Raw genomic sequence first — 142,639 nt, forward strand, 5'->3', positions numbered from 1 at the left:
TGTAAAGGACAGACAGAACGTCTTCCCGCTGATTTCATGGCTGCGCATTTCTAGCTGGATTCCTCCTTAACATCCAGTGGTGACCTGGTGTGGGTAACACGCTCAGTTCCTCATCGAGCTGGAGTGTCTGGTATTGTTCTGCAGCTCCACTGGTCAGGCTGAGTAAGAAGGGATCGTAACAGGTTCCAAAGGTTCAGCTGGAAGGGGAGTGGTACAATGTAGAGAGAGTGGTGGGCTCCCACTGCTCCAAGGGATAAGGGTCAATCCAATGGCCTCTCAAAGAATGTCATTAATAGCTGTGTGCTTGTGAACTCCCCTTGACACAGCACTACCTACTAATCAGACATCGCACCCCCCCCCCCCCAAAACCATCCAGCTCACTAGCAAAGGCAATGTAATATCGGTTAACCTCAATTCTGGTAGGTCAGTCCTTTTACCTTGCTAGTTCCAAAGGCAACAGATTCCCATCTTATTCTAAGAATGTTTAGAACAAAATAATTTACACACAATTTGGTTTGGCAATCTTTATATCCACAATACATAATAACCATGCACAAAAATCAAGTGATGCATATATATATTTACAAAGTGAATTGCACTTAACTGAACACATTAACCATGAGTAAAAATAAGTGACAGGAACCTCTTCTCAGTTGCATAAAGGTCCAGTGTTATAGCCTACAAAGCCCGATAGACTACACTCTACCAAAAAAATGGTGATAGTGAAAATAACTGTAATGAAGCAGCCTTGGAAATCTCAACATTTTTTCTGGAAATACCCCACTGCTCATCAGTCTGAACTACAAAATTCTACATTACAGTCCTGTTAAGGGTCTGTTCTAGAAACCATGAGTCTCCAAGCTCAGCCCTAACAGGCTGTAGACCAGTGAAGGACAATTTCAGCCTTCACTCCAAATTGCCTGACTTTTGCCACTTTAAAAAGAGCAGGGTCCTTAATTAGTGTAAATTCCTTTACTATTAGGAAGGGGGGAAAGGCCTCAGTAGGTGCCTATGAAATACCTTATTAGGTTTGTATTTTTCTACGGAGATCAAAATGTCTAAGGAAGGTATTCTTCCTTTACGCTCAGAATGGAGACTCTCCTATCACAGAGCACAGATGGACTCAGTTTCACACCACTGATAGATCAAGGCCATGATAGCATTCTATGCCCACAGGGCTAGCACACAGAAATCAAAATGTTACTGGCCAAACACAGAAGCAGATTTTCAAAGCAAGTTGGCTTCTTTCAATGAGTGACCTGTTCAAATAGCAAAGGCACAGACCGGTCCTCAAAATCAAGATGGCAGCCTAACAATTCCAGTTGAAAGAGCAGTTGTCTTGCAGTGTGAAGATATCTCCTGATTCATATGAATTTCCCACTTTGATATTTATATAAAAAAAATGGACAAATATACTAGGTCTTTTCCCACAGGCTGGGGGTTCTGTAGAGGCACCACATATAGTCAGCTCCCTCTGATATAACTCTAAGGAGCTGTGGTGGGAGGAAAGAGAGGAAATCATATTCCTTTCCCCTCTGCAAACACTTCTACAGCAGACACACACAGAGTCCTTTTAACAAAGGGATTCAACAATTAGAGCAGACAGTCATTGTGGAGTTTTGCAATAACAATTTTAGTGATTTAAACTTTCCACTGGACCACACTTGCTTGCTTTGCACATCAGAGGTGAACTCCATAAAAACCGGCTGAGAGCTCCTATGTGTCATTGAACTCAGACATGTAGGCAGTTACTGAGACTTCCCCATGTGACAGAAATGAATGTGAGATTTAACAAGAGAACCCTGATCAGAACAGGATGTAATGAGGTTCCGCTGTGCATGTGTTCAGTGACAAACATTGGGTGTTTGTTAATGTTGGTCTTCTGCCTCCTCTCCAAAACAGCTTCAATAGTGATTAACTAGTTATTTAATTAGTAAAAGATGCTGCTATCATGGCCCCATCCAAGACCGAAATAAATTTAAACTCAGCAGGGAGCTTCAAAATGGAGACAACAACCAGACCATCCACACTTGATAGTGGAAGATGTTTTTGAAGTTAGTTTTAACTAAGTTTTGAAAGCTAACACTGTTTGCAGTGTCTGGGTGAAGCAGGGACTTGGGGAACATGCTTTGTGAAGATTTAACTAATTCCCACAGAACCTGTTTGCTTCCTTGAGCAGGCAGCTTTCTGTAAAAAGGAGTTTTAATTTATGAGACAAATTTTGCTCTCACTGACATGCAAATACCCCCATTGGAGATAAGTGACTAAGGACAGAAGTGTACCCCTTCTTATTTTTCCTTGCACTACAAATTTGGGATATGGAGCTAATGAGGTTGTGCCAGGGACTCCTATGGAGTTATGCTGCAGCTAAGCGGAGTTCAATTTTTTCATGTCAAGAAAGTGTAGTAATAGTCTGCACTACTGTACAGTTTATTTGAAGGTTTGTTCTAGCTGCTCCAGGTCTGAGTATCAGAAAGCTTCCTTTGAATTCCTTTGTCTAGCTCTCTTCTGCATGGACTCCAAGAGCAGGCACCTGCAGTGCTTTCTAATCACAGTAAATTTCAGAAGTGTATGGGATTGGCATGGGGGGAGAATCAAGGTACTTTAGATTACAAGGTAACCCCATTAAGGTTTCCTATCTGTGCATGGGAAGACATTTAAGAGCTAATAAGACTTAAGACTACAGTAAGTGCCCGTTCTCTAGTGCGAATGGCTTCTGGCATACCTTGGGCAAAATCATCTCATCCTCATAGGAGGGGGAAGAGTTTTGTGCTCTGCTGACTTTGCAAACAGTTGCAGAACAGCCTGTGGGAAACAGTCCAGACCTAGGCTAATGAAGCAACCGACCACTGCAGACAAAAACAACTTTGTGTCAAGTATGGGCTGGAGTGCAGCCAGAAAACTAAGGGTCTGTCTACACTGCCCATGTTACAGCGCAGGCGCAGCAGCTCGTTGTGCCAGGACCTCTTCGGACAGGTGGGGAAATAGCACAGGATCTCTTCAGTAAGCAAGACGCTTGGTTGTACTTGAGCCCTGGACAAGGATTTTTTATTAGAGCTTTGAGCCAAATCCCAGAGCTCTGCACAAATCCCAGGAGTAAAAACGTTTCTATGCCAGAGCCTAGGAATTTAACCAATTATGACACCTACTGCTTCTCTCAACTCTTCTCAAACTAGCCAGAAAAACCCTCACCTGCTAACAAGAGGAGAGGCAGGTGAAGTTCACCTTTAGAAACAAATGCTTTGCAGGGTAATCACCATATTAGTAAATTACCCTGGACTAAGGCCTCTTAACAGCACAACTCTTCCTCGTGCCATCAAAGTACTCAGGGACTGCTCCTCACTCCTTTCTATCAAGTGTTCTGTTGAAAGAGCTTTTTAAAAAAAAACAAAAAAAAAACAAAGCACTCCAGCTCCAAGAGTGGCTGCCTGCTCTTGAAAGGAATATTTTCAAACCTTTGTGAGACTGTTTTCAATATATTATGCATGATGTGCTTCCCCTGCCAGCCTCCAAATACCAACTGCAAGTCACACAATGGCTCAGACACACCAGAAGGAGAAGGTTCCAGTTCAGGCTTGCTAGGAGTCCTGTTCTCAGGATGTTATTAGTGCTAGTGTCATGTGCCGAGAGTGCTTCCAGCACTGGGACAGCACCCCACCACTTCCCAGGAGGCATAAATACCTTCCCCATGAGATGGGGATCGTTCACCTAGAGCATAGTCCCACAGCCTGAAATGAACCCTGGCCAATGACTGTGGTGAATGTACTAGAAAACAGGTTAAGTTTAAATAATGTATGTAAAACTATGAAGTACTGAGACCATGTGACTGCTTAGCTTAAAACTCTGGCCTTCTATTTGTAAAATTCAATGCATTTGGCTGGACATCTTATAAAGAAAAGCCATCAGAGTTCACTGCCCTTAATTTTATTACATAACCAAATACAAAACAGTTGAGACTGGAATGTTAACTCCCCACCCCACCCCAAGCACACAATGTACAATTTCAGATTAACTTTGTAACATAAAAACCAACTACTCACTGACATGCAAGGCAGGATGTGTCAAGTGAGGCCTGGATTCAGAATTTGGAAACAAGTTGCTTTAGCTAGCCTCTTGAGAACAGCGGGTGCTCCCAACGCTTCGTTTTGATCATTTCACCTGGTACTCTTTCAACACAACACTGTTTACTGCAAAGATGCAACAGTACCAGAGCTGGTGACCGATGAACCCTTCCCCACAGAGGATTTTCACAAGCTAGCAACTGACAAGTTTGTGATAAAATTATTCCCATTCAACCAGTTTTATATAGTTGTTAGCCCTCCTGATGACAGATAATCAGTCATATTTGGAAGTTACAAGCTGCAATTCAGAAAACAGGCTAGGAGTGAAGTAGCAGGGCACTGTGTATTACGCGGAATTTTATACAGTTTAGTCGAGGTCAAGAAAAAAACTAAGCACAAGGTCAATAGTGAACGATAATGGAAAGAAAATCCAAGATGCTATGGTTCTGCATAAGTTTTACAAAATGTAGAAAGTATTGGGTTTCTCTACAACAACCAAAAAAACCTTACGAGTGCAGGTATGTACATGACAGGAAAATATTGCTTTACTTTCACTCAAACGGATTTAGGGATAGACCTAGTGAGAAAGCAGCATGCAAAAAAATTCTGGGATTAGAGAGGATTTCTCCTCCAGACACTGATCTACAGTATAAAATTAACCTAGTTCTACAGCTTGCAAAAGGACCTTAAAATTAATATGCTGGCACTTACTGTACATTAATGTTCATTAACAAAGCCAAGAATAAATATTAAGCCACTTCATACTGCCTGCCCAGAGCTGAACAGGCATCCATCGTGGCAAATAATGCAATGCAGACATACTTCATTGATCCCAAATAAAAGAAATTAAGAGTAGAGAAGATTTCCCAGGCAAGAAACAGTAAACTGCACAGCCAGATTAACTCTGCATTCAGGGGAATTACATAAGTGAGGTTATTTTCAACACCACTCATGTGTGCAGCCACTAAAAACCCTCACTGATACTTCATCTGGACAGAAAACAGAACATTTGGTAGACTAGTTATCTTTTAATTTCTCCCCCATGTTTACAGAAACATAAGAGACTGTGAAAAAGTCCGACTATGAGATAAATGAAAACCTAAATGGAGTTATTTCTTCAGCCGTTCTAACCAAGTCCCCATGCCTCCTCTCCCACACAAAAATAAAAATATACATTTGAGGAGAGTGCTTCATGGGATAACATCCAGCAGCAGATATTCCACAACAAATATGTCTACCAGATCAGTGCCTACATTTCAAGCCCAAAAGTCATCACATTCAAAAGGGAATTTCAGAGGCAAGGGAATGTTAGCCCTACAATTCAAGCTCTAAGATGAAAGAAGGGAGTTGGGGAGGGGTGTGGAGAAGAACACAGGGAGTCACTGAATCACAGGAAATATTTGAAAGAAGCCCACACAAGTTTCTAACTGAAGCACAGACGATGCGAGGGGCACAGACAGCATCTACAGGTCACAGGTTCTGACAGCACTGGAGTTTGTTGGATTTCTGTCCATCGGTGGTTGGCGGGACGCTGATGTCAACTACATTGTTGCCGGGAGACTCATCGTGTGCAGATCGATCTGCAATCTGCTTCTGTGAGACGATGCGGTAGATTTCTGTAAATGAGAACAGACTTATTAGCGAGAGCCTAGACAGACACATTTGCTCCAACAAGGTATTTGCACATTCCACAGAAAGGACATTGTAGTACTGAAGAGTTTCAAGGGTAATCTAGTCTAACCAGCCCTAGTGCTTACCCACAGCAGACCCTTTTGGCCCCAAAAGGAGGCTGTTTACCTTGCCAAAACAAGGTTTATACAGTGTTATCTAGCTAATCCCAAATCTCTTCTAGTTTAGTCATAAATTCTGCTTTTGCTTAATCCAATGCAGGGCAGAATATCAATACCCACTGACACCTCTGAAAGCCATTATTTTTGAACAGCTTCCTCATCAGTTGTATAGCTGTATTCTTCCGCCCATGCCCTGTTAAGGACATCATGAAAACTAGATCTTTGTTTAATGAATTAATCTGCTCTTGCTGCCAACTCCTCCTCCAAAGTGCTGCTTGACACCAATTTGCAGAAGATATGGCTGATGGGCCTTTAGTGGCGTATAAGCAGAAAGAGGAGATTAACTCCTTAAACAAAGAACCCATTTTCAAGGGCATGTCCTATATAAAAGAGCAAGTCACACCATCCAGAAGCATTATTGTTAAACAGGATGTTTGTTAAACTTCTACTTATGCATCAGCAGCTCTTTCCAGGGGTCACTGCACACTTCAACTTTGGTCAACTGCTACAAGAATATCAGAACGCTGTTACCGCTGAACTGTACCAGCCCTTGTCTCTCCCATGGTGATCTGGAACACACGGGTCAGTGAAAGCCAGAGTCCCATAATGCAGTACTAGATCATAAAGTAAAGTAATTTCTTTCCGATTCAAACTAATCAATTATGCCTTGAAGCAGGAGGATTAATGGCCTCGTAACACTTCAGAAGGAAGATGGTCAGGTTAAAAGCTTTTTCAGAAATAAGCTTCTTTGTTTGTGTTATTATAGATTCATAGAATTGTAGGACTGGAAGGGACACAGAGATCATCTAGTCCAGTCCCCTGCACTGATGAGGTTATCTTCTAGACCGGGGATCTCAAACTCAAACCACCACGAGGGCCACATGAGGACTAGTACATTGGCCCGAGGGCTGCATCACTGACACCTTTTCATATAAAGATACAAAAGCCCCCCACTCTCCCCCCAGCCCTGCCCCCACCCCTTCCCTGAGGCCCTGCCCCACCTCTTCCCACCCCCATTCCAACACCTTCCACAAAGTCCCCGCCCCAACTCCGCCCCCTCCCTGTCCCTATTCCAACTCCTTCCCCAAATCCCTGCCCCAGCCCCACCTCTTCTCCGCCTCCTCCCCTGAGCGTGCCACATTCCCACTCCTTCCCCCTCCCTCCTGGAAAGTCCTAAGCGCTGCCAAACAGCTGTTTGGCAATGGGAAGTAGGCAGAGGAGTGGGGATGGGGCACGCTCGGGGGGGGGGAGGAGGGGGCACAGGAAATAACTCTGCGGGCCGTGTGTTTGACACCCCTGTTCTAGACCCTCCCCGACAGGTGTTTGTCTAAGCTGCTCTTAAAAATCTCCAATGATGGAGATTCCACAACCTCCCTAGGTAGTTTATTCCAGTGCTTAACCACCCTGGCAGTTAAGAAGTTTCTTACTGTCCAACTTAAACCGCCCTTGCTGCAATTTAAGCCCATTGCTTCTTGTTCTATCCTCAGAGGTTAAAGAGAACAATTTTTCTCCCTCTCCTCATTGTAACAATCTTTTATGTACTTGAAAACTTATTGTGTCCCCTTAGTCTTCTCTTCTCCGAACTAACCAAACCCAGTTTTTTCAATCTTCCGTCACAGGTCATCAATCATTTTTGTTGCTCTTCTCCGGACTTTCTCCAATTTGTCCACACCTTTCCTGAAATGTAGCGCCCAGAACTGGACACAATACTCCAGTTGAGGCCTAATCAGTGGAGTAGAGCGGAAGAATTACTTCTTGTGTCTTCTTACAACACTCCTGCTAATACATCCCAGAACGATGTTTGCAAAAAAACAAAAAAAACAAAAAGCAACAGCGTTACACTGTTGACTCATATTTAGCTTGTGGGCCACTATGACCCCTACATCCCTTTCCGCAGTACTCCTTCCTAGGCAGTCATTCCCCATTTTGTATGTGTGCAACTGATTGCTCCTTCCTAAGTGGAGTACTTTGCATTTGTCCTTATTGAATTTCATCCTATTGACTTCAGACCATTTCTCCAGTTTGTCCAGATCATTTTGAATTTTAATCCTACCCTCCAAAGCACTTGCAACCCCTCCCAGTTTGGTATTGTCTGCAAACTTTATAAAAGTGTTCTCTCTGTGCCAGAGGGTCTCAAACTGTGATCCATGGACTACCAAACCCTGCTGGGTTTCTGAAAGGCTCTAGAACATGCAGCCCACCAGGGTCTCTATGCTGGATATACTGGGAACCTTGAACCCATCCCAATGGTCCATCAGCTTCTACACATAGCTCCTGAGTGTAATTCAATAAGGCTACAGAAATTCAGGTTTTAAAAACCCACCAAATTACATCCCAGGCCCCTTCCCCTGCAATACCGCGAGCTCCTTGGGCCCCTCCCGCCCTTCCCCAGCGTTTACCTAGAGCGGCTCTGGCCTGATGCGCACCAGGGGCAGGGCAGGCTCCTTGCCTGCCCGGCCCCCATGCCGCTCCGGGAAGCCGACGGAACCTGAGGAAGGAGGGGCGCAGGGGTGTGTGTGGCTGTTGCTTTAGGCACCGCCCCCAGCAGCTCCCATTGGTTGCGATTCCCCGTTCATGGCCAATGGGAGCTGCTGGGGGCGGTGCCTAAAGCAACAGCCACACACACCCCTGCACCCCTCCTTCCCCAGGTTCCGTCGGCTTCCTGGAGTGGAGCGGAGCGGAGCAGAGCGGGGCCAGGGAAGGCAGGCAGCCTACCCTGCCCCCTGTGCACGTTGGGCCGGAGCCCACCCCCCAAGCCCCTCCTGTAGCCGAACCCCCGCCACACTCCTCCTGCACCCCGACCCCACTGCACCCCAACCCACTACCCTGAGCCTGCTGCACCCCTCCTGCACCCTGACCACCTGCTGCACCCTGCACCCCAACCCCCTGCCTCACCCTGCACTAGGGTGACCAGACGTCCCGATTTTATCTGGACTGTCCCGATATTTCCTTGTTTGTCCCGCGTGCCGACCGACATGCGGTCGGGACACTGGACAAACAAGGAAATGCGCCGGAGCCTGGAAGTGCTCGCGCCCCCCCCCCCCGCCCCGACTCCGCCCCCTCCTCCCCCGATTGGCTCCCTCCCCGAATCCCCGCCTCTTCCCCGGGCTCACCATTCCTCCTCCCTCTGCAAGCGCTGGAGGGAGGCCCGGGAGACGCAGGGGAAGCGCGGGGCCGGGGTGAGTGAGAGTCCGGCCTGGCCCCGAGCAGGCAGGACTCAGTCGGGCGGTAGGGAGAGGAGGGGGGGCGGCCCGCGGGGCCAGGCGGCGGCTGTTCTCACCCCCGGGCAGCGGGACTCGGGAGCAGCTGCTGCTGCAGCTCCCACTGCCGCGGGGGGAGGAAGCGGCCATGGCGCTTGGCGGCTGCGGCTCTGGCGCCCCCGAACCCCCCGGGCCTGCTGCAGGGACCCAGTAGCGTGCACGCTGCGCCCAGCCCAGCCCCTGGCCAGTTGCGTCTGGGCTGCCCAGCTGGTGCTATCGCGCGGCGGCCCCGGGGTGGAGGCATCAGCAGCCCAGCCCCGTTCGTTCCCCTGCGGGATGGGGGGGCTGGGTCCTGCTGCCCCCACTCTGGGGCCGCCGCGCGATAGCACCAGCTGGGCAGCAGCCCAGACGCGCCTGGCCAGGGGCTGGGCTGGGCGCAGCGTGCACGCTGCTGGATCCCCGCAGCAGGCCCCGGCTCGGGGGGTTCGGGGGCGCCAGAGCCGCAGCCGCCGAGCTTGGCCATCGGCCGCTTCCTCCCCCCGCGGCAGTGGGAGCTGCAGCAGCGGCTGCTCCCGAGTCCCGCTGCCTGGGGGTGAGAACAGCCACCGCCTGGCCCTGCGGGCCGCCCCCCTTCTCTCCCTACCACCCAACTGAGTCCTGCCTGCTCGGGGCCAGGCCGGACTCTTACTCACCCCGGCCCTGCGCTTCCTCTGAGTCTCGCTTCCCCTGAGTCTCCCGGGCCTCCCTCCAGCGCTTGCGGAGGAAGGGTTTTTGCAGCACAAATTCTCGGGGGGGGGGGGGGGGGGGGGAGGGAAGTGAAATTCTGCACAGAACATTAATTTTGCATAAATTCTGCATTGTGCAGTGGTGCAGAATTCCCCCAGGAATAAACTTGTGCTTTGGAGCAATTGCAGCAAGGTAAATAAGTGGTAGATAGAGCCCTACCAGATTAAAAAAAAATTTATTATTAAAAGGAGGGACAGCTTTAGATGCAAAGGACAGCTTCATGTTGTTTTACTAGTGTTCCTGCTTCTGGCTTCCCTTTCATATGTCTCATGTCCCATTGATCTTCACCAGCTTCTCAATTACAATAGCAAACCCAAATCCCAGTTTGGTATGGAACTAGAGCACTTGAGAGATTAGCAGCACTTGCAGGCACGAAATATTTTATGAATGTGCCAGGAATGTTGACATTTTATAGAATGCAGGGGGTCCTAAAAGTCACCAGCACAGCTGAGGAAAACAAAATTGGGCCTGTCCCGCCTTTCCAAAAAGCTTTTAATGAAAGAACGTTGTTGTTAGAAATTCAAGTCTCATCAACTACGCTGAATTACAGAACTGGTAGAATTATCCTAAAATGGGAGTGAAACATGATTGGGAAGGTGCTTTTGTTAAAATCTCACCTTAAACAGCGTTAATCACTTCCTGTTTAGGGCCAGGTCTACATTAGAAACTTTTGCCTGTATAGCAACAGTGGCTTTTTATATCAGCAAAGGCCCTAGAGTAGATGCATGTATACTGGCATAGAAGTGCTTCTGGCAGTATAGCTTATTTCAGGTGGTGAACTACACCCACAAGAACACCCTTTTGCTGTCTCTCCACTGAGAGGGTTTGCTGGTATAGCTATATTTAGAAAATCTTTTCTAGTGTAGACTGGTCTAAGATTCAACACTTCCACCGTTTCACTAGTGCAGTGTTTCCCAACCCACCAGTGGGTTGTGGGAAGGGTCTAGGTGGGTTGCATGTGCCCCAGAGGCACTCCCCCCACTGCACTCAGCGGGCAGCAGCGTGAGGAGTAGGATCTGGATGGCAGCAGCCACAGCACAGAGGAAGTGCCTCCAGGGCATGCATAGACTGCTGACTGTCTGGTAGATAGCTCTGGCTGTTTCCTCTGCGCTGCCTGCTGCCCTCGCCATTTGGAGCCCACTCTCACTCCACCTGGGCAGCGGGATTCAGGCAGCAACAGCAGTTTGGAGCATACAGCCAGAACCAGCAAGTGGACAGTCAGCAGTGATCATGACCCAGCCACAGAGACAGAGGTGCTGACTGGAGCTGCAGAAGGGACAGAGCTGGGAGAACAAGAGCAAAGGATTGGGGGGGAGCCAAGCAGAGGGTCTGGGAGCAGGGCAGCAGGAGTGTTCTCGCCTTGATGCAGAGGAAGACTGGCACTGTGTGCCCCCCTTCTTGCTGGGAGGGGATCTATGTTGGCGTCTGTTTCAGTTGGGTCCCCCAGACATAAAAGGATCTTGAGAGGCTAATTCTCACCCAGGAAAAGAACAGCCTGCAGGATTGTTTTGTGCGTTCCTTTGTTTTGCTGTATGTAGCCTGTCCTCCACTCCCCCGTAAAGAAAGCAGCGATTACCTTAAACTACAGGGAGCACAAGCCCTAATAGAGTTCTCTATTCACAAGAGAGGGCGGGGCTGAGAGAGCAAGAGCAAGGGAGCTGGGACGAGCTGAGCGGGGACAAGGCTAAGCTGGAGGCCGCCCCACTCCCCCTTTTAAACGGGGCTCCGCAGCCCTGTATGACAGCATGTACAGTATTAGTATGGATAGCACATAGTTGTCCTTTTCTTTCATGTTTGAATTAAAAAACATTAAAAAGTCAATTAAATTCAGATTAAATTTAAAGACAGTGGCATGTGTATGCACTGGCATACTCAGTGTATATATAATGGTGGGCCTCCAGAAGAGAAAATGCAGTTGGTGGGTCCCCTTAAAGAAAGAAAACATCACATATCTGAGTTCAAGCAAAACCAAATCCAGCCCTTAGTGCCCCGATTTAAAATAAAACCACCACCACCAAGAACCTTTCTGTTCACTGGTATCCATCGGCAGCAAGTGCAAGGGCACAAATCCCTGCCAGATCCTCTTAGCATCATAAACCAGCAAAAGGGCTTCAGAAGTTACCTGCTGTCCCTAATGGTCTGTCTCCACTGTACTTATCATCATGCAAGACTCCAGTCTTGGATCCAGCTGATAGGTGCCTTTCCTATAGAGGTTCTCGTGAGCTTTTCTCCACATAAAACCCTTTAGCGTGTCATACTGCAGACATGCAAGTCAAAAAGCAAAGCCATACCTGTGAGGATGTTCTTGAAGGCTTCTTCGACATTTGTGGAATCCAGGGCAGAAGTTTCGATAAAAGATAAGTTATTTTTTTCTGTAAAAAGGAACAGATCATTCAGTTAAAGACTTTAGCAGCACTTTTGAATTCTAGACCTTAGATTTCTTGGGTTAGACGGCCTTGGCCCCCCGTCTTGTTTTCTGTGTGACAGGAGAAGCTCCACTACTTGCTCAAATGGATCTGGCACCCCATTTTATTTAGTTATAGTCGTATTAACATTAGCAATCCCCAGAGTCTGAGCACATCTCCCTCCTTTCAGTCCCTCTTCTGCCAAGCAACAGGGTCCCTGCCCTGCACATTATTATTCCTCTACAGTTGCCAACAGCAGTTTGAAACTACCAGTGTGATGCAGCTCCCAGCAACACAGAAGTACCTCTGAGCAATAGCACAGGCACAGTCATGTAGATGGGTAACTGCAAGATTCATCCTCACTCCACTCCCAGAGAGACTGACTTGGAAAAAGCAGGACTTCTGTTATCCCACATCCAATAATTCCCTGGAGACAGCACACTAGAAAGGGTAGGAAACAACAAAACAGGAGTGCCCAGAGGCGGATCCAAGTGCCCCCCCCTCCCCTAAGGCTCTGGGAGGGAGTTTGGGTGCGGGCTCTGGGCTAGGATAAGAGGTTGGAGTGCAGGAGGGGGTTTGGAGTATTGGGTGCAGGGGGGGGGTTGGTTGCAGGAGGTGTGCTGGCTCTAGGCTGAGACGGGGAGGGCGTTTGGGGTGCGGGGCTGGGGATAAGGAGTTTGGGGTGCAGCAGGCAGGCTGCCCTGGGATTGGTGGGGGCCCAGAGAGGACACACACACACCAGCCCTCTCCCCACTGGCAGCAGCGAGCTCTGGGGAAGGGGGGGGCCCCTCCCTGGCATGACACTCACCCAAGCCCCCCCAGGCTGCTGCTCAAGAAGCCCAGCCAGGATAAGCCCATCCCCCGATACCCCCAGAGTTGCCTGCAAGAGGCATGTGCCATGCGCCTCCTCCCTCCACAGGCGCAGCAGCCGCCTCAGCCTGCCCCCGGCACCGCTCCCTTGTAGCCGGCAGCAGCAGGCGAGGGAGCGCAGCATGGAGCCGCAGGGCAATGCCCAGGCAGGCAGGGATGCTTGGGGAAAAGCGCACAGGGGCGGCAGGTGGGGCTGGGGGAGAGACCCAGCCCCTAACATTGGTGGAGCTGGGCCCCTCCGGGCCCTGAATTTGCTGGAGCCTGGGGACCACGGGCCCATACAACTCGCTACCCTTGGGAGTGCCTTCCCTCCACAGAGATCATGTACCACATTAACGTTTAAATGCTGCACATATGACGTTACAGTACTGCCTGGCAAAATGTGAGACCTTAAATTGGAAGTTTGCATTGCAGACCCTGCCCCCATCATTAACTGTGATGGAACAGCCGAAGTAGGAGCTGCAGCCTCTCATTCCATATTGCACTGAGTTTCAGTAGCACACGCAGGGGAAAGATCCATTTAGTCTCTTGAGATCTGCGACTTGTTCAGTTACATTGTGTTGGCCAACACCAAGGCAGGGAGGGTTTTAAACCATTTCCACTGCCAGAGGTAAAGCTCTGTTCAACCCAAACCTTTCACTCTTTAGTGAATGGAATACTCAGAGAAAGTTTAGTTTTTTGGTGTTTTATGTTCTTCTTTATTCATCCCTCAAGATCCTTTGGGATTGGTTTTTACATCAGCAACATTTTTCATCCAGATCTTTGTTCCTCTTCCCAGCCTGACAAGGAAATAGGAAGAGTCTGTGCTTCAGATATCAGGCAGCCCTGGAACAGGATCATCACTGGTTTGCAAGACATCTTCCTAGCTCTGGGTCTCAAAAGAGTTCAACCAAACACTGCTGTTCCACCTTTAAGTGCACTTTTTCCATTGCCAGGTTGTTGTTGTTTTTTTTTTTTTTTAATAAATACAATCACCCCTCAAGTTAGAACTTCCAAATGGAAGGCTGCCCCTTGTCCGAGATGGAGTACTTGAGTCTGCCACACACCATATGCTGAAGGTAAAACACCAGCTTAACAGATAAAACATGCAGTTCACAAACCTGCAAAAGCCCGGGCCTCATCGGTGGGCACAGCTCTCAGATGGCGCAGGTCACTCTTGTTTCCCACCAGCATGATGACAATATTGTTGTCTGCATGATCCCGGAGCTCCTTTAACCAACGCTCAACATTCTCGTAGGTAAGATGTTTGGCAATGTCATAGACAAGGAGGGCCCCAACAGCACCACGGTAATAGCTGAAACCATAAAGATTACACTGCATTAGAAGGAATTCAGCTCAGGCATCTACACAAATGTTTTACAGTTAGTTTTCCCATTTTAATGTTTATTTTCAAAAAAGGGCACTAAGGGTTGTTTTTTTATCTTTAAAAAGAGAAAAGCAAGTTTAAACTTTAAAAATGGGATTTTCAGAAAACTGAAATGTATTTAACAAAACACTGACAAATCTGGAGGCTATTTTAAGCAGGACATATTAGCAGCATAAAGAGAAACTCACTATCGTTTCAAAGAATAAGAAAAACAGGAGACTTCTGTTCAAAAGTTTTGCTGAGTTTATGTAATAGTTACATTTCATAGTGCAAAGATCTATGAAAAGAAGTTACTAGAAAAAAAAAAAAAAGACCAATATGGACATTTGACTAACCCCTCCCCATTTTTTTTTTTTTTTTTTAATTTAAGAGATTCTCTGGGGTATTTGGACCCTTTTCCCCTTGGCCCATTATCCCAGAACATGAGCTGCCCTTTCAACAAGTTTGTCACAGCAGCCAATTTCAACTCAATTCCTTTAACATTTAACTTTTACATGGCAAGTGACTTGAGTGGCTAAAAGGGAACAAACAAACAAACCACACCCACACCCCCAGACCCACCACCTGGCAGTTGGGGTGGGGTAGTTTAAAATAGTCACTCTCTCCTTTAATCAGGGGCTCCTTGCTCCTGCAACTTCCTCTCTTCACATCTGTCCCCAAAGAATGCCATAACCGCAAAAGTCAACATTTCAGCCCCACACCCATCCAATTTAACACAATGGACATGGATGCTTTTTGTCCACAATTCAGTGACAAAGTCCATTGATGACATCAGAAAGGTCCAATCAGCTCATCAGAATGTGGCTTCAGATAACCCATCTCCCAACCACATTAGTTGTCTTCCTCTAAAAGAGGAAAGTCCTGTGTTTTGGGATGCCAGCATTCTGCCTGTATGCGACAGACAAATTGAGATTGGGATCTGAACAGTCTACTTTTTAAACACAATATTTTCTTTCCCCAATTAGATTCAAGTTTAAGTCTTTAGGTTGAGTTTACTTGTTTCTCTCATGCTCCAATTAAAAAAAAGAGTAATATATGCCTACACTCCACCAAGGCGCAGCATTCTCTGCAGTAGTCAGGATCTAGTTTCTATAGCGAGCCCTACAGATTGCATTAGTTTGGGGCATGTGAGGAACCAACACTATAAGAAAAAAGTCCAAGCAGATTGCACAATTTTTACTTATTCTCTTTTTAAACTACAAAAAAATGCTGCCTGTCTTTTGGGGGAGGGAATGGTAGGTAAGCTCAATGGGGAAGGGACCATCTTCTGTGGTGTGTGTGCGCACGCTCAGTGCTTAGCACAATAGGGCCTAATGCCTGATTAGGTCTCTAGGAACTATTGCAATACAAATCTGTAAATTAATATGAATGGATAAACCATGCACTTATCTCAGCAGTGTGCAACCTTCAGCAATGCCAGCAGATAATATCAAGACAGCCTTCACTTTTGAGAAGACCTCTTATTTGAAAGGATCTCAGAACTAGGTAGCACCTCTGAAAACCAAATCCCAGATGTCTCAAATTGGAAACCAAGTCAATGGGCACTTCTAAATTTTTTGGGCCTGCATGCCTGGACTAAAGGATCAAATAATGCCCATTTATTAAGAGATACTACTCTTAATGTGACTGAAACACCTAATGAAGGTAGTAAATTTTAGGCAGCGAGCGAATCAGACAGAACTTTCTGGGTTACCTAATGGCATTAGCAGGGCCGGCTTTAGGCAGTTTCAGGCGATTCCCCTGAATCGGACCCTGTGCCCTTGCCGCCGCCAGTACGCCCTACAGGGGTGGCCGGCTTTCCCAGGGGGCAATTTAAAGGGCCTGGGGCTCCCAGTAGGGGCTGGCCCCAGGCCCTTTAAATTGCCACCAGACCCCCACTTCTGGAGCCCTGGGGTAGGGCTGAGGGGCTCTGGGGGCTATTTAAAAAGTCCAGGGCTCCCCTTGCTTCTACCGCCCCGGCCCTTTAAATAGCTGCTGGAGCCCCGCCGCTTCCCCAGGGCTTCCTTGGCTATTTAAAGGGCCGGGGCGGTAGAAGCAGGGGAGCCCCGGGCCTTTTAAATATCCCAGGGCTCTGGGATAACGGGGGGCTCCGATGGCTATTTAAAGAGCCGGGACTCCAGCTGCCTCTGCTGCCCTGGTCCTTTAAATAGCCACGGGAGCCCTGCTGCTTCCCCAGGGCTCTGGCAGCTATTTAAAGGGCCAGGACAGTAGAAGCAGGGGAGCCCCTGCCCTGCCCGCAGCCAGCCCCTGCTGTACCCCCTGCCCTGCCCGCAGCCAGCCCTGCACCCCTTGTCCGCAGCCAGTCCCTGCCTGCACCAGCCCCTGCTGCACCCCCTGCCCACAGCCAGCCCCTGCTGCACCCCCTGCCCACAGCCAGCCCCTGCTGCACCCCCTGTCCTGCCTGCAGCGGCAGCCAGCTCCTCCTGCCTGCACCAGCCCCGCACTCCTTGCCCTGCCCGCAGCCAGATCCTACCTCCAGTCAGCCCCTGCCCTGCCTCCAGACAGCAATGTACATAATATATAGTTTTGTTATTATTTCTATAGTTATGGAAAGTAAATAATACATGGAAGAAATGAAAGGTTTTTTAAGTCATCCCTGCCAGGGCCCCCGCAGAAAATGTTCGAATTGGGCCCCGCACTTCCTAAAGCCGGCCCTGGGCATTAGGGATGTAAATAACATGTAAAAACGGTAACTGTGTAACCGATTAAAATTTTATCAGTTACAAAATTAAATGTTTACCTGCTGCAGCACCCCCACATTTTACAGGGGGCTCCCTGCTGCCACACTCTGGCCCAGGGCTCCCCAGGCACGCGTGGCTGGCAGCCGAGAGGGACCCCGGACAGAGTTTAATTATTGACAGAAACCAATAAGCATCAACCTTATCGGTTAACTGGTTAAACTCTTACTGTATTTAAAGTAGACTATGCCATTTAGGGATGTATCATTCCAACTGAGCAATACTTTCCACCATATTCATCTAGACTCCTCCCCATCCCACCCCCAAGTCTTAATATAGTCATTCTTTTTATAGTGTGTTTGTACTCTGAAAAGTGACTAAAAGTAGCATTGTAGTGGTTCTCTACTGCAGTGGTTCTCAGCCAGGGATATGTGGGGTATGCAGAGGTCTTCCAGGGGGTACATCAACTCATCTAGATATTTGCATGGTTTTACAACAGGCTACATAAAAAGCATTAGCGAAGTCAGTACAAACTAACATTTCATACACAAACAAAATGAGAAAGTAAGCAATTTTTCAATGGGTATGCTGGGACTTTTGTATTTTTAGGTCTGATTTTGTAAGCAAGTAGTTTTTAAAGTGAGGTGAAACTTGGGGTACTCAAGACGAATCAGACTCCTGAAAGGGGTACAGTAGTCTGGAAAGGTTGAGAACCACTGCTCTATTGAGCCTCACCGATTGCAGATTTAGTCTGCAGATTAACCATGGGAGAAGAAAGTAAAACTGGTTTTTTTCTTTCTCATGCATCTCCACCCACAGTAGAAGTGGAGCAGAAGAGAGCTGGTGCTGGGTAATACTCACGCTGACGTTATGGCACGATATCGTTCCTGCCCTGCAGTGTCCCAGATCTGGGCTTTTATCGTCTTCCCATCCACTTGGATGCTCCTGGTGGCAAATTCCACCCCGATGGTGCTCTTACTCTCAAGGTTGAACTCATTGCGAGTGAAGCGTGACAGAAGATTACTCTTCCCTACTCCAGAGTCCCCAATCAACACAACTGGAAGATATCAAAATTAATCCTTTATCTTGATATTTGTGGAAGGAATTAATGATAATATTTTATGACTTGGGGAAACTTCAACTCATTGCATGTGAAACGTGACCGAAGATTACTCATCCTTACTCCAGAGTCCCAGTCAACACAATTTTATCAACCACTCAACTGCCTGCCCAGAGGCGGAGTACAAAACCCCTAAAACAAACAATTATTTGCAATCCCTTCAGTACAGGTTTCATTCCGAGACGTTACTGATCCTTAGGCATAAGTGAGAGCTTCACATAAAGTTAGGCAGAAAGAAAGATAGTCAGACACTTACCACTATGAGCAAGAGCTGAAAGAAAGAAACTTATGTTTCATAGTGTAAAATTGTAATTCATCCAGCAACCAGTTTCTGGTAGGTTACATCATTGTTGGTAAATGACCATTAGAAAGTCTCCACCTGAACATGGCAAGGTTCCAACTAAACTTTGTAGAGAAATGGTATAAACCAGCAGTTCTTAACCTGCGGTCCAATCAGCACACAGCTGCGGTCCATGTGACATCCTCAGGGCCATACAGGTCGTATTGGCTATGGCCCACATAAAACACTTACCACAGTGGTAAATAGGTTCAAACCAGTGGTATAAACAGCACTGAAGAGATCTTTACTACAAGCAGATCTATCAATTTTACAAAAATACTTGCAATTAGATGAAAATTAAATGAATGCCAGCTCCCAATGCCATTTTCTAAATCTGGGACCAGCTACACTTAACATTACATGCATTCAGCTATAAACCCAGTCCTGGCTTGCACCTGTGCTCACATTCTAAGGAGATAAACAGGTTGCTCCTTTATTCTTTGGTCAGTTGCGGACCTCCCGATACAATCCCCTCTCCCCCAAATCAACAACTTATTTTCTCAGCCAAATTTGTCACACAAGTTTCTTTAACAGAACATTACAGGGACTTAGACATTTCAGGCAATTGCCTACAATCTCTTTGTGAGATCTTACCATATTAAGTTTATGCATCATTATGGGACAGGGATTATATACAATTCCATGGGGGAGGGTAACCACATCCCTTTAGGAACTACAAACAGCTAGGGTAATTAGGCAAATTCCCTCACGTAACTCCTCCAGAGTGAGGTACCACCCCCTGGGGAGGCTCCCTTTTATTAGTTCAAAATGGACTTTCCAGAGGCCAACAGACAAAGGAAGGACTAGAGAGCCTGAGTTTAAACTGAGTCAGTCTTTGTTCTGATCTAGCAAAATGGACAGGATCAGCTTTGTCCAAGGGGAGGGCCCCAATCCTTAGGGAATGGTTGAAAGGACTGACACCAACTGGAGCTCTTGAGGAGATGATCTCTGTTAAGCTTATGGGTATCCATGCAAGCTTGTTTTGTTTTTTGAATGTTCTAATGCTTTTACCTTAAGAATAAATGTACTTGCTTAGAAAGAGCTGTGTGGTAACTTAACTGCGGCAATTACACTGTTTATAGCCTGAGGAGGTAGCAAAGTGCAGAAACAGGCCTGTTCGGCAGTCTGCCTTCCTGGAGCAACTCTCAGGGCAGGCAAGGAACTATGAAGCCCAGAAAAACCCTGGTTAGGAGGGATAAAGACAAAGGTCTCCATCCAAGAGAGGTGATGGCTGAGGAGCCTAAAGTTGATGCTCTTGTGGGACCATGAGGGGAAATTATAGGTACAAGGACTATTTTTTTTTTTAAATCCCTACATTAGGGAGTGCACGAGTTAGCAAGCAATAAATAAATGGAAATGGTCAAATTAACAAAAGCCACCCTCACTAATCACAGCAAAGAATATGAGCATCATGCACCCCTTTTCCAAAAGGGGTTACTGAAGTTGAAGGGTCAAAGAGGCACAGACAGACTGCACGTGGGACATCCCGTTATTGCAAGGGTGAATTATAGTGGGTGGGTCGTAGGTCACCTCACAGACTTCCTCTTCACTAAATGTGGTACTTCTGCCTGCTAGCCAGGAGCATACACCATATCCATACACATTTAAGCAATTATATTGCTTAACATACATTTAAAATTCTTAATTTTTAATATGGTTAAAAATGGGATTTTTTATTATTAGATGATTAATTTCTCTACTCATTATCTGTGTTAAGCTGCATTTGGATGGTAATTTAAATTCAATTAAAAATGCACAAGACAACATATGTACTTTAATAAATTAAAAGATGTATTATCTGTAGTCAGTGAATTGAACTGATTGTTTCTGGTCCCCGTACCCTTGAAGATTTTAGAACTAAAATTTAATTTAATCGTCACAGACCTCTTTAATTCAGGTTTCAGAGTAGCAGCCATGTTAGCCTATATCCACAAAAAGACCAGGAGTCCTTGAAGTACTCCTGTTCTCTTTAATTCAGAGATTGGAGGCGGAAAATAAGCTTTCCTGCTTTTACAGCTTTGAATGAACTGAAATAAAGAAAATATTCTTCTGCATATTCCAGGTGCTTAACTGTGACTTCCACCAGTTCAGTGATTTGACTTTCTTTAAAACTTCAGCAGTAAACATGTACTGCTTGAATTATTTTTTATTTAACATAAATATACTATGGGAGGTTTAAGACTTAGCACAGGTTGTTATTTCAAGTTTAAAATTAAACAGATTTTTAAAAAGAAAAAAATTAAAAAATCCAATTTAAACAAATTAGTTTTTATTTAAATCATAGATTTTTAAGCAACCCTAGATAACAGACCCCCGGCAAGGAGTGGTGGTTCAGATATTTCTAAGGCCTGATCTACACAACAGAGTTAGTTGACATAAGGCAGCTTATGTTGATCTAGCTCTAATTGTCTATACTACAATGCTGCTCCTGCCAATGCAAGTCGCCCACTACATCGACTTATCATAGAATCATATTTCATCCGCATCATTGCAATCCTTGTCTACAGCAGCAGCAAAGGATCCTTGAGACTCTGTGACATGAGGGCATCAGCCCTCTGTGACAAACATTCCAAACTTTTTGAAGAACCGGAAGACCCCAATAACAGATAGTTTTGTTTTGGATGTTAAATTCAGTCACAGTGGCCGATATATGCTAGTAAGGGATTACCTCACTGTCAAAGGTTGGATCTGAACATGGAAATGAAGTCTATAGAAACATATCAGGTCCATGATTACCTTAGGAGCAAGCTGTGTTCCCTTTACGAAAGTGACTGCATCTCTGACTTAACTCCACACCCATGAGAGGCAGAGCACTTAGGTTGATGTAGTTAGGATGTAGTTACATTGCCCATTGGCTGCCACCTCCTGACAGCCCAGAGTTCTGCTGCCACCTCCTGATGAGGGACTAGGGAGGCAGTGGGAGGGGGGGGAAGGGGGAAGAGAAGGAGAGCCCAAGTGATGGCCAGACTTGGGCTCTCCTTCCCCCAATCCCTCACACTGGTAGGCGGCCAGGCTTGGGCTCTTCCCCCACCGGACTGTCAGCCCCAGTGTCAGGGCTCCAGGCTGTCATTGCTCCACATTGTCAGTTTCCTCAGTAGAAGCACTCCTGAGGAGGACGCACACCGCCAACAGAAGGAGCTAGTGTGGAGCTGTATGTTGATTTAACTTAGGATGATTTAAATTTTGCAGTGTAGACAAAGCCTAAGATGGGAAGGACAGGAGGACGAATGCTTTTTCACTCACCTGGACAAAAAACTACTGGTCTTTGCTTCTTACACCAAAAAAGGATCAAGCTAGCAAGAAATGCCCTCTCCATCCTCTAGAGAAGGCCTGGCCCACCAGTACTCTGGTAAAGAAGTTGGAAGAGAAAAGGGTTTGTTGATCCTAAGAGCCTCATACAAATATTGTTGACAACCCTGCTACGCACCACAGAAGCCAAAAATTGAAAAAGGTATTCCAAGATGATAAATGTGTATTTAAGGTTGTAATACTATAGATATTTGTCATTTGAGAAATAGAATGTGATCATATAATTATGATAGTCTTTACACATGCACAAAGGGGCAGAGTTAAGGCTGTGTACAATCTTAGCTTTGACATTTCCTAATTCAAGTGCTCAACTGTGATACTAACATTCTAGTAGTGTATGTGTGGAATTAGTTACATTTGTGACTAATTCTTCACGGTAAGTTATTAGGGGCAATACAGGAGTAACTGGGTGAAATTATATGATCTATGTTATATGTGAGGTCAGACTATGAAATGATCTAATGGCCTCCTCTTGCCTTAAAATTTTAACTAATTAGTGACTGAAAAAACCCTATTTTGAAGCTACCCCTTCCCTGGCTCCTATCCCACAAAAAACACTGCCAAAACTCAGCACTAATCCACCTGACGTTTGCCAAATACTCCTCTGCCAACTGAGATGTTGGAAATTTGAAGGGGAAAGGAGGGAAACAAGACTATACATCACATTTTTAGAATGCCACTTAAAAGTGGTTTTTGCCTAAAAATTCCAAGTTTTATTTAGTTGACATGAACAAGAACTGATGTACTATTTTTTCAAAAGCCTGGATGAGGGGAAAAAAGACTATATTAATTAAAGAAAGTTGCACTAATCAGTTTCAAACAATTTAAGTGACGGAGTATATGAAATATCCCCAATAGTTGGGATCCAGAGTAAGAACCAAGGGGTGAGGGAAGTCTTGATAAAGTTACAAAAGCTTTTAAAATACATTCAGTTCTGATTATTTTTATTTACTAAACCAGACTAGTCAGACACTGAGGGCTTGGCTACACTTGTGAGTTAGAGCACAATAAAGGAGCCCCAGGCGCACTAGCTCACTCCCCTGCCACACTGGCAAGGCACGTGGAGCGCTCTGACTTCATGGGTAGAGCGCTCCTGGTTCTCCATCTCGGCGAGTGGAATAACATTTGATGCGCCCCCGCTGGAGTGCCATGGTGCCAGCATGGATGATCTGTCCTGTTAATGCGCTCGGATCGGCCTCCAGAAGTGTCCCACAATGCCTGTTCTAGCCACTCTGGTTATTACTTTGAATTCTACTGCCCTGCCCTCAGGTGACCAACCATCAGACCCGCCCTTTAAATTCTCTGGGAATTTTGAAAATCCCCTTCCTGTTTGCTCAGCCCGGCGCGGTGTGGAGTGCTCTCAGCAAATCTTTCCAGGTGACCATGCCTCCACACGCCAGGCGATCCCCAGTATGGAGCAATGGCAAGGTGCTGGACCTCAGTGTTTGTGGGGAGGAAGCTGTCCAGTCCCAGTTCTGCTCCAGCCATAGGAATTACGACACCTTCGGGCAGATATCAAGGGATATGATGGAAAGGGGCCATGACCGGGACGCACTGCAGTGCAGGATTAAAGTGAGCTGCGGAATGCCTACCGCAAAGCCCGAGAGGCAAACAACCACTCCGGTGCTGCCCCCGTGTCCTGCCATTTCTACAAAGAGCTGAATGCGATACTTGGGGTAACCCCACCTCCACTCTGGGTACCACCTTGGACACTTCAGAGCCCAGTTCAACAAGGGAGGAGGAGGAGCAGCAGCAAAGCAGGAGCGAGTGTGCTGAGGCAGAGGAAGGCACCCCAGAATCCCTAGATGTATGCAGCCAGGAGCTGTTCTCAAGCCAGGAGGAAGGTAGCCAGTTGCACGGCTGGTGCTTGGGGGAAGGACAAACACCAGAGGAGGTTCCCGGTAAGCGGCTTTTATTTTGGGAAGGAAGTTATTCAGTGGGGGCTCTTGGGGCAAGGAGGATTAGGGCTGCATGCATGTCTAGATAGGGCGTTGATGTGCTCTCACATCGTGGTAATTGGCCTCAGTCATCTCTTCAAAGGTCTCATCCAGAACTTGGGCAACGCGCTTGTGCAGGTTTCTCAGGAGAGCCACTGTGGTCCTTGTCCCAGTAAGGCTAACTTGTCCGCACCACTCTGCCATGAGGGGTGGGGGAACCATTGCTGCACACAGGCAAGCTGCATATGGGCCAGGGCAGAAGCCGCATTGCAGTAGAAGACCCTCCCTTCCTTCCCAGGTCACCCTCAGCAGCGAGGTATCTTCCAGGATGAACTCCTGAGGAAAATGTGGGGACAGTGTTCAGTATAGGGGCCCCCTGCTGCTGTTGGCTCTCCCCATGGCACAGAAACCCAGAGGACAGTATGGCCATGAAACAATCAGTCACGCTTGACCCTGTGCTTACTCACTATTTTGGGGCTCCCGTGGGTTTATGTGCACTCGCTTTGGGATGGGCAAATTATGCTATTGTGTAAACTGTGCTTGCCCTTAAGTATAGGGGAATCATTGCTCTGTCTGGTGTGAACAATGCTGCCTCTTAAGTGTTGCATTTTGCCTTTACAGATGCAACCTTGAGATCTCAGCCGTCAGTGTTATCACCTGCCGAAAGGCTCCAAAGAATCAGAAAGAGGCCCCATAGAAGCAAGGAAGACATGTTGCATGAAGTAATGCAACATTCAAGTAATGGAAATCAAAAAGTGTAGGAGTGGCGGGAGAGTGAAAGGAGAATCCACCAGCAGAATGAGGAGGCAGCAGAAAAGCACGGATCGGCTGATAAGCATAATGGAGCACCAAGCAGACTCTATCCAGGCACTCGTAGCCATGCACTACCACGCCCCCCCCTCCCTGCAGCCCTTGTCCCAAAACTCTTCCCCATGTGCCCCCATGTCACTCCAACCCACTTTCCCCAACATCCGGGTTCTTGTCACCACCAGCTGCCTCCAAGCCCAGCCCTGCAAACTACGACCCTTACCCACTGCACTCAACCCCCATCACCACGCAGTATAGCCATCCTGAAGTGCAGCACTCATTGCACAGCACTCCAGACAGGACACACACAAATCTGTGATTGTACCGATCCCTACCCCACCCCCTTGCCCTGTTTCCCAAGCAGTTGTGTTTCTTTTCAATAAATGGGATTTTTTGGCTTTGAAAACCTTCTTTATTATTGCATAAAGTAAAAGCTACCTTAGAGGACAGTCTCCTAACTCAAGAAGTGTTGCAACCAATCAGAAGAATGTGAACGATAACTGGGAATCATTTAAGAGCACCTTACTAGATGCCCAAAAAGCCACAATTGAGGAAGAAGGCTTTGCTGGTTAAAGGGGAAGCGAAGGCAGCTATTTTAAAAAAAAAGGGGAGGTTGATAGTAATGAATATAAATCAGTAGTTATTCATTTGCATCCCTTAGGAATTGTAGAAAAGGAGCACAAGGGGAAATCTTTGGCCAGCAGAGTTAAGGACAATAAGGAGAAGTTTTTTAAAATATTCTAGGAACAAAAAGATAACAGTGTGAGGATCTGGTCCATTACTATTTGTAGACTCATCAGAAATAATGCAGAAAAGGCAGACATTTTCAATATTTCAGTTCTATATTTGGGGAAATACAGATTATACAGACTCATCACATGGTTATTAACAATTTTCATTCCACTGGAGAGTGTTAAACAGCAGCTACTAAAGGTCAACTTATCAGCAGGTCAAAATAATCAGCTCTTTTAAAACTCTTGGATGCAAGTTGAGGAGCTTGCTGGACCATTAATGCCGATATTCTGGGGAAGTTCCAGAAGATGGAAGAAAATTAATGTTGTGTGAATTTTTTTAAAAAAGGTAAACAGGATGACCAGGGTAATTATAGGCTGGTCAGCTGACCAATCCCAGGCAATATAATGGAGCAGCTGACATGGGAATTGATTAATAAGTATTAAAGGAGATAACTGATTAATGCAAATCAACAGGGATTTATGGAAAATAATCCTGTCAAACTAACTTGCTATATTAAATGAGATTACAAGTTTGGTTGATCTAAGTATATTATGTGAACACAATTACTTTTACTTCTGTAAGGCATTTGACTTGGTACCACAAGACATTTTGATTGAAAAACTAGAATCACTTAAAATGAATATGGCACACATTAAATGGATTAAAAACTGGCTAACTGATAGATCTCAAAGTGTACTTGAGAGTGGAGAATCATCATCAAGCGGGTATGTGTCCAGTGGGGACCCACAGGGATCAGTTCTTGGCCCTGTGCTATTTAACAATTGTAGTAATGACCTGGAAGAAAACAAAACCACCACTCAAATCTGCAGATGACAAAATTGGGGGAGTAGTACATAAAGAGGACTAGTCGCTGATTCAGCATGTACTAAGTTGCTTGGTAAGCTAGGCACAAGAAAACAAAATGCATTTTAACTAGGACTGTCAATTAAATCGCAGTTAACTCGTGATGAACTCAAAATTAATTGCAATTAATTGCCGTTTTAATCACACTGTTAAACAATAGAATACTAATTGAAATATATTAAATATTTTGGATGTTTTTCAAAGTGTATATTATTTATTACAAATATTTGCACAGTAAAAATGATAAAACAAAAGAAATAGTATTTTTCAATTCACCTCATACAAGTACCATAGTGCAAACTCTGTCATGAAAGCGCAACTTACAAATGTAGATTTTTGTTACATAATGGCACTCAAAAACAAAACAATGTAAAATTTCAGCACCTACAAGTCCACTCAGTCCTAGATCTTCTTCAGCCAATCGCTAAGACAAACAAGGTTGTTTACATTTACATGAGATAATACTGCCTGCTTCTTATTTACAATGTCACCTGAAAGTGAGAACAGGTGTTCACATGGCACTTTTGGAGCTGTCACTGCAAGGTATTTACATGCCAGATATGCTAAACATTCATACACTCCTTCGTGCTTTGACTACCATTCCAGAGGACATGCTTCCATGCTGATGATGCTCATTTTTTTTAATGTGTTAATTAAATTTGTGACTGAACTCCTTAGGGGAGAATTGTATGTCTCCTGCTCTGTGCTTTACCCATATTCTGCCATATATTTCATGTTCTAGCAGACTCAGATGATGACCCAGCATATGTTTGCTTTAAGAACACTTTCACTGCAAATTTCACAAAACGCAAAGAAAGTACCAATGTGAGATTTCTAAAGATACTACAGCACTCAAGGTTTAAGAATCTGAAGTGCCTTCCAAAATCTGAGAGGGGCGAGGTGTGGCGCATGCTTTCAAAAGTCTTAAAAGAGCAACACTCTGATGTGGAAACTACAGAACCTGAACCACCAAAAAAGAAAATCAACCTTCTGCTGGTGGCATCTGACTGAGATAATGAAAATGAGCATGCGTCAGTCCATACTGCTTTGCATCGTTATCGAGCAGAACTGTCATCAGCATGGACTCATGTCCCTTTGGTATGGGGGTCAAAGCATGAAGGGACATATGAATCTTTAGTGCATCTGGCATGTAAATATCTTGCAACACTGCAATGCGAATGCCTGTTCTCACTTTCAGGTGACATTATATTCAAGAAGCAGGCAGCATTACCTCTTGCAAATGTAAACAAATTTGTTTGTCTGAGCCAGGGGTTGGCAATCTTTCAAAGAAGTGCCTTTTTTTGTTTTTGTCTTTGACCAAAATATTTCGAGAGCTGTATCACACGCAAAGCTCCTAGTAGAGTTAGAATTTATCAACTAATAATAATTGAACATATTAAAGTTATTACTACTCACCAATACTTTTAATGCAACTAGAATCAAGGTGCTTCAGCAAGGACTGTACCAGACTGCCCACAGCCTGGGTATGTGGCCGCAGTGTTAAACCATGCTGGGTCCATGCCATTGCATCTTCACGGATATCTTTAGCCAGGGTAGCTAAATTAAAGCTAGCAGAGCTGCAATCATGCTCCTGATTGCAATGTAGGCACACCCCCTGCGTTTGTACAGCACCTAGCACAACGGAGACCTGATCTCAGTTGGGGCCTACTGATGTTCCTGACATACAAACAAGTTTGGACCCATCTCTCCTGCAAATACTTGCATTCAAATTTCGGTTTGTTAAAACACATTTGCTACAGGGCCTGCAAGTAACCTGATAGTCCCTCAAGTGAGGCTCTGAATAAGGCCAGTATCCTGGCAGGGGGTCACAGTAATGCACTCCCTGGAGGCTGAGTGGTCTCTGCCCTTCTGTATCATAGAGTGCCAGGAGCATTGCATACCTGAGACGACACAATAACTATGCCCATGCTGCAGTGCTTATGTGAACCTCACCCTGGCTTTGTAATAGACTCCAAATCCCCTGCATGCCAACCTCCCACCTCTTCTGCTGGGTGCCAGTCTTCCTTAATTACAAAGCAGGGGATTGGGGTGCAGAGGGTGTGTGGGAACCAGCCAATGGGAGCTGAAGGGGTGGTGCCTGCAGGCACAGGCAGCGCACAGAGACCCGCTGTCCCCCCTCCCACCAAGGGGCACGCAGAGACGTGCCAGTAGCCAGCTGCTTCCTGGAGCAGCGTGGGGACAGGGCAGACAGGCAGACTACTAAGCCCTGTTGCACTGCCAGCTGGGAGCCACCTGTGGTAAGCACCTCCCAGCCAGAGCCTTCACCTTGCACCCCCTCAAAAAACGGTGGCCCACGAGGGGGCAGCCAAAGAGCCACATGTGGCTACGGAGCCGCAGGTTGCTGACCCTGGTCTGAGCCATTGGCTGTACAAGAAGGAGGAGTGAGTGGACTTGTAATTTCTGAAGTTTGATATTGTTTTATTTTTGAGTGCATTTTTTTGGTACATAACTCTACATTTGTACGTTCAATTTTAATGATAAAAAGATTGCACTACAGTACTTGTATTAGGTGAATTGACATACTATTTCTTTTGTTTCTTTTTTTACAGTGCAAATATTTGTAATAAAATATAAATATAAACAAAGTGAGCACTGTACACTTTGTATTCTGTTTTGTAACTGAAATCAATATATTTGAAAATGTAGAGAACATCCAAAAATACTTAATAAATGGTATTCTCTTATTATTTAACAGCACAATTGTGATTTTTTTTTTTAATCGCTTGACAGCCGTAGTTCTAACATGGTTAAATATCAGTGTTTATATATATTTATTTCAGGAACAAAGAATGTAGACCATACTTACAGGATGGGGGACTATCTGGGAAGCAGTGATTCTGAGAAAGATTTGGGGTGGGCTTCCAGTGTGATGCTGCGACCAAAACAGCTAATGCAATCCTGGGATGTATAAAAGGGGAATCCAGAGTAGGAGCAGAGAGGTTATTTTACCTCTGTAGCTGGCACTGGTGTGACCACTACTGGAATACTGTGTTCAGTTCTGGTGCACACAATTCAAGGAGGATATTGATAAACTGAAGCAGGTTCAGAGAAGAGCCACAAGAATGAGTAAAGGATTTGAAAACATGCCTTATAGTGATAAGCTAAATAGATTGAGCTTTTTGAGGTTAACCAATCATTGGCCACGAGACGGTCCATTTTGGTTAATTTCAGAGTCATAGGATTTTTTTAAAAATAGTAAATTTCATGATTTCAGCTATTTAAATCTGAAATTTCACAATGTGTAATTGTAGGGGTCCTGACCCAAAACGGAGACTTTTTGAGTGTATTTGTATTTGAGTCTAAACCAGAGGTGCGCAAACTATGGCCCATGGGACCGTCCTGCCCGGCCCCTGAGCTCCTGGCCAGGGAGGCTACCCCCGGCTCCTCCACTGCTGTCCTGCCTCCCACACAGCCACACCGCTGCACGGGCAGTGCTCTGGGCAGCGGGGCTGCGCACTCATGCAGGGCAGTGCAGCAGTGGGGCTGGCTCTGGCCTGGAGGCGTGGCTCCAGACATGCTGCTCTGAGCGGCATGGTAAGAGGGCTGGGGCGTTGGATATGGGGCAGGGGGTCCTGGGGGGCAGTCAAGGGACAGGGAGGCAGTTGGATGGGGCAGAGGTTCAGGGGGGATTGGATGAGGGCAGGGTCCCAGGGGGTCTGTCAGGAGGCAGGGGTGTGGATAGGGTTGGGGCAGTCAGGGGACAGGGAGTGTGGGGGGGGGGGGTTAGATAGAGGGTGGGGTTCTTTTGTGTGAGGGAACACCAAAACAGTGAGCTGGCTGTAACAACAGTTCATCCTCCAGTTTCTCAGCCATTTTCAAATTCTGAACAGTCGGTTTATGCAATAATGTCACATAAAACTTTGCTGTTTTTCCTCTTGGTCACTAGGTGAAGAGAGAAAAGCCCAATTTAAAATTCTCCATCTGATAATGATTTTTCTTAAAGCTGCTGAAAACCATTTTTGCTAACAAAAAAGTTACTGAAGTCAAGATTTTATAAAAAGTTCTAGAGCAGTAAATATTTTAACAGTTGAACTGTGATTCTGAAGTTATTTTAAAAAAAAACAACAAGGAGTCCTTGTGGCACCTTAGAGACTAACAAATTTATTTGAGCATAAGCTTTTGTGGGCTATAACCCACTTCATCAGAGACATGGAATGAAAAATACAATAAGCAGGTATAAATATACAGCACAGGAAAAGATGGGAGTTGTCTTAACAAGTAGGAGGGTCAGTGCTAATGAGGCCAATTCAATCATGGTGGATGTGGCCCATTCCCAACAGTAGACAAGAAGGTGCGAGTATGAGAGGGAAAATTATTTTTTGTAGTGACCCAGCCACACCATCAGGGGCTCGTTCACCTGCACATCTACCAATATGATATATGTCATCATGTGCCAGCAATGCCCCTCTGCCATGTACATTGGCCAAACCAGACAGTCTCTACGCAAAAGAATAAATGGACACAAATTAGACATTGAGACTTGTAACATTCAAAATCCAGTAGGAGAGCACTTGAATCTCCCTGGACACTCAACAGACTTAAAAGTGGCCATTCTTCCACAAAAAAACTTCAGAAACAAACAGACTTCAACAAGAAACTGCAGAACTGGAATTAATTTGCAAACTTGACACCATCAAATTAGGCCTGAATAGAGACTGGGAGTGGCTGGGTCACTACAAAAAATAATTTTCCCCTATGTTGATATTCACCCCTTCTTGTCAACTGTTGGGAATAGGCCACATCCACCCTAATTGAATTGGCCTCGTTAGCACTGACCCCATTCTCCCTGCCCCCCCACTTGGTAAGACAACTCCCATTTTAGTTCTGTATATTTATACCTGCTTACTGTATTTTTCACTCCATGTATCTGATGAAGTGGGTTATAGCCCACGAAAGTTTATGTCCAAATAAATTTGTTAGTCTCTAAGATGCCACAAGGACTCCTCATTGTTTTTGCTGATACAGACTAACACGGCTACCCCCCTGAAACCTGAAGTTTTTAAGCCTCATTAGGTCTATTAAGAGCCACTCCAATGTGTAAATTGGGAGGATTATTAGTACATATCTTTTGTTAGCAAAATGTGTCTGTAAAACTAAAATTAGAGTTAAATTGCACCCTAAAGATGCACCAGGAGATAAATACCAGGTCCTTTTCAGAGAAAGTGGTTAGCATATTCTGTCCCCTCAACATAGAGAGTAAAATTCAAAAATCCTTCCAGAAATGCAATCATCTCCTTCCTGCTCAGACCACCATATATATGTATGGCTGCTGGAACAGAGGTAGAAACAACTCAAAAAGCCAGTGAACAGATAAAAATAAGGACAGGTCAGAATACCAGCAAAAAAATTCACTCAGACACCAATAATTTCTTCAGTGCCTGCACAACACCTGATATATGGTTTCACAAGGAAGCGGGGACTAAAGTTGGTCTTACCACTGCCTTATTACTTTTGGGGGCACAGCCTTAGCGGCAGCCCCATCTCTTTCCAGGTCAGAATCATGAGCCACTACATTATTACTTCTCTGGTATCAATGATCCCAGCGCTAGAAGGGGAACAGCACAACAGATTTTTTATTGCTGGGCCAAGAGATAAATTAATAATAAAAAAATATCTAAGCAACATCAATGCATTTCCAGCACCATATGGCACATAGAAGACATGGTCCCCACCTTAAGGAATTTAGCTCTCAGTCACATAGAACAGGGTTCCCCCTCAGTAAACAATGTTAGAAAGCACTTTACAATACAAATACAAAAGCAGTCCCTCCCTGAAAATTTAAAGTCTAATTTAAGTTCAGATATTTCTAAACAGTGTAGATTTTTTTAAACAAGATCCATGTAATGTTGCGTACTTTCATCAACTTAATCAAATTCTTTTTGAGAGGGAAAAGAATAAGACAGCTGTCAAGCTTTAAAGTCTTAGGATACCAAGTCATTTGGAAAGCTGATGGGATTTAGTACCAGGCCTGGCAGCTTAGCATACTTTGGAAGCTAATCAATTGTGCTTTAAGGGAGGCAAGGGAAAAAGAAAAAGTTTTTCCAACTCTTTGGCAGCTCTTAAAATGAGTGGGTCATATAGTGCAATACATATTATTTTACATGAAATAAGAAACAGAGTAAACTGCTGCTAATGGGAAAAAAAACCTCTTTTTTCCCCTGGTAAGCAAAATGTATATGCATGGACACCAATGAAAAGAACAACTATATAGCAAGTTCCAGCATGGCAAGGCAGGATGTGACTCTACAGCACACTAACTCACTGTGAGGACACTGTTACAGTGTAGAGAGTGTCCTGGAGTACCACTTGGAGTACTGCTATTTGCAACTGTCCTACAATACACATCAACTTCAAATCCTCAGGAAGGTTTTCATCAGAGAAAACACACACATCCCACTCCAGTTCCAAAATCAACTACACACCTAGATGTCATCAACCCACAGCTTGTTCTCCTAGAATATCACACTGTTGCAACTCAACTGGTGGCAGCAACAGTGCAAGTGCTATTGTTGCCAGTGTCATAGATCTGCTGGGGCCAGCAGTCAGTCTACACTAGTGAAACCATCATTGCTACTGCCAGTGAAGTTGTGACAATGAGATATTTGTGTTCACAGACACACCCCCTTAAAACTCCACAGCATCCACCACCAATATTTTTTGGATGAGAGCACAAAGTCATTTCAGTCTCTAGAGAGAAACTGCCAATACTAAAAACTTCTGCAGAGGTTCAACAACCAGCTTCAGATAATTTTATTAAGTTAACGTAATAATTTAATGTTGGAATTAAATATATACTGAGCAAGCCCAGTTTAAAGCTGTCTAGTGGTTAGAAAGTTGCAGCACTATTGGGATAGCAATAAAGGAATTTCTGCTTATTACAGCGACTCTAGCGTTAAAGGGGATAAGAGTTTTCTACTCGAACCCCCATTTTCATTTAGCAATATTTGAGCAACATTTGAGCTGAAGTTTCTTGCGCTGGGTCTCAACCCAAAGGTAGTTTTTTGGAAAATTTAAATTGATGCTAACCTGTTGTTTCTAAGGTTATGTCTACACTGACAATTGAATGACAAAACTTTTGTCTTTCAGAGATGTTAACGTCTCCCATCCCAGGAAAGACAAGCACCAGTGTGAACAGCGTGTTGTTGGCAGGTGCGCTCGTTGGGGGTGGAAGCTTTTGGTCTTCAGGAGAGCCAACAAACAGAGGCTACACTGCCCGACTTTTAGTGGCACAGATGTCGCTGAAAGCTGTGTAGTGTAGACATAGCCTTAGGTAGCCAAGCATTAAACACACATTTTAAAGTGCTTAAAAACAGAGACACAGCCAGAGTCTAAGAACAGAAAAAATTGTGTTCACACCTTTTTCTCTACTTCCAAGCGCTTAGTTAGGAACATATTCTGCACTAAATTAAAAATACTGGGTTTCCAAGGTGCTTGAAAAAACATACGGGAGCGACACAGGTGCTCTGTGCATCAAGCCAGAGCCGCCACCAGCCCCCCGACTTTGGCGGAACAAAGAGGACACGCTCGGGCCACCCCCCGTCATCCCCTCCCGCAGAGGGAAGGGGGAGAGCGGCCGGAGGGCAGGCGGGATGTACCGGCGACGAACGCCGAGCGCTGCCTGCGGCAGACCCCACATACCGCCCCGCACCCGCCGCAGGCTGCCACGCCTGGTGGGCGCCGTCCCTTGGCCCGGGAGACGCGGCCCCTCGAGCGCCACAGGCCCCGCTGCCCGCCCCCCTCCGAACATGCCCAGCGGCCCGCGCCTCCTCCGGGCCCAGCCGCCCCGACCCGCTCCGCCCGCTGCCTGGCGGCCATCGCGGCCCACTGGCCAAGGCAGCGCCGCGAGACGGGGGGCGGACGAGGGGCCGCTCCCGTGGCCTGGGGAACGCGCGGGGCGGGGGGGGGAGGCCGGCGCGGGGCAGCGCGCCCCGCCCGCGGTACCTTTGAAGAGATAGTCGTACTCGTCGTCCCGGGTGCCCATGGCGATGGCGGCGGGGCCGATCCTCTGGCTGCCAGGCACCGACGCGGTGCGGTGGGGGTGGGGAGAACCGCTCCCGCGGCCGCCTATCAGCGGCCGCCAGGGACGCCGGAGGGCGGGCACATCGCGACCTCCGCAGACAGCACCCAATGGGAGAATGCGTCAAGATGGCTGACAGGCGGCCGAACCAATCAGTTGAGGACAGTGTGGGCGGGGCGGGGCCTAGCTGAGCAGGGCAGGAGCGCTGTGAGGGGCGGGGGCCCTGCTGCAGCCCCCCCACCCCGAGCAGGCCGCTGCCCCAGCGCCTGCCGCGACCCGTGACACGGCCTGTGGCCACTGCCCCGAACGATGAATTTGTAATTGCATTACGTCATGTGATGACCCCGCCCCGGCAGGAGCGCTCTGCCCAGCCCGCCCCGAGGGCACCCGGCCGGCTTCAGGGCTGCCTGGTCCCTACCCTGGGCAGTCCTGAGAAGAGACGTGGCCCCAACCTGCGCCCTGCCCAGGCCCCAGAGGGCACCCAGCTGGTATCAATTCTGCCCAAGCCCCACCCTGGGCTCCCAGTTCCAAGGATAGAGCACCCACAGGGAAAAAATAGCGGGTGCTCAGCACCCACCAGCAGCCACTGATCAGCTCCTCCTCCCCCCCACCGTGCCTCCCACACACCGGTGTTCAGCAGTGTGCAGGAGGTGCTGGGGGGGGAGGCACAGGGCAAGGGCAGGGCATGATTGGTGGAGGGGGTGGGAAGAGGTGGGGGGAGCTTGGGGGGAGTGGGGCCTGGGGCGGAGCGGGGGTCAAGCATCTCCCGGCAACTTAGAAAGATGGCGCCTCAGGCATGAGCATGGGTTCACTGACTCATGGGGCTCCCTTTTCAGCTTCAGTGACTAAGCCCAATAAAAGAACTTCAGAGTTCCCTTATGGCCCAGGGAGTTCCAGGGACAGATCCCCTACAAAGAGCTAATCCAAAAGGAGATCTCCTCCCCAAAACCACTCTTCCACCGAGATTTTGTGGCCCAGTGTGGTTCCCACCAAAGCTCCCTTAGCACCAAAGTGGCACACTGAGGAATCATCACAATTGTCACTGATGAAGCTGCCTTCAGTCAGGGGCTCTTTCTTCTTGATGTCACATTTGGCACCACCAAAAGCTTCTGTGGTATTGCAACATCAGGCACAGCAACCCCAGCAGTTTGGGATGACATTGCTACTTGAAGAGACCACAGCACCATGTAGACTGTCTACTCTACAGCACCAGATGGCATCAGAGAGATTTACAGCACTGGCAGATATGCTTATGTTGCAGGAGCCTGAATCACCTCTATTGTCTACATCAGTTTCCCTGCTGGTGCCAAAATATTCAGCAACAGTGGCACTGACTACCTCAGTGATTCTACTTACCACTCCAAGATTGACAACACCACTTATGGAGCTGACATACTCTTCCTCGATGGCCTGAGATGACAGTCACAACTCGGAGAGGTTGCAGCACATGTACTTCCCTAGAGCTTCAGTCTCTTACAGATGGGCTAGAGACTTTTCTGGAGACAGGCACTGGGACACCCATCAATCAGGTCATGGAATGTGGATCCCAATACCATGGCCACTGGTCCATAACTCTCAATGCCAATGTGGCTGTACTGGGGACCTTGGTCTGACCCTGTGTACCTAGGACACTTCCATCCACAGTCTTGGCCATCCGGGCTGCTCTGGAACCTTCACCAGATCAGCCTTCGCTTGTTCCTGAGGAGGTACCAGAAGAGGTTGCACCCACTGCTGCTGCTATTATCCTCATTCTCTCCTGACAAGGCCATTGTCCTTCCTGCACTCCCCAACTTCAAGGGGATGACTTCAAGGGGTTCAGGACCTACTTAGGAGAATCACAACAGCATTACAGATCCCCATAGAAGAGATCCAGGAGGCCAATCCACAAATTAATGGACATTCTACATGGACCCAGCAAACACCACCCACAGCAGCACTAACTTCCTGCAAGGTGGACAAAAAGTACCAAGTCCTCCCTAATGGAGCTGAATTCTTCTATATGCACCTTGTGCCATCTTTACTGGTCATGACTTCTGCACACAAGAAGTCACAGCAAAACCAAGCCACACCAAAAGACCGAGTACCAATATGAATTGATTTATTTGACCATAAGTCGTATTCCTCAGCAAGACTATAATTTTGGGTGCAAACTATCATGCTCTAATGGCCAGATATGACTTCCAAGTCTTCAAAAAGTTGGCAGCCTTTACAGACAGCCACCCAGAGACCAGAGAAGAGCTCTTCTCTTTAATCAACAAAGGCCAATTCATGGCAAAGTCCAGTCTCCAGATTTCACTGGATGCTGCAGACAGTGCCTCCTGATCAATGGTCATAGTGATGGTCATGAGGACACCTCATGGTTGAAAGGCTCTGGCTTCCCTTGGGAAATACAATCCACCATTGAGGACATACCATTCAAAGGTTCAGAGTTCTTTAGTGCAAGAAGAGATGAGGCTCTTCACACCTTGAAGAAGAGCAACTCTGTGATCTCTGTCTACACTCTGGCCCCTAAAATGGAGCATTTTAGACAGCAGTCTCATGCTCCGCCACCCTTCTTCCATTAGAGGTCCATGGAGCCTCTAAAAAGGACATATTCATTGACACAAGCAGCCACACTCAGCAACCCACCCGTCACTACCAGCATCACAGAAGCATTAATTTTGGTGGGACTGTTGAGAGATATGAGCCCACCTCTTCAGATCTAGAACCGATCCTATCTTTTGGGAATCACCTAACCCTCTTCAGGGACTGGTGGTCCTCTGTCACCACAGACCACACACCAGGGGTTTATGGACAGGAGCTACACCACCTGATTTCTCACTGCGCCTATGTAGGAGCAGGATTTTATAATTGTACTATGAGAATTAATGTATAATTTGATTTTATCCTGTCAGCCACCCTTTTTGAATAGCAGCAAGGAATGACAGACCAGAACAATCCTTATGACTGATTATGGTCACCCTTTTGTTTTAGGATAAGTTATAATGTCTACTATGGTTTCCTATATGTATTACAAATTAGGCACTCTAGTTAACGGTACATTTTTTTGTTTTAAGGTTTAGAAAGTAAGAGACAGGATCTCGTATTGTGTCTATGTTAAGGAGATTAGAGGAACGTTAAAGGCCTGGGTCCCAATGTAAATTGTTTTAATTATAAGATTTAGGATGGCTTAATTTACAATGCCTTTTCTTGCTCAACATAACAACTGCTGTATACCTTTAACTGTAAAAGACTGTGTGAACGAGGAATGTGTGCATCAGGAAAAGATAAGATGTGAAGGCCATTGTTATAGCCAAATGGTCAAGAAAAAAGGAGTGAAGAGACTTAACGACACCTTCAATACGCATCCATAATAAAGAAAGGGCAGATTAATGACCCTGAGGTGAAGGCTGGCACCTCTAAGGACAATTGATTAAATCTAAACCAGGACAGGATGACCCTCTTGGAGATGTATTGAAATGTTTACACCAATTAAAAAGTAACCGGTCAGAAACTGACACAGCAAAATCCATAAACTTCAACAGAGAAAAAAAACAATAAGAACAGGGTGCTTTGCCATGGGGTTCAGGTTTGTCTTGCCACACTCCAGGAGCATCGGATCGCGACCGACAGAGCCCGGCTCCCCTCTGTGACCAATCTGGCTGGCCACTAGATTAATCCAAACTTTGGACTGGTAACTATAAATATCAACTGGCAGGACTCTGTGGGTATATGTATGTGTGTGTGCATGTGTATGACTAAAAAGCGTATGCCAACTGCTGTATTCTCAATAAATGCAGCGTTTTTGCCTTCTCCTCTATAAAAAATCCCATGTGCTTCGTATAGCATAACTCCTACCTCCAAAGCCCCTTACCCGTCCTTTTCCAGGGACTCTTCTCACAAGGATCTTTTATAACAGGAGGTCCTCTCACTCCTCTCTTTTGGAGCCATAGAAAAGGTCCCACCTCAATACTGGGGGAAATGGTTCTACAGCAAATCCCAAATAAGAAAGGAGGATGGTGCCCCATCTTGGACTTAAGAAAGCTGAATTCATTCATATACAAGTTGAAGTTCAGAACGGTTACCCTCACTGTGACACCGCACCCCATATTCTTCATAGTGATATTATTATGATATAATTATGGCATAATTATGATAAATTTTGTACAAGATGGGGCATGTAAGATGTCATCCAAAAAGTTATGATTTGCTGAATATGATTATCTTATTTGTATGCATGTATCATTTTTGTATCTAAAGTTATGAATATTAACTATGTATCTGCATTTAAAATGTGCTTACTCTGGGTGACACTCACAACTAACCTTTCAGGTACAACAATGAAGAGGTCAAACAGTGCTGTTGGCCCATCAGCAAAGACAATGGATCCTGGAAGAACTTAACCTTCCTGTAAACGTTCCAGACAGCCTGTAAGTAATGGCTGCTATGACTCGGCCAGGTATGCAAGGGCATGTGACCAGGCCACATGACTCTGAACTCTACTTCGGGATATCTGTATTTTTCCACACACTGGTCTGGGAACTGGTTTTGGAACAAAGGGTTCCTGCCATATGTTAAAGCTATATAAGGCGGGGAGTGACATCATCTGTTGTTCTTCATTCCCCACACAAGAAAACTCCTGGAAACACCTGAGGAACAAAGATCGAACTGGGGGAAGTGCCGGACCCAGACTAAAGGGATTTCTAGCCTGTGTATGAAAACCTGGGGATCCCAAGCTGCAAAGCAAATGCAGCTTGTCTCTTAAGAATCTGCAAGCCTGCTTGTACCATCTCTCAGGGTGAGAAACTGCTAATTCATATTTAAACTATCTAGTATGTTAAGCTTAGTTTGCATTTTTGTTTATTTTCTGGGTAATCTTTGATCTGTTTGCTATCCCTTATAATCACCTGAAATCTATCTTTTGTAGTTAATAAAGTTGTTTTATGTTTTAATTTAAACCCAGTGTGCCTTTAAGTAAAGTGTCTGGGGGAAAATCTCAGTTTGGTTTAATACAGACTTGTTGCATTTCCACTCCACATTGAGGGGGAGGCAAACTAGAAAATAAATTCATACTGGTTGGGGTTTGGACCAGGGCTCTGGGGTCCTTGTCTGGGAAGCTGGTGGTTATTTTGGCTATAGCCTCTCTATTGTTGGTTTATGCAGTGGCTGGTCAGAGAGCCTGCATGTAACTGCAGCTGGGTGTGTCCCTACATGTGTGAATGCTGGAGGAAGTGTAGGACCCGGAGCAAGTCTGCAGCTTGTCACAGCAGCACAGTGTGAGAGGGAACCCAGGTTAGTGTGTCAGAGGGCTCAGTGGTACCCCAGTTCCAGGTGGCACCCTGGGGGGAACCCATCACACTCACCTCCATAATTCCTACTCTGCATCCAGGGGGATTGGTTCACATCTCTCGATATTCAGGAGGTGTACTTCCACATAGCAATAATACTATCACACAGGAAGAACATGAGATTCACGATAGGACACATATACTACCAATATCAAGTATTACCCTTTGGTCTATTGAACACATCAAGAGTATTTACCATGGTGCTAGCAGTCATGGCAGCACATTTAAGAAGGAGGAATATTTTGGTGTATCCTTACCTGGATGGTTGGTTGGTACAGGAACGATCTCCTCGACACATCTCAGAAGCCAATAGTTACACGCTTAACTTGTTCCAGAACCTGCATCTGAAAGTCAATGTTCAAAAGCCCATCTGAATCCAATCCAGAGAATCAAATTCATCGGAGCAATTTTAGATTCAAATAAGTCCATGGTTTGACTTCCTAATTTTTGTGTAGCTCCCCTTTTTTAAGTTAAATGCCACTGTGGTGGGTTTCTTTGGTATTTTGCCCCCTACAGAGATGTTAAATTTAATTACATTATAGTTGCTATTACTGAGTGGTTCAGCTATATTCACTTCTTGGACCAGATCCTGTGTGCCACTTAGGACTAAATCAAGAATTCCTAGTTCCGGGACTAACTGCTCCAAGAAACAGCCATTAATTGTGTCTAGAAATTTAATCTCTACATCCCATCTTGAGATGACTTGTACCAGGTCAACATGGGGATAGTTGAAATCCCATTATTATTTGGTTTTCTGTTTTTGTAACCTCTTTAATCTCCCTGAGCATTTCACAATTGCTGGTCATCATTCTGGTCAGGTGATTGGCAGTATATTCCTACTGCTATATTCTTATTATTCAAGTATCCAGACACCACAGTGAGAACTTGCTTCACTCTTTTCAGACACATGGCTTCGTGTACCTTCAAGATGTCTCATGGCAGACTATGACTCTAATGCATGCAAGTCTGGCTAAGATTGGTGTACACCCATCAAATATCATCTTGATATGGCCCTCTGTATGCCTCCACTAGCTTTGTCAACATTGAAATGGTGGAAGGACCCTACAAAGCCTGCAGAGGAGTTCCCTTTACACCTCCCCTCCCATTCAAAATTAAGATGAAAGATGCCTCACTTTTGGGATGGAGAGCACACATACATGGTCTGCAGGTGCAGGGCCTGTGGATGCCTTGAGAAGCACAAATCCACTTCAGCCTCTTAGACTTCAGAGCAGTCCACAAAACCTGTGGGTCAGACTGTCCATATAATGACAGACAATACAACGACCATATTTTACATCAACAAGTGGACAGTCAAAATCCTCCCCTTTCTGTCAAGAAGCAGTCAGGCTGTGTATCTGGTGCATCACGCACCAGATCTCACACTCAGCAGTACTCTTACCTGGTCTGCAAAACAGCATAGCAGACCATGTGAGCAGACACTTCTCTTCAAACCACAAGTGGGAAATCAAAGACTCCATCCTCCAGAACATCTTTTTGGACTGAGGTTATTCTTGAGTGGACCTGTTTGCAACACAAAACAACAAGGTCTTCTGTTCCAGGGGGGCGTGAGCCCAGGTGCCTTGTCTGATGCCTTCCTAATCTTGTAGACAGGGGAGTCTACTGTACATCTATCCACTGGTTCCATTGCTTCCCAGAGAGCTCTGCAAAATCAGACAGGACTCATTCTGATAGCTTCAGTGAGGCTGAAGAAGTTTTGGTTCCAAAACATGTTTTCTCGTGGGAGGGAGGCAACCTAGTGACAGAGGATGTGGAAAAAGCTAATGTACTCAATGCTTTTTTTGCCTCTGTCTTCACAAACAAGGTCAGCTCCCAGACTGCTGCACTGGGCAGCACAGTATGGGGAGGAGGTGACCAGCCCTCTGTGGAGAAAGAAGTGGTTTGGGACTATTTAGAAAAACTGGATGAGCACAAGTCCATGGGGCCGGATGCGCTGCATCTGAGGGTGCTAAAGGAGTTAGCGGATGTGATTGCAGAGCCATTGACCATTATCTTTGAAAACTCATGGCGATCGGGGGAGGTTCTGGATGACTGGAAAAAGGCTAATGTAGTCCCCGTCTTTAAAAAGGGAAGAAGGAGGATCTGGGGAACTACAGGCCAGTCAGCTTCACCTCAGTCCCTGGAAAAATCATGGAGCAGGTCCTCAAGGAACCAATTCTGAAGCATTTAGAGGAGAGGAAAGTGATCAGGAACAGTCAGCATGGATTCACCAAGGGCAAGTCATGCCTGACTAACCTAATTGCCTTCTATGAGGAGATATCTGGGTCTGTGGATGAGGGGAAAGCAGTGGATGTGTTATTCCTTGACTTTAGCAAAGCTTTTGATACGATCTCCCACAGTATTCTTGCCAGCAAGTTAAAAAAGTATGGGCTAGGGGTTACAGTACACGAGAAGTTGGATATGAGTCAACGGTGTGCCCTTGTTGCCAAGAAGGCTAACAGCATTTTGGGCTGTATAAGTAGGGGCATTGCCCGCAGATCGAGGGACGTGATCATTCCCCTCTATTTGACATTGGTGAGGCCTCATCTGGAGTACTGTGTCCAGTTTTGGGCCCCACACTACAAGTCCAGCAGTGGGCAACAAAAATGATTAGGGGGCTGGAGCACATGACTTATGAGGAGAGGCTGAGAGAACTGGGATTGTTTAGTCTGCAGAAGAGAAGAATGAGGGGGGATTTGATAGTTGCTTTCAACTACCTGAAAGGGGGTTCCAAAGAGGATGGATCTAGACTGTTCTCAGTGGTACCAGATGACAGAACAAGGAGTAATGGTCTCAAGTTGCAGTGGGGGAGGTTTAGGTTGGATATTAGGAAAAACTTTTTCACTAGGAGGGTGGTGAAGCACTGGAATGGGTTACCTAGGGAGGAGGTGGAATCTCCTTCCCTAGAGGTTTTTATGGTCAGGTTTGACAAAGCCCTGGCTGGGATGATTTAGTTGGGAATTGGTCCTGCTTTGAGCAGGGGGTTGGACTAGATGACCTCCTGAGGTCCCTTCCAACCCTGATATTCTATGATTCTATGATTATCTTCTACAGTTTCCTACCCCTCACATTTTCCCGCTCTGCTAACCCCTATTCCCTTCACACTTGTGCCAGTGGCAGCATACAGCAGTCTACAGCATGGTAGTGTGATAGGGTGTTCACCCCACAATAGCCTAGGAAAGGTTAATGAGGCTGAGAAGGGGCCAATTAAATGGATAGGCCACACCTGAGGGGAATTAGGTGGCCTAAATAACCTCAGCTGAGAAGGAACAGGCATTTCTGGTATAAAGCCGGGAAGTTGGCAGCAGAAAAGGCTGCAGTGAGGGAGCCTGCATCCACTCTTGGGATGTTATAGGGGGAAGAAAGGAAACCCAGGAGGGAGAGTAGAAACCCCCAGGGAATCCAGGCCCTAGGGAAGGGTTTATCCAGAAGTGTGGCGGAGCAAACGCCTGAGAGAGACAGAGTGGGAAAAGGCTCAGCGAAATGGCATCAAGGTGGGACACTGCAGACCTTGGCTGTTGATTAGAAGGTCCCTGAGCTGGAACCTGGAGAAGAGACATGCCCAGATTTCCATACCAGCCACTGGGGAAGTGACACAGTCTGGGCAGTGAGGAAGAAGACTCCCCTTTTGGATGGAGAGACTTTGATAACCCCCAGAAGGGGAAAGCACACAGTGTCCTGGCCAGAGGGCCAAGCCACGAAGAGAGAGCACCCTGAGTCACAGCGAGCGAGCGAGAGAGAGAGATGGCAGGGCACATGAATGAGTGACAGAAGGGGGCATCGGATCTGGTAGGAGCTAATCCCCAGAGCAGCCAGGAGGTACCCTAGCAGTGAGTGAACTCTGTTACAGGCAGTACCAGTCTATTGTCCATGCTTTGACTGGGAAAACTAAGCAGCCAGGGATTGGTGGCCCCTTATGAGAGTAGAGGGTGTGGTACAGTTACAGGATGGTGCAGAAGAGGTCGGGTATCTGTAGAGGAAGAGTCGTCTGAGGATGACTCATGGCAGGGAGTTCTTTTCTGGAAGAGATGATGCTAACATAATGCAGTCACTCCTGTGCAGAAAGATGGGCATGAAGGTCCTGGGAGGGAAGACCAGGACATGGAGGAGAAAGATAATAGGAGGGACTCAGCATTAACAATACAGACATACTCCAGGGATTGCAGCAAAGAGTCCTGTGGCACCTTATAGACTAACAGATGTATTGGAGCATGAGCTTTCGTGGGTATTCACCCTCCGACGAAGTGGGTATTCACCCACGAAAGGTCATGCTCCAATACATCTGTTAGTCTATAAGGTGCCACAGGACTCCTTGTTGCTTTTACAGATCCAGACTAACACGGCTCCCCCTCTGATACTTGACTCCAGGGACTGTCTTCTTTTCAGAGAACACATGCTGCCTTTTTCCAGAATAATATTTTCCCGATGACTCCTTGACTTCAGTAATTGATAAGCTGGGGGGCCTAGGCAGAGAGCATGGGAACACAAGCCTCAATATTTGGGGATTGGCAGACAGCATAGAACACAGCCCACTAATGGTGCCACTCAGCATGTCACCATCTGATCAAGGAGGAGTGGTGCTGAGGGAAGCGGACGTATGGCTTTTGCCTCCCTCTTACACCTCAACAAGGCTCTCTCCCCTCCAGTGAGTTAACCTCCTTCAGGAATCCCTTCTCCTTCCTGCAGAGATCTCCTCAGATGTGGTCAGAGGAGCAGTCTCACAGGAGTGCCAGGAAGGAGAGCAGCCATCGCTGCTTCACAGAGATATGCGGGGGTGGCTCCTTGAATGAATGCTTTTCTGTCAAGATGGACACTACTCTGCTCTTGGCAAAACCAATAAGTGATGCACTCTGTCCAGCTCTGTACATGACATGATTAGCACCAATGTGGTGCATAAAGGTAATGGACCAGATACTCAGCTACAGCTGAGGAGCAGGCAATGCAACTCTGAAGCGGGGGATACAAAGGGAGTTGTGAGCTAGGGTGGTTCCTTGGTGTAAGTTAGAACTGTCTGAAGGTTACTTTGATTTGGCCAGCTGCCAGCATCTCCAAGGAGATCATATGGCAACCAGGGATCCACGAAGTCTAGAGGCATCCTGGCCACACACCCTTTGCTCTGGCCACATGCTCTCAGGGCCAGAGGCAGATTAAGGTTTTGTGGGGCCCTGGGCCAGAGCAAGTGGGGGTCCCCTCCCCACCTGTTCCACCTGTGGCCCTGCCCCAGTTCCACCCCTTCTGCCTGCGACCCTGCCCACAGCCCGACCCCTTTCTGCCCTTTCCTCAGGGGTGTCGCCCCTGTTCCACCCAGGGTCCCCCCTCATTTGGCTCTCCCCACTGCAGCCCTGCAACCCTTTTTGCTCCTTTCTTCCCCCCCCCCTGCAGCCACCAAGACGGGAGAAGCTCTGTACCCAGGCCACAGCCCCAGGGCCGTAGCGGGGCATGAGAGCTCCTCCAGTCCCAGGGCCACAGCAGGGGTCCAGCTGCTGGGGCTTCCCCACCATCCCCCGTGCTTCTGTGGGGGACCAGGGTTGGGGTGCTGGGGCTTCTCCTGCCTTGCTCCCCCAGTGCTTCTGCTGGGGATGGGTTGGGGATGTTGGAGGGGGGCTTCCCCCATCCCACGGCTTCTGCTGGAGACAGGGTTGGGGCGTGAGGGCTTCCCACAACTTGCCTACCCGGCATTGCTGCCACGGAGGGCTTCCCTTGCCCCACCCGCCCGGTGGCCAGCGTTCCAGGCTTCTGTTGCCTGGCGGAAGATTTTTTTCCAGAACCCTGCAGTTGGCCAGGGCTCCTGGGCTCAGGCCACATTGGCCCAGTGGCTTATCCGCCACTGCTCAGGGCTACACTCAAGTGGTTTTCCTGTGGCTGACTGTGCTGACTTTGGGGACACATTGCACCACTGGTGTAGTGTAAAACAGCCACAGCACAGCGCAGGATCTGGGCTGCTCTATGGCTCAGGGAGTTCTGGATTCACAGGTAGCTCACAATTTTATTGTGGGGATGTAGGGTCTGCAGCTGTGTGTGTGTTCTTTGCCCAGTGTCCTGCAAGCTGTTTCTTAACCATTGCCAATGCAGGGTGGAAGGAAACAAAGGAGAAGAGACTGGGGGGATTTGCTGTGGGTGAAGGACAGGTATTGAGAGAATGCCACCTTCCAAGAACAACTCTAATGGGGACTCAAAAGTCCTAAAGTCAGGCTTGCTAGCCAGGAATATCACCACCTGCCTGTTAATCTTCTCACTGAGGGACCTCCGTACAACTTCTGTGTCAGCACTAGCCCCGGGGAAGGGCTATTGCGTGAAGGAAGCGACAGTTCCGTAAATAACAAATGACTGTTTGGCGTGAAGGTGAAGCTAATGGGAGGAAGTGTCTGGCACCTCCATCCCAGGGACTCAGACGCTGCAACATGAGGAGGTGTTTTGCTAAGGGGAGATGTAAAAGGAGTCAGCTGTATTGAGATACAAGTAGGGTACCATTTAAGAGGGAAATAAGGAAACACAATGACAAATTCACCCGTCTGCGGTACATCTGCCTCCCCTCCCCAAGGACCAAGCAAACATAGCCCCTAACAGCACTCTTCCCTCTCAGATCCCATCTAAACTGGAAGAAGAAACCTCCTGCCCTCAAACAAGATTTTTGAGGCTAGATCTAGCAGAGTTTAGTTCCTGTCATAGTTTCAGGGTAACTGCACCTGTATTTCGCTCTCCATGGAGCCTCAAGGGCACCCACTTAAGGTTTCTGGCCCTCAGCTGTTACTTCTCTTGGGCGGAGACCTGTGTCTCTCTCTCCCTTCTGATGAGGGTTTTAAGGCTGCACAGATTCCTGCCTTACACTGTGATACCCCCAGCAAGCCAGTCTCCCTAGAGGCAGTGCCTGCGCTTTGCTTTCTCTCCAAAGCTAGGAACAGTGTATTGCCAGCAGCTACAAGGTACCACCCAGCTCTGTCTAAGCAAGCACATTGATTCTTAAGGTAAAAGCATTGCTGGCAATGCTCCTACTAATACAACCCAATATGCTGTTGGCCTTCTTGGCAACGAGGGCACACTGTTGACTCCTATCCAGCTTCTCATCCACTGTAATCCCCAGGTCCTTTTCTGCAGAACTGCTGCTTAGCCAGTTAGTCCCTAGTCTGTAACAGTGAATGGGATTCTTCCGTCCTAAGTGTGGGACTCTGCACTTGTCCTTGTTGTACATCATCAGGTTTCTTTTGACCCAATCCTCCAATTTGTCTAGATTCCAATGCCCTCTTCCCTGCTCTTTATGATGTACAAGGAAGTCCTGGCTCACTGTTTTTAAAATACTATTTTTGGCTTGTTTTTTGTATTAGAAATACACCGCTACCTCGATATAACGCGACCCGATATAACACAAATTCGGATATAACACGGTAAAGCAGTGCTCCGGGGGGGGCGGGGCTGCACACTCTGGTGGATCAAAGCAAGTTCAATATAATGCGGTTTCACCTATAACACGGTAAGATTTTTTGGCTCCCAAGGACAGCGTTATATTGAGGTAGAGGTGTATCAGGTCTTGTCTACTCTGCTTCTGCTAGAGTATTATACAGTTGACTGAAGAATTAGAGGGATTGTGATATCATCTGAGACTGAAGGTTGAGCAAGTGGGAGGGGAAGAGATATTTAATCAGACTTGGTTTTGTGAACCCTTGTGAAAGGTAGGATGGTCCAGTAGTTAGGTGCTAAGCTGGGATGTTGAAGGTCTGGATTCAGTTCCCTGTTCTGCCATGGGCTTCCTGCCTGACCTTCGGCAAGTCACTTAGTCTCTCACTGCCCCATTTCCCCATCTGTAAAATTGTGATAGTGGTTCGTTGGGGAGGTGTTCAGATGCTGCAGTCGAGGGGACCTGGCATCGGTGCTTGGGCTGCTCGGTGAGGATTGTTCTGTGTGTGAACAGGTGGTATCAGAATTGCTTATGCAGCTACAGTTTGTGATTTCTATGGATTTTAACGGCTCTCTGTTTTTGTTTAGTGATACTTATCGTGGTTTGTCTTGTCTTGAACTGCACTTAGGAACCTGAACAATGAGCACATAGAATCTTTCTTTGGGAATACACCTTCTGTTCAAGTATCTCAAAGTGTGTTACAAGTGTCATCACATCACCGGGAAGTAGGTAAGTAGAGTTATTCCCATTTCACAGATAGGGACACTGAGGCGATTACGGGTCGCCACCACCATTTACAGGTTAGGCACCTAAATCTGTATTTAGGAATGTACCCTAAAAAGGCCTGATTTGTATTGGTGCTGAGCACCCACAGATCCCTGGACTTCGGTGAGTTTTGTGAGTGCTCAGCTTCTCGGAGAATCCAGTGGCTTTAGGTGCTTAACGTTAGGTACCATGTGTGAAAATGGTAACCATATCCTGAAGGAAAACTACTTTGCAGCACCATCTGGTGACATGGAGAGTTACACATCAGCTCCAAGCTTCCAGATTTTCACAGTAATGGGTCAGTCTCTGCCCCTTGCTGCAAGGAGATCTGCAATGTCTCAGGCTCTATACCCCTGTTCTTGGTTCTGTAGCAGAGCCAGCCATGGGGCACAGACTACTTCTTGGCCCACCAATGCAGAATGAGAGGGCAGACCCATTGTGTGGCACCATAATAATGACTTTTCTAGCTTAGGTGAGGGGGTTGGGGTGGGGAGCAGGCCTTGCAAGAGGGAGGAGCTGCCCCCAGACTCCTCCAAAATGAGTTGGGAAGGGGAAGGGCCCTCCAGACCACAGAGCAGCTCACCAGAAGACATTTAGGCCACAATTTTACAAAGTAGCTACTGCCTTTGGGTGCGCACCCTGAGATGTCGAAGGCCTTTCTTCCATAAGTGCTGAGCACCACAATGGCAGTTGAAGTCAATGGGAGTCGCAAATGCTCAGCGCCTCTGACAATCAGGCTTCAAGTGTTTCAGGCTGATCACCCAAAAACAGTCTCACACACAACAAAAGGCCACTTTTGAAAATGGTCTTATGGTTATTGGTAATGGGTCGGGCTGTAATGGGCTGAGGAGAGCTGGCAGGGCTCCTTGAAAGGGGTGGAGTGGTGGAGAACTTAACTGTTATTGTGAAATTGGCCAGTTTCTCCAGGATTCACACCAGAGTCAGATTCAACTTGTTAGTTTCTCTGTGACAGGATGTCCTACCGTCCCTGGTTCTGGGCTGGCCCTTTCCCGTGGAGAGCAGGAGCAAGTCTTTGGGCTTGCAGTTATCATGGCTGCTTGACATGACCGCTCCAGCATACACATGGTCCTCTGAACAGGATCTTCACAAACCTCCTGTGTTTTAGCTGCATTCTCGTGACTAGCAGGGAGCCAGGGCTCGTCCATACACAGAATTGCACCAGTTTAACTAAAGGAGCAACATTTAAACTGACCTCGTTAAACTGGTGCAGCTTTGTGTGTGGACACTCTTACTTTGGATTAAACCTGGCTTATATTGGTTTAGCTACAGCTAGCAGGATGAGAGCATCCACACACAAAGTTGCACTGGTTTAGTTGGTTTAACGCAGGGGTCGGCAACCTTTCAGAAGTGATGTGCCGATTCTTCATGTATTCACTCTGATTTAAGTTTTCGCGTGCCAGTCATACATTTTAACGTTTTTAGACTGTTTTAGCAGTCTCTTTCTATAAGTCTATAATATATAACTAAACTATTGTTGTATGTAAAGTAAATAAGATTTTTAAAACGTTTAAGAAGCTTCATTTAAAATTAAATTAAAATGCAGAGCCCCCCGGGACCAGTGGGCAGAACCCAGGCAGTGTGAGTGTCCCTGAAAATCAGCTCGTGTGCCGCCTTTGGCACGCGTGCCATAGGTTGCCTACCCCTGGTTTAATGTCACACCTTGAATTAAACCTGTTCAACTTTATATGTAGCCCCCAGCAGTCATTTCTCTGATCCAACAGTTGTTTTCTTTGCGGCTATTTCTCTAGGCTACAGCATGGTCCACTCCTACCACTGTGGTGAAGGGTGGTGAAGCACTGGAATGGGTTACCTAGGGAGGTGGTGGAATCTCCTTCCTTAGAGGTTTTTAAGGCCTGGCTGGACAAAGCCCTGGCTAGGATGATTTAGTTGGGGTTGGTCCTACTTTGAGCAGGGGGTTGGACTAGATGACCTCCTGAGGTCCCTTCCAACCCTGATATTCTATGATTCACTCTTGCCAAAGAGGTTACTATGGCTGTGAGAGCTAATCCAAGACCCCTCCCATGCTGTGTGGGGTATTTGCACTGTCAGGAGCTAGTGTGTGGTATATAAGCAAACCACATTTCCTACCTAGCTAGGTCAAATCCTCCCAATTTAATAGTGGGCTGGGAGAGCTCATCAGTCTCATGCCACTCCCAGTCCAAGGAGCTCCTGACTCCCAGCCCAGCTGCATTGTTGAGCCACACCAGGGCATCAGCACTGATCCATCTGTAGTCTGGCACACACCACTCCGGTGTCACCCTTGATCTGTCTGGGGCCACTGGCTCCAGGCCAGCCGATTGACTCCAGGCAGCCTTGACTCTGAGGCCCGCACAGTTCTTGACCTGCACAGGTTCTAGTTATCAGCCCCACATCACTCCCATCTGCCCACCTCTCACTGCACTTTTAATCACCCCTGTGCTGCATGAGATCACATCCCCTCAGGACTCATTGAGGCCTCTGTGTGGTCATTTCCACACAAGCACCTCCCCTTGCCACATGCTCCACCTCTCTATCATAGGACAGCCCATGTACTGCTCTACAGCCAGGGGACACGCAGGGACCTGAACAGAGGTCATGGCAGGTGAGTGAAGGAGAATTGATTTTCAGATACACACTTTTACTCATTTTAAAGCCTGGACCTAGATTCTGTTACCACTTTTAAATTCTTGTGGGGTTTTTAAGCATAGCTGCCATTCAGCTAAACACTTCTCAATCCAAGGCAGAGAAACTATTCTGAGGGAACAGTAGTCCATTCACAGGTAGGATGGGTGAGAAAAAGGGCAACTATTTCCAGCAAGGCGCTGGACCTTTGTGCCCCACTGGGGAGCTGGGCGCTAGAATTCAGGACACTCTTGTGCTGCACAAATAAACTCGCTGAGTCCTTAGATGGAAGCTGCTACATAAATGCTTTTTATTATTAATTGTTATAAGGCCACAGCATCAGATACCATGTTACAACCAGTAACTTGGTGCTGGCCTGGTTCCTGGGAAGGGGGCATTTCACATCCCTGGTAACGGGAATATTTGAAACTGCCCTTTCCTCATTAGCACTGCATGTGGTGTCATTTCTCTCATCACCAGAGGGAGCCCTCTTCTTTCATTTGGACTTGAAGATCAAACTGAAATCAGAATTCAAAGCATGCATTGGAAAATAGATGAGGGAGGATTCAGAGGGAATTCCAGTTAAGAGTCCAAGTACTTCCCCTTCCTTGTTAATATCTGTCACAAGAGTGGAATTTCCCAGAGAAAGAAGGCCCAGTAACACTCTTAATTTGTGAATGGTCTCTGCCTACGGGGCCTCATCCCTCACAGCGAGCAGTGGAATTGGGTAGATCTACCATAGGGTAGATCAGGACCAAGGAATAAGTGAGAACAGCAGGGATAGTTCAACTGGTCAGTTCTTTTGGCTAGCTTGCAAGCTTCCTGGTGCTAGTCTTTTGTGAGAGGTTGTACTGTCTGTTAGCTTTGCTCTTTTGGCTGGAGATTTGCAGAAAGCCAATTTCTGCACATTAGATCCCCCGTGCCAGGCAGTAGCTCACAACAGGAACTATTTCTGGCTGGTGCTGGAAATAAAGGTTGGAGAGTAAAGCTGGAAAATTTATTCCAACTGCCACAGAATGAAAATCCAGAAATGAACAGATAAGGGTGCGGTTATTTCACTGCTCTTTATTCGTAGGAGCATCTTACTTCAATGAACATAGCACACAGGGCCTCTGACATCTTAACACATGCTGGGACCAATTTAGTTTTGAATTAGATGAACACCATTTTTTCCTCTGTATCTATCCACCAAGGTACTATTTCAGAACACAAGGGGGCACAGATAAGGTGTATGGGGAGGTGTACGTTGCATAGTTTGTATGAGCACTTCCAGGCTAGTAGAGAATTTCACATAGCAATTCTTGTGTCGAGTCCAATCATTAGGAGTTTATCCTTTTAAATAGAGATTGGATGCCTGAGACACCAAGTGACGGAGAATCCAACGCAGCTCTTGAAAAGGGGCTCCACTGGAAGCAATGTTCAAGTTTGACCATTTCAATTTGTCTAGCTTCAGCTTCTGGCCACTTGATCTTATTTTTCCTTTGGCTGCTAGAAGAAACAGCCCTCTGATAGGAGCGATCTCCTCCCTGCATAGGGAATTATGGGGGGATTGCATTGGTACTTAATGTTCTCTCCAATAAGCTAAACAGATTGAGCTTCCTTAGTTTTACTGCAAGGCCTGTTTTCCAGACCGTGTCATCCCTGTAGCTCTTCTGAGCTCTCCCCAGTTTTGTCTGACATCCTTTAACATGTGAACACCAGAACTGACCTAGCGGCGAGTCCCTTACATAGCAGTGCACCAGGTGGCCTCCACCACCTCATTAGCAGTCATATGACAGAACTCAGAACACATGTGCGATATCGATTGGTTTGGTGGGTTTTTTATTAAAAGACATCTGCAGAAAGTCAGATTTTAGTATAAAAAGGTTAGAGCTGAAAATACACAAACTACTGATGATCTTTTTCAAACCCAACATTTATAAATTACACCACATTGTTATTAACACTGAATTTAAATACAGAAACAAATTAAACAGTAAATTCATTAAAAAGATCCAGCATTCTACAAATGACTATTTACAGTATTCAGCAGCTAAGAGCTCTAGCAAGTCAGTCAATATGACTCAAATAGGACAGGATACTTGGGAACACCCAAGAGGGAAACTTGGCCTGTAACAGTTTCAGTGATTATCACTTGACCTAGGGTCTCCCCAAGATCAGATGCATCCCACCACACCTGCTCCCCTCCTCTAAGACACTCTGGGAAACCCTCAAATCCAGTCACTGAAGATACTAGAATAATATGTGCAGTATTTCGGGGGCAGACACCATGTGTGATTGATGCTGCTCCCAGCATCTTGGGGCAACCCTACTGTACCTCACCTTTCAGGGAGGATTGTTTAAATTTCAGGTCACAGCCAGGGGACAGGGATTTTGGAATCTTTGAAGGAGAAACTAAACCTCCAGGATAAGGTGATGGAGGAGAAGCACATCCCTTGCTGTGAATTCAGGGCGGAGAGGCAGGGTTGGGCCCATGCCAAAAGGACAGCAAGGGCAGACTATGCCTCATGCCATTCTAGAGGCTGTTCTAGCTGACTCAGAGCAGCACCAGTAGGCTCTCTCTGAAGCTCAGGATTCACAGAGCCAAAAGGGATGTCTATGATCTAGTCTGGCCTCCTGGTAACAGGCAATTGGAGGAATTACTGGGTGAAATTCTAAGGAAGAAACTGTTCTTCCCAGGTGGGGAGGCCAGGAAGGAGGAGTTGCAGGTAATCTTTGAGGGTGAAGGAAGCTGGATGGACCTCAGTCCCCATTCCTCAAGAGGGGCCCCCAGAACCTTCCCTTGGAGGAACCAGTCAAATGGTGTTTAAGTAACTGAGGAGAGGGGGGGCAGCTGGGCAGGAGTTAAGAGAAACAAGGTGTCAGACATGAGTTACATTTGCTGCTTCCTCTATTGCTGCTGCCGAGTAACTGACCTGCCACGGCTGGAGGTGGGGCAGAGGAGGAGGGTCTCTAGTCAGCTGTTCTGGGGGAAATGGGATGGGTTTTTGGCAGCAGCACTTTACTGCAGCTCCAAACCTCAGAGCCCAGCAGGGAGCTATCCTAGAAGAAAAGCCAGACAGTATCAGCAGCCTCTTGGCTCATGGGGGCTTTGTGAGCCTCCTCCAGGTGGGAATCCCAGTGAGAGGAGAGGATTAAGGTGGCACATGGGCCCAGGGTGCAGCTGTTCTATCTATGATGTAAGAGGACCCCATTCACCTCACCTCTCCCCAGCTTCAGTGCGGGGAGCAAGTGAGCCCCTTGAAAGCACAGTGGCTTTAACAGCAAAGGTAACGGATCAACCAAGACTTAGGACAAAGTTTTGTACATCATTGACTTGGGCAGCGGCAGAGCTGGTCTGCGACTGCTCCCCCAGCTTGTGCGTACCACAGTGACCCTTCTCCCTGTTCAGGGCTACTTGCCCATTCTGGGAGCTCCCATCCTTTGAGTTCATTGGACCCCAGTAACACTAAGTGGTTATACCTACAGGAAGAGCCTGTTGCTGCATTACTCCATGCTAGTCTCTGCCAGCTAAACAGCTGCTAATGTGAGGAAAGGTTCCTCTCTGAACTGTCACTGTGAGGGTTGCGTTGCTGGTTTCTGTAAACACCAAGTGACGGAGCTGCAAATCTGCGCTCCTTTGAGTCTTTCAAGTGGCAGCTAGGTTAGGATTCTGTTTCCAGCTCTGCGGGTCGGATTTTCAGGGTGGTAGATTTCAGTGGGTAATACCTCCCCTTCCATGTCTTCCAGAAGATGCCCTGTTTCCGCTCATGCCTCTGGCGGGGGATGGAGCGGAAGTACTTTCCGTTGAGGTTGGCATGGCCACAAGTGCTGAACCACCAGCCTCCTAGAAGGAAGGAAGGGACAGATTTCAGCCAATGAGAATTTTCACAGCTAAAAAACAGGATATAAAATAACAGGATAAGAAAATCACCCCAGATTCAGAGCTATTGCTGCACCTTCCCTTCCAAGCAGTCTGCTCAGAACTTTGGAAGGTTAGAAGAACCTGAAGTGTGTATGTGACAGGAGTTTCAGAGGGTCCCATGCTTCAGGGAACTCCAGCATTACTTCCAGGTCTGAAGGAGATCAAGCCATGCAGGCAACTAGGCCTGCATGACCACCAAAGAGGCCAAATTCATGCAAATACTTCTGTAGCCCCATCCTTGTCATATGAGCCCTAGGTGATGGGGCAGACCCATTGATGCGATAGGACGTGTTATTAGCTCCATTTTGCAGTTAGGGAATAGAGGCTGAATTGCAACACTTGCTCAGTGTCACCCAGCATAGGGGGAAGGGGTTAGACACGCAAGCGCACTTGGAATTGACACCAGATATCCCAGTCCAGTGCTGTGGCTCAAGACCATTCCACTCCCATTTGAGAACACAGGCCCCACATGTGCAATCTCTGGCCACTAGGGGGTGCAAAAGTGGAACTGTTGTAGCAGCTGAGTCCCGGGTAGCCCCAAGAGAAAGAAGTAGCCTCCTGGATGGACAGGGTAGGTGTGTTACACCACTAGCAGAGCTAACCTTGTGGGAAATGCCACGGTTTTGGTTCACACGGGTTTTCTGTTTCATTTGTATTCCATTTACAGTTCAAACAAGTCAAACATTCAGACATGGATGAACTGGCCTCCTTCTTTGCTTGGACAGTTTGAGTCACAGGGAACAAGCTGGTAAAGCTGGGCCAAGTTATGACTTTGTAACAGAACCTGGAACCATGAGAAGATCACCTGGTTTCAGGTTTCATTAGAGTTGCTCGCACAGCTCCCCCTGTGGATCACACGGTCCCATTCCTGTGGAGAAGGAGGAGGGTGAAGCAGGGGACAAGGTCAGAGTCAAAATACCCAAATGGCCGTTTTTCACCAGTGCCATCTGCCCCAAGCTGTCGGAAGCAGGGTTCTGTTTGCATAGCACCGAAACAAGGAGGGTCTTACACTGGAAAAGGAGAGCTGGGCTCCAAGCTGCTTGGGGCAGATGGAGGAAGACTGCTGCCACCTACCTCCCCACCAGGAGAAAGACCAGACTCTTGCTTAGGAACACAGCACCTTGCCTTTGCCAGTACTGACCTGACAGGTGCTTGGCACAGTTAGTGTCAGCTTTGAAATCGTTGTCCTGATCTCGAGTGGAGAAGGGCAGCTGTCTGAAGTCCCCAAGGGCATTTTCCAGCTCTCCTGACACAGGTCCAAGGAGACTGAGTGTGTAGGCAGTGTTCTCTCCACCCAGGCTAAAGAGGAACTGAATAAGCTGAGAGTTTCCTTCCCAGTCTTGCAGCTCAATCGAGAGATTGTACCTTCTCTCCTGGACAACGTGGTATATTTTCTCCAGGCCCAACCAGAAATCACCTGAAACACAAGGAACTTTGCATTAGTTGGCATCACACACAAGCGCTATGCAAATCAAGGAAGATGTTAGCATGCAGTGCTAAGAGCACTCCAGATTCTTTGGTGTGCACAAAGTGCCTAGGGAGGTCAGTGGGTGCATGCACCCTTGTGTAGTGAACTTCCTCAGCCAGCTGTGCCCACTCATCCAGCCGGGTGTTATGCTGGGTGGAGATCTTTGGTCCACCTCTGGGAAGGGGGGCAGTGTGGGGATGGAATTTGCTTGCCAATCAGGGAAAGCTAGAATAAAAGTCTTCCACCATCTGCTTACCACTAAGATCTCCAAAGCCATTCCTGTAGGCTTCCCAAATCTGGTCGAAGTCCACGGAGCCATCCAGACGCCTCTGGATCACTGTCCAGCCACCTTCTGCAGGTGAAAGATTTTTCACTTATTTCAGTTCTGTTATTTGCAAGACCAGTTTGCAGAACTCAGAATAGCCTGTGGTGCTCCCCTCACTTACCAGCAGTCATGTCACAGTAGACTTCGAAAGGCTGAGATCCCAAGGGCTGGATCTGATACACACCACTGCTTCTCTCCCCTGCCAGGAAGAGCTGCTGGCAGTCCAGCGGGAGCTCTGCAAAAAGGCAGAGAGGGAATTTAGAAGAAGCAGTCTCAGCATGCTGCTCTCAAACAGGTTTGTTCACACCACAATCCTAGCGGCTACACACATCTACAAATGAGCCCAGCTTAATCACCAGTTTGAATGCTAAAGTTAGAGACTGTTTGTACAGCACCTAGCACAATGGGGCTGGCCAATGACCAGGGCTCCTAGGCACTATGGCAATATAAAGAAGTAATAAAAAGCCCTAACATTTTCCAGGGCAGCTCTCTAGGCTCTTGGGCTTCTGTTTCATTTTGTACAGAAGTTAATACTGGACTCAGAGGGCCCAGGAAAATAGACAGCTACAGCCTACCAGAGAACTGGGCCAAGTGTGTAACTCAGGAGGAGGAGCTGGTGAGACAGGTCACATGAGCTGTGCAGAGTCTGTAGACCAGAGGCAAACAGGCAGCAGCACTGTGCGGCTTCCAGATATCTCTGGGGACGCTCAGTCAGGACACGAGGAGGGCAGATGCTAGGAAGGGGTAAGCTTGCAAAGGGCAATAGGTGCAGAATATTGTTCTAAATCACCCCGACTACCACTAATGCACGAACCACTTGCAAGTTCCCTCTAGTTCTCAAATGGGACTTTAGCTGTAGTCGGAGCCAGCTACGCACAGCATTAGCGAAGACGTGCTGCCGGACGGCCTGGTGCACTGCTTGCTGACTGACACTGGAGCAGGTGCGGAGCAGAGACCATCAGCATACAGTGACCCTTTTGCCCAGAGCCCTCATAAGACCCCCAGAAGCAATGAATGGGGGGAAGTGAGGGACCAGGCACAACCTTGTGGGACTCCCAACTGCAGGCCAGGACTGGCTCGGACACTGAGGGGCTGCCCTGCCAGGGCCCATGGGAAGTCACCAACCCACAGCTGCCATAAGGCCACTGGCCAGAGGCTCTGACCGTTCCCTGCAAAGCATCAGCAAGACTAATTGTAAAGCAAAGAGAAGTTCTGCTCCTCCTCTCCCCAGATGCCTGGACTCTGGCCTCGGCTTTACTGTAACTGCCAGCAAAGCACCATTTCAACAGAACTGGTAAAAGTCCATTGGGAGCAATCAACAGGCCTAAGAAGAATCCGGTTATAAAACCTGAGTCGAAAGGACAGGAAGGTGTCAGGATGCGCAGGGACTTTACCCAGCTTTGCAGAGCATCAAGGAACAGCCACAAAATCAAACCGCTCTTTGTCTGCCTGCAACGGGTGGCAAGAGCCCCTTTCCTGGCATCTCCCCAAACAAAGCGAGTTCTGTTCCTAATGTAGCTGCCTGGGGGAAGCTGGGACACTGCCCTTTGCATTCAGCTTTGAAACATGTTGTCTTTGTTCCCTTGAGCTGCAGGGACAAAAAATATATATGTCTGTAAACGAAGACAGCCCCCTCCTTTGGGTATGGCTAACTGCAGCTTGGATACTTGTGCAGCTGCCGTGAGCGCGAGTTCAAGAGGGACAGCGGGGACGTGAGAGTAAACATGAACTTTCCCCCACTTTCTATGCCTTCTTTCTCCACTGGGGAGCGCAGGGACCTCGTTCTCAGCACTGAGCCCCCCCGTGCCTGGAGGAGTTTTACTGTCAAGCAAGGTACTGTATGTCTTGCATCATGCAGCGTAGCTGAGCTCTGGGGCGGGACGTGCAGCACCTCACACAGGATCTTGGGTTGCAGCGGGAAGCTAGCCTTGCACTGAGGGCTCCAGCTCAGACAGCACCGGGGGTGGCACCGGACCGGGCTCTGAACTGGCTCCACTGTTCTCCAGCCCATGTCTGGTTTGGTGCAGAAGGCTCTGGAAACGGCGGAACTGCAAGGGCGCATGCTCTCAGCAAACCTCACCCCCCCATTTAGCACAGCCCAGCCACTCACCCCCTCCCAGCTGCTGCAGAAGGTAGGGGGCTGGCCCCCAGCTGGGAGGGAAGGATGGTGCTCTCCCCCTCAATAGTGGGGGCTGGGTGGGAAGTGGGAGTCCCCCATCCATTCCCATCTCTTGGGGTGCTGGTGAGAAGGTTCTGTTGCTGCCCCCACAGGAGCGAGGTTTCAGGAATCTCCCCCCTGCCCCCCGAGTGTCCATTTGCTCCCCGCGCTGGCCCCGAGCCATGCTGGGCTTGTGCTGTCAGAGCTCAAGCCGAATGCTATAGAGTATCGCTAACGCCTCTCCCACCTTAGTGTCTGGGCAGCAGGCCCAATGGGACGCGCAAGGAGTGGCACTCGGCGCCAGCCACTCTCCAGGTGTCCAGGCCAGCAGACAAAAGAGCCCTTCCCGACCTCCACTGAGCACCACCCAGCCGGGTCACACTGTGGGGTTGTTTTTAAGGTAACCCAAGTGACACCAAGATGCTGCAGGGATGGAAACCCCTGGCTAGGCTTTCAATACCACTCTCCAGGAAGGGCTCCCTGCAGCCTCCTTGCACCCGCCCCTCCCTGCTCTGACATCAGCGTCTGAGTCTGAAGTAGGGGAAAGGTGAGCCCAGCCTGGGAACGCGCTGGGGGAGGGGTTTCTTCCCAAAACAATGAAGCAAGCCTGCTCCCGGGGAAGGGGGAGGGATGGTTAGAAAGGGCTGTTAACTTTCACCCAATTTCCTTCCAGCCAATCACTGTGCTGCCTTTCTGATCAGCCATGCTCCCCCCTCCCCCAACCAGTGTGGGTTGCACCCTGACTTTGTCATAAGAGCCATTTTCTTGCTAAGGTCTGAACTTTTACCTAGTTGACTCTTTGGGCACATTACTCCTCCCCCTCCCCCATAACATCATGAAACCAGATGCCCGGAGCACAGGCGAGGGGGTGGGTTGACAGCTGAAATCACCATTCACCAAGGAGGGGCAGCAGGGTAACCTCTCCCCACTCAAGCCTGCACAGACGCCAGCTTTAGAACAGGCGGCCGTTCACGCACTGGCCTCTCGGATTAGCATCAGCACTTGGGCTAGGCCATCACTGCTACGTCCCACCAAGTCATTCATAGACAAAACCAGGCCACTCCAAGCCAGGAGCAAGCTACCAGAGGGGCTGTTTAGTCAGGTCAGGGTTGTGACAAATGGCACCAAACCACAAAACACCCTTAACTCGCTCCCCTACCCTCATCCCAGATCCTGCCCCAACTCACTCTGCTGGGCCAAGCAAACAGGATCTGGAGAGAGGGTTGAGGAGGGGGCTGGGATTGTTAGAGTCATCCATTACTTTAATTTGTCATGGGGCTGGGCGCAGGCACTGACTGATTCACGTTGCTCTGCAATGTGACAGACCAGCAGGGTGGTGGATGTGTCACACAGGACCAGACACAGGTGAGTCAGCAGAAATTACAGCAGGGTGGGCTTGCTTCCCAGTCTAGAACATAGACCCAGGGGCCAGAAGAGATCATATGCTGCATTTTCTCAGGACTACTCATTGCTTCCTTCTCTCATCTGTCCTAACTATCTGCAGAAAGGATGCCTGGATCTCTTGCCAATCCACAAGTCAGGCAGATCACACCACGCTGCCCCAAAGAGATTGCTGTTTGCTGGGGCCAAGCCTCTTTGAGCAGCTCCTGTTGAACAGTTACCTTCTCGCCCGGGCTTTGCCAGACATACTGCACTGCTCCCCCGGCTGTAGCAGCAATGTTCCTACTCCATAACCTCAGCTCATTTTGCTTTAGAAAAATACTACAGGTAGTTCTGACTTGAGTTTCTTAGCATTGTTAAGTTGTGCAGCTTTAAATCCCCGGTGGAAGCGCATGAGCCCGTGGGCTAGTAAAAATGAAGAGCAAAGTGTTTATGTAAAAAAAAATAAACCCATAAAGGAACGTTAAAACAACAAGGCCCAGCAGAATTACCCTTTGGATTGCCATGTATTTATGGAACGCGAAGGTCACCACCGTCAAGCAGAGTAAACACTGTTCCTTGAACACAGGATTGCATTCCAGGCTCAGTTGTTCAAGTGTCTCTTTTACTCCTACTAGGAACTGTTTGCTTTGCTTTCCCCACCCCGCCTTCCCCAACCAAATTATTTTGGAATCCCAGCACTGTTGGGAGATAGGGTTTAACTTTTGCCTACTTGGCAAGCTGCCAGGGAGGAGAGCGTATGCAGCGCCTGAAGACATGATCCACCTTCTGCAAGTGATTAAACCTCTTGCTCTTGAGGTTGTTTCAAACCTTCAACTTTTGCACAGTTGGCTGAATGCCATGCTTAGTCTGTTAACTTGTGTTCCCTGGATGTACATAAAAGGGCCATTCTGAAGAAGTTGCTTACGGGGCTCATTGCCCACACGACCCCCAATGCAGCAGCATTGGGGGACTGGCTCTCTGTAGGCAGGGAGCAGCTCTGAGCACCAACCTTCTGAGTGATTGGCTGTTAGGAATGCAGGGAGCAAACAGCCCAGGGAGGACACTGGGGCCAGCACTTGCCGGAAGGCTCCTTCTCCTTGCTAATCAGGGCGGAAATTGAATTACAGTTGCCAGTCAACGAAAGTGATCAGGCAAATGAAGAGGAACTCAAGGTTTGGCCTAAAAGGGGAACTTTGTCCTGAGAGGAACCACCACTGCCATCAACAGAAGAATCATGGCCTGCTCCACAATGAAAGAGACCCAAGGTTCTGTCATTCTTGGTCATCCTGACCAGTCTTTGCCACCTCCTCCAACAGTCAGTATGCCCCAGTGTAGAGACAGGGTGTGGGGAGATGCTGCCCTCATAAGAGCATAAGAATGGCCATACTGGGTCAGACCAAAGGTCCATCTAGCCCAGTATCCGGTCTACCGACAGTGGCCAATGACAAGTGCTTCAGAGGGAATGAACAGAACAAGGCAATTATCAAGAAATGATCCATCCCGTCGCTCATTCCCAGCTTCTGGCAAACAGAGGATAGGGACACCATCCCTGCCCAGTCTCATGTCAGCCATGTAGGGCAAGGGCAGAGGGGGACTTGGGAAAGGTTTTCAGGAATGTGGTGCTCTAGTTTGCTCCCCATTGTCCTAATATAGAGGACTCTGGTTCCAGGAACACCGTGTGACCGAGGGCTAACCCAACTCAACTGAAAGCTGGCTGGAAGTCCCCCATGTGTGGTGCGCTATATTTTGGTCTCTCCCAGTCTGCATTCATCTCCTATGCTCTCTGTTCTCTGCCTAGCCCCTGGCCCTTTGTTTTGTTCTTGCAGGGGCAGCAACAGCCAGGTAACAGCACTTTCTGCTTTCAGTCTTCCCATGTGCTAACTAACTACCCCCCCTGCAGCCTTTCTGCCTGGAGAGCCTTCTAAATGGTTCCTGTTTGGGTCAAACCCGTTCCACAGCCAGCTGGAGAACCTAGTCATTTCCCTAGTCTGCACACAGCTCCTGTCTGGGGAGCAGCCTGCAGTACATGGCCCAACAAGCCACTAAGCCACTCACCCTGGTCCTGTTTCCACTGAACTCAGTGGGAGTATTCTGTGTGATGGAAGCAGAGCCAGGCTCTTTGTGCGGCCTGAAGGAGGTTGCTCCACAGGTCACAGGCCCAATGAAAGTGTGTGCACACACACATGTGGGGAATTGTCCAGCAGTCAGGGCACTAACCTGGGACTTAGGAGACTGGGATTCAAACCCTGCTCAGACACAGGCTTCCCAGGTAAGCCTCCGGCTCCTTGCACCTCACTCCCCCTCTGTCCAGTGGGGACAGCCACAGTACTTCACCTCACCATAACACCCCCACAGAACAGGGCTCAGACCCTACAGTGATGCAGGTAGATAGACCCACAGCTTCCCATCTATTTCCTGTCCTTCGCTCGTGGCAGATGAACCCCACACCGAGGGATACAGGAAGACTCCCCAGCTGCATTTCAACCCCCCGATAGAACAAGACTCCTCTGCACAAAACCAATGACAAAGTGCTACCACCCTGGTCTGCCAGCCTCATTCAGCCACTTTACCCATTTAGCTACATACCTTCAGGCAGAATTCATCTGCTTCCCACGGGCATTCTCCATATGAGGCTGAAACACTCCTGTAAAATCCTTAAATCCCTGCCCGACTGGATCCTGGATCCCTGCTAGATCCTGGCGCCAGACCCTGCCCACACAGCAGATCCTTCCAGTTCCACTCAACTCCCATGAAAGCCAATTTCACGTCCTGATTCAGGACAATTGAACCTTTCGTTTTTGGGCTGTAGCTGGAACAGCTGACAGGACGACTCTGCTAACAGGGGGTGGGAGGGAGGAGACAGATACTCACTCTGTGGCTGTGCAGGTTCCACACTGGCGTTTTGGCTTTGGTTGGTGTGTCTGATGCTTTTCTTCAGGTTTATCCTCCACTTTAGACTCTGAGTTTTGTTGTCCTTAAGATGCAGAGGGATCAAGAGATTGACCTGTGCCAAAACCATGGATGAGTTAGCAACTCATTGAGCAGACTTGAAACACTGATCCAAAGGTGAGCTGGTCGAATGGCTCCCAGAGCAGTTAGTGGTGACACTGCCTGCCTGCTCCAGGACAGCCCCTACATGTCTGAACTCACCTGGACAGATTATACAACAGGTCTGGGGCTCCGAGTGGCTGTGGTTTGGTACAACCCTGTCAGCCAGGGGTTTATTTTGCAAAAGTAGTAAGAGGTGGCAGAGCCGAGCACCTCAGGTCCAGGTCCTGGTCCTGAACCTCCCCCAGTTTCAGAACGTGAGGGGGCTTGGATAAAAGGCTCCAACTTGTGGCCTTTGATCTTCTGGGTCAGACACACACAATATTTTGTGCCAACACAAGAAGCACTTTTAAAGCCCTGTAAAGCTAAATGACACAGAGGCTCTGATTCCTTCTACCGTCCCATGGCAGCGATGAAGCCCCTGGGCTGGGTCCTGTATTATTAAATTAGGCTCTCAAGAAGCTCCCAGCCTGCCGGGAGCGTTTGCTGGTGGCAGTCTCTGCTCCCTATTCCCATCGCTATTAGCATTCAGGAAAAGCCCCCGCGGAACTTACTTTGCTCTGCAGGCTTTTAATCTGCAGGTTCTGCTTGTCCAGTTTGTACTGCTGCTGTTTGATCTTCTGCAAAAGCTCCTCGATTCTCGTGTTCTGAGAATCCATGAGGGACTAAAATACAAAGAAAAGGATGAGTTCCGCAACTCCCGTCCCCACTGCCGGCCGAGCCCAACCCCGAGACCAAGGCTGGGAATTTCCCAGGCTACTTCGGGTTTTGCTGCCTCTAGGGCTGTCCGGCACGTAGCGCATGAAGCCCTCAGCCGACAGCGCAGCCCGCTGGCCCCAGGGCTGCCTCCCCTTCCCGGCAGCAGCCCCCCAGACGCGCTGCCTGCTTAGCGGGGTCAAGGCATTGGCGAGAAGGGAGCGGACAGTCAGCCTCGCCGGGTCGGGGGCTCACCAGACCGCTGTCCCTGGGAGAGCAGCGAGCGGCCGGGCGCGGGTGCGCTCCCCTGGGGTGATACGGGGGTTGCGCCAAAGAGCCCCCTGCAGGGTCGGCGCAGCAGCGGGGGGAACCCGGGCAGGGGACAGGAGCACAGGGGACCCCCGGGCAGCCGGAGGAGGGGGGCGGTGCACTCACCTGCAGCGTGCCCAGCTCCTTGGCGCTCTGGTTCTCCGAGGGCCGCCCCTGCAGCACCTGCCGGATCTTGCCCTCGAGCTGCTCCAGCCGGCCCTGGATCTCCGCCTTGTCCCCGGCCATCTGCTGCAGCTTCTCGCGCAGCGCCTCGGAGAGGCTGAAGAGCTGCTGGTCCTTGCCCTGCAGCTCCCGCACGGCGGCCCGCAGCTGCCCGCCCTGCTCCTGCGCCTCGCGGGTCTGGCGCAGGAGCAGTCCCAGCGAGCCGTTGTGGGCACTCAGCCGCCCGCCCAGCTCCCGCAGCTGCCCCTTGGTCTTGTCCACGTGCTCCTTGAGCCCGTGGCCCAGCTGCAGCAGCCCGTGAGCGATCACGTTCACCTCGTCCCAGGAAGCGAACTGCACCTTCCGCTCCTTGCTGCCGGCCGGGAAGCCGCCCACCCGGGGGCCCAGCCACGCCGCCGTGCATAGCATCAGGGCTGCCGCCGCCAGCCGCATGGTGCCCGGCGCAGGGAGCGCAGCGCAGCCGGTCCGGTGCAGAGCGCAGCGCAGCGCGGGTACCTGGCGCGTGGGAGCTCAGCGCAGCCGGCCCGGTGCAGAGCGCAGCGCAGCGCAGCGCGGGTACCTGGCGCGTGGGAGCGCAGCGCAGCCGGCCCGGTGCAGCAGCCGGCTCAGTCTAAGCGCAGTAAACAGCCAGCCGCGGCCGCTCCCCTTTTATAGCCTCCCCGCGCACCTCGCCACTCTGCTTTGCATAATGACGGGGGAGTGCCCTAGGGAGCGGCCAGGGAGTCTCCGGTTTCTCCTCCTGCCCCCCCGCGCAGCCCAGCCTGGCATGGCGAGGAGAGCTGAGCCCACCTCCAGGCGTGCAGCCAGCCCCCCTTGCCCGCGTGTCTCCCGCCAGGCTGGAGCTGCGGTCTCCTGGGCACGCAGGAGCTCCTGGGGCCGGGCCCTGTTTGGCGTGTGAAGTTGGAAAAAGCGGGGAGTCCCCGGTCCCTGCCCGGTGGGAGGGGCTCAGGGGGCAGAGCTGCGTACAAAGGCGGCTCTGGGTGGTGGAACAGCGGAGTTCCCTGCTGGAGACCTGCCCCCCCAGCCGCCACCTGCCCTCCCAGCCCCGGCGCTGCTCCCTAGGAGCCCGCTAAGGACAGGGGCGCCGCTGTGGGTTTCCTCCCGAGCCAGCCTCCCAGACACAACCTAGGGAACAGCACATTTGCCTGCACTAATCGCAACAAAAACACCTCGTGCCCTGGCCGAGTCCCACCCCCCTTAGAGCAAACCACCAGCAAGACCTCTGGGCCTGGTGGGGAGCCTGGCTGGGCTGCTCCCACCCAGCCCATGGGCATACCTGGGTGCCACTGACAATGTCACCTCACCGCTGTGAAGCAAAAGCCCCATCAGCCGCAGGCCTGGATCTACCCTGAGAGGAGGGGACTGCCCTAGGGCTCAATCTGGATGCTTTGTGCAGGGATAAGGCCTTGTGCCTTCTCAGTCTCCTTTCCCTGCTAGATTCCAGCTGCATGTTCTCTGGCTGGGGTGGGCATGCTGGGGGCAGTGCTGACTAGGGACACTCCATTGATGGGCACAGCGCTGCCCAGGAGGCAGCATGTGGCACTGCCTGGCCAGCTCTCTGTTTTAGTGAGTTTGGGTGCCTGCCCTCTGCCTGGGTACTAGTTGGTTTAGATGGTTCTGTCTCATTCTTGGGGGTATGAGTGGGTTTGCCCTGTCCTCTGGTCATTTGGGTGGTTCATAGACAGAGTTTATGGCCAGAAGGGACCATTAGATCATCTCGTCTGACCTCCTGTACATCACAGGCTATTTCACATCGGCCAGTTACCCCTGGATTGAGCTGATAATTTGTGTTTGGCTAAAGCATCTTCCAGAAAGGCACCAGGCTGCGTTTGAAAACCTCAGGAGATGAAGAATCCACAGTTCCCTTGGTAGTTTGTTCCGACGGTTGATCACCCTCCCTGTTCAAAATTGGTGCCCAATTTCTAATATGAATTTGTCTGGCTTCAGCTTTCAGCCACTTTTTCTTATTCTGCCTTTCTCTGCTGGATTAAATACCCGCTGTTTTCTACCAGAGAAGATACTTATATACTGTAATCAAGTCATCACCCAATGATTTTTTGGATAATCTAAATAGACTGAGCTCTTTAAGTCTCTCATTGTCTGGCATTTTCTCCAGTCCCCAAATAATTTTTGTGTCTCCTTTCTGCATCTTCTCCAATTTTTCAACATCCTTTTTAAAACGTGGACCCCAGCCCTGGATGCCGTATTACAGTATTGTCTCGCAATGCTGTATACAGAGGTAAAATGGTTTCCTTGCGCCTACTCTCCCACTTATACATTGCAGGATCGCATTAGCCCCTTTTGCCACAGCATCACGCTGCAAGCTCCTTTTGAGCTGCTTGGTACTATGATCCCTAAAGCCTTTGGAGTCCCTGCTTTCCAGGAGAGAGTGAATCATTTTGTAGGTGTGGCCAATGCTTCTGGTTCTTAGTTGCATAACTGTGCATTTGGTGTCATGTATCAGGGGGTAGCCGTGTTAGTCTGGATCTGTAAAAAGCAACAGAGGGTCCTGTGGCACCTTATAGACTAACAGACGTATTGGAGCATAAGCTTTCGTGGGTGAATACCCACTTCATATTCAAAAACATTTTGTTTGAATGGGCCTCAGCTTCCCAGATCACTCTGTATGACTGCCCTGTCCTCATCGGTAGTTACCACTCCGCCAATCCTTGTGTCATCGGCAAATGCTATGAGCAGCAGTTTTACATTTACTTCCAGATCACTGATAAAAACACTGAATAGCATCTAGTCCTGGTCCAGGCAGAACCCCACTAGACTCGCCTCTGTTCAATGATTCCCCATTGACTACTACTTTTTTGAGATCTGTCAGTCAGCCAGTTCTTAAGCCATGTAATGTGTGCGCTGTTGATGTGGTATAGAGCTACATTTTTAATTAAAATGTTGTGCAGTACTAAGCTAAACGCCTTATGTAAGTCTAAGTCTCTTGCATCTACACAGTTATCTTCTTCAATAAAACTTGTGGTCAGGTAGCCCAGTGGTTTTCAAATTGTGGGGCATGACCCCTAAGCTCTGCCCTAGGGGGGCATGGAGGAACCTTTGGGGAGGCAGCTTGGACCAGCCCCATGCAACGGGGCTCAGGGAGGGAGCTCTGCCACCTCCACCCCTGACTCACCTCAGCAGGCCACCCAACCTGTGGATCAGTGTCAACATCCACTCCCAGCAGCCTCTGTGCCCTGCACTGGCTCCTCCCACAGAGACATCGCCTTCCCCCACCCAGAAAACCCGAGGTGGGAGGAGCAGGTATTGTGTCTATTTTTGCCTGGTTGAGGGGGAGTGACCAAAAAGTCTAACTCAAAGAGGGCAGGGTGGAGGGGCTCATCTCAAAAAGTTTGAAAACGGCTAAGTTAGCCAGTGTTGAGGGCATTGCTTGGTTGTTTCTGTTAGGAGGAGAAGTTGATGAGTCAAGCATTGCTTAGGTGTGGTCCTATTTGTTTACAAAGGATGTCACACAGTCCTGTTTCCCTGACCACAATAGGAACTAACAGCAGTAGCAGTTTCCATGGTTACAGTTGGCCTCTGCAGTGACAAAGCCCTGGCTGGGATGATTTAGTTGGTGTTGGTCCTGTTTTGACCAGGGGATTGGACTAGATGACCTCCTGAGGTCCCTTCCAACCCTGATATTCTATGATTCTATGAGTCCTGTGCTCCAAAGAAATTCTTTCTCACTCTGCTTCCTCCAGGGCCAGACTCACAGCTTCTCTTGCTTTCCATTCCTTTGTCCGTTTTTTCACACACACACACACACACACACACACACACACACTGCAACCAATACATCCCCTATTCCTGCATTTTGCCAGCAGCCCCAGGAAACCCTTCTTATTCTTGCTGGTTTAATTCTTTGCTCAGTCATTGCCATGTGGCCCAGTGCCTTGGGTGATGGCTTTTATTGTTTCAGCTATCACCATGTAAAAGGGGACTAATTGTTCCTTCCACTTAGCCTGAATGAAGGGGGGGGGGGAGGGTTACCATATCTGTCACCTTAAACCATGTCTGGGACTGATGGGGCCATTAACACCTTCTAGCCTAATGCTTGTAATTTTATGAAATAATTAAATCAGGTTGGTTTGACAAAACCTGTTTTCCATGTGGCATTAATTATAATCCCATCCTTTAATTCTTTATCAGTTGAATCCCATATCAGCTTTTCTGTTATTTTGCCTGGGATTGATGTCGGGCTAACAGGCCTATAGTCACCCAGGTCACCCCACTTGCTCCCTCTGAATATTGGAACAACATTAGCACTCTTCAGTCTTCTGGAATTTCCCTGGCATTCCAAGGTTTATTAAAAACGAACCTATGCGGGCCAGAGATCTCCTTAGCCAGTTCTGTAAGGACTGTTATCAGGCCTACTGATTTAAAAAGGGTTCTCTCTCAAGGGCCTTAGCTACACTTGCAGCTGTACAGCGCTGTGAGTTAAACCTGCCTTTGTACAGCTGAGTAGGGAAAGCGCTGCAGTCTGTCCACACTGACAGCTGCCCAGCGCACTTTCGTGGCCACATTTGCAGCATTTGCTGCGCCATTGGGAGCACTGCATTATGGGCAGCTATCCCACAGAGCACCTTTCCCCATTCTGGCGCCATTGGTTGTGGGAAGGGGGCGTGGGTGCGGGGGATTCTGGGTCCTGTCCCAATGCCCCGTGATGCATCGCTTCGCATCCCAGAAATCCCTTTGTTTCTGTCCACCTTTGGCGCCGTCTTTCAACGGTTTCTGTGCAGTGCGATCTGTCTGCGGGAAATGGAGCCCGAACTGCTGAGACGTATGCTGACGAGTCTCGCCAGCACGTCACGTTTGGCTATCGAACTATTCCTTAAGATCCAAAGTGACAGTGAGAGTGAGGGTGAGGAATCCGACAATGCTATCGAGCCGCGTAACGCGTACGACACGAAATTGCTTGTGGCATTCATGGACATGCTCAGCACCATGGAATGCCGCTTTTGGGCTCGGGAAACAAGCACCGAGTGGTGGGATCACATCGTCATGGAAGTCTGGGATGACGAGCAGTGGCTGCAGAACTTTTGGATGAGAAAAGCCACTTTCATGGGACTGTGTGAGGAGCTCGCCCCCACCTTGCGGCGCAAGGACACGAGATTGAGAGCTGCCCTGCCAGTGGAGAAGCGGGTGGCTATTGCAATTTGGAAGCTGGGAACTCCAGACAGCTGCCAGTCGGTCGCAAACCAGTTTGGAGTGGGAAAGTCGACCGTTGGAATCGTGTTGATGCAAGTTTGCAGGGCCATTAATTGCATCCTGCTCAGAAGAACCGTGACTCTGGGTAACGTGCAGGACATAGTGGATGGCTTTGCACAAATGGGGTTCCCTAACTGTGGAGGGGCGATAGATGGAACGCACATTCCTATTCTGGCACCACTCCACATAGGATCCGAGTACGTTAATCGGAAGGGGTATTTCTCTATGGTTCTCCAGGCGCTTGTGGATCACCATGGACATTTCATTGACATTAACACAGGCTGGCCCGGAAAGGTGCATGACGCACGCATCTTTCGGAACACTTGGCTGTTCAGGAAGATGCAGGCCGTAGCAGAAGATCACGGTAGGGGAATGTTGAAATGCCCATTGTGATCCTTGGAGATCCCGCTTACCCATTAATGCCGTGGCTCATGAAACCTTACACAGGGATCCTTGACAGCAGCAAGGAACGGTTCAACTACAGGCTGAGCCGGTGCCGAATGACTGTGGAGTGTGCCTTTGGCTGTTTAAAGGGCCACTGGTGATCTCTGTATGGGAAGCTGAACTTGGCTGAAAACAGCATCCCTGCAGTTATATCTGCATGCTGTACCCTCCATAATATTTGTGAAGGGAAGAGTGAAAGCTTCACTCAGGTGTGGACCTCTGAGGTTCAACACCTGGAGGCTGAATTTGCACAGCCAGAGAGCAGGGCTATTACAGGGGCCCAGCGCGGAGCTGCAAGGATTAGGGATGCCTTGAGGGAGCAATTTTAGGCTGAAAACCAGCAGTGATATCTGGTGCCCTGCACAGGAGTGAAGTGCAGTAGTTCCAATCTTTAGGAATCAGTGTTTGCTAAGCAGACAAGCAGACTTGCAGTGCCTGTTTATTTCCTGGGCTAAGGAGTCTTTTACTTTATTCAATAATAAAGAATGTTTTCAAAGCCAAAAAATCCATTTATTGAATAGAAAAAAAATTATTTATTGAAAAGAAACAAGGGGGTGGGGTAGGGAATGGTACAATCACAGATTCGCGTATGTCCTGTCTGGTGTGCTGTGCAGTGGGTGCTGCACTTCAGGGCAGCTATACTGCATGGTGATGGGGGTTGAGTGCAGAGGGTAAGGGTCGTGGTTTTCAGGGCTGGATGGTGAAGATACTGGTGTTGGAGGCAGCTGGTGGCGTGAAGAACACGGAAGTTGGGGAAAGTGGGTTGGAGGTGACAGTGGGGCACAACGGAAAGAGTTTTGGGACAAGGGCTGTGGGGGGGTGGGTGGCGTTTGCAGTACTGCTCCTTCTGCATGGCTACGAGCTCCTGGATAGCGTCTGCTTGGCACTCTAGGATGCTTATGAGCCGATCTGTGCTTTGCTGCCGGTGCGCGGTGCCTTGCGGCCGGTGCGCTGCGTTTTCCTGGCAGATCCTGCTTTCTCTCTCCCTCCAGTTCTGTGCTTTCTCATTCTCTTTAATAGATTGCCGCATCACTTCTTGCAGCATGTCTTCTTTGCTTTTTCGTGGTCTCTTCCTGAGTCTTTGCAGTCTCTGAGGAGGCGATAAGAGGGATGGCTGAGGTCTCAAGGTTGATGCTGCTGTATAGGCAAAATTCAACATTTAACAGAGGCAGCATTGTTTATATCAGACAGAGTAATGATTTCCCCTGCACTTAAGGAGTAGAAAACACACAGGGTCTACACAATAGCATAATTTTTCCGTCCGAAACAGAGCACACATATCCCACGGGAGCCTCAAAATGGTGAGTAAGGGGGACGGATTGTTTCAGGGCTGCACTGTCCTCTGGATTTCTGTGCCTTGGGGAGAGCCAACAGCTTCAGGGGGCACCTACACTGAACACTGTTCCAACAGTTTCCACAGGAGTTCGTCCTGGACAATATCTCGCTGCTGAGGGTGACCTGGGAAGCAAGGGAAGGTCTTCTACTGCAATGCGGCTTTCGCCCTGGCCCATATGCAGCTTGCCTGTGTGCAGCAATGGTCCTCCTGCCCCTCGCGGCACAGTGGTGCGGACATGTTAGCTTGGCTGGGACAAGGACCACGGTGGCTCTTCCGATAAACCTGCGCAAGTGCATTGCATACGTTCTGGATGAGACATTCGAAGAGATTACCGAGGCTGATTACCGCTATGTGATAAACCACATCAATGCACTATTCCGCATCTAGGCATGCATGCCTAACCCTCCTTTCCCAAAGAGCCTGCACTGAAAAAATTCCTTCCCGAAAAAAAAAACGCTTACCGGAACCTGCTCTTCTGTTTGTCCTCCACCAACTACCAGCCGCTGCGACTTGCTACCTTCCTCCTGGCTCGAGAAGAGCTCCTGGCTGCATGGCTCCAGGGATTCCGGGGTGTCTCCATCCGGCCCACCACCATCACTCCCATTTTCCTCCTCCCCCCCCAACACCGGCTCTGAAGTATCCATGGTGGTGCTCGGAGTGGAGGTGGGGTCACCCCCAAGTATCGCATCCAGCTCTTTGTAGAATCGGCAGGTCGTGGGGGGAGCACCCAAGCGGCCGTTTGTGTCGCGGGCTTTGCGGTAGGCACTCCGCAGCTCCTTCACTTTAATCCTGCACTGCAGGGCATCCCGGTCATGGCCCCTTTCCGTCATGTCCTTTGATACCTTCCCGAAGGTATCGTAATTCCTACGGCTGGAGCGCAGCTGGGACTGGACAGCTTCTTCCCCCCAAACACTGATGAGGTCCGGCAACTCACCATTGCTCCATGCTGGGGCTTGCTTGGCATGTGGAGGCATGGTCACCTGGAAAGATTCGCTGATAGCACTCCACACCACGCCGGGCTGAGCAAACAGGAAGGGGATTTTTAAAATTCCTGGGGAATGTAAAGGGCGGGTCACATGGTTGGTTACCTGAGGCCAGGGCAGTAGAGTTTGAACTGATGACCAGAGTGGCTAGAACAGGCATTGTGGGATACTGCTGAATACTTCTGGAGGCCAGTCACAGCGCATTGGGCGGCCACACTGGCAGCGGCAGCGCAATATACGCTATTCCTCTCGGGGATGTGGAGTACATGCAGCGCTGCAACCACGGAGATACAGCGCTGCAAATGCCTTGCCAGTGTGGACGGGGAGTGAGTTACAGCACTGGGGGCGGCTTTACAGTGCTGTAACTCGCAAGTGTAGCCAAAACCAAGTAGATGTTGTTTAACACGTCTTAGTTACTAATGGATTAGAAAGTACTTCATCATCGTCTTGATATACACATATCATCCTGCTTCTTTCTAAACGCAGAACAGAAATATTTATTGAACACTTTTTCCCTATTCTTAAGGGCTTGGGTGAGTCTGCCTCATTCTTGATGCGTTTTGGTGGTTGTGTCCCATTATCAGTGGGTTTGGGTGGTTTTATCCCATTCTTGGGGGGATTGGATGGTTCTGTCCCATTCTTTATGGGTCTTGGTGGTTCTGGCCTGTTCTTGGGTGTGTGTGGGGGGGGGTTTGGGTGGTTCTGTTCCATTCTTGATGGGTTTTGGTGGTTCTGCATTGTTCCCAGTGGGTGCTGAGTGGTTCTGCCCCATTCTTGGGTAAGGTTCTGTATTAGTATAGTACATCCAGGTGCAGGTGATTGTTGGTGAGAACAGAAGTTGGGGGTGATGAGAAATTATTGTTGCTGGGGAAGCTGCTGGTGCTGAGTTTAACTGAAAGTCATTGTTTTCCCCCAATGAACATGTGGCCTGGGCCATAGTGTCTGCTGTAGGTTATCTTCTGCCACCAGAAATCAGGGCACAGGCAGGACCTGGCAGCACAATGTTCCACAAAGGGAAGGCTTCACCACTCTCTCCCCTCCATCCTGGGCTCGCAGGGCGTTAGTGCCAGTCAGATTTTGCAATGGGGAAGTGGTTATTCACAAATAATATACAAATGAGAGTGGGATGTAATTGTCTGGATTTTATAAGAGGCTGCACATTGCACAATCTCTAATGTTTGCTCAGCAATAATCTCCCACATCCCTTGTGTTGGCCTAATTCCTATTTTCTATCAGGTGGTTAGTGCCTTGGGTAGCTCTTGATCAATAAATGCCAAAGCCCATCCATTCAAACAACGCTCAGCCAGTGACAGGTCAATGGTTCGAGGTAATGCTGGGAAAAGCAACCCTGGCAGCCGAGGTCTCAGGCCGAATGGCCGTACAGGATGGCTCTAGTATCCAAGCTGAGGAGGGGAATGGATCTGAGCCCCATTTCTATCTCCACCTGGGGTCACAACTCCCCATGGCTAAATGGAGGGGCCTAACCAGCTGCTTTTCTGTTGTAACAAGGGGTCATGGGCTGCTGCTCTAGCCTTCCCTTCCTTGCTGCCGCCCTGGGTCTGCGTTCTTCATTATCTCCCAGGCCTTCTCTCCTCCTGTGCCCTCATTCCATCCCTCTCTCTTGGGTCTGTCTGGTCCACCTCCCCCCAACAGCCCCCTGCATCCTGCTCCCTTCTGGATCCTTACTCTGTGCCTGCCCTGTCTCTGCATGGAGGAGGAGCAGGTGCTCGTCACAGAGCCCAGGGGTCATTTTATCAACAGGGATTTGTGAAGATCTTTTGAAATATATATTGTTTAACCTCTGGGACTGTTTGAATTCCCAGAGGCATCTCCCAGAAAAGTGGCTGTTCCCTTCTCTCTCCAACCCCCAGCACTTGGGTATGTCCATGGGGTGGCTGCCTTGAAATCCTGAGCCCCCCCATCCTCAACTCAGTTCTGGGGGGGGCACTATGCAGTCACGAGGTGAGGGGAGAGGCACTTTGAGTTGCTCTGGCCTGGTATGCACTAGATTTTTCCCTCTCCAGATTTCCCCATGAAGACCAGGAGCCTCCTGTCCCCCGCCAGGCTCGTTCTATATCCCGGGGCTTGTAGACTGAGGGAGTCACATTCACTGACATGCTCCTAAGCGTGATTTGCCCAGGTCAGGGCTGTCGGGTCAGTCATGTCAGCAGACTGCACCCTGCCCAAGTGTGTGTGCCAACAGGATATGGTCTGTAATGTAGCCAGCCCTCAGAGCCCGAGGGCAGCTGTCTCTCCAGATCTCTGGAAAACTCGGAGGAGAGAGGAGGGGTGGGCAGGGGACAAAGGGAGAAGGTGGAAAAAGAGAGGAGACAGCAGAAGGAAAAGAGCAAGAAACAAATGCCCCAGAGCCACCTTGTCTGCTCCCCACCCTTGCCGCTGCCAACACCCAACCACATACAAATAAAGGAGTGGGGAGGGCTGGCTCAGGGACCCAGAATGGAGCAAGAAGTAGAAATCAGGGAGATGTCCTGGCCTGTGGTATGGGGAGCAAAGCCTTCTGTATCCCCTCCCCTCCCCAACAACCCTCACCCTAGCAGCCCCATCCCCCACCAGTCCCCCTCCCATCAAGCAACCCTCATCCCCCAAACATTCCCCACTGAAGAGCCCTACCCCAAACACCCCCTACCCTTGCTCCCCCTTTTCTCTCTCTCTCCCTCCTCCTCTCTCTTTTTACCATCAGTCATTTTTTGGGAGGGGGGTGGGATTTTCTGCTTTTGAAAATGGCCCAGAAACTGAAGGAAAAGAAGGAAAAACCCTGAATGAAAAGAAATGATGAATATGATGAAAAAAGGGTGGGGAAAAAATGGTAAAACATGGTGAACCTCACTGCTCTTCCTGGCGATGTTTGATTGTGAAGAAAAGGGGGGAAACCCTTTTCATTCAAAACCTTTCACCTCCCTGTAATCACTAATAACACTATTTGTCCTTTTGTAAAGCTAGGCTGTGTCTGTTCACACGTCCTGAAGATTTCTGTTGGTTCTGCAGCTAGCCGCCAAGTCTGATGCAAAAGGCCCAACTAACAGCAAGACACATGGAGAAATTCCCTCCAACTTCCCTCCCCCCACAAAAATGTGGAAATTGTTCTTCCTTTTTATCCTTTCCTCAGTTTGCCAGTGTTCTTGAGAAAGGGCACCAGGCATGAAGAAGTGTCTCCTTCTGAGTGTGCAATCCAACAGCAGAGTTTGAGGTTCAAATGCATTTAAGCTAGAGTCTCAGCAACCTCTTAAGAGCTCACTAAAATAGGAATCAGAGAACACTTGTAGGTCATTGGGACAAACAAAGAAACTCTCTTTAAAGTGTCTTATTTGTCTAGGTCAAAGACATGAAGGCAAATGAATCCCTGGTGTAACTCCATTGACCTCACCGGAGAATGAATGGATGAATTTGGTCCATATATTTATTCACACTTACTTTTCCCCTGCAGTTTTTTTCTGTATTTTTAGTGCTTGAACTGAAATAAGGGAGACATAATGGATGATGCAAAACACTGTTTAGAAAGCACAAAAGTTCTTCATTTTACTTTGTGTGTATTTTACTATTGAAAAATCTGATATGCCAAGAGAAATATTAATTTTTAACAAACAAAAATGGAAAATTCCCCCAAAGCTCTGAGTTACCTAGTGCTGTAAACCACTGGGGTTTGTGGATCTCTGATCTCAGTAAAGTCAGATACACTTAGCAGGTCTCGTCAGAACTTGTTCTATTTTTCAGTGTATTTCTCTAGGATTCTAGGTTTCTCGGAGTCCACTTCACTTCTGCCCTTTTGTAGAGAAATGTGCATAATTCTACAAATCTCTGAGCGCTAGTGAAATGCCTGCCAGATTCTGCCCTTTGGTTATGGCTCTGCCCACGATCTGAGTGGGAATGAAATTTCTGACTCTGAGCTTTGGGTAAACATAACTCCTTATTTTGCTCTGCTGGGGTCTCTGCTTACATATTGTTGTCCAATCCAGGGCTGGTTTCTTATCCATTCTTTCACCATCACTGGCTGAGTCACTGTGATTAGCTTTGGCAGAGGAATAAACAGTCACCGCTGAAATTGCAGAGCTCAACCTGTCTTGCAGCCACCTGAGCTGTGATCCTCTACTTGGGAAGGAGCTCCCTGAGAAGCACTCAAATGCTGAAGGAAAGAATGTAGTTGGGAGTCTTTTTCCAAGTCTGTACTGAATAACTGCACCAGTGTATGGCTGTGCTGTTGGGGTCCTGCCTTTCAGAGGAGCTGTAAAATGGAGGTCCTGACCCCTGGGGGGTCATTAAAGAGCCGTAGGTGCCAGGGGAAGCTGTGGAGCCCTGCTGCCTCACATCTCCTAGAGCAGGGGTGGGCAAATTATGGACTGCGGGCTGGATTCGGCCCACCAGCCATTTTAAGCCGGCCCTCGAGCTCCCGCTGGGGAGCAGGGTCTGGAGCTTGCCCTGCTCCGGCGCTCCAGCTGGGGAGCAGGGTTGGGGGCCACTCCACATGGCTCCCAGAGGCAGCGACATGGCCCCGCTCTGGCTCCTACATGTAGGGGCAGCCAGGGGGGGCTCCGTTTTGCATGCTGCCCCTGCCCCAAGTGCTGCCCCCACAGCTCCCATTGGTCGGGAACTGCAGCCAATGGGAGCTGCAGCGGCGACTGTGGATGGGGCAACACGCAGAGCCACCTGGCCGCAGCTCTGCATAGGAGCTGGCGGGGGGACATGCCACCCCATCCTAGATCTTTCCAGTACTCAGGGGCACATCCCCATTCCCAACCCACACACCTCTCTGGATGATGCTGGCTGGTCCTGCCCCAAAAGCTGTGGCCTTGCTTCCACCTCCCCAGGGCTGGCTTCAGGCACCAGCGCAGGGAGCAGGTGCTTGGGGTGGCCAATGGAAAGGGGCAGCACCTCTGGCTCTTCGGCAGCAATTTGGCGATGGGTCCTCAGTCCCTCTCGGAGGGAAGCACCTGCCGCCAAATTGACGCCGAAGAATGAAGCGGCGGCAGTAGAGCTGCTGCCGATCGCGGCTTTTTTTTTTTCCCCCGCCACTTGGGGCGGCAAAAATGCTGGAGCCAGCCCTGCACCTCCCCCACCTCCTTCCCCACTTCGGCGCCTCATCTTGTGCTCCTGGAAGAGTTGTGCCAGAACAGACCCTGCCACTGTTCTGCCGGGCCTGGCCTGGCCTGGGCCGTGGAAGCCTCTGGTACCCAACCCCCCTTGCTGACTGACATGACGGGAGCTGCCCCGCGCTGCCCCAAAAGAACAGGGAATTGTGGCTAGGACATCGCAGCTGACAGAGGGTGTCCCCTCACTCACACAGAGCTACCCCTGGAGTCGGGTTCTGCTCCGTGCGAGTTGGGGGGAGGGATCCTGGGGCTTGACCCTCCAGTCCGTGGGGGAGCAGATCACCAGCAAGTTTCTCCCCAATCCCACTGTCCTGGCTTGGCCTTGTGGTGGAGGCCAGGAGCCCTGCCCCAAACCCTAGCAGGCCCCTGAGAGTTCACAGGCAGCCAGCACTATCCTGGCAGCGGCCAAGTGCTTCTGTGTTGGTGCTGGTCCCTGGCACCATCTCTTGGGGTTTCCTGACTCCAAGAGGGCCAAGAATCCCACCCCCTCAGTGGCCAGAGACTCCGGGCTGTGATACTTTCTGCTGACAATGTTCTGCAGCCTGGGTCTTGATTGGGGTGGGGACGGGAAGGGGATTCAGGGGAATAATGATGTGCAACCCTGGCCATGCCCCTGACCTGCCCACTCCTCCCTTGGACCTGCCCTGTCTCCTCTCTACTTCTGCACCTGCCCTGGGCCACGCAGAGCCCGCTGTGCAGCATGCGGTGATGACAGGAGACGGTGGCTCACCCCCTCCTTCTGAGAGGAGAGGGGCAGATCAGAGCATGAAGGGGCTGCTCCACATGCGACGCTAGGGGGCTGATCGGCCCATAATGATTAAAAAATCAAAAAGAGAAACCAGCCTGAGGACTGCAGGGCAGGCCAAGGATGGGCCGAGTTCTGCTTTTCGCCCTGCGTGTGGAACTGCTGACACATCCCCCTTCAGCTTCCCCAAGCAGGCTGGGAGGCTGGTTTTTCTGCCCTATATTGCTTTGCCAGCGTTTCCCTGAATTTCCCCTGCTGGCAGTGGCCTGACAGGAATGGAACATTTCTTGTCCCTCTCTGAGTCTAGCTTTCGTTTTCTGGCTAGAGATTCACATTTTACTTCTTCCAACATGGTCTTTTCAGATGCGTTCCGCAGGCAGGGCCGTCCCTCCTATGAGTTCGGCCAGCACCTAGCGCAGTGTGAGTGCTACTAGAATAGAACTAACAGCCAAGGACAGCCAGCCCGTTTTACACAACCTTGGCACCCTCTTGTGCACATGGCTGTCTTGTCGTAGGGCTCCCTCTGAAGAGCTGGGTTCTGGCGGTGCCCAGTGGAGGGCAGGAGGAGAGGTCTGTGGTTATTGTCTTTGTTTTGATCTTTTCTCCATACTGTTCCTTCCCATGCTGACCCTGGAGGTTATTGTGTAAAAGTTCAGCATGATCTGAACGTGAATGAATGCCTGCAGCTGCTGAGCCTGGGGACTGGTTACTCACGTCATTGAGTAAGATGGGAAACTTGCTGATTTACAGGAAGGCTAATCAAAAGTCTGCTTTATTGTTAGCAACAGGCATGCCGCCGTGTAACAGAGAAGATGAAAATAAAGAGGGGAACAGGGCATTTTAGGTTTGGAAGATAAATTCAGATCTTCCCGAAGAACAAATATTCCTGATGTAGTGAAGTTATGTCAGCCTGGAGCACAGATTTCTTATAACTGCTCTGAATCGGGTGTCAGGGATGCTTCCAAACCCCCTTCAAGGCCAGCCCCACCAGGAACCCAAGCAGGGGCTGACTGAGCTCGGGGCCTGCTCTTCACACAGATTTTTTTTGTTAGGGGTGTGATTTTTTTACCACTATAGCTATACTGGTACAAACCCTGGAATGGACACACAGGGCCGGCCTTAGGGAAATTGGCACTCTGGGAAAACTTGTAGCCCCATCATTCCTGGTCCGCACAGGCTCCCTGGGCTTCCTCATCACCTTTGGGCCCTGTTGCCACCCACAATGTTTAATTTGTATAGAAAGAGATGCCAGAGCTCAGCCGTGGCTCAAATTAAGCACTGGCAGGGCGGCCTGACACGGGCGGGTGCTAGCCGCCAGTACCAGGTTTACCATGGTGCCAGTGGCTCCATGGTGTCAGGCCCACACTCAGAAGGGGCCCCAGTGTCTGGACTGTGGCCCCACCTCTCCAACCTGCTCTGCCTGGGTTCTGCCGGGATGAGGACCCACCCACCGCTCACTCCTTCCCCCCCCCCCCCCCGCCTAACCCCTGGAGCGTGAGTGGTGGGCTGGGCCCCTCCAGGCATGTGAGTCCTGAAGGAGCCTGGCCGGGCATGGGATGGGAAAGAGAAGGGGGCAGGGGAAGCGGGGGTGGAGGGAAGCAGGGGCAGGGGGAAGAGGCAGTGGGGGCGAAGGGGGTGGGGTGGGGAGGAGATGAGGCAGTGGGGAAGGGGCATGGGATGGGAAAGAGAAGGGGGCAGGGAAAGCCGGGGGTGGAGGGAAGCAAGGATGGGGGGGAAGAGGCAGTGGGGGCGAAGGGGGTGGGGTGGGGAGGAGATGAGGCAGTGGGGAAGGGGCATGGGATGAGGAAGAAAAGGGGATAGGAGAAGTGGGGGCAGGGGCGAAGCTGGAGCCCAGAATGCAGCATCCGCTTGGCAGAAGTTGGGGCTCCCCTGTTAAGCAGGCCCATCGAACCCTCACCCTGACAAGCCCCTTCCCTGCATCTGTACCACCCCACTGACCCCCCCAGACACCCGTCCCACTGAGCTCCAACCATCTGCACCTGAACCCCCACCCAAATGAGTCCCACCTCTCCTGCACCTAGACCCCCCCGCTGAGCCCCAAACACCCTCACCAGGATCCCTGCAGAGTCCCATTGCCCCTGCACCTGGAACCTCCCAATGAGCTTCTGTGCATCCAGATCTCCCACTGAGTCACCCGCACCCAGATTGCCCCACAGAGAACTCTCCTATCCCACCTGGATCCCCCACACTAAGTCCCTCTGCACTGGGATCCTGCTGCCGGGCTGAGCCTGCTCACCCACACCTGGTGTGTCTGGCACAGGGGGGCAGGGCCCCAGGGTGTTTCTGGGGCAGGCCTGGCCCTTGCACTGTGTCAGGGTTGGGTGCAGCTTCACTGCTGAGTCCCTGTCCCGGGGTGGGGTGGGGGAGGCTGCAGGGTAATCTCCCACCTCCATGTAACCAGTGGCCTGTGCTCCCCACTGCCATGTTGGAGCCTCCACATTTATTTATTGACAAATAAAATTTGCAGAATTTTAAAATATTGTGCGCAGAATTTTTTAATTTTTTGGTGCAGAATCCCCTCAGGAATATGGGGTGCTGTGCAGCTGTGACGGAAGGTGGTGGGCAGGTCTATGGGTGGGGGGCTCTGGGTGAGCGTTGTGGTGTTCAGGGTGCTGTGCAGTTGTGGTGGGAGGCCAGCGGGGGAGGTCTCTGGGAGGGGTGGGGGCTGAGCATAGAGCTCTGTGGTGGGGGTCTCTGGGCGAGGGGGCTGTGACATTATTGACATGAACTGTGACCATATAGATCAATATTGCAATCAGGGTCCTATGGTTGCACCAGGTCTTGTACAGAGGAGGCCAAGTGGGGTGTCTATGGAAAGGTTGTAGTTTGCTGGTAATGATTATGCTGTCTGTATGTGTGTATCATTTTTGTATTTGAAGTTATGAATATTGGCTATGTCCTTGTTTGATTCTAAGTAGCCTCAGTGAAGCATTTGGTCAGCTTCTTGAGAAAAGACTATTCTCAGTAAGTGCCCAATCAAGATACACTTAACTGACAATGGACTTTGGGAGATGCCAATCCACATCTGAGCTTTCCTGGGAACGTTCAAACTAATATGTAAACAATGGTGTCGGCCTGCAAAAGCTGAACCATTCATAGACCTGTGACTTGCCCAGGTGACTGCAAACTCCATCTTGTTGAGGGGATTTTACACAGGAGAACAAAAGGGTTTCCACCCACAAGAGAAAGACTATATAAGGCCCTGGAAACCCCTCCATTTTGTCTTCAGCTGGCTCAGAAGATAGCCTCTCTACCCCAAAGAGATGCCTGAAAGAAACTGGAACAAAGGACAGTAAGTATGGGGGTGTGAGTGATTGCTGGACCCAGACTAGGAAGGAGTCTAGTCTGTCAAAGAAGCTTATTGGAACATCTCTGAGAGTGAGATTTATCTGCATTTAGTTTCTTACAGTATTAGGGTTAGACTTGCGTGTTTTTGTTTTATTTTGCTTGGTAATTTACTTTGGTCTGTCTGTTATTACTTGGAACCACTTAAATCATACTTTTTTCATTTAATAAAATCACTTTTTGCTTATTAATTGACCCAGAGCAATTAATTCCCCCTAATTAATTACTGGGGGAGCAAACAGCTGTGCATATCTCTCTATCACTGTTATAGAGGGTGAACAATTTATGAGTTTACCCTGTATAAGCTTTATACAGAGTAAAACAGATGTATTTGGGGTTTGGATCCCATTGGGAGCTAGGTATCTGGGTGCTGGAGACAGGAGCACTTCTTAAGCTGTTTTCAGTTAAGCCTGCAGCTTTTGGGGGATGTGGTTCAGACCTGGGTCTGTTTGCAGCCGGCTAGCGTGTCTGGCTCAACAAGACAGGGTACTGAAGTCCCCAAGCTGCCAGGAAAAACTGGCTCAGAGACCATCTCAGCACATCAGGTGACAGTCCCAAGGGGAGGTCTCTGTGATCCAACCCATCACAGGGGCTCTGGGCATAAGGGTGGGGCACTGGGCCGGGGGGGTAGTGTGTGTGGGCCTGCCCTCAAAGGGAAGGGGCATGCTGGCAGCACAGGGTTGGGCAGGCCAGTGTGTGTCTGGCAACTGCAGGTTTGTAAACAGTGCTCTCCTGCTGGGCTGTGCAGAGCGAGGCTGCTCCCGCCGTGCTGTGTCTCATTGCCCCAGCCTGCCCTTCACTCTGGAGATTGACCATCCCGTCCCCCTGCACCTTGCCCCATGGGGGCCCAGTAATATGCTTGGCGCCGGGCCCACAACAAGTTTATCCGGCCCTGCTGGCCGGGCACCCAGCTTTGAAGCCAATGCCACTGCCAACAGCAGTGAAGAAATAAGGGAGCTTTTAAGGATAATACAGTTCCTGTTGTTCCCTTATTCTTTTGAGTTGGAGCTTAAGTCTGTCCACTTCTGCCTTCGGTTCTAGTTCCTGAAATCAAATATCTGCCATTTTCTCTTCACGTTCAAAACGCAGGCGTTCTCTTTCAGCAGCTTCTCCTTCTATAGCAGCTATTTTTTGCTTTTGTTCAAGTTCTAGCTGCTGGTTTCTCACTGCAAGCATTTTTGCTGGGGCTGCTTCCTTATCACTGGCAATTAATAGATTTTTCAGTTCCTGCTCTGGGGCCTTCTGATCCAAAATCCCAATTAATTTGTGGTAATGGGTGTCTAAGCACAACTACGCCACTGGGACCAGGGTTCTAGTGGAGGCCAGCAATGCTCACTCAATTAGGGTGAACTGCAAAGAATGGGGCAGACAATCCCCATAAGCTGGTGGATATTCCAATACTTAGATTTATCAAGCCAGCATAAAATAGCTTCTTTATTACCTCACTGGTTACTCAGAAGTCCAAACAACACAGTTCCCTTAAAGTGATCCAGCCTCAGGCCTCCATCCGGTACCCGCATCAAATATGATGATTTCTGTAAATCTTATTTCATCATATAAAAGAAAAGGTTCTACCAATCCCAAAGGATCAGACACATCACCTCCCAGGTTAATGAATGTTTCAGATGTTACCCAAATACATGCTACAGCCAATTCTTATTAATTAAACTAAAATTTATTAAAAAACAAAAAGAGAGTATGGTTAAAAGATCACTATACATACAGACATGAGTTCAACCCATTGAGGTTCAGATTCATAGCAGAGATGGTGAACTTTGTAGTTGCAGAGAGTTCTTTCAGAAATAGTTCAGAGTTTATAGTCCAATGTCCAAATCTCATATTCAGGGCGTACCAGCATAACTGGGACCTCAGTCTTGTGACTCAAACTTCCCCTGATGAAGCCTAAGCAGATCTGAGATGACAGAATCAGGATCCAAGGGTCTTTTTAAACAATGTTCTAGCATCCACTTGACCACACAGTCCTGGTTAAACAATAGGCTGTTGATGTAACCTTTTGCTTTCTAAACACCACCAGTAATTAGTTACACAAATTAACATAGGGCAATTTATCCATTAGGCAGTCTATTACAAACTTCAAAGAGACATTGTAATGCTCCTTCACGCTCCTGGTCGGAGGGAGGCCACTCAGGCGAGTCCTGTCGGGTCAGGGCCAGGGCAAGAGCCCCCAATAGGGCTGCGCGATCCATAGTCACTACCAGGCTTTAGCCTGGGCTTGGGTAGCTCAAGTAGACAGCCCTTAAACACGGTCTACCAGGGCTGGCTTTGGCCTGGGCACAACTCCGGCAGCCAGCAAACAAACAGTCTTTACAGGGATGGCTTTAGCCTGAGTAGGATTCAGGCAGCCAGCAAACAAAAGTCTTTACAGGTGAGTGATAAGGGAGCTCCTATCCTTGGCTAGAGCCTCCTTGCACCATGTAGGCGGTCAGCCACCCGGGGTAGGGTGGTGGTGGCAGGGGGGTGCAGGCCCACCCTACTCCATCACACCCCAGCCCAGGGCCCTGGCAGGGGCAGGATTGGCTGCCCCTGTGTCGGCGGGGATCCAGCCACAACATACCGACTGAGCCGCACTGGGCTCTGCAGCCGGCGGCTCCGTGGCTGCCCCTGGGCCACTTCCTGCCATCCCGGGGTTCAATACCTGCAGCCTCCAGGCCTCTTCCTGCTCCTCGGGATATATGGCAGCAGGTACTCCGGGCCAGTCCTCGTCAGCGTCTGGACATCGAGAACCAGGTTCCTCTCGGGGACGCGGGAGAACAGGCAGAGCATCCTTGTCCTCCTCAGGCTCTCTCCCAACTGCGCTGTGGGGCCGGCCTTTTATACTTCCGGCCCTGCCCTGGTACTTCTGGTGAGAGGGGCGGGGCAATCTAGGCTCCACCCTCCAAGGGGCATGTAATGCTCCCTTGCTCTCCTGCTCGGAGGGAGGCCACTCAGCCTCACTACAGACATATAGACAATGACATTATTTTACCCAAGATTCATCCAAATGTTAATATTCCCTTTTGATCTCTGAATCAATAGTTATAGTGAAAGACAGGAATTGTCTGTTTACGGGTAGCATCTAAGATACACACAATTAGTATTACTTCTAACAATATAGGTTTGCATTTCAGAGTTCTAGCCTATTTAGCATGAATGGCCCTAATTATCATTCCCAGACCTTTCTAACATGACCTTAAAGGTGGGCTTTGGGTCATTCAGCCTGCAAGCTGTTTAACCCTTTCTAGCCATGCGTCACACACACATTTGATACCTTGTACACTATCTTTAGTAGAGATAAATAAAAATTAATAAATACTGCTTACTTTCTCTAACAGACACACTGTGTTACTGCCATTATCTCCTCTATTTTAGTCAATTGTTTTTCACTTAAAACATAATTTTAACGTATGTGATTACATTTTTTCCCTCTTTTATTAAGAATGGGAATTAATTTTTCTAATTATTTTGGCATTTATGTTTACCGATCGCAATCATGTATGTGACTCACTAACATTTGACTCCATCATTGCTATTGGTATCAGAGTTGGAACTGCAGTTATTTTCATGCAAATTTTAAGTTATTTTACAGATGAAATTAAAAATACAATTTGAAAATAAGCGACTTTCATCTGCGCAGCATCTGAAGTTATGTTTTAGCTAATGTTTTTTAAACTGGCATTACTAAAGTGAGTACAAGCTAAAGTTACATTCTTCTTCGAGTGATTGTTCACGTCCATTACACATTAGGTGTACGCGCGCCGCGTGCACGGACGTCGGAAACTTTTTCCCTTAGCGGCTCCCGTCGGGCCGGCAGGGCCCCCTCCTTCCCGCCAGAGCGGCGCCCCGCTCCAGGGTATATATATCCCTGCCGACCCGACCCCTCCAGTTCCTTCTTACCGTCCGTGGCGGCGTTGGAACAACTCTGTCTCTCGTCTGAGAGTGTCCCTTAGCATAGTCATTAGTGTTATTTAGCAAACAGTTATCAGTTATTTAGTAGTAGTGTTGAGCTTAGTAGTTAACAGCTCATTAGGTACTTAAAGTTCCTGCTGTGGTTGTTTGGTCAACCCCGGCACCGGCCCTGGGCGGCGGGGCATGCCGCACGCCCAAGGCTTCAAGGCTTGTGCCACGTGCCGCAAGCCTATGCCATTGAGCGACCCCCACGACTCATGTCTCCGTTGCCTGGGGGAGGCTCACCAGAAAGAGCGCTGCAAGATCTGCAAGGCCTTTAAGCCCAGAACTAAGAAAGAAAGAGATTTTTGCCTCAAGCAGCTGCTCATGGAGACGGCATTACAGCCCTCCACTTCGGCGGCACCGTCTGCCTCGGTGCGGAGCGCCCCGGCATCGGTGCGGGAACCGGCGCCGACGGGTCACCCGAAGCCCATGGCACCGACCCAATGGGGACATGTACGTCACCGGTCGTCTTCGCCGGCAATATCGAAGGGCCAACCCAAGGCCCGAGGACGCTCCCCGCATAGGAGGGCGGCGCCGGTGAAGACCTCGAGTGCGCCTAAGGCCGGCACGGCCCCGGCACAGACCCCGGTAGTGGCTCCGGCGCCGAAAGGCCCGTCGAGCCCCGGAATAGGCGCGTCGAGTGAGGATGAAGGGCTGGAGGAGCTCTTGGAACAGCCCTCCACTCCGGACACATTTGAGGCAGCTAAGGACCTCATTGCATTGTCCGTTGAGGCCCGTACACGTACTGAGGACGCTCCGCCGAAGCTGCCACACAGAGGCAAGCCGGCGATGGTGCGCCCATCACTGTCGCCGTCTCGGCACCGTTCAGGGCACCGGTCCCGGTCGAGCTCCGCCTCGGTGGACTCCCGGTTGCCCTCGGCACAGGAAGCACCGCAGCAGTCGGGCTTCAGCAAGCGGTCGGCACCGACTCAGCAACCAAGCACGAGTCGGCACCACGAGGCGTCGGCGGTACGTTACCCGAGGCCGACCAGCCGTAGTCGTTCCCGGTCCCGCGATCACCGGTACCGATCCAGGTCCAGGTCGGCGAGACGCTGCTCCAGGTCCTGGTCGCGGAGGCGCTACTCCCCAAACCTGGACCGGCACCGTCCTACGGCTCCGCCGTGGCCTTCCAGGTCACCGTCTGTGGTCTCGGAGACTGACTCGGGACGGTACGGCGGGTATGCCCATAGGGCACAGGCTAGCAGGGACTACGAAGCCTGTGGCCGTCCCCAGTGGGGCCAGCCGAGCCAATGGCCATTCTGGACACCCTGGGCCTATCACCAGCAAGGGCCCCCATCTAGGACCTCGAGATCCGGGCCATCAGGGTACCGATCCCGCTCCCCGTGGTACCGCCCGCCATCGCATAAGGAGGCAACAGTCTCTAGACCGCAGGAGCGGGAGGGAGTTGACTCGGCACCGAGCACGGTACCGTCCCAGTCCCATACTGTGGGTCAGGCCCCAGAGGAGCAACCGGTCGATGCCGGGTTGCAGGAAGATGAGGATGGGCAGAAGGCCCCGACCTCTTCCTCCTCGCCGGACGAGGCAGTAGCGGGCACGACGGTGTCTGGCCCTCCCCCGATTGACCATCGGGCGCACCAAGACCTGCTTCGTTGGGTAGCCCTCAATCTGGGCTTGCAAGCGGAGGAGACGGTAGAACAGGAGGACCCCATGGTCGATATCCTGAGCCCGGAGGAGCCCTCCAGAGCCGCTCTCCCGATTATATGGACAGTCCAGTCCAACTATAAGACGGTGTGGCAAACGTCGGCCTCCAGTGCACCAACTGCAAGAGGCGTGGAGAGGAAATACTTCGTCCCATCTAGAGGATTTGACTTCCTCTTTTTACACCCGTCTCCTTGTTCGCTGGTGGTCTCGGCGGTCAGCGAGCGAGAGCGTCATGGCCAGCAAGCTCCTGCGCCCAAGGGCAAGGAAGCTAAGCGATTAGACTTGTTCGGGAGGAAAGTCTATTCATCTGGGGGCCTTCAGCTGAGGATCGCTAATCAGCAAGCGATTCTAAATAGACACAATTTTAACTCTTGGGCATCAGTCTCCAAGTTTAAGGACTCCCTACCACCTGACGCGCATCCTGAGTTCACGGCCCTGGTGGACGAGGGGATGGCGGTGGCCAAGACCTCTTTGCAGGCCTCCCTCGACTCAGCCGACGCAGCGGCTAGAACAATCGCGTCAGGGGTAGTGATGAGGCGTTCGGCATGGTTACAGGCTTCAGGCCTTCCGCCAGAGGTGCAGACCACACTGCAGGACCTCCCATTTGAAGGTTCGGGCTTGTTCTCCGACCAAACGGACGCCAGGCTACATAGCCTTAAGGACTCGCAAGCAACCCTTAAGTCGTTGGGTATGCATACCCCGGTGACACAGCGCAAGCCTTTTAAACCTCAGCCACCACAGAGGCAGTACCACCCTCGCCCTCGGCACGAACCGTACCGCCGTCGTGGCAGGGATAACAGGCGGAGACGTAACAATATGCCTAACCAGGGCCAAGGTCACGGCCAGGGCAAGCCGCAGCCAGGGAACAAACCAGGCTTTTGAAGCTACGCCCGAGGACAGCGTACCACATTCCATACCGGATCCTCCTCCAAGTTTCAAGGACCGCCTGTCCCATTTCTACCGGGCCTGGTTGCGCATAACATCGGACCGCTGGGTCCTGCGCACAGTGAAGGCGGGCTATACCCTCCAGTTTTCCTCGCACCCTCCCTGCCATCCCCCTTCCCCGTCCCTCTTCAGGGACCCCTCTCACGAGCAACTTCTCATGCAGGAGGTACAGACCCTTCTCGCAGCAGGAGCAGTGGAAGAGGTCCCACCGGACCTAAGGGGAAAAGGATTCTACTCCAGATACTTCCTGATTCCCAAGGCAAAAGGGGGCCTCCGTCCTATCTTGGACCTGCGCGACCTAAACAAGTTTCTGATCAGAGCGTGCTTCCGTATGGTCTCCCTTGGAACTATTATCCCATCCCTGGATCCGGGGGATTGGTACGCTGCCCTCGATATGAAAGATGCCTACTTTCACATTGCTATCAATCCAGCCCACAGGCGGTTCCTGCGCTTCATTATCAACCAGCGCCATTTCCAATTTACGGTCCTGCCTTTTGGCCTGGCATCAGCACCACGAGTATTCACGAAATGCATGTCCGTGGTAGCAGCCTTCCTTCGGAAGAGAAGGATGCGTGTGTTCCCGTACTTGGACGACTGGCTTCTCGTGGGCAGGTCGGAGGCCGAGGTCCGATCTCACGTGACGCTGGCCTTGCAGATGTTCGACAGACTCGGCCTCTGGGTCAATGTGCCCAAGTCCACGTTAGTCCCCACACAGAGACTGGACTTCATAGGTGCGACCCTGGACTCGGTAACCGCGCGGGCAAGCCTCCCAGAGTCACGGTTCCTGACAATTCAGAGGGCCGTAAGCTCAGTCCAAAAATTCCCCAAGACAACGGCAAGGTGTTGCATGCAGCTCCTGGGACACATGGCAGCTTGCACACATGTGGTCAGACATGCCCGCCTAAGGCTCCGGCCTTTGCAGTTGCGGTTTGCCCAAACGTACCGCCCCAACAGAGACCCATTGGATCGAGTGGTGACGATCCCAGATCAGGTGTTGGGCTCGCTCCGGTGGTGGCTCGATCAACAGCAGGTCTGCGAAGGGATCCCCTTCGCTGCCCCACAGCTCACTCTGACGTTAGTAACGGATGCATCGGACCTGGGTTGGGGGGCGCATCTGGGGGAACTGCGGACCCAAGGGCTGTGGTCCAGAGAAGACAAACTGCTTCACATCAATCTAAAGGAGCTAAGAGCGGTTCGCCTCGCTTGTCAGACCTTCCACGCCACCTTAGAAGGTCACAGCGTGGCAGTCCTGATGGACAACACTACCGCCATGTTCTATATAAACAAGCAGGGTGGGTCCCGGTCTTCTCCCCTCTGTCGTGAGGCACTCCAATTATGGGACTTTTGTATAGCCCATGCGATCCAACTCATCGCAACATATCTTCCGGGGATCCAAAACGGCTTAGTGGATCGCCTCAGCCGATCCTACCGAATGCACGAATGGACGTTGAGGCGAGACGTCCTGCATTCAATCTTCCGGAGGTGGGGCTTTCCCCGGGTGGATCTGTTCGCCACCAAGGACAACAGTCAATGCCCTCAGTTCTGCTCATTCCAGAACCTCAGCCCGGGATTATTAGCAGATGCCTTCACGATCCCATGGGGAGGGAGCCTGAGGCATGCCTTCCCTCCGTTCCCGCTCATACACAAGGTCCTCCTCAAGACCCGCAGGGACAGGGCGACAGTTATACTCATCGCCCCGGCCTGGCCACGCCAGCATTGGTTCACGACCCTGCTGGAATTGTCCATAGCCGACCCGATCACCCTCCCCCTCCATCGCGACCTAGTCACACAAGACAAGGGTCGCCTGCTCCACCCGAACCTGTCTTCGCTACATCTCACGGCATGGTATCTCTCTGGCTGAACGATGCAGAACACAGGTGCTCTCACCAGGTTCAACAAATCCTCCTTAGTAGTAGGAAGCCCTCTACAAGAGCCAAATGGAAAAGGTTCTCCCACTGGTGCGAGCCTCAGCACATACAGCCTTTACAGGCCTCAGTTCCGTCGATCCTGGACTACTTACTGCACCTCAAGCATCAAGGGCTTGCGCCCGCCTCGATTAGAGTGCATTTAGCCGCCATTTCGGCTTTCCATCCGGGAGAGTTGGGAGTGTCAGTGATCTCCAACTCCACAGTGGCCCGATTCCTCAAGGGGCTGGAGAGGGTGTTTCCCTACTCGCGCCCGCCTGTCCCTGCGTGGAGTCTGAACCTAGTCCTAACAAAGCTCATGGGACCCCCCCCTTTGAACCCCTAGCCACTTGCTCCCTCATGCACCTCTCATGGAAGGTGGCGTTTCTCGTGGCCATCACATCGGCCAGGAGGGTATCGGAATTGAGGGCCCTCACTTCAGAACCCCCTTATACAGTTTTTCATAAGGATAAGGTGCAACTGAGGCCGCACCCCAAATTCCTCCCGAAAGTGGTATCACAGTTTCACATGGGACAGGACATTTGTCTACCGGTGTTCTTCCCTAAACCCCATACGGACCCTCATCACCGCAGCCTGCATACCCTTGATGTTCGAAGGGCATTGGCATTCTACCTGGAACGGACCAGGTTGTTCCGCAGAACACCTCAGCTGTTCATTGCCATTGCGGAACGTATGAAAGGCTTGCCTGTCTCGACATAGCGCTTGTCGGCATGGATTGTGCATTGTATATGCACGTGTTATGAGCTCGCCAATGTTCCGGCCCCAGAGATCCGGGCCCACTCGACTAGGGCCCAAGCGTCCTCAACGGCCTTCTTGGCGCAGGTCCCTATCCAGGAGATCTGTAAGGCGGCCACCTGGTCGTCCGTGCATACGTTCACAGCCCACTACGCGATCCATCATCAGACCAGAGAGGACGCGATGGTCGGACGGGCTGTGCTACAGTCAGTTGTACCTTGACTCCTACCCACCTCCAATGGTAAGCTTGGGAATCACCTAATGTGTAATGGACGTGAACAATCACTCGAAGAAGAAAGAACGGTTACTTATTCTGTAACTGTTGTTCTTCGAGATGTGTTGTTCACGTCCATTACACTTCCCACCCTCCTTCCCCTCTGTCGGAGTCTCCGGCAAGAAGGAACCGGAGGGGTCGGGTCGGCAGGGATATATATACCCTGGAGCGGGGCGCCGCTCTGGCGGGAAGGAGGGGGCCCTGCCGGCCCGACGGGAGCCGCTAAGGGAAAAAGTTTCCGACGTCCGTGCACGCGGCGCACGTACACCTAATGTGTAATGGACGTGAACAACACATCTCGAAGAACAACAGTTACAGAAGGTAAGTAACCGTTCTTTTTAGAAGGATACTATTATTTGATTGGTTTCAGAGTAGCAGCCGTGTTAGTCTGTATCCGTAAAAAGAACAGGAGTACTTGTGGCACCTTAGAGACTAACAAATTTATTAGAGCATAAGCTTTTGTATGCTCTATATGCATGCGAAGAAGTGGGCTGTAGTCCACGAAAGCTTATGCTCTAATAAATGTGTTAGGCCTGGTCTATACTACCCGCCTGAATCGGCGGGTAGAAATCGACCTCTCGGGGATCGATTTATCGCGTCCCGTTGGGACGTGACAATCGATCCCCGAATCGGCGCTCTAACTCCACCAGCGGAGGTGGTAGTAAGCACCGCCGACAAAAAGCGGCAGAAGTCGATTTTGCCGCCGTCCTCACAACGGGGTAAGTCGGCTGTAATACGTCGAATTCAGCTACGCTATTCACGTAGCTGAATTTGCGTATCTTAAATCGACTCCCCGCTGTAGTGTAGATGTACCCTAAGTCTCTAAGGTGCCACAAGTACTCCTGTTCTTGTTATTTGATTGTACCACTTTAGATAATGAATGACAATGACAATGATAATAACAGTAATAATGATAATTACTCCAGCCAGGAGAGGTTAGACACTTTAGAACTCACTACTCAAAGAATTCAGTGTAGCATAAGAGAGAAATAAAATTCTGAAATGCACAGACCGGTCAAAACACCGGTCAAAACAGCACTTTGAAAGAATAAAATTACAGAGGATATATGTGTATTGCAGGAAATACGAACAAGTACCAGCAACAATATAAATGTGTTGGGAGGTGATGAGTGTGAAAGAGACAGCGAGTGTGAGCTGGGGGAGTGTGTGAGAGACCACGCCCCGCCCCGCCCCGCCCCGCCCCGCCCCTGAAAGCTCCTTCAGACAGTGCAGCAGCCACCAGCAGCTCCGTCCCTCTCTTGGTGAGCCCTGTCCCCTCACCCCACCACCTGCTGTGCAGAGATGGGGTACCTGGGTAGGGGGGCAGGGGACACCCTGACATCAGAGCCCCTCCCCCCCCCAGCAGACAGGAAGCTCCTGCCTAAGGCCGGCCCTGTGGACACAGTTATCCTGGAACAAAGGTACCTTATACTGAGGTCGTTTATTCTCCTACACAGACAGGAATAAGGCTTGGTCTACACTATGAGTTTAGGTCGAATTTAGCAGCGTTAAATCAAATTAACCCTGCACCCGTCCACACAACGAAGCCGTTTACTTCGACATAAAGGGCTCTTAAAATCGATTTCTGTACTCCTCCCTGACGAGGGGAGTAGCACCGAAATCAACATTGCCATTTCGAATTAGGGTTAGTGTGGCCACAATTCAATGGTATTGGCCTCCGGGAGCTATCCCACAGTGCACCATTGTGACCGCTCTGGACAGCAATCTGAACTCGGATGCACTGGCCAGGTAGACAGGAAAAGCCCCGCAAACTTTTGAATTTCATTTCCTGTTTGCCCAGCGTGAAGCGCTGATCAGCACAGGTGACCATGCAGAGCTCATCAGCACAGCCAGAATAAAAAAAGAGCTCCAGCATGGACTGTATGGGAGATACTGAATCTGATCTCTGTATGGGGAGATGAATCTGTTCTATCAGAACTCCGTTCCAAAAGATGAAATGCCAAAACATCTGAAAAAATCTCCAAGGCCATGATGGACAGACGCCACAACAGGGACACAACACAGTGCTGCGTGAAATTTAAGGAGCTGAGACAAGCGTACCAAAAGCCAAAGAATCAAATGGGCGCTCACGGAGGGAGGGGCGACTGACGACTGTAGCTATCCCTCAGTTCCCGCACTCTCCAAAAACCATTTGAAATCCATTTAAATCGAGTAGCCAGCTAATGAAATTCCCTCTTCTATTCTAGGTTTATGCATAGTTCGCAAAGGAAAATAGCAAAACATCAGCCCATATTATCGAAATAGCAGTCCACGCGCGGTGAGAAAACCTTGGCATTATGCTCCTTTTCAAAGCAAATACTCACCAGCAACTACACACCACACCACAGAAACACCAACTCAGGAACCAATCCCTGTAGCAAACCTCGTTGCCTACTCTGTCCCCATATCTACTCTGGCGACACCATCAGAGGACCCAACCACATCAGCCACACCATCAAGGGCTCATTCACCTGCACATCCACTAATGTTATATGTGCTATCATGTGCCAGCAATGCCCCTCTGCCATGTACATTGGCCAAACCGGACAGTCCCTCCGCAAAAGAATAAATGGACACAAATCGGACATCAGGATTGGTAACATACAAAAGCCAGTAAGTGAACACCAGACTCCTTGTTGTTTTTGTAGATACAGACTAACACGGCTACCCCCTGATACTATTTGCTAACTTGCAAAGCAGCAGACGGTATAGTATGGCTGGTAACCGTTTTTGCTAACTTGCAAAGGCAAGGGGATGCTGCTGTGTAGTGCTGCAGTACCGCATCTGTCAGCAGCATCCAGTAGACATACGGTGACAATGAAAAAAGGCTGAACAGGCCCCATGGTTGCCGTGCTATGGCGTCTGCCCGGGCAATCCAGGGAAAAGGGCGCGAAATGATTGTCTGCTGTTGCTTTCACGGAGGGAGGATTGACTGACGACATTTACCCATAACCACCCGTGACAAATTTTTGGCCCCATCAGGCATTGGGATCTCAATCCAGAATTCCAATGGGTGGGGGAGACTGCGGGAACTATGGGATAGTTATGGGATAGCTACCCACAGTGCAACGCTCCGGAAGTCAACGCTAGCCTCGGTACACGGACGCACACTGCCGAATTAATGTGCTTAGTGTGGCCGCATGCACTCGACTTTATACAATCGGTTGCCAAAAATCAAATTCTGTAAATTCGGAGTAATCCCATAGTGTAGACATACCCTAAGTGATATTGATATAAGCACTTTTATACTAGTATAACTGCATCCACACCAGGGAATTATACAACTTTAGACCGTGGTGTTGAAGTGGTGCAACTTTTGAGTGTAGACAAACCTCTCAGGCTGTGGTTCAAATTTAGCCCAGGTTAGCAGTGATTGGAAGCTGTTGTCATCTGATCTCTCTTTGGGGCCTCCTGCATGAAATGGGTTGGGAGGGAATCTCCATAGCGCATACCCCATAGCAACCCAGCCAGGAAACCCATGAATGAACCAGTGGACTGGCCTCCTCACTTGATCCTAGAGCAGGCTGTCTCCTCCAGCTCAAGCAATGAGCGTGGGGGTCCACGTGGGAATGGAGTCCCCCAGGAATGAACGTCTATCCCAAACCTCCCCACTAGAGCAGGGCAGGAAACAGTTTTCCCATCCTGAAAAAGTTTTCAAGGTTTCAATTGTTTTTCCTTTTCTGGTTTGGGACCAACAAAAAAAAAAAAAAAATCTTTGAAATTTTTGCAAACCAAAAAAATCCCCCCAAAACAAAAAAACCAAATGATTCAGGTCAATTAAAATGTTTTGTTTCACTGTCCAGAGAACAAACCACATGGGACAGATGTTGCTTAAAGCCCTTCTGGAAAGCACTCAGCCGCTGTGGCGCTGAGGGCAGGAGAAGAAGCCGTATAAAATAGACCAGAACATGCACCTAGCCTGTGAAGCCGTGAAGGATTTCAGATGTCTGCAGGGCTGGGAGTCAAACACCTAGCAACAGCAATACGGAAAGAGATCAAACCGACTTGGGCTGTTGTTCCTGGGTGAGTGTGCAAGGGGCAGAACATTTATAAACAGGGCCAAACAGCGTAGGTGATTCCACAGCACCCGTCTGCCTGCGTCCGAGAGGGTAAAGCCACATTCTCATTTCCACGGTAAGGCCCCTTTGCCCCACTCTGGCATACTCCCACTTCAAAACTTTACACAGCCAGAGGGGCCTAAGTGAAAAGGAGCATAACGCCAAGGTTTTCTCACCGCGCGTGGACTGCTATTTCAATAATATGGGCTGACGTTTTGCTATTTTCCTTTGTGAACTATGCATAAACCTAGAACAGAAGAGGGAATTTCATTAGCTGGCTGCTCGATTTACCTAGCTGCTGATTCTTGGGGGAGTCAGCTCTGTTTTGCTTTGCAGCTGCTTAACTCCAAGTTCCCATCCCTAGTCTGCTGCCTTGATTTGCACAGGCACTGGGGTAGAAGGCCATTTCTATCTATCGGGTTTGGTAGCATTACTGTAATGTCTGAGCCCCTCCTCTTCCTCCCCTCCCCGCCCACAGCAGGGAAGTGCTGTGACTCCCACTGGACAAAAGGGAACTGAGGCACAGAGAGACTAAGAATAAAACTTTCAAAAGCACAGAACCAACTTAGGAGCCAAGACCCGTTGTCAGAAGGGATTTAGGCACTTCAGAGCCTAGGTCCCAGTGGTTTTCAATGAAACATGTTCTTAAGTGATTTAAGTGCTTTTGAAAGTTGACCCTCACTGACTAGCCCCAAGTCGCACAGGAAGCCTATGGTGGAACAGGAATTGGAGCCAGGGCCCTGTGCATCCTAACCACTAGACCATCCTTCCACCTCACCTGTTAAACTGGGCACTTACTGGGCTGATTTCTCTCCCGCCAGTGTTAAAAGCTGTCACTAACCTGGCGAAGCTGGGCTGATTGGGAAGGGCTGGCTCCTTCACAGCTTGCCCGGCTCCGCTGAATAGCCGGCACATGCAGGCCAGATGATAAATTCTCAAGGGTCTGATTCTCATTTACATTGAGGCTCCGTTATGCCACTCTGGCAGGGCCTATAAGTGGCCATATGCCAGAGAGGCATAAAAGAGCCTCAGGGTAAGTAAGAATCAGGCCCTCAAGTACTGTGCTACTTAGAGGTACCCCACCCATCAAGCAAAACTGTTTGTCATTACAGAGTCTGCTCTGTGCCTACTGTACCTGCTGGGCTATCAGATATCAGTTCCCAGGGCCATGCAACTGTATCTTTTTATAATCCAGACACTGCTTTTCTCCTAGGGTCATGGGAGGATAGGTGTGGCGAACACACACTTTGCCAGGCAGCAACATATTGACAAGGACATTCTTCTAGCAACACATAATAAGTTCTCTTGACAATAACCTGAAACAAGAATCCTAGTTTACGTCAACATAAAAGGCTATACAGAAGTGCCATTACCCAATTGACCCTTATTTCCTTGGTTGGATTGAATGGAAGTTATGCAGTTCTTTGCTACCCTTTATTCTTCCTGCCCTCTCTTCTTTGGACTCACTTTGGGACTCTAAGGTTACTGTGTAAAAGCTCATGTTTAGCCGGAAGACAGAAAAACAGGTCTTCAGTGAATGTGGGCGGCTTGGCAGCTTGAGAATTTAGTCCCTTATTTTTACAATCATCTTTCAATTTAAACAACATGCGTTTCAAATTACTGGCTCCTGCAGAGCTGGAGATCACAGTTCATTGATGGAGAGATCTCAAGGCCTCCCAAGGAGGAAGTTCCACATCAGAATCTCCAGCCCTCAGTTTATTTTGGAGACTCTACATACAGAACTGAATTAGATGCCACTCTATGCTCTGTTTGTTGGCTGATTTTTGAAAGGAAACAATTGTATTCTGCAAGCGTTGGCCAGTGCCACCCTAGAAGTGCGTGGTCAGCCCTTCCATAACTTTGACTTCTTCTCCACCAAATTGTTGTTGCAACTGAGAAGGACTTGGAATTAATTCCAAGCAGAACAGAGGGGAAAGAGAAAGTTCTGTACTTCTGGAGTAAACAGGATTCCAGGAGCCAGGCGTACCCGTTACCTTTCTGGGTGAAACTTTCTTTTAAAGAAATGCTTTTCCCAAACTGCTTCCCTGTTGGAAATTCTGTAGAACTTTAGAGTAGTTTGGGTTTACACCACTTCAGTCTGTATCACACTTCCATCCACGATATGTCCCCCAAACCATTCCTAGAGCTCAGACAGGTGCTCGGTGAGGATGCTCTGCACTTTGCGTTTGGTCTGGCTTGGAGAATGGGTGGTTGGGGATCCAAGTGTCATGCTGGGGCTATCATTTTTCCAGGCTCAGGTCAGGGCTCAGTTGTGCTTTGCCCCTAGAGAAAGATGGACTCAGATGGGTCTCAGATTTCTCTAGAGGAGAATATTGCACAGCAAGTTGTCTGCTCTGTGCATGGCCATCTTTTGTCCCTGACAAGTGATACAGTGTCTCCTAAATGTCCCTTTGCCTCATGTCACCTTCACACACACCAGAGTAAACACATGACCTGAGACAATGTTTGTAGCTTTTTCCAGCGCGCCCTTGAATTCATAGTCAGTCTCCCTGGAATGATTGCTGACTGCATGGAAGGGAAGTGACCTTCCAAGAAGCACTCCTGGGCCCATGCTCAGGAATCCAGCTTTTAATGCTGACAGTCTTGCCCAGTTGCCTCTTAGCCTCTGACTTGCCTTTTTCAGGGTGGGAGCCTGAGAGAGTCATAGTAAAGGAGCTGGTGTCCTTGGTCCCTTTCACTTTGGTGTTTGCTGTAGCTAAAGAGCTGGGTCTGTTGGTCAGTGAGCACCTCTGAGAATGGATAAAGGTCCCCTGACCATGCTAATATTTACAAATCTCCCAGCAGCCGTCACCCCTGCAGGTCAAGTGGGTTCTGGACACACCTGTGCCCTCAGCGAAGGGGGACTGGAGCTGCACTTCAGGGACTCTGCTTTTTCTTCCTTGACAGATTCCAGGGCCTGTCATGGACAACTACTCGTTTGCTTTCCAGGCTGTCCCATGCAGGGCATCATCCCTCTGGTGGCTGTGAGTTGCAGGCCTGTCAGTATGGCTGGGGAACCTCACTTCTAGGTGTCATGACAGGGGCTTGGGTGGTCAGGCCTAGTGGTGGGAGAGGCCAGAGCAGAGTCAGACTCAAAAATCAGGAGTAAGAGCCAAGGGTCAGAGTGGGGTCAGGAGTCCAGGAGCAATCCGCAAGGCAGGTCTGTCATGACAGCTGGCAGGGGAGTCCCCCTTCTTGCATAGACACTCCTGGAACTCCCTGGGCTAGGGCACCTGGACCAATCTGGGGCCAGGAGGGAAACTTTCAGGCCGGCCTTGCGAGGTGGGCCTGCCTGTGGAGTTTATGTGTGTCTGTGTGACCGTACGTACAGCCCGTGTGGGGTAGCTGCATGGGGGGGTCACTGTCCACACCCCGCAGAACCTCACACTAGGTCCCTGTTTCATCACGCGTGGGCATGGCAGTCCCTTTGCTTTGCCAGTGCCTGGCCACGATGGTAGGGTTACCATACGTCCGGATTTTCCTGGACATGTCCGGCTTTTGGGGGCTCAAATCCCCGTCCGGGGGGAAATCCCCCAAAGCCGGGCATGTCCGGGAAAATCGGGAGGCTCGGCCGGGGCCTCTTTGTCCGGGGTCGGGGGCATGGTGCCGGGCCGGGAGCGCGGTGCTTGTCCGGGGTCGGGGGCATGGTGCCGGGCCGGGAGTGCGGTGCCGGTCCGCCGGGCCCGCGGGGCCGGCAGCCGGGGCCGGGGTCGGTGCGCCGGGCCCGCGGGGCCGGCAGCCGGGGCCGGGGTCGGTGCGCCGGGCCCGCGGGGCCGGCAGCCGGGGCCGGGGTCGGTGCGCCGGGCCCGCGGGGCCGGGGCTGGGAGCCGGGGGGTCCGCCGGGCCCGCGGGGCCGGGAGCCGGGCCGGGGTCGGTGCGCCGGGCCCGCGGGGCGGGGAGCCGGGGGGGGCGCCGGGCCCGCGGGGGGTGGTCGGTCGGGGCCGGCACCCCAGGGCCCGAGCCAACCCAGGCTGGAGCCGCCGGGGGGCCAGCCTGGGCCGCGCCTCCTCCCCCCGCCCCCCTTACCTGCTTCAGGCTTCCCGCGAATTAAATGTTCGCGGGAAGCAGGGGAGGGGGCGGAGACTTTGGGAGGGGGCGGAGTTGGGGCGGGGGGGCGTGGGCGGGGCTGGGGGCGGGGCCAGGGCCCCGGGGAGTGTCCTCCATTTGGAGGCACAAAATATGGTAACCCTACACGATGGGGGCATGCAAGAGAGTGAGCTGGTGGAAGCCAGTGCCCTGTTTGTGTCTCCTGCTGAGTGGTGAGTCTGTCCTGGGTCTGTCAGGCTGGCGCTAGGAGGCCCCTGTGAGATCCCTAACTGCGTCCAGGTAGCAGCAGCAGTTTTTTCCAGCCAGAGCTGGCTAGGAGGGCGTTACCTTTCCTGTCAGATACAGGGTCTCACTACAGCTGGCCAGGCCTCGCTCACCGCCAGAAGATATATTAAAACATGCTCTGCATGAGCCGACCTTAGGGACTGCTTGGCAGCTCCAACTAGTACAAAATGTACCTGTGCCCCCAGGGCCTGATCCGCCCCCCTCTTGCTTGCACTGAGTCAGACCTCACTCTGCACGTAGACCCACTGAAAACCACTGAGGTCTGGTCTGCACTACAGACCTATTCCAGCATCACTGTGTCGCTCTGGGGGGACGTAGTTATACCCCCGTGTGGACAGCGCTAGGTCAGACAGAGCTCGCCTGTCCCCATTAACGCACTCCAGCTGCACTGCTGCAGCGTTTGAAGTGTAGAGGTGCCCACGGGCTCTGCCTGCCCTTGGAACCAGGGGGTGAGTCCAGCTCAAGGAGACATGCCTGCACTAGCTCTGATGGGTTCGGGTACAGCCGTGGCAAGGCAGGCACGGGGAGGGGCTAGCCACCCCACACATGTAACTAGCATGTCAGACGGGATTGACGCGTGGTGCCACAGCTCCCCTCTATTGTCAGCGCTCCAGCTCAAGCAGAGCTAGTGCGGGCAGCTCTCCTCCTTTCCTGGGGCCTGCTGCATTGGGCGCATTACGCTCCTGCTCCACAGACCCCACTAGCTCTAACTGCAGAAGCAGAGACAGCCAGGCTCCATCATGCTGTGGCATCTGCCAACATCCTGGGGTCTTTGCAGTCACAGGGGCTGCCCCTCCAGCACTCCAGGCTGACCTCCTCATGGCCATGTCTCCACGTTCCTGTGATCTGAGCTCTCTGCAGCTGTCAAAACTGTCACACAAGGGCTGCTAACATGCCTACATGCCATAGCTGGAATAGCTGGGCCTGCGCTCCAATCATTCCTTTCCAGCAGGACCCAGAGCACATCCCCCCCCACCCCGCCCCGCACAGGGCCCTCACCTGGGGAGGTCTGCAAGACTTGTTCTCTATAGTATCCACACAAAATTGCTAGGGGAGGTGGGAAGGTGACAGGCTTCTCAGCCAGCAATCCTCCCCTGAGGCCCTGCTGGGTGTCTCACTTCCCACAGATGCAGCCAATGCCACCACCAGGATGTCCCAATGCCAGGGGGAGTCCAGCAATGGGGCAGATCCAAGGTGATGCTGGTGTGAAGGGGGAGCTGTTTGGAGAACTAGCTGAGCCACTGACCTCCCCTCCCAGCAAAGCCATCTGCCTCCATCCCTCGCAGACTCTGGGTCCAGCTGGACTCCTCGCTAACCGTGAGTGAACCATGCCAACGCAACGCAGCACGGCCTGGCTCTTTGTCCCACTGAGTGGCTGAACTACATAGAGAGGCTGATGAATCTGAAACACTTTGGCTTAGGAGGCCAGGACATGCAGTCATGAGCAGCAGGGCTGTGCTTGTGCAGGAGGCAGAGCTTTCGTGGGGCTGGGCTGAGTCTCTGGGTATGTTAGGGTTACCATATTTCCACAAACAAAAAAGAGGACACTGGGGGGGGGGGGGAAGCCCCGCCCTAGCCCCGCCCCACCCCATCCACTCCCTCCCACTTCCCACCCCCTGACTGCTCCCCTCAGAACCCCAACCCTCCCTGCTTCTTGTCCCCTGACTGCCCCCTGCTGAGAACCCCCTACCCTAACTGCCCTCCCCAGGACCCTACCTGTCCCCTGACTGCCCTGACCCTTATCCACTCGCATGGGTGGCAGGGTTGTAGAAATTTTGGTGGTGCCCAGAACCCCCCACCCCACCTGCCTAAGGCTCTGGGAGGAGGGTTGGAGGTCTGGGGTGCAGGTCCTGGGCTGGGGATTAGGGTGCAGAAGGGGTGCAGGTTCTGGGATAGAGTTTGGGTGCTGGGTGCAGGCTCCGGGCTGGGGCAGGGGGTGGGTGTGCAGGAGGGGGTGAGGGGTGCAGGCTCTGGGATGGAGTTTGGGGGTGAGAGGCGGTGCAAAGGGAGGGGGTGCAGGCTTTGGGAGGAAGTTTGAGGGCAGGAGGGGGTGTGTGGGAAGGGGGAGGGGGATTGGGAGGGAGTTTGGGGATAGGAGGGGATGCAGGGGTGAGGGCTGTGGGTCTGGGGATGAGGGGTTCATGATGCAGGAGGGGGCTCAGGGATGGAGCAGAGGATTAGGGTGTGTGGGGATGAGGGCTGGGGCTGGGGGGTTTGGGGTGTTGGAGAGGCTCAGGGCTAGGGTGGAAGGGCAGGGTAAGGGCAGCCTGTCTTCCCATTAGTGGATGGGGGCACTAGGACCCGGGGGCAGCAGACAGCAGTTGCTGCCGGCTCTGGCAGTACACGCAGACAAGGGAGAGGCAGGCAGGGAGGGGGGACCCACGGAGGGGGGGATGCGCAGAGGGGGGATGGCAGGTGGAGGCTGGGGACCCATCCAACACTCCCCCGCTCCCTGACTGCCCCCCCCCGACGCCTCTTACCATTCTGGCTCCACGTGGGTCGGTTTGTGTGTTACACAGGACTACAGAGAGAGGGAGGGGGGAGCAGGGGAGGGCTCTGGCTGCTGGAGGCCAATGGGAGTGGGTCAATCGGCCTAGCCGCCCAATCAGCAGCCACACTCTGCATGGAAGGGAGGGAGGGAGGTGAGGGAGAAAAAACCCCCGGACATTTTAACCTTGTTACCAATTCCTCCCGGACGGCTATTTAGAGACGCAAAAGCCGGACATGTCCGGGGAAATACGGACGGATGGTAACCCTAGGTATGTCTACACTACAGGATTACTCCGAATTTAAAGAATTCGATTTTGGGCAACCGATTGTATAAAGTCGAGTGCATGAGGACACACTAAGCACATTAATTCGGCGGTGTGCGTCCATGTACCGAGGCTAGCATCTTTTGGAGTGTTGCACTGTGGGTAGCTATCCCATAGTTCCCGCAGTCTCCCCTGCCCATTGGAATTCTGGGTTGAGATCCCAATGCCTGATGGGGCAAAAAACATTGTCGCTGGTGGTTCTGGGTACAGCCTCACCCCTCCCTCCGTGAAAGCAACGGCAGACAACCGTTTACCGCCTTTTTTCCTGGGTGAACTGTGCAGACGCCATACCATGGCAAGCATGGAGCCCGCTCAGCTCAAGACAGCAGTCATGAACATTGTAAACACCTCACGCATTATCGTGCGGTTTATGCTGAACCAGGACCTGAAAAACCAGGCTACGGCAGCGCGGCGACGAGAGTGATGAGGACATGGACACGGAATTCTCTCAAACCGTAGGCCCTGGCGCTTTGGAGATCATGCTGTTAATGGGGCAAGGTATAGCCGTGGAACACTGATTCTGGGCCTGGGAAACAAGCACAGACTGGTGGGACCGCATAGTGTTGCAGGTCTGGGTCGATTCCCAATGGCTGCATAACTTTCTCATGCGTAAGGGCACTTTCATGGAACTTTGTGACTTGCTTTCCCCTGCCCTGAAGTGCCAGAATACCAAGATGAGAGCAGCCCTCACAGTTGAGAAGCGTGTGGCGATAGCCCTCTGGAAGCTTGCAACACCCAGACAGCTACCGGTCAGTCGGGAATCAATATGGAGTGGGCAAATCTACTGTGGGGGCTCCTGTGATGCAAGTAGCCAAAGCAATCACTGAGCTGCTGCTACCAAAGATAGTGACTCTGGGAAATGTGCAGGTCATAGTGGATGGCTTTGCTGCAATGGTTTCCCCAACTGTGGTGGGGCGATAGATGGAACCCATATCCCTATCTTGGCACCGGAGCACCAGGGCAGCCAGTACATAAACCGCAAGGGGTACTTTTCAATGGTGCTGCAAGCACTGGTGGATCACAAGGGAAGGTTCACCAACATCAACGTGGGCTGGCCGGGAAGGGTTCATGACGCTCGCGTCTTCAGGAACACTAATCTGTTTAAACGGCTGCAGCAAGGGATTTACTTCCCTGACCAGAAAATAACCATTGGGGATGTTGAAATGTCTATAGTTATCCTTGGGGACCGAGCCTACCCCTTAATGCCATAGCTCATGAAGCCATACATAGGCAGCCTGGACAGTAGTCAGGAGCTGTTCGACTACAGGCTGAGCAAGTGCAGAATGTTGGTAGACTGTGCTTTTGGACGTTTAAAGGCTCGCTGGTGCACGTTACTGACTCGCTCAGACCTCAGCCAAACCAAGATTCCCATTGTTATTGCTGCTTGCTGTGCGCTCCACAATCTCTGTGAGAGTAAGGGGGAGACCTTTATGACGGGGTGGGAGGTTGAGGCAAATCGCCTGGCCGCTGATTACGCGCAGCCAGACACCAGGGCGATTAGAAGAGCACACCAGGAAGTGCTGCACATCAGAGAAGCTTTGAAAACCAGTTTCATGACTGGCCAGGCTACGGTGTGAAAGTTCTGTTTGTTTCTCCTTGATGAAAACCCGCCCCCTTGATTGACTCATTCCCTGTAAAGCAACCCACCCTCCCCCTTCGATCACAGCTTGCTTTCAAAGGAAATAAAGTCACTATCATTTAAAAATCATGTATTATTTATTAATTGATTATAAAAAGAGGGAGAGAGATGGGGTTTGGGAGGAGGGGAGGAGGGAAGGAAAAGGCCACTTCAAAAGTTCAAAATAATGGCAGCCTTTTGCTTGGGCTGTCCACTGGGATGGAGTGGCAGGGTGCATGGAGCTCCCCCCCACCCCCGCGTTCTTATACGTCTGGGTGAGGAGACTATGGAACTTGGGGAGGGCGGTTATACTTTGGGTTGCAGCAGCACTCTGTGATCCTGTTGCCATTCCTGAAGCTCCACCAGACGCCAGAGCATTTCCATTTGCTCACGCAGCAGCCCCAGCATCGCATCCTGCCTCCTCTGATCTTCCTGCCGCCACCTCTCATCTCGAGGGTCCCTCCTCTCCTCACCTTTGTCCCTCCTGTCTTCACGTTGGTCCCTCCTGTCCTCACGTTCACTGGCATCTTTCCTGTACTTTGATGCCGTGTCCGTCCACTCATTCAGATGAGCTCTTTCATTGCGGATCGATTGCATGATTCCCGAGAACATTTCGTCTCGCGTGTGTTTTTTCCGCCACCTTATTTGAAATAGCCTTCGGGATGGAGGAGGGAGGCTTGAAAAATGTGCAGCTGCGGGAGGGAGGGAAAAAAGGGAGAGAAGTATTTAAAAAGATACATTTTACAGAACAATGCTTATACTCTTTCATGGTGAGCAACACTATTCACATTACATAGCACATGTGATTTCGGTACAAGGTCGCATTTTGCATCTTATATTGAGTGCCTGCAGCTTTGGTATTAGAGATCACAGACGCAGGGCCGGGCAACAGAATTCGGCTTGCATGCAAGCCATGGTAAGTCATTGTCTTTCGGCTTCTGCAACCTTCATTAAAGCAGTGCCCTCCTTTCCCATACCAAGCAAAGCCCATTGAGTGCTGCGGTTTTCCTGTTAACGTGCAGCAGCAGAATCCAAATTAACCCCCCCCACACCTATCCAATTCTCTGGGATGATCACTTTACCCCTCCCCCCACCGCATTGCTGGTATCAGGGAAGATCCCTGCAGAAACCAAACTAACACCCCCCCCCCCCGTCCAATTCTGTGAGATGATCGCTTTACTCCTCCCCCCACTGTGTGGCTGGTATCAGAGAAGATCCCTGCTAACCAAACGTGAAAAGCTCAGCGCCAATGATCCCCCCGCACCCCCAACCCCCCGCCCGCTTGGCTAACTGCAGGGAAGGATTTATTTTCAGCCACAGGCAAACAGCCCAGTAGGAACGGCCACCTCTGTCCCCTTAATTAAATTCCCATATTTCAACCAGGTTACCATGAACGATATCACTCTTCTGAGGATAACACAGCAAGATAAAGTATGGCTGTTGCTTGAATGCCAACAAACACCGGGACCATACGCTGCCAGGCTTTGTCATGCAATGATACCAGATTACTTGCTACTAGCATGGCATGGTCAAGTGTCCTACCATGGAGGACGGAATAAGGCTGCACTGCCCAGAAACCTTCTGCAAAGGCTTTTGGAGTACCTCCAGGAGAGCTTCATGGAGATGTCCCTGGAGGATTTCTGCTCCATCCCCAGACACGTTAACAGACTTTTCCAGTAGCTGTACTGGCCGCGAATGCATCCCAAGTCCTCAGGGCAAATTAATCATTAAAAAACGCTTGCTTTTAAACCATGTTTTATATTTACAAAGGTACACTCACCAGAGGTCCCTTCCATGGCTTCATGGTCTGGGATAATGCCTTGGGAGGGTTGGGAGGGTACTTCAGTCAGGCTGAGAAAAAGATCCTGGGTGTTGGGGAGAACAGAGTGCTGTGTGCTCTCCGCAAGCTCGTCGTCGTCATCCTCCTCATCATCTTCCCTGTCTGCAGAATCCTCAGGCATGGCTGAGATTACCCCCTCCTCGGAATCCACGGTCAGGGGTGGGGTAGTGGTGGCGCCCCCCCCCCCTAGAATTTCATGCAGCTCAACGTAGAAGCGGCATGTTTGCGGCTCTGACCCGGACCTTCTGTTTGCTTCTTTGGTTTTCTGGTACGCTTGTCTGAGCTCCTTAACTTTCACGCGGCACTGATATGAGTCCCTATTGTGGCCTCTCTCCATCATGCCCTTGGAGATTTTTTCAAATGTTTTGGCATTTCGTCTTTTGGAACGTAGTTCTGCTAGCACGGAATCCACTCCCCATATAGCGATCAGATCCAGTACCTCCCGTACGGTCCATGCTGGTGCTCTTTTTTGATTCTCGGACTGCATGGTTACGTGTGCTGATGAGCTCTGCGTGGTCACCTGTGCACTCCACGCTGGGCAAACAGGCAATGAAATTCAAAAGTTCGTGGGGCTTTTCCTGTCTACCTGGCCAGTGCATCCAAGTTCTGATTGCTGTCCAGAGCGGTCACAGTGGTGCACTGTGAGATAGCTCTCGGAGGCCAATACCATCAAATTTTGTCTACACTAACCCTAATTCGAACCGGCAATGTCGATTTCAGTGCTACTCCCCTTGTCGGAGAGGAGTACAGAAATCGATTTTAAGAGCCCTTTATGTCGAAGTAAATGGCTTTGTTGTGTGGATGGGTGCAGGGTTAATTTGATTTAACGCTGCTAAATTTGAACTAAACTCATAGTGTAGACCAGGCCTGTCTGTGGAATGAACTTGCCTGGGAGCTAAGGATTGTCCCAAACCTCCTGCCTTCTGCTCCAAGTGCCAAGTGCGCTCCTCCAACTTGCCTTGCGTCACCGAGCAGCCTGGACATATTTAAACACAACCCTACCAAAACAAAACACGGCACTTCACACTGTTCACCCTGGAGGAGAGACAATGAGAGAGGAAACAAACCACACGACAGCTGTTAGTCACGGCCTCTACTGCATCTGTGGAAGGTGCTGAGGTGGTGCTGGTGACGAGGGTGAGATAAGAACCTGAGTTGAACGGAAGCGAATAGTTTTGTGGGAGCTGCAGTAATGGCCATGCAGGGACCCTGACAATGGTGCTGAGCTGGCCCCGGACATGTGCCCATTTCTGGATGACTTATTGAGCAGACTGGACAGACATTCCTCCCTTTGTCTTCCCTCCCTTCCTTTATCAGTTAATGATTGTAGAATGTTTCAGCCTGTGACATCATCTCCTGTAGGCTGGGCAAATTGTCTCTGAACCAGGTTCATGCCATAGCTTGGTATAAACACTGAAACCAATGTTCTATCGGAATCTCATTGACGTCCTTTCCATCGGAGTGAGTTCAGACTCCCAGTCGCCCAGGGCTCGGGCATAACGTGGAAGTGCCCAGTCTGAGGGTGTCACAGCGCTTATAGTTTTTCTCCTGAGTGGATAAACATCCTCTTAAAATTGCAGCCTCTGCCCAGCTCTCTCCACTTTTTCCATTGGCAAACGCTGATTTCCCCTGTTTTATTTCTCAGGCGCTAGCAGTCAACATGGTCCCATTTTGTAGCTTCTTTGATTGTAGCCCACCATGTTGTCAGACGCACAATTCAGACGGCAAGTCCTCCAGGGCATGGACTGACTTGTTCTAGCTTGTACAGCACCTAGCACAATATGCCCTCAAGCACAATATGCCCTCAATCCTGACTGGAGCCTGTGTGCTACTTTCCTATAAATACTTGTTAATAAAGGAATGTGCCCAGAGGAGATGTTGGTTGTTACTCTACTGCACAGCTGAGAGGGGTAGTGCAAGGTAATAAAGCTGCACTAGTTGGACATGCTCTAAAAATTAGAGGCGTTTTGTTTATTTTACATTTCTTGGAAAAAGAATTGCATTGCTGTTTTTAATTGTAAATAGATTTTTCAGTCTGTGGGACTTTGCCCGGCGGCGGATTGTAATGATGGGAAAGTAGATTAAAGCCTGGGGTGATCCCCTTCAAGCCCTGACCCTGCCAGCCACTGAATCGGTGTCTTGGAGCTGCTCCATGTTTTTGTGATATATTCCTCTTCACTGACATATTAAGAAAAAAAACATTAACACGTAGGCCCCAGGCCTGCAATCAGACCCATGACAGCCCAAGATCCCGCCCAGAGACATCAGTGGGGCTCTGGGCAGGCACGAGGGTCCATCCATGCAGATCCCATTGCAGGGCTGGGACCTTGGCATGGTTACACACATGGTTACCAGGCACACACCTGGCAGTAGACTAATGTGTGGGCTGAATAAGGTGGTGCATGCTGGGCCTGCCCCTCTCCCAGCACTGCCAGCTCCTGCACTTGCATTGCAACTCTGTTGATTTTGGGGGGATTTTTTCTCTGTCTCATGAAAACATGACAAAAGGCACCAACTTCTGAATGATCCCCTATGCAAAATTGGTGCCCCTCCTATTCCTGTCAATGGGGCTGAAGCCGGCATGGTGCCCTACAGTCTATCTGCATGTGGGTGTGAGTTGGTCCTTAATAAAGTTGGCTACCACCTCCCATTGTAGCAATATCAGTCAGTGGCATGTGGCGCTGGGCCCATGTTTGTTCTCTGTCTGTGCTCACAGACACACAAAGTGTTACCCAAGTGCTGGAAATGTAAAGCCAGGTAATCTGGGGGGACTGTACATTGGGAGTCCCTTGTTCATATTGTAGTGCAATGTCCTCACTGGCCATTGACCTGGCAAAACGACATTCGAGCTTAGCTGACTGTACACGTGGAATTCAGCCAGGAGCCAGAATTGAGCTCTAACCCGAAACCATTCTGTTGCCTTAACTGTGCTGCATCCCTCCCACACATTCTGGCTGTGGCCAGGCAAGGGGTGAAGACGGGTCGATGGCCAGGACTCAGTGTGAATTACTGAGCTTGGAGCCGTGAGCGGCTGCTGGCGCAAGGATGCTTGGTTAGCAGAGGGCACTGGGGGTTCCTGGCTGGGAGGCAGAGTGGCTTGTGCATTATGGCTTTTGTGGAGCCCCAGCAACTGGAGACAGATGAGTCCTGTGAGGTCACTTCTGGTCCAGTGCACCTTGAGGCATCCTCTCCTGCAGTGTTGTGCTAACACAGGAGTTGACAGCCTGGTAATGCCTGACAGCACAGGGGCTCGTTCCCGACACGGGTGTGAATGAGTGCACGTCCTGGATGGGAGGCTGTGAACCTGCTCAGATCCCCTGAGGCTGACTCACAGCCTAGCACTCTACTTCCATACGCAGGCTGGCGTGAGGGTCGCAGTTCTGAGCAAGAGACGTGTGCAAGGACAGCCCATTCGCTGACAGAGCTCAGGTCAGAGTCCCTTTGTCCATGCCCATCTCTCCCACATGAAGGACACGTTCCAGTGCAGTGAGAACAGGAGCTATTCACACACACTTATTAATATTAATGGAAGTCACACATGCCATACTATAGAAATCACATCCCTAGGGCTTTATCTCACCTAGGCAGGTGTCTTCAGTGTCACATATGTCTTCCACTTGGCAGGGCCCATACCCGTGTCTAGGCCTTTTGGGCCACATGCACTATAAGGATCAAGCAACAGGAAAGAGCCGGAACCAGCAGGAACCAGCCCTGTTGAAAGGAACTGCCTAAGCTGAAATCACAGTCCTTTCTGCAACCACTTAGCCCTGAAAATAGAACAGGAGTCCTTGTAGCCATACCAACTGTAAGAGGCCAATCAATTGGCCTCTTCCACCTTTTCATGATGTATAAATATCTTCTTGCTGTATGTTCCATTCTATCCGTCCGACGAAGTGGGCTGTAGCCCACGAAAGCTTATGCTCCAATAAATGTGTTAGTCTCTAAGGTGCCACAAGGACTCCTGTTCTTTTTGCAGCTACGGACTAACACGGCTGCGACTCTGAACCCTTAGCCCTGAAAGATGAGTTCAGTAGGATTTCTTTTAGGCTAAACCAACTGAGCGCCATTAATCAAGGCTCAGCACCAACACAATCTTGGGCTGAAGGGGAGCTGCTGCTCATCTCTTGAGCGTCTGAGGGGAGCTCCAGAAGGGAAGGGCTCTACCCAGAAGGGAGTGTTAAGTGTAATGCCCAAGAAATGCAAAATCCCGAACCAGTCTCAAGTGTGGTTCATGTCCGATGCCCTTTCTGCTGACGAAGAGCGGACAAAGTGCCACTCACCACTGTGCATTTGCTTATGTGCAGAAAACAGCTCAATAAAACCTGATCACCGAAGGAAAAGGAGGAGATTGGATGATTTTAGCAGCAGGAGGACATAAAAATAGAAACCTGTAACAAAACCACCTTGCCACCTCTCCCTCGCCAGGCATTTGTATGGCTTTCAGCACCATCATCGCTGCATTTCATACTAATGGGAAATTGTACCCATTTCCTTAATCAAATAATAGACATTGAGCGATTTGACCAGAGTGGGGATTGTTTTTAAAGATTAGGAAAAAGTACAACAAAACTGCATCTTCTTTTCAGAGCATTCACTGGCGAGGGTGGGTAAATCCCTCTAACAATGTCTGGCAAATATTCCCCGTGATCAAGGCTGGATTTGCGTTGCCTGTGTTCATAGTCCTGTCTCATTCCCTTTCCACGAATATTCTAGCCAGCAATTCTACCTTGAAACAGTGACTTTCCTGCAACTGGTCCAGAATGGGCAGGTGAAGTCTGATGTTCAAAACATGAGTATTTACACCAGAAACCTGGTTCACAGTGTTTTGCTGAGACTAGACAGGGTGTTTGGAGGTTGCATCGCCCGGACCTGCCCCTGAAATCTCCCTTTGGAGACCTCATGAGATAAGTGACTTTGCGATCAAATGTGCTGCTGAAAAGCCTTTTTTTGCTATTTAGCAAATTCAAATCTTCCCTGAGCTCTCAAGCAAAACTGCAGGGAGAGCGCACAGGAAACGCTCAGACCCATAATAAATATTAGACGAGAGCTGCTCTTTGCAGACTTGATACACAGCACGTCCCTTAGGGCCTAGACCAGCACGTCCTGTAGAGACTGCACCAGGACACACGCCCAGGAGATCCGTATGCTAGCGCTGCCCTGTTGGCCTGAGCGGTTAGCAATATCCTGACAGGGCTCTTGCCATTAGGAGGGGAAGATAGTGACCCGCGTCAGGTATTTCTGTGGTGCACAAGGCCCTGCTTTCCTGAACACAGCAGGAACAAACAGAAGTGGGAAGTTCCCTTGCCCAGAAATCCCCATCCAGCCAGCTCTGTGCCCATGAAGCTCTGACCTTGGCTGTAGCATTAGGGCATCCCCAACTGCATCCCCATCACCATGTCACTCTGCCCTGCTCAGGGCAGGTCTATATCAGAGTTCTCAGCCCGTGGGTCACCAGAATGTTTCAAAGGGTCACATGGCAGCTCCGGTCCCATGGGGCTGGCTGGGCTCGCCTCCCTGGTGCAGGCACTGCAACCTCTGATGTCCCAGTGCCACTCTGGGGTAGCCAAGTCGTCATGACGATGGGAGCCCGGGTAGGCCAAATCTCAGTGGGTGGCACAGCCACCCCATGAGCCAGGGCACAGTTCCACTCACATCAGTTTGGTCCAGTCACGGGGGTGGGGCCAAACCTGGGCAGCGCTGCCACCCCGGGGGTTGCAATGCCCAGAGCCAAGAGCCAAGCCCAGCCAGCCCCACAGCACAGGGGCTGCAGAAGCCACCACTCTGGGGTGAGTGTCGGGCAGGACCCAACCCCCCCGTGGGGCAGGACCTGACCCAAACCATCCCAGGGCCTCCACCCCCAGACTATTTACTGCGTGGCAACAGGCCATAACCATTTACAGATGGGTCCTGAGACCATCAAGGTTGAGACCTACTGGTCTAGGGGACCAGGGAGGGGAAAGATGCCTGCTCCTGCTGTGAGATCGCTCCTGGTCTGCCCTTGCTAACGCTATGGGAGCTGCACTGCTGTTAGGCCAATGGCGTGAGCTGCAAAACCTCAGTTCAGAACAGGCAGGGAGTGGTCCCAAGTGTCTGGTGCAGGGGAGGGACCCCCACGTGGTGCCCAAAGGGGGCTGAAAGCACCTGCCGCCGTGTGTTGTTCAGATCCCTAGCAGTGGGAGACGCCTGGTGAAGCCGCAGGAAGCCAGCTGGATGCAGAATCATAACCCCGGGGCTGGAATGTTGCCTTTCCAGAGACAGCGGCAGTGTGCAGCCATCCTGCACACGTGGCCTCCTCTCACCCTGCATAAATCTGCACTGACAGCTCATCCCTCCACCCACCGGTCCACACAAGAGTTACTCATCTCAGCAATGAGTTTTTCAGCAGAACCAGCTAAGGGACAAAGAGAAAATTCTTTGCAGCCATTAACTTAAAGCCAATCAGTCAGTAGCACAGAATGGAATGCAGCAAAATCCTCCCCCTCCCAGGCCCTAGTTTAAGATGTGACAATTCTTTCCAAGAGGTCTTGAACCCATTTGCTCAACTAGATTTCCTGACTTTACCTGTAACACCAGTTACGACCGGCCTGCCCCATCCCCATTAACTCAGCCAGTAACATTCCCAACAGGCACTGGTACCACTGAATCAATTCTGTGTCCTCCATTGGGTTGAGGCAGGAAGTGCTCCTGTATCAAGTCTCGCTTTGTTGGAGACAGAAACTCAGCTTCAGTGATTGAGCAGGGCAGGGAAGATTAAGGTGCGACTTGATCACAGTCTGTAATTAGCGACATGAAGAACAAATATTTATTAATGAGCTCTTCAGTCTAGCAGGGAAAGGTCTAACACAAGCCAATGGCTGGAAGTGGAAGCGAGACAAATTCAGGCTGGAAATAAGGTGTGCATTTTTAACATTGAGAGTAATTAACCACTGGGACAATTTACCAAGGGGTGTGGTGGATTTTCCATCACTGACCATTTTTAAATCAAGACTGGCTGTTTTTTCTAAGAGATTGGCTCTAGTTCAAACAAAAAATTACTTAATGGAAGTTCTCTGGCCCGTGTTCTGCAGGCGGTCAGCCTAGAGATCACAGTGCTCCCTTCTGGCCTTGCAATCTCTGAAGCATCTTTCTGTGCTGTGGCTGCACAGTGCCTGGTATGATGGGGCCCTGGGGGATTGGTTGGGCTGCTAGACCCTGCTGCAGTACAAATAAATAATAATTCATTGAGAGGCGCTCTCCATTAGCATTGACGGGGCGGTAGGGGGAGGCCAGCCCCTGTGGTGACAGGATGAATCACTGTTTACTTGTTAAATGCCAGCAACATGCTCAGCCTTGAATGAATCACAAAGTCAGGCCACACAGAGGCCAAGTGGGCCCTGGCTTTGAGGATCCTGACTCTTTCTCTCAGATCTTCCCTGCGAGAAGCAGGGGTGGAAACGCTGACCCGTCCCCTGGGGGATGGCGACGGAGGGTTAGTTCACCTGTTTAAACAGCAACATAAGCACTAAGGGCAACGTTTGCAAAGCTCCCAAGCCCAGGCCCTCCAAGGTGTGTCAGCTAAGCTCAGGGGAGGTAGGGACCTAAGTACCTTGGAAGAGATGACGGAAGCCACCACTGAAAATCAGAGGGGCTCAGGTGCTGGTTACAAGGTTACCCATGAACTCTCCAGGCTGCACAAAACTCCTCCCAGCAGCCCCCAGCCTCTTGGAACAACTTACTCCTCATGGAACAGTTCAGAGGTGGGATTTTTGCAGCACTCTTTGGGATCTGGGCACATGGGCTAAATCCTGGCTCCAGGGAATCAGTGGGAGTCGCTAATTGGCTTTAAGGCACCAGGATTTCACCCATTCCTTTTAATGGGCATTGAGTGTAAACCCCCTGGATGTGGGAATGTTGTGAGCAAAGTCCCCCAGGGCAAGCAGCTGGGCTCCGTTCATGTGTCCAGAGCCTGGGGTGACATCCCCCCGCCCCCCGCAACATCTTCATACACATCCATGGTGAGTGCAGACTGGGGCTGCCCTGAAGTACTCCTGCCCCACTGCAGGCCAACATGGGGCTGAGTGCAGAGAGCCTGTTGGGGAGGAGTGGAGGGTGGGGAAACACTTCTCCCACAGGGCTGGCCAAGACTGGCCCAGCTGGCATGGCCTAGGGGAAGGCGCTGGCCTAGAAGAGCTGTATGAATCCTCTGGGAAACGGGGGGTGCAAAGGACTGGGAAGTGCAGGGGGTGGGGGAGCAGGAGCAAGACTGGTGCAGGAGGCTGGGAGGGGGATGGAGGGGTGGCACAAAGCCAGGGTGCACTGCTCAAAATGCCAGGTGTATACATGGAGAACGGACTGTAGAGCAATGCTCTGTGATACCAGAGATGGCGTGAGGTGTGGTTTGGGGACAGAATAATGGTGCACAGAGAGGGGGGTGTCCAGTAGCAGGGCGGGATGGCAGAGGCTGCAGGGGACTAGGTGGCATGTGAGACCAGGCCATACAGCCAGACATGTGGGGCAGGAGGCATGAAGCCAGCAGTGACTGCTCTTCTGTCCAGGTTTATATATATAATAAAAATGAAGTCCCCGGTCACTACCATCTGCAAGAAGCCTCCAGTTCCAGATTACAACTAGCTCAGTATTAGCCAGTCTGGACAGGACATTGAGCAGGTGGCAATCATCAAACACTTGGGCAGCATCATAGATGGAGCTGGAGGATGTTCAAAAGATGTGAATACTCACACAGCAGCAGCCGTGCCCTGTTCCGGGTCCTTCCGTCACCTCAGTGGAGATGTCAGGACATCAAGCTTGCACGAAGGCGCAGATCTAGAGAACCAGGTGATAACAGCTTTGTTCTGTGGCAGTGAAACCTGGGCACCGAGGAAGGCTGAAGAACAACAGATTGACATTTCTTATGCTCATCAGACTCATCAGCTGCTTTCTAGTAAGTGACAGGACAAGATCCACAATGAGGACATTCAAAGCCTCCATCAGCACTGGTCTGGTGCCAAAGGCTTTCTTGGTATGGACATGTTATTAAGTGAATAGAGGTACTTGTGGCACCTTAGAGACTAACAAATTTATTTGAGCATAAGCTTTCGTGGGCTACAGCCCACTTCTTCGGATGCATAGAATGGAACATATATTGAGGAGATATATGTACAGAGAGCATGAAGATCTGGGAGACAGACCTGTCCTTGCTTACAGACAAACCCCCAACCTGAAGCAAATACTCACCAGCAACCACACACCACACAACAAAAACACTAACCCAGGAACCTATCCTTGCAACAAAGCCTGATGCCAACTCTGTCCACATATCTATTCAAGAGACATCATGATAGGACCTAATCACATCAGCCATACCATCAGGGGCTCGTTCACCTGCACATCTACCAATGTGATCTATGCCATCATGTGCCAGCAATGCCCCTCTGCCATGTACATTGGCCAAACCGGACAGTCTCTACGCAAAAGAATTAATGGACACAAATCTGACATCAGGAATCATAATACTCAAAAACCAGTGGGAGAACACTTTAACCTGCCTGGCCATTCAATGACAGACCTGCGGGTGGCTATCTTACAACAGAAAAACTTCAAAAACAGACTCCAACGAGAGACTGCTGAGCTGGAATTGATATGCAAACTAGATACAATCAACTCGGGATTGAATAAGGACTGGGAATGGCTGAGCCATTATGAACATTGAATCTATCTCCCCTTGTAAGTATTCTCACACTTCTTATCAAACTGTCTGTACTGGGCTAGCTTGATTATCACTTCAAAAGTTTTTTTCTCTTACTTAATTGGCCTCTCAGAGTTGGTAAGACAACTCCCACCTGTTCGTGCTCTGTGTGTGTGTATATATATCTCCTCAATATATGTTCCATTCTATGCATCCGAAGAAGTGAGCTGTAGCCCATGAAATCTTATGCTCAAATAAATGTGTTAGTCTCTAAGATGCCACAAGTACTCCTGTTCTGTTTGCGGATACAGACTAACACGGCTGCGACTCTGACACCTGTCATGAAGATGGAAGATCAATGAATTACAAAGCTTGTTGGCCAAGGAATGCTGCTTCACAGGGGGCAATCAGCTGGGTGCCAAAAGCGACAGTGGTGCAATAAGATTGCCCGTGATGGACATAGACTGAGCATCCAGCCAGACCATATTAAGGACCTGGCTAGCGATTGATCCGAGTGGCACTTGATCTGCAAGAAGGCTACACCCCTTTTCAATTTGCCTTGGCAGTGATGATGAAATATGGACTGCATGTAACATTTCTGTACATATAGACTGGGCCCAAGACATGGCTCCCAATCACCTTTCCCAATCCTGGCCCCTGCACCTCCCTCCCCATCTATGCCCAATTCCTCCCCTGCACCCCCTCTCTTCTGCCTCCCCCAGTTCCCCCATGCCTGCCTTCCTCTGCACCTGGCCCAAGTGTACATGTTTAACTATTTTAACACAGGATCCTTATACATTTTTTAAACCTCAGAAATTCCCCCCCCAATGCTTTGTTAACTCCTAGATCAGACTGCTAAGTGCAATTCAAAATGAGACGGTCTGTCCCACATCAGAGCAGTACAAATAAATAAACATAAAATTCTGACACCAACCCATAACACCCAATTCATGTTCAAGTGGTCCCTCCCCCACAAGTAAACAGAAACATTCTCAGTGACCTCCATCCAGACAACCTGAACTCTGCACCTGTAGTTCTGTACACCTTTTATATGTCTTTTGGCTAGAAGTACCACACTGGCTCCATGATTAAGCTCACACTGAAATTTTGCACTTTTAAGTATGGATTATACATCTCTTTCTTTGTAAGTACCAGAGTAAGATCCCCAGAGCGTAGATTTAATTCTCTGTGAATCTGCAATAAATCTGGTCATTAGTTTATGAATTAAAAGTATTTATAACTCCCCCCCCCACACACCCCTTTGTATTTAGCTTAGACATTCTTCTCACCTTCTCCAGACTTAAAGAAGACCTCGGTAAGCTGAAAAGCTTGTCCCTTCCATCAACACAAGTTGATTCAATAAAAGATATTACCCCACCCACCTTGACCCTTTTTGTAATCTGATGAATGAATCATATAATTTTCAGATTGTCCTAGCTAACTAATGAGATTTAAAAATTGGTTTACTGGTAGATTTTAAGTAAATCAAAGACATAGGTTACTTTGTAAAGGTAATAATCTGTATATAATTAATTTATTTACATTATTGATTGTAACCATTTTTTTGTTTACACCACAGCAGCTATAACATAAAAAAACCATTCATCAATAGTTGACAAGTAAAATATTCCACATGAGTTGTCAACATTTAACATTTTTGACAGTGGGCATGCTGATGCCTGAAACTCTTCATAGATTCATAGAGTTCAAGGCCAGAGGTTGTGGAATCTCCATCATTGGGGATTTTTAATAGCAGGTTGGACAACACCTGTCAGGGATGGTCTAGATAATACTTAGTCCTGCCTTGAGCGCAGGGGACTGGACTAGATGACCTCTCAAGGTCCCTTCCAGTTCTATGATTCTATGAATTAGATCATCCCATTTGACCTGTATATCACAGGCCATTACACTTCATCCAGTTACCTCTGGCTTGAGCCCAATAATTGGTGTTTGGCTAAAGCATCTTCTGGACAGGCCTTGATCTGAAGACATCAAGAGATGGAGAATCCACCACTTCTCTTGGGAGTTTATTCCAATGGTTAGTCACCCACACTATTAATAATGTACTTTATTTCCAGTTGGAGTTTGTCTGGCCTCTTAACATAAGAACATAAGAATGGCCGTACTGGGTCAGACTAGGTTACCATTCGTCCGGATTCTGCCGGACATGTCTGGCTTTTTTGAGTTAAAAATAGCGTCCGGGGGGAATTTGTAAATGTCCGGATTTCCCCCCCATGGAGAGCGTGCGCGGCTTACAGGGCAGCCGGCCGGATCGTGCCACTCGCACGGGGCTCCAGCAGCCCGAGCCCCTCCTCCACTTCCCCCTCCTCTCCCCTGCAACTTGAGACCACTCCCCTCCTCTCTCTCCCTCCCTCCCCCTCCTCCCTGCATTCGCAGATCGCCGGCCGGCCGTTCGCCTTGGGACTCCAGCAGTCTGGAGCTCCGACCCTGCTCCCCTCCCCCTGCTGCCGAGCGCGCTGCTCTGCAGCACAGTAAGGGGGCCAGGGGGTCAGAGAAGCGGCAGGGAGGTTCTGGAGGGGGTAGTCAAGAGACAGGGAGCAGGGGGAGGGTTGGATGGGTCAGGAGTTCGGGGGGGAGCTGTCTGGGGGTTGGGGGTGTAAGGTTTTGGGTAGTCAGAGTACAGGTGTGGGGGTCTCAGAAGGGGGCAGTTAGGGGACAAGGCACAGGGAGGCTTAGGTAGGGGGTGGGGTTCTGGAGGGCAGTTAGGAGCAGGGGTCCCAGGAGGGGGCAGTCAGGGGACAGGGAGCAGAGGGGTTTAGATGGGTCAGGAGTTCTGGGGGGGGCTGTCAGGGGGTGGGGGTGTGGATAAGGGTTGGGGAAGTCAGGGGACAGGTAGGGGGTAGGGTCCTAGGGGGCCAGTTAGGGTGGGGGGAGGGTCTCAGGAGGGGGCAGTCAGGGGACAAGGAGCAGGGAGGCTTAGGTAGGGGGTGGAGTCCTGGGGGGCAGTTAGGGGCAGGGGTCCCAGGAGGGGGCTGTCAGGGGACAAGGAGTGGGGGGGAGGGTTGGGGGTTCTGAGGGGGCGGGAAGTGGGAGGGAGTGAAAGAGGCAGGGGCGGGGCTAGGGCAGGACGGGGGCGGGGCTCGGGCGGGGCTCCTCCCGTCCTCTTTTTTGATTGTTGAAATATGGTAACACTAGGTCAGACCAAAGGTCCATCCAGCCCAGTAGCCTGTCTACCGACAGTGGCCAATGCCAGGTGCCCCAGAGGGAGTGAACCTAACAGGTAATGATCAAGTGATCTCTCTCCTGCCATCCATCTCCACCATCTGACAGACAGAGGCTAGAGACATCATTCCTTATCCATCCTGGCTAATAGCCATTAATGGACTTAACCTCCATGAATTTATCCAGTTCTCTTTTAAACCTTGTTATAGTCCTAGGCTTCACAACCTCCTCAGGCAAGGAGTTCCACAGGTTGACTGTGTGCTGTGTGAAGAAGAACTTCCTTTTATTTGTTTTAAACCTGCTGCCCATTAATTTCATTTGGTGGCCCTTAGTTCTTATAGTGTGGGAACAAGTAAATAACTTTTCCTTATTCACTTTCTCCACGTCGCTCATGATTTTATATACCTCTGTCATATCCCTCTTCCAGCCATTTGTTCTTGTTCTTGTTACAGAGCCTTTTAGTGCCCAGGGTTTTTTCCCAGGGTTAGTGCCAGGCTCCTAACTGCCCTCCAGAACCCCACCCCCTACCTAAAAAAACACTTAGACCAGGGATAGTCAATTATTTTTTGTCAAGATCCAAATTTCTTGGTCAAGATATAGTCAAAGTCTGGACTCTAGAGAAACACCACAAGTGCCCCTGTTCAATGAACACATAAAATGCTGTGAAATATATCCAGGGCCTATATTGCTTATATTTTTACTGCATTAAATGAAAAATAAAATAAAATCCCTGTATAAAAATTAAAATAACCTCCAAGAAAGATGTAATTTATCTGAGACTTTGAGAAAGTACTTAGATAAAATGTCAAACAGATGCAAATATTAGCATTAAAAACACTTTCAGACAACTGTTTCAAGTTGTGAATGAGTTTTGTCAAATACAATTATTGTAATGTAGACATATCTATATATAGATAGATAAACATATTCAAAACTTTTCAGCCATTTGTGGTTTATTTAACATAAGTACCAGAGTTTGAAAGAAAATAACACTTAGTACACATGAACTCTTTCTCTTTTATGGTTCAAATCATTCCAATAACAAATACACCCCTACCTACATGTTTATTAAGCAAAAGAATCATGAATTACTGTGAAATACCTATTAAAACTGTAGTATCACTACTGAAAATGTAATTTTATACAGCAACACAAATTTAAAATGAAATAGGTGTGAATAATGTATAATGACTTTACTCAAACCTGACTTACGCAAATCCGCACTTACGGAAAAAGTTCTGTAAGCTAGAAATAGGAGGGTTTTTTTGTTTGTTTTCTGCGTAATTGTTGGGTATACGTTTCTGACTTATGCAAAATTTGAGTTATGCAAGGCGTTCCGGGATGGAACACTTGCATATGTCGGGGAGTGTCTGTAGTGCTCGCCAGCAGTGGGAAAAATGACAGGTCCTCTGCTGGCCAAGGGCCTTGACGTTTGGAGTGAGTTCAGTCCAAGCAAGATAGAGGTGACTGCACAGATGATGATCAGTCAGAACAGAACGATTACGAGATTTAATGTTGTTCAGTGTCGCGAATGCGACTCACACACACATGTGCCAAACATAGCCAGAATGGTAAATGCCACCTTCAGCTCCAGCTGTAGTTTTGCTTTTTCAACATCTGGAAAGGATGCTTTTGCTTGATCACACCAAATACCATTTGCTTGGGGCTTCAGCCCAGCAGGAAGCATGCCCAGACTCAGGGCTTCAGCCCCGCCAGGAATCGGAGCTTCAGCCTCACGGGAGACGCGCTGGGACTGAAGCACCCCCTGCGCATGTGAAGCCGTAAGCCCCAGTGTGCCTCCAGCAGGCTGAAGCCTGAGTCCTGGCGGGGTTGAAGCTCTGAGTCCCAGTGCGCCTCCCGTGGGGCTTCAGCCCTGCAGGAAATGCGCCTGGACTCAAGGCTTCAGCCGCCAGGAATCCGAGCTTCAGTCCCACGGGAAGCGCCTCGGGACTGATGCACCTCCCTGCAGGCTGAAGCCCTGAGCGCCCTGAGCCCTGCAGAAAAGGCTCTCGCGGTCCGGATTTGGACTGCGGGCCACGTATTGACTACCTCTGACTTATACACTGTAATCAAGTCACCTCTCAATCTTTTTGATGAGCTAAACAGACTGAGCTCTGTCAGTCTGTCACAGTCAGGCATTTTCTTTGGCCCCCAAATCATTTTTGTGCCTCTTCTCTTCTCTCTCTCCAATTTTTCAATGTTCTTTTAAAAAGGTGGCTCCAGAACTAGATGCAGTGTCCAGAATCGTCTCACCAACGCCGTATACAAAGGTCAAATCACGTCCTCACTTCTCTCCTGTTTGTCCAGCCAAGGGTCGCATCAACCCTTTTCGCCACAGCATCGCACTGGGAGCTCGTGTTCAGCTGCTTGTCGCGATGGCCCTAAATCCTTTGGCGCCCAGGAGACAGTGACCCAGTCTGTACTGCGGCCGGTGCTCCTTGCTCCTAGTTCTATAACTGTGCCTTTGGCGCTATTACAATGCATATTATTTGAATGGTCCCAGCCAGGGCTGTCCCGAGGGGGGTGCGGGACCCGGGACAACCCCCTCCCCTCCATCCCAGGCCCCTCCCCCCAAACCCCCACCCTGCCTCTTCCTGCCTCAGCTTTGACCCCCCACCCCCACTCCACCCCTTCTCCCAAGCTCCTGCCCCCACCCTGCCTCTTCCCGCCTCTGCTTTGACCTCCCACCCCCACTCCACCCCTTCCCCCAAGCCCCCACCCCCACCCTGCCTCTTCCCGCCTCTGCTTTGACCCCCCACCCCCACTCCACCCCTTCCCCCAAGCCCCCGCCCCCACCCTGCCTCTTCCCGCCTCTGCTTTGACCCCCCAACCCCACTCCACCCCTTCCCCCAAGCCCCCGCCCCCACCCTGCCTCTTCCTGCCCCTACAAGGGGAGATTGAAAAAATTGGGTTTGGTTAGTCTAGAGAAGAGAAGACTGAGGGGACATGATAACAGTCTTCAAATACATAAAAGGTTGTTATAAAGAGGAGGGTGATAGATTGTTCTCCTTAACCACTGAGGACAGGACAAGAAGCAATGGGCTTAAACTGCAGCAAGGGAGGTTTAGGTTGGAAAAAGTTCCTAACTGTCAGGGTGGTGAAGCACTGGGATAAATTGCCTAGGGAGGTTGTGGAATCTCCATCACTGGTGGTTTTAGAGCAGGTTGGACAAACCCCTGTCAGGGATGGTCCAGGTGATACTTAGTCCTGCCTCAGTGCAGGGGATGGGGCTAGATGACCTCTCGAGGCCCCTTTCATTTCTATGGTTTCTGTGATTGTGCAAATCTGCCCGCAGAGCTCTGCCAGCACGTCTCAGTCCTGACCTACAAGCACACCCTGCTTTTGTTCCAGCCTTGGGTTCCCCTGCTGATTTGCCAGGGAACCCTGGTCTTAAACTGATCTGCTGTTATAGCCCTGGGCCGTCCTTAAGATGAGAGGTGCCAGTCTCTGGGCTCGCGTCACAATGTGCCCAAAGGGGGAACTGAGTGAGACCAACAGACACGTTTACTCTTGTGGTGTGAAAGAGGCTGGGAAGTGAGGTCTCCAGAGGAACAAGGCTCATGCACCAGCCCACCTGCTCCTCCCCACATCTCCAGCTCTTCTGGGGCCACTAGGATCGTTGATTCTTGTTGTTGTGTTTCATTTATTGTGAATCCCTCTCGTGCTGAGGTTTCCTCTGAGCCTGCTGGAGCGATTTCTGTGCCACGTGTGGCACTGCAGCTCACGTGCCCTTGGACTTTGGTGTTGGGGACAATAATAACTGTCAAAGATGAGAAGTGACCTTTGCCATTTTAATAAATATTTGCTTGATCAGTACGAGGTTGGGATGGTCTCAGGGACTTACAGAGGGCCCCTGGGACTTTACTCCTGAACCAGACGCCCGTCGCCTGCTCCAGAGGCAGCAGCCAATTGTACCTGGCACCTGACCTGCTACCCCAGCTCCACGCAGCAGCAGCAGCAGCACAGGAGAAGAAATATGCTTGAGCGAACAGATAGACTGTTGCCTTTACTTTGTATCCCTAGATCAGAAATACTCTCCCTGCTCCCAGTGCAATGGGGTTCATAGAATTCTTGCCCATCTAACCTTTCCTCGAACACGTTCCCCCAGCACCGAAATTCTCTGGCAAGCGAGAACGTTGGTGCTGTGGGAAGGATGCTGCAGGGATCGTGGAGGGTGTAGAACAAACCTGAATGATTCCGAATGCATAAAGCAAAAGCTGAGCGGCTTCCTCTGGCTCGCATGTTGTGGCCCTTGATCGAGCAGAGCTATTGCCTTCAGTGGGAGCTTTGCTCAATTCGGGATCACAGAGCACGGCTCTGCGGGATTGTTCAGTAACCTTCTGTGCACAACAATGTCACTGCAGATTGGAATTTCAATGGGAGTCGGCTGCCCCTGAGAAAACCCCATGTGAGCTGGAATCGCTAGAGCAAAATGACCATGGATCCCTGCTAGGGCATTTTACAGGAGCCTTTTCAGAGGAAGGATGGCCCAGCCTGGGACTCGTGAGACTAGCATTAATCCCTGCTCTGCTACAAACTCCCTGCGCAACCTTGGCCAAGTCACTTAGTCTCTCTGTGTCTTGGTTCCCATCTGTACAAGTGCTGCCCTGCCGTACAGGGGGGTTGAGGAGATCAACCCATTAAGGGGTGTGAGCTGCTCCGGTGCTATGATAATGGGGCCAGCTCTGCACCAGAGCTAGACAGATACAGTCACTGTTCAGAGCAGAATCACCTGCTATGGCCTGGTCCCCACCCATTCAATTGGCCTTAGGCTCACTATGGCCATTATGGCTGGGCTGGGCTCCCACAGGCTCAGTGCTGCCCAGGAGCGGGAAGCCGAACCACAGCAGCATTTAGCTGGGGTTGCAGCTGCCTCCGTCCCCGTGCGAGCGATGGCAGCACCTGGTTCCCCTGCAGGGGCCCTTCCCTCAGGGCCAGCTTCCTTCTCCCATTGACAGCTGGGACCCTTTCTCCTTCTCAGCCTTTGAGGACTCCCCTTCTCGAGTCTTCCCTCGCCTCCTTTGGGTGTGTGCTCCCACACCAGGGCAGCCCGCAACACCCCGGCCCTAACTGACAGCCAGGGCAGCTCTGCCCACACTCGCTGGCGCTCCCTCTGTCCGTTCGCTCGCTTCATTTCAGACTCCTGTGCACCTGGCTGCCACCCAGAGGAGCCGGGCTGCCATCGCTGGTACCTTTCTGACAGGTCTCCCTCATCTAACAACATTGTCAATCTTTCCAACCACACACACAGCCCAGCAGAAGAGTCTGTCCTATCTCGGGGACTCTGTTTCTGTCCCACCATCCCCACGAACACGATACAGTTCTGCGGTGATCTGGAAGCCTACTTTCGTCATCTCCGACTCAAGGAATATTTTCAACGCACCACTGAACAGTGCACTGACCCACAGGAACCCTCCTACCAACACTACAAAAAGAAGAATTCTGCGTGGACTCCTCCTGACGGTCGAAATGACAGACTGGACCTCTACATAGATGAGTTGAGGGTACCATCCTGGCCACCATGGATGTAGAAGCACTTTACACCAATATTCCACATGAGGATGGACTACAAGCTGCCAGGAACAGTATCCCTGAGGAGGCCACAGCACGCCTGGTGGCTGAGCTTTGTGACTTTGTCCTCACCCACAACCACTTCAGATTTGGGGACAACTTATACCTTTAAGTCAGTGGCACTGCTATGGGTACCCGCATGGCCCCACAGTATGCCAACATTTTTATGGCTGACTTAGAACAACACTTCCTCAGCTCTCGTCCCCTAGTGCCCCTCCTCTACTTGCACTACATTGATGACATCTTCCTCTTATGGACCCATGGAAAGGAGGCCCTTGAAGAATTCCACCTGGACTTCAACAATTTCCACCCCACCATCAACCTCAGCCTGGACCAGTCCACACAAGAGATCCACTTCCTGGACACTACAGTGCAAATAAGTGATGGTCACATAAACACCACCCTATACCGGAAACCTACTGACCGCTATATGTACCTACATGCCTCCGGCTTCCATCCAAGACACATCACACGATCCATTGTCTACAGCCACGCCCTAAGATACAACCGAATTTGCTCCAACCCCTCAGAGAGACAAACACCTACAAGATCTTTATCAAGCATTCGTAAAACTACAATACCCACCTGGGGAAGTGAGGAAACAGATTGACAGAGCAAGACGGGTACCCAGAAATCACCTACTACAGGACAGGCCCAACAAGGACAATAACAGAACACCACTGGCCATCACATACAGCCCCCAGCTAAAACCTCTCCAGCGCATTATCCACGATCTACAACCTATCCTGGAAAATGATCCCTCACTCTCACAGACCTTGGGAGGCAGGCCAGTCCTCGCTTACAGACAACCCCACAACCTGAAGCAAATACTCACCAGCAACTATACACCACACCACAGAAACACCAACTCAGGAACCAATCCCTGTAGCAAACCTCATTGCCTACTCTGTCCCCATATCTACTCTGGCGACACCATCAGAGGACCCAACCACATCAGCCACACCATCAAGGGCTCATTCACCTGCACATCCACTAATGTTATATATGCCATCATGTGCCAGCAATGCCCCTCTGCCATGTACATTGGCCAAACCGGACAGTCCCTCTGCAAAAGAATAAATGCACACAAATCGGACATCAGGAATGGTAACATACAAAAGCCAGTAAGTGAACACTTCAATCTCCCTGGTCATTCTATTACGGATTTAAAAGTCACTATCATTGAACAAAAAAACTTCAGAAACAGACTTCAAAGAGAAACAGCAGAACTAAAATTCATTTGCAAATTTAACACCATTAATCTGGGCTTGAATAGGGACTGGGAGTGGCTGGCTCATTACAGAAGCAGCTTTTCCTCTCCTGGAATTGACACCTCCTCATCTATTATTGGGAGTGGACTACATCCACCCTGATTGAATTGGCCCTGTCAACACTGGTTCTCCACTTGTGAAGTAACTCCCTGCTCAACATGTGTCAGTATATAATGCCTGCATCTGTAACTTTCACTCTATGCATCCGAAGAAGTGAGGTTTTTACCCACGAAAGCTTATGCCCAAATAAATCTGTTAGTCTTTAAAGTGCCACCAGACTCCTTGTTGTTTTTGTAGATACAGACTAACACGGCTACCCCCTGATACATCAAGACTGGATCCGCCTTGTACTCAGAGATACACTCCAGTTCAGCGACAAGCTAGCACAGGTTCTACAGTGCGCGCTGACTGTCATAAAACCTAGCTGCCTTGGCCTGCTACTCCTACAGCTGGGCTGAGGATGAAGTGGGAACTTCCCCTTTGAATCTCACCCTCTGGTGCTTTCCAGTGTGCACACAAAGGAAGGTCTGGGGAAAGTGGGGGGCGGGGAGGGGGGGAGAGGGAGTGAGAGGAGCTGTCAGGGAAAGCCTCCATGTGAATTTGATCCTCCCCTAGGAATCTGGCTGCCCTGACAGCAGCACTTTGTGGTCTTCCAGCCACTGCTAAGTCACTTACAAATGTGCAATTGGATCTCCAGTACGTTTATTTCCAGGAGAAAGTGTGATGCTGCGGAAAGGCCCCTGGGTTCTTTGGGGAGAGGCGGGAGGGGAGAGAAGGGGTCTGACTTATCCAGGGTACCTCGAACAAGTTAAATACATCAACAGAGCAGCAAACAGACTGAAATGAGTGGGGAAAAGATGTTTCTAACCTTCCCCTTATTACTGAGAAGGACCTGTATGCAACCCTCCCCATCCCCCACGTGGATTTTGTAAAATGAATCCAGTTTATTGCAATAGAGCCTCAGGACCAACTGAGACCAGGGCCCTGTGTGCTGGGTGCTATACGGACACAGCACTGACAATCTGAACAGGCAAAACGGACCCAGCGTGGGGACCAATGGGATGGCAGCAAACAGCATGTTAATGACATGATTTGGGGGCGATGGGGTTAATTAGATGGGGACTAGCTAAAGGAAAAGACAAGGGAAGGGAGAGGCATGAGGGGCACAAGGCAGAAGAGAAGAAGTTGAGGAGGGGATAAATCGGGAGGGAGGGGGGATTGGGAGTCAGTTTCTAAACGATGAATAAATCCTAAATTTTCCTAAACGTGAAGCCAATCAGACATCCTAGCTCCACAGCTGCACCCGGTCTCTTCCCATCAGGGTGGTCACTTCACCTTCCTCATTGCAATGAATCGGTGATTGGGTATAGAGCGATGGTGACCGTTTTTCCATCACATTTTTTTCCCCAAAAGGGCTTTTTGACCATGTTTATTGACATTTTCCAGTTGTCAATAAGACTCTGGAAACCAAAAACATTTTTCCATAAAAATTGTTCTCAATTTTTGGAAAAATAAATTCCATTTTTGATATTTCTTTTGGGGGGTCGGTACATGCTTTACCAAAACTAGGTGTTGAAAACCAACGTTTGTTACTGAAAACTGAATAGTTTTTATCAAAAGCAGGTTTCAAAAAGATAAAAATTTTACCACAATTTTTTGTAACTGAAAATTATTTTTCTTAAAAATGAAGCATGTTTACATCCTGTGAAAAATTCCTGGCGCTTTCCCACTGGCTCTAGGCTGGACACTTGCCCCTGTTTGAAACTAACCAAGCAAGAGAGACATGAACATGCCGCTCAGACTGAGGGGCTTGTGGGGCACAGACCAGCCCTTTTGAATGTCTGAGTGGTTTCCAACAGAGGCGCTGACTTTTGAATGGGTTGGGGGGGGACTCGACCCCCGCTCCGCCCTAGGTCCCACCCCCGCTCCACCCCTTCCCCCAAGGTCCAACACCCACACTGCCTCTTCCTGCCCTTGCTCCGCCTCCGCCCCACCTCTTCCCACCCCGTTCTGCCCCCTCCCCAGAGCGTGCCCCACCCTCGCTCCTCCCCTCTATCCCCAGCGGCTCCTGCACGCCGCGGAACAGCTGATTGCAGTGGGCAGGAGGTGCTGGGAGGAAGGGGAAGGAGCCAATCAGTGGGGCTGCTGGCAGGTGGGAGACGCTGGGGGGAGAAGGGGGAGCACTACCCGCAGGGCTGCCAGTGGGTGCTGAGCACCCACTATTTCTTTTCCGTGGATGCTTCGAGACTGGAGCACCCTTGGAGTCGATGCCTATGGTTCTTAGCACTTGGTTCAGCACAGTATGGGCTTACGTCCCACTGGAGTCCAGTCAAAGGAAAACATCATCCTGGTTCCCACACTGCCCTGGGCATTCGTCAAAAGGGGAAAACATTTTCCTGATTGGATTCCACTTTGAAAGCTTTGATCTTTCATTCCTTCTTATCTGTGTTTGTTCTTATCCCCCCACCCCCGCCCATCCCGAGTGCCAGACAGCCTGGAGAAACTTGGAGATTCCGTGCTTGGCGAAAGGGGATAATTAGAGCCGAGGGGTAAAGGGGAGGAAACGGGCTTGTCCTCAGCCTCCTTCCTTTCTGCTCTGTGCAGGGGGCCTGGATGGGCTTGGGAGGTTTCTGCTCCCTTCCCCGTCACGTCTTGGCTTTGAGCTGCGCCATAGGTCTGGGTCCCTGGCTAGAGCGCGCCCGGGCAGCTGCACTGTTAGCTACACTCACATTGCAGCTCCACAGCTGCCCTTGGAGACACCTGTGCACCCGCGGAAGAGGAGGCAAGGACAGCTCCGAGCTCCCTTTTTGATTCCTCCAACCTGAGGGCAGCCAAGAGACCAAACAGCCCATGACCCAAGTTAGAGCAGCAACCGAGCATTGCGAAAAGGGGTTTTGCACCCAGTCCCACCCTCTCCAACCTCCAGTGGGACCCTCCCACTCCTTGCCCCTACTGGCCCGACATGTTCCAGGCATTGGGTGTAGGAGGGGCTGGCACTGCGCCAGCGCAGGGTTCCCTCCTGCCGGGGGAACCCTCGCCGGTCCCTTTCAGGCAGCTCTGTGCTGCTCCGTGGTGCACCGGTTGCCTAGGGGTGACACCGAGGGCAGGTTTGGAAGATAGTGGGTGTGAATGACACAGTCTGGCCTGAAGACTGGGAATTCCCCATTGTTACTGGGAAGTCTAACAGCTCCTAAGCGTCCCCTCTTCCCCCACTACTCTTGAGGGCTGGCCTCCTTCTCTTCTCAGACTGGGTCAGGCTGCTCTGGGAGCAATCACTGGCCCTGTTGTTATTGTGTTGTCTTGTTTTATAATGAAAATAGCTCACAGTAGGTTTTTTTTTTTAAGTGAGCTTAAAAAATGCTGAACTTTTATTTTAACTGGTAACCCTGATTCTTTTTTCAGTGCAGTTCAGGTAGAAAAAATCATGGTTCAGGTTCTGTTCTGGTTCAAGTAAAAAATACTGGTTTGAACTGGTTCTCTGGTTCTGGATCGGTTTTGGTTTGGCTCACTGCTGGGGACGATGCAAACCCCACTGGTCTTTCAGTAGCTAGGCTGAGTTTGTGGAGTTGGCAGTTAGAAGATCCATCGTCAGGGAAACAGCGAATTTCTCCTGGAATCTGCTGCAGCTCTGTCCACATGGAACCCCGGGAAGCTTTACCAGTAACTTTTTAACGCATAGCCACACGCTGATGTTTGTAAAGTGCTTTCAGGCCCTAGGCGGAAGACATTGCCCAAGTGCTTTGTGCTAGGGTGATTTTTAAAGCTAGTTAGAAGAATTTGCTAGAGCTGCGTGAATAGCTCAAAGTGAATAATTTATTCCACAGACTTTGTCTTTCTTCCGTTAACAGATCCAGTATTTCCTCCGCTCATGATTTTATCAGAAATTGTGTGATATTTGGTGATTTTTCTTAAATTCCCAGCTCCTGGAGTCATGGGAATATGTACGAACCTCTGATTTGCAGGGGTGTTGGTTTTGGTTTTGGGATTTTTTTAAAGGAAGTTTCTAGCCCTTGCGGTTGTGAAGAAGAGTCTGGAAACGTGACACAAGTGCACCCTCAAGGCTCAGAACTGATAAGATTAATAGAAACAACCAATAATGCATTATTGTAAAAAAATCTCATGATCTGGAGGGGGACCAGTTAATGATTTTTGAAAAGTTGGAGTTGGCGAAGCTGCAGATTGGCCATGGATTTACTCAGTTGTATTTATGACTGAAAATTCTTTCAGTGAATAATGGTTCATCTGCAGATTGTTCAGAACATGAGTTGTAAACAATCAATTACACATTTGTGCGGTAACTTGTGGAACTAATTGATGTAAGTTACATTGCAACTTTATAGGTTAGATTGCAATATGTGCAATTCAGCCTCTCTAAGCTACTCAGCTAATGCAGTCAGAGCACAGAAACAATGCCATGTGACTGAGGTACTGTGTGGATCAGGAAATTTACAATCAGATATAAGCTTTGTAACTGTCTGTGGGCTCAATATTCTCTTGTGGGTGTCTCTTGCTCCTACACAATTGGTGGCAGTGAGTGGAAAAGCCTCATGAACATGGACATAGGGAAATTCACTTCGGTGTGTGACTAGTCATGGGAAATGTTTGCTGCTCTTGGCTCCTTGCCAGGGTCTGCCTTCTGTCACATTTCGGGGCCATTCACCCAGACGTGGGTGGAAAAGCTTTGGCATGTCCGTCCTGGGCCCCACCCGGCTTTGGGAAGGGAGAAGTCCAGTGTGGTAGCTGTGAGCCTGCAGCGCCTGCTCCCAGGGGCGTGTGGCGCCTCCCTAAAGAGCCCAAACTGTTTGGGAGGAGCAGGAAGAGCATGAGCGGAAGCTGCACGGTCGGATGTGGCCTCACAGAACGCTCCTGTGTTTCCTCGCCAGGCCATTGGCCTTCAGCATGTTACATGGGGCTGGGCAGAGACAGCTGACCTAGTTTGGCTGGTCAGGACTTGGAATGACATCTGTGTGTGTGTGCAATGGCAACGCAGTGCCCCTCTGTCCCCCACGCAGCCCCGAGCTCTTCTCACAGACACACCCACACAGAGCACACACAGCACAGACACACACCCATACGGTACAGTCACAGCACAGACACACATCCGGTACAGCCACAATACGTACACACATCACAGACACACACTCATACACACACCCAGTACAGCCACAGTACAGCCACACACCCAGTACAGCCACAGTACAGACACACACGTACACACATCACAGACACACACTCATGCACACACCCGGTACAGCCACAGCACAGACACACACGTACACACATCACAGACACACACTCATGTACACACCCGGTACAGCCACAGCACAGACACACACCCATACGGTACAGCCACAGCACACACACACACATACACTCATCACAGACACACACCCGGTACAGCCACAGCACAGACACACAAGTACACTCATCACAGACACACACCCGGTACAGCCACAGCACAGACACACACTCATGCACACACCCGGTACAGCCACAGTACAGACACACACATACACTCATCACAGACACACACTCATACGGTACAGACACAGCACAGACACACACGTACACATACACACACACTCATGCACACATACAGCAGATTCAGCACAGATACTCACTCGTGCACAAACACAGAGCACACACACAGAGCACAGCCACACACACTCAGGCACACATCCTGTGTGGCCCAGGATACCAGAACAAACGTCCTTCCTAGACTCTAAGGCCAGGTGGGACCTCACAAAGAACTAGTCTGACCTGCATATCGCAGGCCCCAGGACCTCACTCACCCACTGTGATGTGGTCCTTGGGGTGCAAGCCTGACTGTGGAACTGCTGAGCCCCCTTTACCCACCAACCTGGGCTGCCTCTCGCCCTGGGATGCTGTTGCCAAGCTACAAACCACCGGCAGGTCCTGCACTTACACAGACATCCCCAGGCAGGGACACACCCAGCTGAGTTACATGAATGCTTCTCTCAGCCACTCATGAACCAACCACCAGTCAATTCCCCACCAGCTCCGCAGTCTTGCAGCCCAGAACTGTATTGTCTTGCCCTGGTCAGAAGCCTGACGAGTGTAAATCCATTACCCATCCGCCCCTCCCTCGATGTGGAAAGGACACACACCAGCCTTTGTAAACTGAGCTGAGATTTCTCCCAAGTACTTCAACCAGAACACACTGGTTTAGGTAACATATAAAACAAATTTATTAGCTACAGACAGACAGATGTTCAGTGATTATAAGTAGTGAGCGTAGAGATCAAAGTTGGTTACCTAAGAAATAAAAGTAAATTCTCAGTCAGAGTTCTATAAACTAAACAGGATTTGAATCAAACAGTGTCTCACCCTGATAGATGGTAGACAGGTCACAGATCTTCAATACGTAGCTGGAACTGTCTTCCAGCCCAGGACCACCCTCCCCCAGTTCCAAGTCTTTGTCCTCCAGACGTGATGCCACTTCCCCTCTTTATAGTTTCCTCCAGCTTGCTGGAAACATCTATGCTTGTGATGTGGGGCTTCACCCGCATTGGTCAAGCCTTCTCCTTTGTCTATGTGCTTGCTCGGAGAAGATTTCTGGGATGGTTGTGAGGAGAGTGGATTCCCTTTAATTGGCCATTGGTGCGTCTGGCTACTTCATTGTTGTACCTGAAAGGCTGGTTGTGGGTTTTCCCAACCTTACAACATATTTCAGTAACACATACATAGCAAAACTTCATAACTTCCCATACAATGATAGCACACACAATCCAACAGGATATTAATGTTCAACTGATGAAGAATTTTAAAATGATACCTCACAAGGCACACTTTGTACAAAACACATCATAATTATATGATGGTGGTGAATATGGGGGTTCCAAGGTGCTACTTTGGGGTACAGAGTGCTACACCCACTCCTGCAATGGGCTCAGAGTTCCTGGAATCCTAAAATCTTGATGTAAAGACTTTCAGTTACAGAGAATCCACCATTAACTCTCATTCAAACTTGCTGAGTTTCAGAGCCCAGTTCCAGCCGGAGTGACAATGCCTACACTGCGATTTGTAGCCTGTGCCCTGCAAGCCCGAGTCAATTGATCTGGGCTCTGAGACTCTGTGCCAGGGGTTTTTCTTTGCAGTGTAGACATACCCTTTGGGTCCTTCAAAAATAATCCCAGCCTAAATTTTCAAGGAAAACTAACCAAACAACAGAAACCAAAGCTGTGAGCAGGACATTTAAATCAATACAGGAATTATTATTAGTGGCATAGAATCATAGGATTGGAAGGGAGCTCGAGAGATCATCTAGTCCAGTTCCCTGCACTCGTGGCAGGATTAAGGATTATTTAGACCATCCCTGACAGGTGTTTGTCTAACATGAGGACAAAGGACCATAAACGCATTCCTCCCTTACTTCCTGCTTTTCTATTTATTTTTTCTGTTTCTAATTTTGAGACAGGAGAGGTCAGTTGCCCTGGTTACAACTAGTTACCAATGGGATCTAAAACGTGGGTTTTAGTAATGACATCATGCCAGGGCCATGTTATAGGTTCATAGAGTCCAAGACCAGAAGGCCTTGATATAAGTTCATAGAGTCCAAGGCCTTGACCAGCTGTACAGCACAAGCCAGAGAGCTGCCCCCAAATATTTCCTAGACCAGGTCTTTCAGAGAAACATCAAATCCTGATTTAAAATTGTCAGTGATGAAGACTCCACCATGACCCTTGGTAAACTGTTCAAATAGTTAATTACTCTCACTGTTAAAAATGTACATCGTATTTCCAGTCTGACTTTGTCTAGCTTCAACGTTCAGCCACTAGATTGTGTTAGACCTTTCTCTGCTAGAATGAAGCCCATTATTAAATATTTGTTTTCTCATGTAGATTGTAATCCTTGACCTTTACTTTCTCTTTGTTAAAGCTAAATCGATTGAGCTCTTTGAATCATTCACTATCCTTTCTAATCCTTTCCTCATTCTCATGGCTCTTCTCTGAACCCGCTCCAATTTATCAACACCCTTCTTAATTGTGGGCACCAGAACTGGACACAGTGTTCCCGCAGCAGTCACACCAGTGCCAAATACAGGGTAAAATAACCTCTCTGCTTGTACTCAAGATTCCACTGTTCATTCTTCCCAGGATCACATTCGCTTTTTAGGCCACACTGGATATGTCTACACAGCAAAGAAAACCCCATGGCTGGCCCGTGCCAGACAACTCAAGCTCACGGGGCTCCGGCTGCAAGGCTGTTTCATTACAGTGTAGACTTCTGGGCTTGGGCTGCAGCCCGGGCTCTAGGACCCTGTGGGGTGGGGCCAGCAATCAAACAGCCCTGCAATCTGAGCCCCCAGAGCCTGCGTGGGGTTTTCTTCGCAGTGTAGACATACCCAGTGTCACACTGGGAGCTCATGTGCAGCTGATTATCTTCCATGACCCCCAAATTGTTTTCAGAGTTACTACTTCCCAGGACAGAGTCCCCCATCCTGTAAATATGGTCTACATTCTTTGTTTCTAGATGGATATATTTACATTTAACCTTATTAAAATGGATATTGTTTGCTTGCACCTAGTTTACTAAGCGATCCAGGAGACCAATCTGTTCATTCCCAGAGCTCCGGCCATTTCTGCCTCTCATGGATAACTGGAAGACAGGGCTAATCTATCCTGTCCAGCAGGAGATAAAATGGATTAAGACTTTCCGAATGGTGGCCAAAAAACATGCCATGAGGCCCTAGATAACTTAATTCCCACCAGGGCTAAAAGCAGGCTGGCTGAATCACTGGCTCTCCTGGCTGCGAGAGGATCAAATAATATCAAAGATTTCAGGAAATATGGAACCCTTTCCTGGGCTGCCGGAAGCCACTACATCTGCCCTGAACTGTGCGGATTGTATAGCACATCAAATTGCAGTCTCCACTCTCAGCTCAGGTACCATCAGCTGGAGCTCTGAATCCTTCATCACAAAGCAGCCCCTGTAGACCTTGTGGCTCTTCTCCGGCTTCCGTCTGTTTGGTCAGCACCATTCTTGGGGCTGCAGTGCCCGGCTCTGAACAGGTTATTCCAGTGTAGCGGCCCTGTGGTGCTTGGTTTAGTGTAGTACTCACTGCAACAGGTCCACGGGAAGAGCCATTGATGGAAAGATGGAAAGGACCCAGCCTGACTGCCAGTGCCCAGCCTGAGTTTGTGGCACCTGTAGTTAGAAAAAATACCTTTTGCCTTGCAAGCGGGGCATGGCTGGTGAGGAAATGCGTTCAGCCCAGGGAACGTGGAGCTCCATGGGGCCAGGCTTCAAGCAACATTTTAGGGCAGAAGTGCACTCGCCAGGCCAGCTCCTCAGCTGGTTTAATCAGCCCAGCTCCCAGATCGGGCCCCAGGTGTGAGGCTTTGCTAGTTCAGAGCTGAGTGTGAGGCTGCCAGGAGACCTAGAAGTGTTTCTAAATAAGTGAAAGCACCAGATTGCACTGACTTGTCTGTATTTGCAGAACCTGTTCCCAGGACAGGATACCCATGGAGCCCTCTGCGAGGGCTGAAGACCAGCTCCCTCCTCCCGTCCTCACTTAATTCAAACACCGCTGGTTGCTGGAACATGCCCCTGGTTATTTAATGAACAGCCAAACTGGCACATGACTCAGTAGCGGCACTTCTGGTGCCAAGATGGGATTCTCACAACATGTTTTTATTCATTAATGGAAAACTAAAGCAATGACAGCAGCTCACTGCTACTGGACGAGCAGGTAACCAAGCCGGCCCTCCCCCAGCAACGCCCATTGTTTGTGACTAGGGCCTGGTGTCACCGGCCTGCACTGGACTGGAGACAGAATCATTTGCATTTTATACTCGTCTTGCCAGTCACTGGCAGAGCATCCATCTCAGATTATCTGTGTCACTCACTGGGCTCTGGCCCTGCTAGGAACCTCTGCTGGGTTTGTCTTGAAGGCCTCGTTCGCTCATGAATTAGAAGAGGGGAAAGGCTGTTAGTAAACAGACACTGGTTCACCATTGCAGACACTCCCCAGCCAAAGTGCTGGGTCTGCAGGGCATCTTTCCTGATAGCGATATGGGCAAAGGCCTGCACAGCTTGCTGTCTTGTGCGCTAACAGGCAATGTGGTCCAGGGGAGAAGACAGAAGCTCCTGAACGCTAATCCCTGGCAGGGACTTGCTGTGTGGAGAGTCACTGAATCGCTCTGCCTCCGTCTCTCCCTCAGTGAAGAGGGGATAATGATCCTTACACTTACTGACCTCACTGGGTTGTGGGGAGACTGACCAAAGCCAGACTGGGGAGGCCTAGACGGGCTGTAGCCACACCTCCTGGCTGCAGGCTCGCCAGACCCACAGTGTGGGCCAGAACCTGCTTCCAGGAAGCTCCATGACAAATTCCCTTCCTGCTGGATCTGGCCTTGCCTGCTTCACGCGGTCGCTGGGTCTCAGCTTCCTGCCATGAAATGTCTTGGACCGACATGAGCACAACTCACCTTCCACTGCCTCCATAGCCCAGGGCATCAGCCTGTACCAGAAACCCTCTATCTTCCCACATCCCCCTTGACTGCAAACCCACCCATCCCTTCAGCCAGCACTCCCCACTGCCTGAGCCCCCCGGCTACCGAGACCTGCACCCCTCTTGTCTGGGCCATGGCCGCTGAGCCCTAGCCCTCCGGACTCAGCATGTGCAGCACGCCCCTGCACAACTCCCACCTCTGGCCCCGAACTCCCAGCCCCCTGGCTCCTCTGCCATGCCAGAATTCAGTGCCAAACTGCCCTGCTCCTACGGACTAGCCCCAGCTACCAACCAGACCTCCCTCCCGCCATTCTCCTGGAACGTCCTCTCAGCCTTCCCCCAGTGGGAGAGCGTCATGCTCAGAGCTAGTGCCCATCGCGCCATCTGGGAGCAGCCTCTCACCCTGGCTAAGCCTCCCCTTGGCTCTTCCCTGGCTCTGTGTCTGCCCTTGCCTGTGTGGGGTGGGGGAAGTGGGGGGCTGCAGGAACTGGGCCCATTGAGAGGCCAGGGAAGGTACTGTCTGAGGGGAGGGATGGTCTGGGCCGTCTCACCCATTCTGGCTGTAACTACCCTGTCCCTGAGCCAAGCCCCCCAGCAGGAAAAGCCAGGGCAGGCTGAGCTGCCCCCAGCAGGTTCCCTCGGTGGGAGCAGTGACCTCTCCCCTCCCGGGACAGGTGATGGGAGGAAGGACGAGTCCCGCTGCACCGAGCCCAGCCAAGGCAATGTGGCAGCTGCTGCTCTGTGGCCTTTACAGGAGCTGATCTTTGATCTGCAGAGCTGGCCAAGTCCCTGCAGGACACTCTGACCGGCCACAGCTGGGGAACAGCCAATGCTCCTCCCATGGCCTGGGGCTTGCAGCACTGGGCTATAGAGAGGGGTGGAGAATGGCAGCGGTGTGGGGCACTGGGGCAGGGGCACTAAAGGGGGCAAGGGGCAGGGTACACAGAGGGTCTGGCTCTAGGGATAACGGACATACTGCAGGGCAGGGTAGCAAAAGGACATGTAGGGGTTGGGGACATGGGGGGCACTGAAGGGGGCAGGGCCGTGACTGGGCCAGGGAATGTCAATGGGTTGGGCTCAAATGGTGTTTGCAGAGTGCGTCAGTTCAGTCAGTCCTAGAGTTTATACCTGCATCTACCTGTCCCTCCCCAGACACGCCTGTCTGTCTGTCTACCTATCCCTCTCCAGACACACTTGTCTGTCTGTCTGTCTGTCTACCTATCCCTCCCATACAGACCTGTCTGTCTATCTACCTATCCCTCCCCATACAAGCCTGCCTGTCTGTCTACCTATCCCTCTCCAGACACATCTATCTGTCTGTCTATCTACCTATCCCTCCCAGACACATCTATCTGTCTGTCTGTCTATCTACCTATCCCTCCCCATACAAGCCTGCCTGTCTGTCTGTCTATCTATCTGCATCTACCTATCCCTCCCTAGACATGCCTGTCAGTCTGTCTATCTACCTATCCCTCCCCATACATGCCTGCCTACCTATCTATCTATCTATGTTGGTTAGGGGTGTAAAGTTTGGAACGGGGGAGGGATAGCTCAGTGGTTTGTGCATTAGTCTGCTACACCTAAGGTTGTGAGTTTAATCCTCAAGAGGATGGTTGGGGATTGGTCCTGCTTTGAGCAGGGGGTTGGACTAGATGACCTCCTGAGGTCCCTTCCGACCCTGATATTCTATGAAAGGGGAGTTTGGAGCTTGCTTTCCTGGGTAAAACTCTTCCACCAATGGTGAAAGGCTTGAGTGGAGGAGAGCCAGGGTCACTACAAACAGGCCAGAGTTGCTGACCTACCTGCTGCAGTGGGAGGGAGAATTCAGGCTGACATGGAACAAGTAAAGCTGGGGCCAGATGCAGCCTCTCCCCTGGGAGACTCTGAAATGCCCAATGCAATTTCCTTCCATTTAGATTTTAAGCCATTTCACAGCAGAGGTTTTATGTCCATAAAACGCAGGCACCTGAGCAGCTTTGGCCAGGGCCTCAGGGCTGGAATAACTAACCTGAGGCAGCTTCTGTTCTTTAGGGAAGTTCAGTTCTATTGAAACACCCACCCAATACTGGGCACCAAACCCCTAGACTCCAAGTGGCCTTACGTTCTCCAGCCAGATGTGCGCAGAAACCCACAGGTCAGCTCCTGATCTTGTATTTCCCCTTCTGCTTGCCTCCTGGCCTGTCTAGCAGTGTCTCTTTCTCCTGCAGTTAACTATGCTTTCCCTCTCCATCTGTGTGTCTCCCTATGGTCTTTCCCCTTCCTCCTTCCCTCCCCCTTTTCTCCTTCTGCCCCTGAGGTCCCCTCCCCTATCCTTTCACTCACTGATCCACGGCCATCATGGTGCTGGGTTTTTCACACCTCCACCCCCACCCCGGTAACCCACCAGGGGGGAGGTGAGTGGGATTTCTGGGATATGTATTTGGGCAGAGATGCCATTTGGAGGAGAGAACGCTAGTGAGCTGGGTTCTGGCAATCTCCATCAGCATGATGCAACTGTACTCTTGTTTTCACCAGCGTCACACATGGGTCCAGCAAAGCAAACACTCTCAAACAACCCCCGGGTTTCATTGCAACAGCGGAGAAAGCACTGACTGGGTATGGAATGGATGCTGATCAGAGCCATGGAGAGAAGATGCTGGCAAAGATGCAGAAGATGCCACCGACTGTGAATGCCTCACCCTTTGTTGGCAGTTTTACCCAGACATCTTTGCTCCAATCCCTTCCAAAGCCACATCATCTACCCCTTGTTCCTTTGTCTTTTGCAGGTAAATTGTACCCTGTTGTATCAAATTGTGGTAAGGTTTCAGGCTCCCGGAACCAAGAATGATAACACTGTTTGCTAATGCACCACACGGGTTCGATTCCTTGCTTGAGCGGAGATGTCAGAGCTGCTGTGCAGTGCATTCAAAGATCCCAGCCTCTCCAAGGTGACAGTGAAATGGCCTGGTAGGGATCAGTTCCCTGAATGGGATTTAGCTGTCTCCAAGCTCTTGTTGAGGGAGGGGGCAGAGTGCAGGGCTGGTAAACTAGCTAGGAAGGCTGTGTGGGGAAGTGTGCTGAGGTGGTAAATGGGCAGCAGAGAAGGCGCCTGCGACAGCTTGCACGGTCTAAGGCCATTCCTTACTATGACTCCTCCAAAGTGTCCCCTGCGAGTCCTGCGCATTGTCTGCCATGAGGAGAGCTAGGACAGTGTCTTCTCTAGCAGGGCTTTCTACATTGTGGATAATTTAATTATTTTGTCATAACCCAGGAACCTCTTTGATCCAGCTGTGAGGCTGTGTTTGTGCACCCTTCCCCACCCCCGCAGGAAGTCTGCGGCTTCAAGCCCCTCTGGACTTTCCTCTGGCCTGGCCATTTTCGCTCTCCTCCAGCACTTTGGCCTTTGACCTCACACCCGCTGTTGGTTACCAGCCTGAGAGGCCATGGGGTCTTCAAACTGAGCCTGGGGCTAGGAGCCAGGAACTCACTGGTGTGCGAGAACCTTCGCCTGCTCCTCCAGAGAGGAAATGCTCCTGCCCTTCGTAGAGAGGGGCCCGTCTGCCCGTTGCGCCGAAATCCAAGCCGAGAGTCGCAGCAGCCTGGAGGAGCGTGAGTCTGGCATGCTTACGTTCTAAGCCTGGCTCTCTTCCTGGGTGGCCTTCAGGGATCAGCTCACCTCTCTGGGGCGTGTAAGTGAGACTCCCCAGGGACCCACCGGCACAGGGGGAGGGGAGGGGACAGACAGACGTGTAAGTCAGTGAACGGAGACGCCTCCTTCCATTTGCACATTCCTACAACCTCCTGGCAGCTGGTCCTCTTCCTGCACTGCTGGCCCCTCCCCGCATAAAGCAGCCAGGCGATGGGGAGAAAGGTCGGGGCTTAGTGAGGTGTTGGGAGGTGAGTTTAAATGAGTCCACGGGCAGGGGCAGCAGGTTTGTAGAAATTTTGGTGGTGCCCAGAACATCCAGAGCCCGCCCCCCCAAAGTTTGCCCCCCAACCTGCCTAAGGCTCTGGGAGGGAGTTTGGGTGGAGGGAGGAGGTCTGGGGTGCAGGCCCTGGGCTGGGGCAGGGGATTGGGGTGCAGGAGGGGTGCAGGGTGCAGGCTCTGGGAGGGAGTTTGGGTGGGGGAGGGGGTCTGGGGTGCAGGCTCTGGGCTGGGGCAGGGGTGCAGGAGGTTGGGTTGAGGGGTGCATGCTCTGGGAGGCAGTTTGGGGATGGGAGGGGGTGCGGAGGGAGGGGGCAGACTCTGGGAGGGAGTTTGGGGATGGAAGGGGTGTGTGGGAAGGGGGAGGGGAGGCAGGCTCTGGGACTGAGTTTGAGGGTTGGAGGGGCAGGCTCTGGGAGGGAGTTTGGGAGCAGGAGGGGGTGTGTGGGAAGGGGGTGGGGTGCAGGCTCTGGGAGGGAGTTTGGGTCAGGAGGGGGTGTGTGGGAAGGGAGAGGGGATGCAGGCTCGGGGAGGGGGGTTGGTGGCAGGACGGGCTATGTGGGGGCTGGGGGGTGGCGCTTACCTGGGGCTCCTAGGCAGGGCGGGCTGGGAGGCCTCTGCGCGCTGCTACCCCCAGGCACTGCCCCCGCAGCTTCCTATTGGCCGCAGGGGCGCTTGGGGCAGGAGCAGCGCGCGTGGACACAGACTCACCCCACCCAGGGGCCACAGGGAGGGGCCGGCAGCCAGGTGGAGCGAGCAGGCAGGAAGCCGCTCAGCTCCGCTGCACTGCCAGTGATGGGTGGGGGCCCCGGGGCCGTTTTAAATCGCCCAGGGGATGCACGGGGGGGAGCACCTGGGGGAAGAAGGTGGGGCCGAGGGAGAGACATTGCTGGAGCTGGGCCTCGGCCAGGAATATTCCTGGTGCCCAGGCACCACGGGCCCATAGAACTCGCCGCCCATGTCTACGGGAAACTAGAGGGCTCTAAGCTGGCAAAGTTCACGTATTAGAGGCAGAAGAACGCATGAATTACACCATCATGGTCACTCAGGGCCAAACCGATACCTGTGGTGACCCCCCTGAACTCAGTGGAGTTACCCTGGGGTGAATGTGACCCATAGCTCTCCTCTGAATGTAGCCCTTTGGATGATGAGGGATAATAACACTCTCCTTCTTCCCCGCGGGGTTATTACTGAATGGTCGTGAAGCGCTTTCAAAGGGTGAAGTACTTGGAAAGTGCCAAGACTTCATCAACGGGGGGAGGGATAGCTCAGTGGTTTGAACATTGGCCTCCTAAATCCAGCATTGTAAGTTCAATCCTTGAGGGGGTCACTTAGGGATCTGGGGCAAAAATCTGTTTGGGGCTTGGTCCTGCTTTGAGCAGCGGGTTGGACTAGATGATCTCCTGAGGTCCCTTCCAACCCTCATAGTCTATGAATATCTTGGTTATCCAAACATCTCCTTCACTCCTTTGCAGATGCACTGGAAGGGAATAAGTTCCAGGTGCCAGAGGGATATTATTAATGATGTTTGTATTATGTGTATTACAGTAGTGCCTCCAGGCCCCAACTGAGATTGTCAGGTGGTGTACAAACACCATGCAGGCAACAGGCCCTGGCCCAAAGAGCTGACAGTTCTAAACAGACATGGGTGGAGGGCAAACAGAGGCCCAGCAATGGGTTGTGACCTGCCCAGGGTCACCCAGTAGCTAAGAACTGCTCTAGCAATTGTTTACCAACAGCGCTCATTACAAGCGTAGCCCCTTTGCAGTTAGTGACTCACGTAACAACCTGCGTGGAAGCTGGAGAGAGGAGCACAGGCTGCAGCAGGGAAGAGTTTGGAGGACAGGAAGTCAGTCTGTGTGCACATGGCTGGAATGCCCGCTGCAGTTGCAACATCTCTGTAACTAGCTCTCTTAATACAGAGCCAGTTTAGTTTTACAAGCATGGAGTCCTCTCACGTTATTATCCAGAAACAGTACATGAAACAATTTGTGTCTTGGGCAATCTGGGCTCCTTTGGTGGATTAATTATTCATATGGATTTGCTGAACATTTGCACAAATAATTTACAGTTTCCTGTTTGTTCAGAAACTGCTCACTTTTCCCTGTCTGTGATTTGCTCTTAGATGGTCAGGTCTCCAGGGCAGGGACCATTCCTTTGTTCTGCGAGTGCAGCACCGAACACACTGGGGGTCTGGTCCATGACGGGGGCTCCTAAGCGCTACTGTAATACACCTTAAATAATGTACAGCACCGTGCACAACAGGGTGGGGCTGGTCTATGATGTGGGCTCCTAGGCACTACCGTAATACACCTTAAATAACGTACAGCGCCTAGCACAGCGGGGGGCTTGCTCCATGACAGGGGCTCCTGGGCACTGCCACAATACAAATAATAAAATAATAATAATGCTGTTTGTGCTGCGTGGTTGCTCATCTTGGTCACATGGTGCTGCTGCTGATCCCCGATTGGATTTCAAAGAGGAGAATAATGGAGAGCAGATAGGAAATGTTCTGGGACAGATTTTCTGACAAATGATCAGTTTTGAAATTGGGACCCCTGCCCATCGCCGTGTGCACCAGGCATTGTCCATGTGCTCAATCCCCAGTGACCCAGGCTCCCAAGCAGAGTGAACCAGCATCCGGCTCTCAGGGGAGTGAGCCCTGTGCTATCTTCCTGGAATCCACAGATGTAGGTGAAAGTTAAACTCGACTCTGGAAGCTGAGCTTTCCCAGGACCCCCTGATGTAATATTTCCAGGAGCAGCATGTCCCAGCAAAGCTATAAACACGTGCAAGGCATAAGCAGGCCTTTATCTGGCTGCAGGGCCTTGGGGCGGTCTAATTTAAGAATCCAAACATGTTGTTTTCCAACAGCCCTGTAATCAGAGAAGGAGTTGTGGATGGGAGTCCAGCTCACACACAAACAGGAGGGCGTCCTGTGAGAAGCAGCTTGCGTAGGTTCTTGCCTCTTCCTAGCCTGACTGTGCTGAGTGGTGCAAAGGGTGAGCAGCTGCAGAGGGGAGACACCCTGCCCTACTTCCACCACCTTGTGCAACCGGGCCTCTGCATCTCACTAGCCAGGCCCATGAGAGCCACCTCCCTGGGGCCCTTTCCATCTTCTCCTCCCAAAGGCCTCATTGTCCAGTGACCTTGCCCTCTGACTCAGGGGGCTGGATGAAGGGTGGAGGGATGTGTGTGTAGGAGGGTGCCACAGTAGGGTGACCAGGCGTCCGGTTTTTGACCGGAACACCCGGTTGAAAAGGAACCCGGGTGGCTCCTGTCGGCACTGCCGACCGGGCCATTCAAAGTCAGGTTGGCGGTGCTGCAGGGCTAAGGCAGACTAATCTCTAC

At 50.3% G+C, this 142,639-nt stretch overlaps 3 protein-coding genes across 8 annotated transcripts; all 3 read right to left on the reverse strand.

Moving 5' to 3' along the window:
* Positions 1–509: 509 nt before the first annotated feature.
* Positions 510–34,423, reverse strand: RAB11B (RAB11B, member RAS oncogene family). 4 transcript variants are annotated; one of them, XR_010594901.1, is made up of 7 exons: positions 34,231–34,346; positions 21,860–21,962; positions 18,018–18,213; positions 14,213–14,406; positions 12,547–12,683; positions 12,129–12,209; positions 510–5,677 (listed from the first exon to the last, which is right to left on the reverse strand). XR_010594901.1 is itself a non-coding variant. In XM_065578278.1 (6 exons), the coding sequence occupies exons 2-6, from the start codon at positions 21,930–21,932 to the stop codon at positions 5,532–5,534; spliced, it is 690 nt and encodes a 229-aa protein (XP_065434350.1). In that variant the 5' UTR covers positions 21,933–21,962; positions 34,231–34,324; the 3' UTR covers positions 510–5,531. The 4 variants fall into 4 exon arrangements, 2 of the variants coding, with proteins under 2 accessions (XP_065434350.1, XP_005283838.1); XR_010594902.1 differs by lacking the exon at positions 21,860–21,962 and having other exon boundaries at positions 34,231–34,390; XM_065578278.1 differs by lacking the exon at positions 12,547–12,683 and having other exon boundaries at positions 34,231–34,324.
* A 17,791-nt stretch (positions 34,424–52,214) lies between these two features.
* On the reverse strand, positions 52,215–64,562 carry ANGPTL4 (angiopoietin like 4). 3 transcript variants are annotated; one of them, XM_042841389.2, is made up of 8 exons: positions 64,444–64,562; positions 63,828–64,379; positions 63,251–63,361; positions 62,520–62,652; positions 56,229–56,342; positions 56,039–56,134; positions 55,456–55,731; positions 52,215–54,236 (listed from the first exon to the last, which is right to left on the reverse strand). In XM_042841389.2, exons 2-8 carry the CDS (start codon positions 64,314–64,316, stop codon positions 54,055–54,057), a joined length of 1,401 nt encoding a protein of 466 aa, XP_042697323.1. In that variant the 5' UTR covers positions 64,317–64,379; positions 64,444–64,562; the 3' UTR covers positions 52,215–54,054. The 3 variants fall into 3 exon arrangements, with proteins under 3 accessions (XP_042697323.1, XP_065434744.1, XP_065434743.1); XM_065578672.1 differs by having other exon boundaries at positions 63,828–64,375; positions 64,435–64,547; XM_065578671.1 differs by having other exon boundaries at positions 63,828–64,456.
* Positions 64,563–103,505: 38,943 nt separating this feature from the next.
* Positions 103,506–107,123, reverse strand: LOC135977430 (uncharacterized). Its single transcript, XM_065578386.1, has 2 exons — positions 105,162–107,123; positions 103,506–104,073 (listed from the first exon to the last, which is right to left on the reverse strand). The coding sequence occupies exons 1-2, from the start codon at positions 105,706–105,708 to the stop codon at positions 103,688–103,690; spliced, it is 933 nt and encodes a 310-aa protein (XP_065434458.1). The 5' UTR covers positions 105,709–107,123; the 3' UTR covers positions 103,506–103,687.
* Between the last annotated feature and the right edge of the window lie 35,516 nt (positions 107,124–142,639).

The sequence above is a fragment of the Chrysemys picta genome, chromosome 25 (genome assembly GCF_011386835.1).
Source record: "Chrysemys picta bellii isolate R12L10 chromosome 25, ASM1138683v2, whole genome shotgun sequence".
Classification (NCBI taxonomy): Eukaryota; Metazoa; Chordata; order Testudines; family Emydidae; genus Chrysemys; species Chrysemys picta.

Excerpts from the sequence above, each read along its gene's own strand:
- ANGPTL4 (XM_042841389.2), bottom strand. The coding sequence starts at position 64,316 with ATGCGGCTGGCGGCGGCAGCCCTGATGCTATGCACGGCGGCGTGGCTG. Across the intron at positions 55,732-56,038 it reads TGGCTTTGGAGATCTTAGTG|GTGATTTCTGGTTGGGCCTG; the intron begins GTAAGCAGATGG and ends CTTGTGTTTCAG. Across the intron at positions 54,237-55,455 it reads CTGTGCCAAGCACCTGTCAG|GAGGCTGGTGGTTCAGCACT; the intron begins GTCAGTACTGGC and ends CCTTCCTTCTAG.
- RAB11B (XM_065578278.1), bottom strand. The coding sequence starts at position 21,932 with ATGGAGAGGGCATTTCTTGCTAGCTTGATCCTTTTTTGGTGTAAGAAG. Across the intron at positions 18,214-21,859 it reads ACCAGTAGTTTTTTGTCCAG|TTGTGTTGATTGGGGACTCT; the intron begins GTGAGTGAAAAA and ends GATATCTTCCAG. Across the intron at positions 12,210-14,212 it reads TGAGGCCCGGGCTTTTGCAG|AAAAAAATAACTTATCTTTT; the intron begins GTTTGTGAACTG and ends TCCTTTTTACAG.
- LOC135977430 (XM_065578386.1), bottom strand. The coding sequence starts at position 105,708 with ATGCAGTCCGAGAATCAAAAAAGAGCACCAGCATGGACCGTACGGGAG. Across the intron at positions 104,074-105,161 it reads AGCCATGGAAGGGACCTCTG|CTGCACATTTTTCAAGCCTC; the intron begins GTGAGTGTACCT and ends TCCCTCCCGCAG.